The 144179-nt window shown below is 39.7% G+C and overlaps 1 protein-coding gene across 1 annotated transcript; it reads right to left on the reverse strand.

The window, feature by feature from the left end:
• Window positions 1–32185: 32185 nt before the first annotated feature.
• LOC137502122 (adenosine receptor A3-like) lies at window positions 32186–106259 on the reverse strand. The gene is made up of 3 exons (XM_068229115.1): window positions 106230–106259; window positions 91073–91488; window positions 32186–33679 (listed from the first exon to the last, which is right to left on the reverse strand). The coding sequence occupies exons 2-3, from the start codon at window positions 91480–91482 to the stop codon at window positions 33091–33093; spliced, it is 999 nt and encodes a 332-aa protein (XP_068085216.1). The 5' UTR covers window positions 91483–91488; window positions 106230–106259; the 3' UTR covers window positions 32186–33090.
• Window positions 106260–144179: the final 37920 nt, after the last annotated feature.

Below are 144179 nucleotides of genomic sequence, written 5' to 3' on the forward strand. Positions count from 1 at the left end.
AGAAGAATGCTGAAGGTGAGATGGATAGATCGAATCACGAATGAAGAGATACTGAATCGAATTGGTTAGAGGAGATCGATTTGGCTAAATTTGACGAGAAGAAGAGATAGAATGATAGGACACATCTTAAGACACCCAGGACTTGTTCAGTTGGTTTTTGAAGGAAGTGTAGGTGGCAAGAACGGTAGGGGTAGACCAAGGTATGAATATGACAAACAGATTAGAGCAGATGTAGGATGCAATAGTTACGTAGAAATGAAAAGGTTAGCACAGGATAGGATGGCATGGGAAGCTGCATCAAACCAGTCTATGGACTGATGACTCAAACAACAACAATAACATAGATATTTGAGAATTAAGTTTTAGGCCTTCCTCTGAACTACCATTTCACTCAGCGTAAATGAAATTATTTATAGCCTAGATTGTAGTGCCTCATTCCCCGACATTAACTACCGAAATTTTTAACGTGTCTTCAGCCCTTTTCTTGTGCTGAGCGTACGTACATGCAGACAGGTAGACAGACAAAGATGACGAAAAGTTACTACGGACACGACCGATACAGAAATGCCATTATTTTTAAATTCTGGGATATGTACAGACAAAGCTCTTATTACATACATATATCATCCCAGATAGATGAGAACTTTGGTTTCGTCCGCTACATTACGGAATTTAGTTTAACTTAGAAATGTAACCGAACTTTTGCGTTATATATGAGGGATAGAGCTGCAGGTGATTAAGGCATAACAACGTGTTGTGGTTGTGTGTCAAGGAAAGAAAGAGGAAGCAAATGCAGTGGTTACTTGTTAGTAAAAAGTATTATGAAATAGTGAGCGTGGCTGATCATCAGTGTGTTCCGGACGAAGCAGCGGTGCACGTGAGGAGGACCGTGACAGTTGCGAGCAAGCGAAGCTGCGAAAACAACAATGTACCAATATGCCAGGTGTGAAAGATTTTGTATTAAATTATGATTTGTTTCAGTTTTATTGAGCTTCCAATACACTTTAAAGTTTCCAAGATGTGAATCTAGAAGCATCTTCTTTTTAAAAAAAATAGCTTGATTGCTCATCATTTGGAAGCAAAAGCGAAACGTTGTCTTTCTTTCTTCTTTAGAAATTATGGGTCGTAAAATACTTTTTATATAATTATATAAGTATGTTTTCAGATGTGTGTGTTGGGAGTGTTATAAAACAAACGCTAAGAGCGAATCACTCGCCTATCTAAATTTACAAATCAACAATCAAGTAACAATCATTTAACACTGATCTGCATTTAGGGCGGTCACCCACGTGGCAGATTCCCTATCTGTTGTTTTCCTAGCCTTTACTTAAATGAATGCAAAGAATTTGGAAATTTGTTGATCATCTCCCTTGGTAAATTATTACATTCCCCAACTCCCCTACCTAGAAACTGATATTTGCCCCAATTTGTTCTCTTAAATTCTAACATTGCCTTCGTAATCTTTCCTACTTTCAAAAACACCACTCAAACTAATTCGTCTACTTATTCGTCATTCCACGCCATCTCTCCACTGACAGCTCGGAACATCCACCTAGTCGAGCAGCTCGTCTCCTTTCCTCCAAGTCTTCCCTGCACAAATTTTGCAACATTTTCGTAACGCTACTCTTTGGTCGGAAATCATCCACAACAAATCGAGCTATTTTTCTTTGGATTGTTTCCACTTCTCGAATCAAGTAATCCAGGTAGGGATCCCATACACTGGAGCCATACTCTAGTTGGTGTCTTACCAGAAACTTACAGGCCCTCTCCTTTACATCCTTATCACAACCCCTAAATATCCTCATAATATTGTGCAGAGATCTGTACCCTTTATTTACAATGCCATTTATGTGATTACCCCAATGAAGGTATTTCCTTATATTAACACCCAGATACTTACAGTGATACCCGTAAGGAACTTTTACCCCATCAACGCAGTAATTACAACTGAGACGACTTTTCCTACGAGTAAAATTCACAACCTGTCTTCTAACCATCTGCTGTCCATCTTACAACATTGTCGAGGTCTTTTCGCAGTTGCTCACAATCTTGTAACTTAATTATTACTCTATGCAGAATAACATCATCCGCAAAAAGCCTTATCTCTGATTCCAGTTCTTTACTCATATCATTTATAAATATAATAAAATGTGAAGGTCCTTTAATGCTGCCTTGAGGAATTCCCCTCTTAATAATCAGATAAAGCTTCACCTAGATCTCTAATTCTCGGAGTTCTATTTTCTAGAAATATAGCCACCCATTCAGTCACTCGTTTGTCTAGTCCAGTCAAATAGCCCTCGTTTTTACCAACAATCTCCCATGATCTACCCCATCAAATGTCTTAGAAGGTCAATCGCGATAGAGTCCATTTGACCTCCTAAATCCAAGATATCTGCGTTACATTTTATTGGAATCTTACAAGTTGAGCTTCAGTAGATTAGCCTTTCCCTAAACACGAACTGCCTTCTATGTAACCGGTTATTAATTTCAAAAAAATGTCTAAGATAAGCAGAAAGTATTCTTTCCCAAAGCTTACATCCTGCGCATGTCAAACTTGCTGGTCTGTAATTTTCAGCTTTATGTCTATCATCCTTTCCTTTATACACAGGGGCTGCTATAGCTACTATCAATTAATTTGGTATAGCTCCTTCATGCAAACAATAATCGAAATAAGTACTTGAGATATGGTACTAAATCCCCACCCAAACGCGAAGAGCTCTCAATATAATAACTACAACGCAGCGCAAGGCACACAGAAAAATCCAACGTGTTGCGGAAGAATTGATAATCAACGAGGAACTCTCCGTACGTCTAACGGTCCTAGCTTTCTAATAGTGAACACGCGGACAGAACACTAATATTCGCTGGCAGCAGAGCGAAAATGTGTTGAATGAAGAGACATGTTCATGAATGAAATATTCAAGAACTACAGTAAGCAGTTCTAGCAAATTTATCCCACTCATTCCGACTTGGGCATTACAAAGGAATAAACGAACGTAGTTCAGTTGTCTTCGCTCAGGTCTCGAATAAGAGACAGACAGTCTTTAGAAGAACGATGCTAGACCTCCCGGGTGGAACATTAATACAATGAAAGCTATGTAACTATAAAACTGCAGCTATTTTAGATTTTTATGAAGTATTTCAGACAGCAAATATACAGGCTGTTTTTCCACGTGTCAATGTTTGTAGAGGAACGTTCAGCAGAATGAGGTCATAACACAATGTAAAAGTATAAAGAAGTCCGGAAGACTGTCCGAATGATTACACGTTATAAAACAATAATAATAATTGTACCTGGCGGTACACCTCCACGCCGCTTATTTAAAATTTGCGCCAATTGAAACTCCTCTGCTGGAGGAAGTCTGAACCTTCTCTGCGGCATTAATTTTCAACTTTCTCAGAAGATGTCACTACTTGGAAATTTTGGAGTTTTTGAACTGGGTCATTTTTGATGTACTTTTGTTTTACCTGTAGTAAGAAGTGTGAACTTTCTCTTCTAGAGGACACCACTGAAAAACTACAATGGCGCACCCTAGTGCGAAGTGAAAGAACTGTTTTCTGGGAGAAATTTTTATCTCAAAAGTTTGTTTCTTGTTAAATTTCTTTCTGTTATTGTTTAAGTTGGCTGTATACCCCTTTCTTCCCCTTGTTTTGAATTTAGCCAATCCTGAATTTCTCGAATTAATTTTCCACCAATAATATGTTTCTTCTTCGTATTGTGTAGGGGGTTTCTTGATGAACCAATAAAATCCTTGTGGGCGGGTGTTTTTCTTCCTGAAACGCCTCGAACTTTCTGCGAGAGTATATAAACTGCTGATTTTAGGGTCTCTGCGCCACTTCAGTACCATATTTCAGTGTGTAAAGTACATAGCAGGGGGCGGGAAGCGCCTCTTTCTTCGGGGAGCAGTTCTACACCAAGGTAATGGCCTTTTAATAACTTCTTTTCTTGCTAGCTCAGCAGTCTAACTCTCGGGGCGGGTCCGAAGCGTTTCTACCATGTAACCTTTTCCTAAAATGTAACTACTCTTAGCATCTATTATCTTTTAAATCTACATATTGGGATAGAGAGTGCTTAACCCTTTCGAGCTCCCACTCATTTTGTTTTGAGGTGAACTTATTTCCCTCGACCGATTCTTCCTTAATGTAAAGTAAATTGTTATTTTCTAAAGTCACCTCTGTAGTATGGGATTAGCCCTTACATTAGTGGCCTAGAGCCAGATTAGGTTTTAAAACAAATGCATTAGGAGTGCCGATCGCCTCCTCTCAAATTGATTATTTTAGAGGTCATGTAATTAACCTTCTTCTCATTTAATAGACCTCAGTAGGTTGGGTATTTTACCCCTGTGTATATGTCCTTAGAGGACAGCTTGAAGGTGGAATTAGGTGTGGCCTTTGACAGGCCTGAATTTTGAGAGCAAGTTGCTCTTTCTTGAAAATTTTGTTTTCTGCGCGCCTCAAGGAGGCCTTACTGTGTAATTTGGAGGAAGTGCTCCTAGGCCTGAATGGGGTTTCTTCCCCTGTGTTGAAACTTGTGTTTGGGGTAAAACTGGGCTAATTGCTCAAGAATTATGAGGTTGGGGCTCGAAGCCCAAATCCTGTAAATATTGTAACTACATTTTGTTGACTTGCTACTCTGTACCTGCCATGCTTGTTATTCCTTTATTTTGAAAGGAAAATATAACCTTGTTAATTTTACATGAACTCTAATTTCGTAGCTTGAGAGCCGTTCACACACGCACCTTCTTTCGCCTCTAACTACCGCAAAAACACGGTAACAATAATAATAATAATAATAATAATAATAATAATAATAATAATAATAATAATAATAATAATAATAATAATAATAATAATAATAATAATAATAATAATTTGTAAGTCAAGTGAAGATTTATAAAAAATGAGATTAATGACTGTTAAAATGCCGGTAAAGTAAATTCTTGTCGTCGTCCCGAGGTGGTGTAGCTCTCTTCGGTCACACCCCCAATGGAGGTGAGCTGCATGAACTATTTTAATCACTCACCAGCCCTCCTGCCATTATTAAATTTCTAGCAGTACCGGGAATCAAACCCGGGCATCCGAGGACGGCAGCTAATATCGCTAACCATTACGCAGCGCCGGTGGACAATAATGGTAAAATGGTAATTGACCATATTACTTAAGTTTGCTAATTAGTAATGAAATTAATAAATCCAAAGAGAACTATTCTTATTGTGTAGATGTTGCAGAATAATCAATTATGTCGTCCTTTCGAATTATGTAACACTATGTCTAACCTGGCTTGAAAAATCCAGTCGAAAATACAACGACCGAAGTGCACTGTCGGAAACAGAAAACAACAAGGCTGGAGTGATACGAATCAACGATGATTAGAAAACACAGCATCATAATGCAAAATTCATCATTCATGACTTGTTGAAAACATCACAAGAATAGCTGCAGCAAATGACTACCATTCGACTACAAATAGCACTCAATCGCTACAGTTAAAGTCACAATTTAATACTGAACCTTTGTGTCATAATGAACCAGAGTCCTAAAATCATTATATGAGGTCCCATATAAATTACAAGTCAGGAGCTCTACCTACATTTTTTATCACTAACCAGCGACGGCATGTGGAGGAACAGGTTGAGTGTATCATTCTCACGCTAAAGAAATTACGTCACCCGCACGTGTAAAAGGAGCATGGATACGTTGGACTATTTGTTCTAACAAAAAGTACATTTTAAGAAGAATTGGCGACGAAACTGCCGTACTAAATGTTAGTAAATTGTAAGTGAAACAATTTCGCCATTAATGATAAAGGTTTTACACCGCTAAATAGCTCCAGAAGGAAATTTGTCAAAAGATGAGTCTGTTCGTTCAAACTCTGTTACATCGACCAAATATAGTGCCTATCCTGTAAGGTAGTTTAACAATATAGTGGGTTAAGGGGAATCCTTGAATGCTTATCAATAACACTGCTACTAAACTAAACAACTATGTGTTACATTGAGACCTGCCTTCAGTACATTTTTATGGAGTAGGAAATGTGTCTGTAAAATGTTTGGCGGTAAGTGCAGACGGCATGAGAGTGGGAGTAAATAATATAAAAGAAAGGTTCACCATTTGCAATCTCACATTGTGTCCAGTGAATTCGAGGCGAGTCCACGTATTTTAGAGTAACTTTATAAACCAGCGTTTGAAAGACTAAGTCCCAAGGGAAGAAGGGCAGAAGGTGGCTGTAACATCATATTCAAGCGGAGATAATTTTTAAAATTACAGAATCGTAAACATTCTATGAACTACGATTTAAACTGTTGTGTTATAAGGGTTGAGGTCGGCAATTGCCGAAAGTTGCATAACATAAAATCAGTTAGTCAAAGTATTCCTCCGATAAAAGTAATCGACAGTATCCCAAGTGAGGAATCATCACGTCATTTTTCAGGGATAGACAACAGACGGTCATTCTAATGTCCGCGTTCTGCAATTCCTGCAATTGAAGTTGTAAATATAATTGTTGTATTCTAAAGTATTGCGTGTGCGGATCGGTGTTCGATGATTGTGTTCGGTTCGCGAGCAAGAGAACGTGTGAAGGGCATTTTTGTTTACATAATTATTTTTCAGGTGAATGGAAAAAAAGGAAAGAAAAACTTGTTTTGTAAAGCCACTATCTGTCGAAATGGCTAAATAAGAAGATTTAAAGGCTGATGGATCAGTACTGATGGGAGACGACTTACGAATACAGGTATGTAAATTATCACATTTGTAGAATGATTTTATTTATTTCATGTTGTCACCATTTTTTGTATGTGTATCTGTGACGCATTTTGGTCACCGTTTCATTTTCGTGACAATGTCAGGGGAATATGACAAAATGTCATTTGTTTTATGTTTCTTGGATAATCGGGAAAGTCGCGAAATTAGCGTGTGAAGTGTTGTAGTAGTAGATTTTGATGATTGAGAAACGAATATAATGTCTAAAGTAAAGTAACATTTCCGTACGTTTATTTTCTATATTTGTGGTTTGTCAAAGTTAGGATATTAATTTATTGTAAAATTCTGTTCGATGTAAAGATGGAATTCATGTAAGCGTAATTCGTCGTTATTCAGTAAAAGCTTGCGTGAAGGCACACCCTTGCGTTAGGCGATGTAAATTTGTATCAAGGGAAGTTACGAGGCGAGACCGATAAAATTTTATACAGGGATTTCTATTCCAAAGTCTGTTGAAATATGTGTAGAATTGACGAGAGGAAAATAAAGGTAAAAGTTTGTAAGTCAAGTTGTGAGGTTCGGTTTGGAAATATTAACTCAAATATCCTGGGAGAGATCTTTAATTGTCACAGAGTGTTTTATGTAACAGCATTGTGGGTCACGCGAGAGAGATATTCCATATTATTGTCGTGTCGGGAATTTGTGTTAGCGGCTGTTTCAAGTCTTGCGAAAAAGGATAGGAAGGAAGGATTATGGATTAGGTTGTTGAAATCCTGTAGTATTGAAGACGGGATGTTCAGTGTAGAAAACCCGAGGAGTTATTGTTGTGCAATTTATTGAGATGGGGATAGAGTCAGACCATAGTTATGATTCCACGTGCAGCTGTAGGACCGTGATGGATAAGAATATTTGATTGACGTCTCAAAGTAAATCTCTTCGCATAATCTATATGTGCCAAGAATTATATTTCATGTGAATTGCCAACTAGGCAAGTTTTTCCTTTCATTTGGACGCAGGTTAAAAATACGGATAACATGTGTTTCATCTCTAGATAACGAAGGGAGGCTCGCGTTCCCGTTACTCCGGCCAGCTGTTAGGTAGTCGGCTTAGCTCTCTACTAGAAATAAACTAACTGTAACTAAAATTTGTCATTTGTAGTAAAATATTTGGAATTAGATTTCATTATTTAGAGAGATTCGTTTTGGTAGAGAATTGAATTCATTTTTGTAAACGGCGGAAATGAGACGATCATATGATTGGTTGGAAATAATCATTTTCAGGGATGCAAAATTTGAGAATCTGTAGTGTTGTTGTCTGATTTCATTTCAGGGTGTACAAAGTTTAATTTGAATGTCACGGAGCGATGGGAGAGGGATTTGTTTATTTTTTGCGTTGTGTGTTAATTTATGCAGATTGTAGAATCTACTGTTAGGATCATCCAAGCTAGTTTCTTAATAATTATTGTTGTTAAAACATAAGCTCGCTGACTGACGTCATGAAATAAATAAATAGTACTGGCAATTAAAAAATGTATCCCGTTTTCAGCAACGATGAATCAAAATAGAGCATAAAAGAATATCTTTTAATTAAATGATTACGGAGTTTAAAGTAACCATTCGTCCGGGATAGATAAAATTTTGTTATTAATTAGGATTATGAGATTACTTCATTTATTTATTTAATTCGGTGAAATCGTATATGAGAATTAGCATAAAACCTAATGACTAACTCAAAAATGTATTCTGGAAATCTTAGCTTTATTTGCTGGGAAATCTCAACTTATTAGCGTAACAATTAAGGGGACATGTCCGATGGCAAAGGAACTTTACTGCCACAAGTGTTGTGAGCGTTTTTTGTTGTTATTATTTTTTATTTTGATTTGTTGAGCATCAGATGTGCTGGGGATGTATTAATGTGGAAATCTTGATCATCAACTACTGTAACATAATTGCGTCCAGTCTTCAGTTTAGAAATTTGAATGGCCATGGGGTCATCAACCTCAGTGACTTAGATTAGGGCCATCTGCCATTATGGCATCATTTTCCTTGCGGTCATCATCCACAATGTCTTTAACGTAAATTACAAAGTTAGATGTCGATCCATGATATAGTTGCAGGTCACATCGATTCAATTAAGTGTCCATGCCTTACAACCACTGTGTGGCATATACCGATTGGACTGCCTTAATTATACCAAGAGTCCAGAGCTCGTGCTAAGGGGGCTGGATATAGCATCATTTTCCTTGCGGTCATCATCCACAATGTCTTTATCGTAAATTAAAAAGTTAGATGTCGATCCATGATATAGTCGCAGGTCACATCGATTCAATTAAGTGTCCATGCCTTACAACCACTGTGTGGCATATACCGATTGGACTTCCTTAATTATACCAAGAGTCCAGAGCTCGTGCTAAGGGGGCTGGATCACCACGAATCATTATGTTGGTACATGTAGTCTCACATGGAATCCAATCATAGGGATCTCCAGACTTTCTTTATTTCACTCTTAACTTAAGACAGTGGTTTCTAGTAAGGGTGACCCTCAGGCAGTTGAATGATGGTCTCCAAATCCAGTATCTCTCACCAGCGTTATTACTGCTATTATTTATTTTTACGGACAAAACTGAGTTCATTGTTTAGTGATGTTAAAATTTCACGTGTCTCGTCTCTTCGACCCCATTTTAAATTATTTAAATAAACATAAATTTTTCTGACTCTATTCCTCTCATTTAGTAGATAGTTTAAGTTACTGAAACCCGCCTCTTACCTAAGCAAGTGACGAAGAACCCGTATACGCCCCAAGAGAAATATCTCATGCCGATTTTCTAATAGGTAAAGAAGGTAGGTATCCTACGAAGAACGTAAAGGGTTCAATATTCAGATGTATCCAAGTTAACTATGTCTAAATGTTATTATGTACATAAATAGTTTTCAAACAAATTCAGAAAGCAGAAAACAGAAAATACGATTAAGACGAGTAAGACGACCGTAAAAAATCTCTATCCGTTGAAATGTTTACGGTAATTAGGTGATGTCGAGTAATCTTAATTAAGGAGTCTCGCCCACGCAGTTGTAGAAAAATGTCCTGAAAATATCAGTTGACCACGTACAGTAGTTGAAGATAATATCCTGAAAAATATCGCAATTCTATCGAAATATCACGAATAGTATCGCAGTACCGGTATTCAAAATCCATCGTGGTCGAATCCACTAATAATATATCGAAAAATTCCCACAAATAAACTTCTTTGGATGAGAATCCCTAATTAATATCTAGCTGTATCGAGTGTGTATAAGTCATCATCCTGGTGCTCATTATCACAAAAATACTTACAGTCATCAATAATAGTGGTCATTTCAATAAAAATCTGAAATTAACCAAAAGAGAATACAGGGGAATGATATGGTGGTTGATGGGAGTTTATAAAAATAAGGCATTTACAGAAGTTGCAAATACATGTTTATTGTGTGAAAATGAGTTAGGAAATGCACATTTCTTGAGACAGTGTGAAAGTACAAGAGCATTACGGGTTAAATACTTGGAAGCGGAAGAGATAAATAAAATGGAAAGAGAATCTGAGTACTATACTCTTGTCAAATTAATAAACAGGGAATGGAGAAGGCCAGGGAAACTATCAAAACTATTCACAATTATAAAAAGCTTGTGTGAGAAAAAAATGAAATTAGTGCATGAGGGAAGGGGCACATGCTGCTGAAAAAAAAATGAAACACCGAAATTAGCACGAGTACACATGGTTGAAAGGATATTATGGGACACTTAAGCTACACATACAGGAATGCATGCTAGTATTTCAGGATGAACCAAGTCTCGGCTCTCCTACTTCGGACGACCGAAGTTGGAAGAGGGAGACTCCAAATCGACCAGTTACCTGTACACTGAATAAGATGTTTAAAATCATTATAGTCAGTAGAAGAAAACATACGGAAAGTAGTTATCTCTGAAGTATCATCTCTGTATGGGTTAATAATAACGAAGTTTTGTAATCATGTATGTACATAAAACAACTTTTATTCACAGATATGGAACATTATAGAGTTTAACTCACTAATAACTAAGGGCGACAATAATTATAACTTTATTATTATTTTCGTTTCTTATATCTGTTCAGTTTTGTTCCCTTGTTCCTTAGGTATTGTATATTTCTAATTAGTAGATTCAGTTCATTGATATGTAAGCCGTACCGTATTACTTCTAATGAAATTGTTTGTTGTTTGTCTGCCTGTTTTATTTTACTTTGGTTTTGTTAGTTAGTTCGTTTTGGCTACCTTCTAATGAAATTGTTGGTTTTTTGTCTGCCCGTTTTATTTTATTTTATTTTGGTTTTATTTTAGTTTGGTTTTGTTAGTTTGTTTGTTTTTGGCTGCTGACGTACAGTACAGTTGGAAGAGGCGGGGATAGGCCTGACCTATCTCAAGCTAAAGTGTTGATTCGGTACGTCTGCACATGTAAAGTAGAGTAAAGTAGTGAATAGTGTTAGGTTAGAGGAAGTAAGTTGTCAATGAGACAGTGAAAGATGAGCCGAGTTATGGAATCCGTCTCGGCAGTGAAATATAGGTGTGACAGCCTACATGTAGAGCTAGGCAATCCGCACACATGTGGGTTGTTACAGGAAGGAGTGGTGAGGAAATAACATTGACAGCTTAAAGGGTCTATGAGGTATCTGTTTCCGAGCCTCATGAGACATGTCTGCTCGTGACATCCCAGGGAAGGGTGGTAACAGTTCCTCACCAGGGGTGATGTCGCGGCCAGACAGATTTAGGATGGATTTAGTATATATTCATGTAGTAAAGTAGTTAGTTTAGTTAGGTGGTGTGTTGCATGTGGAGCTGGCGATCCGCCCATGTGCAGGATGCTACAAAGTAGATTTAGAAGTAGTTAAGTAGTATATTTATGTAGTAAAGTAGTTAGTTTAGTTAGGTGGTGTCTTGCATGTGGAGCTGGCGATCCGCCCATGTGCAAGATGCTACAAAGTAGATTTAGAAGTAGTTAAGTAGTAAGTAGTTAGTGTCTAGCTATAGTCTGTGAGTGTTTATTTTATTGGAACATTGTAACTGGGCGAAAGCCTGTTATGTTCAGTTCAATAAATTCATTCATTCAATAAAAATCTAACTGTTGAATCATAAATATGGTTGTGGAATTCCTCACAGAAAAAATCATTCCTATTTCAGCTATGAGGTACTGTTCCAGCGTAGAGTCAAATAATTGTTCCCCGTTGTCCACTAGTCTCTTGCTTTATCGAATGCTGGTAGCTGGATCTGGTAAATATTACCTGAAACATGCAATGACTTCAGTGACCTTCACGTCAAATAAAGTGATTGATGGCACTTAACTTATTAATAGTTAATACGCACGACGAACTCCAATGAACAAGTGGGGATGAGAACACATTTTCTTCCCGTTATATATCTTTAGTCATACATGTGCGAGAAAGACGTTTCTTTTCTAACATAACTTTAGAGCTTTTTATTCTTTCTATTTTGCGCTTCTTCTATCTTTCATTACTCCACGTCTTGTCAAGTCTTACCTTCCACTCTTGTTGGGACCAAGAGTGTGCTTCAAGTTTCTTCTTAAGACAGCCACGCTCCTAGATTTCTTCACGTGTAGTCCATACTTCACACAGATCTCCTTGCATATCAATATAAGAACACTCCTTGCTTTTGTCGTCTGGGACGTAGAAAAAGATCAGGTGGGTCAATCTCTCTGGTATTCGCGTCATTTGGCCATAGAAAGCAATTTTTCTTTTCCGAATCGTGTCTGTTGTCATTTCCAAGACTGACTAGAGTTCGTAGTTATTGTTTAACTTGGCCCTAACATTCCACCCTACTCGTCCTCTTATGACTTCCAGTTTTTCGCGAGGCATTCGACTGTGTATAGCAGCTCCAGTCACGTGACGGTGCGGTAGTGCCTGAACTTGTCTTACGAGGATAATTACGGATCTTCCTTTGATTATATGGTACAAAATATCTATTTACAAATACCTACTTTTTATCCTTGACGCCAAGGCTTCTTTCTGGGGGATGCAGGATTCTGTCCTCTCACGTAAGAATTTGATTTTCCACTGTCTCACCTCTAGCTTTCTGAGCGCCGCCTTTATACCCATCAGGAAGTTCATTTCCTCAAAAGAAGTCTAGAGACGTACCATTGCCGCCGGTGTGTCGGGAAGATTGACTTGTTTTGGAGTTATGCCTAGGGATTCCGAAAAATTGCTAAGTGATCAACGCGGGCGAGAAGGTCAAGGGACATAATCGTCTAGGCTTGTCTAGATTTCAACCTCGTCGATACTCATTCTTTTGTAACATAAGTGAATGACTTTCTTGAGCACACTGTTGAAGCGTAGAACCAACAGTCATTTTCCAACCCTGACTACGTCTTAACCCGCCATCGGTATCGTTGTCCGCATTTACGCGAGAGGTAGCGTGAATAGGGGCTCCCTAACATCGGCTTGGTGTATGATTTTAATTCTTATACGGGCTCTTCTCGGCATTTTGAATAAATTATACTAGTATTTGGTTATTTAGTATCTATCTATCTATCTATCTATCTATCTATCTATATATATATATATATATATATATATATATATATATATATATATATATATATATATATATATATATATATATATATATATATATATACATTAATTACTAAATATTATGAAAAGTAACAAAAATATTTGGCATTACAAATACATATTACAGTACAAAACAAATTTTATCATGATTTGTAAACCTCATTATTTTGTATCATTGTCCTGTTCACTCATTTCTTTCAACTTCTTGCGAAAAACATTCACTGCATACTACTTTTGTTAGGCCAGTGTGCTGTTTGCACATTGAGCGTTTGCACGCATCACAGCGAGCTGACGTAAATAGTTTTTTTCGAACTGGGATTAGGCACATCTTGGTTTCCGCCCGGGAACGTCTGAAAATATACACAGTGAACACCATAGCTTTCTTGGTAATGATTATGAAGAAGTTTTACAAAGTGTTCAATTAGATACTTGTAAAAATGGAGAAGTGAGAACAGTTAGCAATAATTATCGGGTGCTGCTGGTCTCGCATTTCTGACGGGAAGTTCTTGTCCAAAGATATTTTTGATGGAATTTCTGAGACCAATTGACAGAACATCGACTGAAGCACATCTCAACAGATGTGGCTTTACGATTTCCAGGGCAAGATTTGTGATGTATTTTCTTCGTGAAATCGAATCTCCTGTATTAGAGAAATAAATAATCGGGGCATTGACTGTAGCCAGATCCAAAAGTCCATAGAAGACTGCTAAAGGCCATCTGTTGTTTACCCTCTTCACGCTGAAGTCTTTTTTCTTCCTGTCAACATCAACTCATCCTTTCGTAAAGTTGTAAAATGTAATGACTTCTGGCTTGTTGACATCTACGGTCGCTGGGTCGATGGTGCCATCGTTAGAAAAATCTACAACAATCTACAACTACTTAAAAAAAAATTTCATTACCTTTGACACCTGGTAATTTACTTACTATATTTTGGCTTACAGTTTTTCCTTTCTTATTTGTTTGTTTGTGTACGTACAATTTCGTATATTTATCCTTTCCAATGTACTGAAGTCCAGAGGGCTGCGTTATGACTGTAGCGGATGGACGTCTCAAGTTTTTCCGTTGTCTTGAGGGCTGCACTGTGGTTCTTTCGGGTGCAAAAATCCCAGGTGACTGGGTTGAAGATGTGGAGGATATGGGATGAAGAATGTTGGTGTCAGTTCTGTATCAATATCTCTTTCCGAATCATTGGATTGCTCTGTATCAGTTTGATGCGAGGAATGTTCAGTAGGAGCATCACTTAGACAGTCAGAAGCAAAGCCTTGTTCGTCACCATCAATACGTCGTCCTCTTCTTCAATCCAGCTCAAAGTAAGAGATTTAGGCCTATTAGCCATTATAATTTCACTGTGATACTTTTCACTAAAACATTACACCAGCACGGAATGCGCAAAAACTGTGACGCCAAAAGTATCGAGGCTAGAATGCGCCTAACACTGCCTGTGACGTGACCGGTATCGTAGCGAGGCGCGGACTAACACTCCAGACAGAAAGCACTTCCCTCACTCCTCCATGTGACACGTGTGCGTGAATCATCGCGTAACGAAGGAAAACATGTGACTCATATACTCATTTGAGAATACCTGGAGTTTGAAAAGTTTTAGTCTTAAACCAAAAAACTTTTCTTAATAAGGAATGTTTTTGTTAGGGGCTACCTAACAACGATACCGATGGCGGGTTCATTTCGAAGATTATCTCTTCTAAATTTCACTTTGGTGGTGATGTTGATAATATTCGATTCGTTAATCGTTCTTGGTTTAGTCATTCAGTCTTCCTAACCACAGGTATTCTTGAAGTCAACGAAGGTTATCACACAATCCTTGTTTCTAAGTTTGAAAATGAGAGAGATTTATGATACATAGTCAGCTCGGCACTTTATCCTCTTTTCTTGAAATTACTTGGTATTTTCTCAGTTGTAGATCTAGTTATTTCCCTGCCATTATTATTATTATTATTATTATTATTATTATTATTATTATTATTATTATTATTATTATTATTATTATTATTATTATTATTATTATTATTATTATTAAAATCATCGGCTTTATATATGGCAGTTTAAAATGTTTCGTTAGCATTTGTTGTACCAATTTGAAAAGGAATAATTTTCGTGGCTCTTGACATCAAGCAGTTCTAATTTTTTCATTATCTTTTAACTTTTGCTGAGTTTTATGGAAGGTACTGTATTCTAACGGAATAACACAGAAAAGTAGTATTTTGCTCCTAATTTTTTAATTCCTTGTGATGATAGCTACATAAAGCCGCCCACTCAAAATTACCAGCTTCCTGAAATAAATAAAACCATCTTGTTTAATGATTTTCATCCTGCGAATGTGAAAGATAAGTCAGTGTGACTATGAAAAGGAATTCCTTTACAATTTTAGACTTATATTTTCATAACACCCTCTTTGTTAGTGTGTCCGCAGGAATTTTCCGTCACCAGGTATGCCTGCATCCTTACATGTTAGGGCCCACCTGCTTGCGACCTTGCAGCTTCTCAGGCCTTCTAGAAACCCACTCAGCCCTATTCCATCCTCTCAGGGAATTCTTAATTTCAAACTGCCCAGGTAGGTTTTCTAAAAGGGAATCAAGGAGTACACAATATGCTTTACGATAAAGAAAATAACTCGTTTTGTAATCTCAGTTTGTTTTCTGATCCCCTTAACCTTATCGCGATCTCCATGGGAAACTTTGGTCACCCTTTCAGGTTATGTACCTTCAGCACTTAAACTTGAAGCTAACTATCCTTTATAAACTTTGAGGTATTCTTGTCTGATTAGAGGAACTGGCTATCACTGCATGGCCTTTTACCCAATTTATTGGGATCAGCACTTTATGTATATGACCCATTTTTGCACTCGGATGCCCTTCCTGACTCTTCATTATTACGAATTTCTTACGAGTTTCTTCGGTGGTTCATAGTATAGAGTATTGCATGCGGATGAAGATAAGTCTATTAAGAACACAAAGCCCTAGTCCCTAAGCCAGGGAAATTTACTCTGCACAGGAAAAAGTCCTCGGTCCATGATGAAGTCGAACGCCATAACCCTCTAGAGTGAAGGCCAGTACAGTGACCATTCAGCCAAGGAACTGTACAAACTGGCTATTACTGTATTATAAATATATACGTATATCAGTAAAGCTTACGTACACTTTAGACATCACTTTGTAACCCATATCCTAGGAAAATATGTTATAAAATTCTCTCTACTTTTTAATGTATAAATTGCATGTAAATACCCACCTTGACATTTCCGCTACTTGCAATATTATGATACGATTGCTAAAGTAAGAAATGTATGAATATCTATCTTCTATATAAATAAAATCGTAACGACTGTGTGTCTGTACATTGATTATTTTGGCGTAATTTCCGTACTGTTATCCGTTTCACGTGTAATAATGACCATCTGCATCATTTTTAGCTTTGGTGTCTGTTTGTCTGTCTGTCCTTCTATAACTTGAAAACTACGGGATATATTTCCACCAAACTTCATATTTAGAATCCACCTGTCCTTGGGTAGGCTTTAGAGCAAATATCGTTTCTAAATACCTGAAGTGAGAGGGGATTTTTACGAAACCGAAACAGTGATTTTGCACTCCCTCAAAGTATACGCAACCGAACTTAATGGAAATCTACCTGCCTTAATGAAAATTAATTTCTAAACCTTTTTTTCTCATGTGCATCATTCCGATAACAGGATTTAATAAGGGAGATATCATTAACGGAACGTTTCCCGGTACAAATCCCACCGGACTTAACGCAAGAGCGGGTGCGTGTAAAGCGTATTTCTTACAACTTGAAAACTACCGAAGATATTTGAACCAAACTTTATATATCGCATCCATCTGTCCAAGGGTAGGTTTCCTTGGTGTCTGTTTGTTTGTTTGTTTGTTTGTTTGTCTGTCTGTTTGTCTGTCTTTCTATAACTTGAAAACTACTGGATATATTTCCACCAAACTTCATATTTAGAATCCACCTGTCCTTGGGTAGGTTTTAGGGCATATATTGTTTCTAAATCCCTGAACCAATTGGGGGTTATACGAAACCGAAACCGTGATTTTGCACTCCCTCAAAATATACACAACCAAACTTAATGGAAATCTACCTGCCTTAATGGAAATTAATTTCTAAACCTCTTTTTCTCATGTGCATCATTTCGATACCAGGATTAATAACGGAGATATCATTAACGGACCGTTTTTCGGTACAAGTCCCACCGGACTGAACGCAAGAGCGGGTGCGCGTAAAGCGTATTTCTTACAACATGAAAACTACTGAGATATTTGAACCAAACTTTATATTTAGCATCCACCCCTCCAAGTGTAGGTTTTAAGGTTTATACCATTTCAAATTCCCGGAATGGACTGGGGTTTTACAGGGGTCCGAAATGGCAATTTTTACTCTCCCACAATATTTAATGTACAAGACCAACCTAACTGGACATCGATCAAACTGTTTGGAAATCCAATTCTAATTGATTTTTCAAATGTGCATTTTTCAACGGGAGGATTAATAAGGGAGATAACATGAAAGGTCGGTTTTCAGGCTAAGTCTAGCGGACATAGCCCAAAAGGTGTTATATGTGGAGCAGATTTCTTATCTATCTAGATAAATCATATCGTAAGGACCGTGCGTCTGTGCATTGACTATTCTGGAGAAATTTTCGTACATCTTTCCCGTTTAAGGGGTGATAATGACCACCTGCATATTTTTTAGCTATAGTTTCCAGGAAGTCCTAAATTTTACACTCCCCCCACCACCCTCGCCCAAAATCAAGATTGCCTCACAATCTGCCACACGAGCTGAAAAGTTGAAATTAAGCAAATTTATACGTTTTAGCCGGTAACCTACGGAAAAGTTCCAAGATCTTTAAATATTTCACTTTTTATGCCGAATAATATCGAAATATAGGCAATTCAATGACCGTGCAGACCTTCGTTTCGAGGTATTTCGCGGCTAAACGGTAAGTCCTATCAGAAGACGGATGGCACGATCTCCGTTCAATTTCGAGTGATCTACAACTTTGGTCCTGTGATATTTTGTCGTCTCTCTCTCTCTCTCCGTTATAGGGTAGATTTGGCTGTATATTTCGATGGTTCGTAAATTTTGTGCTTTTTACACGTGTATTACTTAGTTTGACACACTTATAGGAAAGGTAGAGTCATCGAATTTGGCACGCACATTGACACTACCAATGGCTATATGCGAACCCGATTTCATGATTCTAGCTTCCACATAAGAATGTGAAAAATAATGTAAAATTATGAAAATGTACCCAAATTTCACCCCATTCAAATATCGTAACTCAATCGAACCCATAAATATGTGAGATACGAGAAAAAGTTTTAACACCAAACATGTAGAGCGATAAAAGGGACGTCTGAGGGTGCAATCAGTTTGTTGGTTTGATGTACCGTTTAGGAGCAGTCAATCTCGAAATGAAGATTTGCACTTTCAAAAGTGCCTATGCTTATCTGTCATATGTATAAATATAATCGCACGACCGTCTGTCTATACATGGGCTATTTTGGCGGAATTTCCGTACAGTTATCCGTTTCAGTTGTAATAATGACCATCTGCATATTTCTTAACTTAGGTGTCTGTTTGTCGGTTTGATTGTATTAGTTTTTACAACTTGAGAACTACTGAATATATTTCTACCAAACTTGATATTTAGAATCCACCTGTCCTTGTGTAGGTTTTAGGGCCAATATTATTTCTGAATACCTAAATTTACTGGGGGTTTATTCGAAACCGGAACCATGATTTTGCACTTCCTCAAAATATGCACATCCGAAATTAATCGAAATCTACAATCCTTAATGGAAATCCATTTCTAAAACTTTTGTTCTCATGTGAAATTTTCGACAGGAGGATTAATAAGTGAGATATCATAAACGGTTGGTTTTTCAGGTTAAGTCCAGCGGATGTAGCCAAAATGTGTTGTACGTGGAGCAGATTCCTTATATATCTATATAAATAAAACCGTAATGACTGTGTTTGCCTGTACATTGACTATTTTGGTGAAATTTTCGTACAGATACACGTTTGAGGGGTAATAATGATCGTCTGCATATTTTTTGGTTTAATTTCCTGAAAGTCATAATTTTTACCCCCACCCACCCAAAATCCAACTTGCAGCATAATCTGCCAGACAAGCAAGAAAATTGAAATTTGGCAAATTATACGTTTCAGCCTGTAACGAACGAGAAACTTCACAGATCTTTAATTTTTCATTTTTTATCCCCGAAGAATATCGAAATATAGAAGCAATTTTAATGATGGTGCAGACCTTCGTTTCGAGGTATTTCGTGGGATAAACGGGAAGTCCTATCACATAACGGATTGCACAATCTTCCTTGAATCAGGAGTGATATTCAACCTTGGTCTTATGACGTTTTGTCGTATCTGTATCGCTTATACGTTAGATTCGTCTTTATTTCTCGATTTTAAGTAAATTTGGACTCTTTACCTATATAATTCGTACTTTCAATCACTTGCAGTTAAGATAGTATGATCAAACTCTACACGAACATTGGCCCACCCAGTACCCATATGTGAGCCAAATGCTATGTCACATAATTATCCGAAAAGTAATGCAATGTAAGATAATCTTACACAAATTTCAACCTATTCAACGTTTCTGACTCAATCTGACCCATGAATAGATGAGATGCGAGAAAATATCATAGGACCAGCCATTTAGATCGCTAAATACTGCGCCTTGCGGTACAATCCTTTGTCAATATGACGTACCGTTTAGCAGTAGTTAATCTGTAAATGAAGGTCTGCAATATTGTAAACATGCATATACTTTCGTATGTCCATCTATATATATTCATTGATGTCGATTTGTAGCGATCGAGAAAGGGTGTGTCTGCTATTGTAATCAGTACTCCCTACACCGACTTTGACTGCTGGCAGTAGGAATGGGGTCCTTCTCCAAACTCCTGTGTAACTGGCATTAGTAAGGAGGGCCTAACATTTTAATGAATAATTCACTTCTCGATTTGTCTTGCAGAAGGCAAGGGTTCATGCAGTTTTGTTCGAAAGTCCCCTACCCTATTGTGTTTGGCTCTAGGCTAGGGTGCTCGCCATTATAAACAAATGTTTCAATGTAAAATTTGACTAGCATTAGGCATAGTGGCCTGCTATTTTCATGGAAACTCACTAATTCTGTGTGACTGGCAGTAAGCTGGCTGGCAGCAGTAGAAAGAGCCTGTCATTATAATGATAACTGCACAACTCAATTTTGACTGGTGGTAGGGAAGTTGCCTGCTATTTTAATAAAAACTCCTTAACTGTAATCTGTCTTAAAGTCGAAAATGGGTGTGCCATTGTAACTAAAACTCCCCAAATCGATTGTGACCGCGCAGTAGGCTATGGGGCCTGCAATTATAATGTAAACTTGCCAAGTCGATTGTGAATGGCAGTAGGCAAGTGAGCCTGCCGTTATCATCACAACTCCGCAACCCTCACTTTACATTGGAAACAACGTATGGGGACCTCCCCATGCTATTTCTCGGATAAGGCTAAGAGACATGCAATTTTAAAACAATCTCTTTTACTGCGCGCACAGTATTTACGTCGATATCCGTATACGATGTAGAATACCGTAGGGAAGCACGGGTACATTTGTTAGTAGTAACTAAAACCATAAAGTGTATTTACATGTAGTTAAACAGATTGTAATGAAAACTGCAAACTGCTTCGTTACTAGAATCTATTTGTACTTAAATAATATTTAATGTACTGTTCATACTGATTGTAATACATCTTCTGTTATCAAATGTATTTCCTGCTTTACTTTCCCCCGTTTTCCTATCTTCTTTAATATGATATGTTTTTTTATCTGGTGTCATTGTAATATTAGAGTTACTTCTTTCGTGTTGGAGACATTATTTCTTCATCTCTTTCAAGTTTATGTATTCTCTTCCTTTTAGTTTTTTAGATATAGTATTTTAGGTGTTATATCTACTTCGGATTCTAGAAGGTTACTGTTCTGTAAATACTGACTGCTGTTTTTCTTCTTAATACGTTTGTATATATTTTTCTGTTAGATACTAGGTTCTTTCTAACAATTTTTTCAAACAATGAATGTACTATATATTCACTAAGCCACTTGTAATTAGAAAACAATCTCTGTCTATGATATGAAATAAATAAATAAATAAATAACAGTATTGAAATTCAGCTCCATCATGAAAAGCTGGAAAAATGAAAGCCTCTTCAGGTTTCACTAATTATGTATCGTGGGAGTCGGAAATGAATTAGTGACGAAAAGGCTGCGCATTATCATTACTTTATTTCCGCGACATGCATAACAAATGATAATATAAGACAGATAATACTCAAATGGCGTTCACTAAATCAGATTTGTTCCTTAGTGAGATGTGAATTTATAAGTGATGGTTGGAACGTTGACCCGTGGTTGGCAGTCCTGTATGGGACTTCCATCGTGAAACAGACGAGCCTAGGAGCCTAACAAGATAAGGGAAACAAGTAACAGACTGACTGGAGCCCTGTGATTGCTACAGCCTTCCTACTAAGGGTGGATTGTAGGGGTTGGTTAACTAAATGTTATAAAATATCACTTTTCTAACTGAAGTATTTTTTGAACTCGTATCTTCATATCTGTTAGTGGTAAATGTGGAAAGAAGAAAAAGAAAAACATAATTCCATTCCTTTTTTACTTACATGAAACTAATGTGGCCTTGTTGCCACATACAGTGAACGTAAAACAGTGCGCCAGAGCTGGAAGTGACGTGCAGGAAATGGTAGAGGTACCTGAGAGATAACTCTCAGTTGTTGCCTTTGTAATGATAATGTTTCCCTACGACACTTCCTCATACTCTTTATCTCCTTCATTAGCTTATCGAAAATGTTTGTAGTGTCATGTTTTACACGTACCTATACTTTGTGTAGGCCTAAGTCTTAACAACACACTGAAATGAATTATAACTTAAAAATATGATACTGTTGTATTTCTTATTTCTTCATGTACGAAGGTTGGTCATATTGTTCAGTAGCCTTTTATACTTGCTGAGTGTCAAGTCTCTTTGATAATAATAAGCGTCTCAATGGTGTTTTAACTTTTATACCTATATGTAAGTAACTTGTATAAACTATAGGTAATTGTGTTCCCACTCCGAATTTCTGACTCAGATTTATTTTTTATATCGGATTAAATATACGAATGTTGAAAATAGCATTAGGTCAATTCTTTTCCGCCTGCTTGTTTGCAGCGACATCACGTGAAAATGACTATACAGAATTTCTCAAAACTTGGTGTATGTAAGTAGTAGTATGGCCGGGATGTATAGTAACCTATATATTATTAATTTGACTAGCTCCTTCCTGGGTCTTTACGCGCTCTGATCATGTTTTCGTACCCATTAAATGAATTGACAAAAATGTGCAGAGCTGACTTTCTGAGAAACGGTAGAACATTCAGGCACACACTCTGCAGCGAGGGAGATTTTCGATTATTACAATGAAGTTGCAATGCTTCTCTATACCTCCGGCATGAGTAACTCGCTGGTTATATCAGATCAAGTTAACGGGTTCGACTACAGCTCAGTCCGGTGGTATCTGAAGGTGTTCAGATACAGTCGGAAGATTTAAAGGCGCGTGAAAGTTATTTATGTGGGACTGAACACCAGCAACTCGGCGTCTCCGAAAATCATAAAGGAGTAGTTAGTGAGATGTAAAACCAATAACATTGTTATTCTTCTTTATGCGAACTCTACATTTTAAGCTGCATATTGAATATATGAACTATTGGATCTGGATAAGTCGACATATAATTAACCATAAGAGAAACACTCCTGACTAAAATATAAACCCGTGTCGTTGAACGTTTGCTTTGCACTTGATTAATTATTAATTAAAACTTTCACTAGAAAATGCAATATTTTAAAAGGAAAATATACTTGTGTTGGTGTCACGGGGATCCGAGGTATGACTGCCAGCCGCCGGGGCAGTTACCTTCAATGATATTGTACCTATCCTGTCTTCAATTAGGACTAGCTCAGGGTAAAAGTGAGTGGGACGCCCAAATGTGGGCAGTAAAATTTCTACTTAATAAAGTGTATGAAAAGTGTATGGACAGGAAATACGTACATATAAAACTAGTGAATAAGAACGCAGGCAATCGGGTATAATAGATTTATTGAACTAGAGCATGAGTTCGAAATCATATTCAACAACAAACATCAATCAAACGAATAACCGATCATTTAATCGGTCAAAGAAAATGATACGCACATTTACATGAATTGACATTTTAACAATTGATTACAAAAGCAAAAAGGGGCCACGAACCCGAAAATTAAGAACACAATTTTCCCGAAAAAATACGTGTTACTTTTAATTTTAAGAGATTAAAACTACATTTTTTCACGTCTGTAACGTGTTAGGTTTTTATTTATACTGTGTATATGCTCATTTTAAAAATTTAACCCCTTTAACAGTTGGTCAGAATATTTGATTATCTGTTTCAAACTAATCAAATTGTATGGATTGTCAATCAATAAATTCTTGTACCGTACGGGGATTATGACTTAATACACTGACTGACAGAGCAAATGCAACACCAAGAAGGAGTGGTCAGAACTTTATGCCAATTGCAGGGTAGACTGACGTCACTGAGGTATGCTCATGATGTGAAATGCGCCGCTGTGCTGCGCACGTAGCGAACGATAAATGGGACACGGCGTTGGCGAATGGCCCACTTCGTACCGTGATTTCTCAGCCGACAGTCATTGTAGAACGTGTTGTCGTGTGCCACAGGACACGTGTATAGCTAAGAATGCCAGGCCGCCGTCAACGGAGGCATTTCCAGCAGACAGACGACTTTACGAGGGGTATGGTGATCGGGCTGAGAAGGGCAGGTTGGTCGCTTCGTCAAATCGCAGCCGATACCCATAGGGATGTGTCCACGGTGCAGTGCCTGTGGCGAAGATGGTTGGCGCAGGGACATGTGGCACGTGCGAGGGGTCCAGGCGCAGCCCGAGTGACGTCAGCACGCGAGGATCGGCGCATCCGCCGCCAAGCGGTGGCAGCCCTGCACGCCACGTCAACCGCCATTCTTCAGCATGTGCAAGACACCCTGGCTGTTCCAATATCGACCAGAACAATTTCCCGTCGATTGGTTGAAGGAGGCCTGCACTCCCGGCGTCCGTTCAGAAGACTACCATTGACTCCACAGCATAGACGTGCACGCCTGGCATGGTGCCGGGCTAGAGCGACTTGGATGAGGGAATGGCGGAACGTCGTGTTCTCCGATGAGTCACGCTTCTGTTCTGTCAGTGATAGTCACCGCAGACGAGTGTGGCGTCGGCGTGGAGAAAGGTCAAATCCCGCAGTAACTGTGGAGCGCCCTACCGTTAGACAACGCGGCATAATGGTTTGGGGCGCTATTGCGTATGATTCCACGTCACCTCTAGTGCGTATTCAAGGCACGTTAAATGCCCACCGCTACGTGCAGCATGTGCTGCGGCCGGTGGCACTCCCGTACCTTCAGGGGCTGCCCAGTGCTCTGTTTCAGCAGGATAATGCCCGCCCACACACTGCTCGCATTTCCCAACAGGCTCTACGAGGTGTACAGATGCTTCCGTGGCCAGCGTACTCTCCGGATCTCTCACCAATCGAACACGTGTGGGATCTCATTGGACGCCGTTTGCAAACTCTGCCCCAGCCTCGTACGGACGACCAACTGTGGCAAATGGTTGACAGAGAATGGAGAACCATCCCTCAGGACACCATCCGCACTCTTATCGACTCTGTACCTCGACGTGTTTCTGCGTGCATCGCCGCTTGCGGTGGTCCTACATCCTACTGAGTCGATGCCGTGCGCATTGTGTAACCTGCATATCGGTTTGAAATAAACATCAATTATTCGTCCGTGCCGTCTCTGTTTTTTCCCCAACTTTCATCCCTTTCGAACCACTCCTTCTTGGTGTTGCATTTGCTCTGTCAGTCAGTGTATAATGTTACCATTTCAACAAAATACAATTGTACTAAAGAGGCAACCTTAGCGAGTGTTAAGCAGTGATGAATAGGCCTATAAACATAGTAATTCTAACAAAATTCTAAACAAACTTATCAGTTCCGAAGGGTTATGTCCTACCAAACGACCGCTGCTCAGCCTGAAGGATAGCAGATTGCTGGGCGTCATGCCCTCTCAGCCATTATTCTTGGCTATCTAGACCACAGCCGCTATCTCATTGTCAGATAGCTCCTCAAGTGTAATCACATAGGCTGGGCAGACCTCGAACCTGGCCTCAGATTCAGGTAAAATTCCCTGCCCTGGCCCTGAATCAAAACCGAAGCCTCCGAGAAAGAGGCAGATACGTTAACCCCACAACGTAGGGCCGGCAGTAATTCTAACAGTTACTCATAATAATATTATTACTAGTATGAAATGTTCATTGCAAATTAAATGTATCTGAAGACAGGTACGCTACAAAACAAGTTGTGTACTTATTACAAATGTTACTTAATTCCACAGAATTTATACGTTTTCACTAGGGATTTTTGAAAAACCACATTAGAAACAGAATACGGTATTGGGACCTTTCTCATCAACCCCCATAGCTCATGGGACCATGTGACAACGCAAAACTACCCCGACCGGGTCATGAACACATAGGACCCTGCGCCACAGAGATCAACATTCAAGGGACCTTTCCTGTCTAGTGACAAATACCGCCTCAACTGGATTGAAACAACTAATCCGAACACATAAGATGACAAATGCCCTTACGACAGTGCGAGATCAACTGCAACCCTTCCGTACGAGCACAAGTCTCTCAGGGCCATAATACGTCCGCGGTTACCAAATACAACTAACTTAAATCTAACTTACAGGCATAAATGAACGGAAGAGACAAGGATGCAATTATCGGCAAAGATAAGCAAAAATAAAGTTTTAAAAGGTTTAATTAACTCTTGTTAAACCACATAATTAAAATTTTTACAACCCCGATATATAAAGTACATTAATTTATATAAATATTATAAAACACTCGATAGAGCAACGGGAAACCAACTCCGTGCTATCAAACAGGTAATATACAGTTCGTATCTTCACAAATGTCCTTAGTTGGATTATTGAGATCATGGCTTCGAATCTCGCTTAATTATAGGACAATTCATTCACATATTAATTATGTACTTGAGTGTTTCTCCTTTCGATTTAAAAACAGGTCAAGAAGTTGAAATGCTTTCAAAATCCAAATGTTTATGATTGATGAAGACGTTGACGTTCACCAACCCTTCATTACATAGCAGCTGTTGAGTACGATAAAAAAATACATTTCACAATAACATCGAGAAACATTGACTATTTGATTTAACAAGTTACGAGCCTGCGAATGCGAAATATTTCCCAGGAAGACTCCTAATTTACATATTCAAAGAGCACGTATTTACTCTGGTAATAGTCTTAGAGTGGCCGCCTATTTTAAATATCGCACAATAAAATTATATACAAAAATATAAGGTATAGAAAAAGCAAAAACACATTCCAGATAATTACGACATATAACCCACGAATAATAAAAATCAACTGAATCTCGGTGAATACAAATCACTACGTTTGATGACCAACAGTGCAAAGTCACGTTTGTCTGAACCTCTTCATCTGATCAACATTATAAATGAATCTCACGAAATATGCTTTCAACAAAGCAATAGTTACATAGAAATAATATATAAACACTTATAACACCTGGAAGAGAAAAACATGTTGCACAATAATTGGCCGCATTTTGAATTTACACGTTGTTGTGTGACTAGTGATCCTCATGTGGCCAGGGATTCGAAGTGGTGGCCTCGATTTCACCATCATTAGTTGATCATGAAAAAACCTAGCTATCTAGTCAATAGGGGTAATATTTAATTCTTCAGACATTTTTTTTTCATATCTTGTTACAAATACGGAAACCAAATAGAAATATATCTCCTGCTAAAAGCTGGAGATTGTGTGTAAGAAACCTGCATTTTAAAATTAGCATTGAGATCTCTGTTTGCTTGTCCTTTCTTTCAGCATTTCCATTTGACATGCTGCCCTGCGGACTGCCATAAATCTAGTCTGACAGTGCCCACAACACGAGGCAGGAACATTACTTCAAACAAGCTTCTCCGCAAATAAATACATCCTCAAAACATCTTCAGCGGCCAATTATTTCAACATAGTAACACTGATGCATCACTCATAACGCTCAAATCAGCTCGTGCGTACATCACATTCTTTAAATATCTCTCAGTATCATGCCGCTGTATCATTTCGATTCACCTCAACTTCACAGAAGGCCGGAGTTCAGACACAGCTCCTTACATCGAAGAGTTAACCACGGTTTCCCCTATATCACAAGCTAACAAAACAATTTGTCATTACCTCTAACAAAGATATGAGATTGTATACTTGAAATGAAGTGAATTTGCTTAAATCAAATACAGCATTTAATCTCAACGCAAATAAAATAAAATAAAAAGAAAAAATATACATGGGCCTAGCTACATTTGGGAGGATGGACTTTCGCATCCGAGCACGACATCTTCTTCACACACAGGTCATATAGCCATTACTTAATCTAATATGCAATCTACACTAGAACTTTACATTATGGATAGAGTGCTTTTACTATTCGCGCATTTAAATAATGTCCACAGGCAGTGGTGAAGATCCTACCGTCCTGCGATCCTGACTCATATTGAATAATTAACTCAGAGGAAAACTACTACATTAACTCACCAATATTAAAAGATTTTCCCCCTTTCCTAAAGCACTCTTGATCACAAATAAATCCAACACATGCCTATTCAATAAAATAAACTGGACTGAAGTGCATGCAATTAGCCTTACATGTTTCCTTCCCGAATAATCTCATGGAATTAAAATAAAAGGAAATCCTATTGACTACTCTAAGCAAAAAGCTACTCTGACAATTCAATATTTATCAAATTATACTAATCCTATCCTTATATTCTCTACCTATTTACAATTAGAAATATTAGCATTGCAATGTCGTAACTTTGTACTCAACACTGTGATGGTTCCTCCATGGTTCGAGCCTTAGGAGACTCGCAGGGTGAGTCTAATCCATGTCGCTGCGGTGGTAGATCATGGGTTAGAAATGTCCCACGATGACTCTTGAAGTATCCCTGCGTCTTGAGTTCGCGAACAGTGGAACAATACTAACCACACCATGTTTCACAAAGACTCCTCCACACGTCACAGTTAAATTTCCACTTACAATCTAATGATTGCGTTCACCCTCAGTATGAAAGTTAAATATTTGTTAATCTGATTCCGGCAAAGGCTATGCTACTTCAATCAGACCAAGCTAGTACAGTAACCACTGTTTCGACACTGCTACAGTTTATAAATTTTAAAAGAATGTGACATTGGGTTCCTATGTTTAAAAACCCTGTCTCGTATGTCTGTTTCTCTGTACTTAACTACAATTACGCAGTATTTTAGCACTATAATTTAAACCTGGAGTTATATTTACTGTATGTTATTTTACATAGCGTTTCGTGCTTCGTTACCCGCGTGTCTATCTACACGATTTTAGGGTTTATTCACGCGCACGCCACGGTTTCTCACTCTACCATAAGACATTGATTAGAGTATAGTTTTATTCGCCCGACATTCGGCACGATACAGCGTCACGATCTTGTGATGTGAACGTAGAACACAGTTCATTTAATTGCGCGGCGCGTCGCGACCGATCCGTAGTTCATACGGCACTATCGTTCGATTAAAGTTATTCACTGATATCACACTCGAAAATTTACTCATTCTCCGCACTCCCATTTACTTTCACTGTTTCTCCACAAAGACAAAGCAGAGACCGACCACAGAACGGCCATGTGGTTGCCTCAGAGTCTCAGTGTCAACTACTCAGCCACCCTCAGAAGTGTAAACTTCTATGGTTTCACATGGGATGGGAGGAAAGCAGAGAGGCGATCCCCCTCCAATTTTGAGATCTCACGATTCACGAGGTCTACGGAAAATAACGATGTGTCAGATTGTGTGGCCCGCCAATCACTAACACTTGTTGTAGTGCAGAACCCAAAATGATCAGTAGTTTAATAATAATTTGCCCTTCTAAATCAGGCCTACGACGGGGAATCTCTATTGGCGCTTTGCTTCGTAGCTAGCGTTGGGACTCTTACATAACCCCTTTGTAGCGTTATTTCACAAATGATGTTATATTAGCCTGGTTTATAATTTTGTCAAGGACCAAATATTTTTGATGTTACCTTGACGTTACCTTCCTCTCGGGTATAAACGCTGACGCCTTTTCGGGATAACTTGTCTTATTGATCGCCGTGTTACTGAGTGTGTGTGTTAAGAGAGGAGGCGGGGGCCTCATCTATCGGCAAGCAGAAGTTCAGATAAGGTAATGGCCACCATTTTTCTAAATCTATAGGTATCTCTGCCAGCTAATTCGAGGTGAAGGTCTCCAAACTTTAATAATGTAACTGTAAAATTCCGAAAATATAAATGTTTCTTTCTTCTCATGTGAAAGTTCAACTAGTCTATAGCACTTAACTAAAATCCTGGGATAGAGAGTGCGTCACCCTCTCGAATTCTCCTTCAATTTAATCTGGAGGTGACTACGATTTTGCAACTGTTTTCTCTATTGTAAATTGTAACTCAACTTGTCCTCTAGTCACCTCAGTAGAATGGGATTTGTCCCTGTACTTTCGAGCCAGGAGCCCAAATGGGGTTTTATCTTTTGTGCAAATTTCAAGGAGTGCAATTGTCTGCCTCCGCAGCATTTTGATTTTTGGACCAGTAGCTTTAACCTGTACATTTCACGAAGGCCCGGTGGAATGGGTACTCGATACACCTGTATTATTTGTTCTATGTAAGCTTGAGAGACAACTGATAAGGTCTTGTTATATGTTGCTTGTGCCTAGAGAGGCCAGAAAGTGTAAATTTTATTGAGCGAAGAAGCTCTAATCACAAAAGTAAAAGTTAAAGGTTGCCTTGAGTAGGCAGTAAGGGTTTGAGGGCGTAGTCTCCTTGGTAGAATTATAGAGCATAAAAGCTCTTTCTTGTAATTTGTGTAAATATTGAATGGTGCCTTTGGAGCAATAGTTGCTAGTGAAAATGGTGTGCGATTTAAATATCCTGTAGAAGAAAAGGGAAGATTCGTCTCTTTGACTATCTAACTAAACGCAACTGTAGTGATGTCGGGACTTTCGTAAACTGGGAGCCTGAAGCTCAAATTTTGTAACTAACCTTACTTGGTTTTCTTTTTTTTCCTACCTTGTACCAAACTAGCTCTGTAGCAGAAATCTTCTTCTTTCACCGAGAGAATAGTTTTGTTAAAATTTAATATCTGAAAAGAAATGTAACCTTTATTTTTGAAGTTTTAAATTTATCTTTGACTGTCGTAGATTGACCCATTCAAGCCAGTACCTTATTTCACCTCTCTGTTCCACGAAAACTCCGTAACAATTATTATTACTATTATTATTATTATTATTATTATTATTATTATTATTATTATTATTATTATTATTATTATTATTATTATTATTATTACTGAGGTTTGGTGGACCGCAGAGAGCTGAAAGAAGGTGCTGGGGTGAATGGGTCTAACTACAATATCAAAAATTGAATTGACAATTTATCTAAAGGTTATATTTCTTTTAGAATTTTCAGCTTAACAGATTTCTTCACTGAGCGAACAATAACAAATTTGTGGATTAGAATAGAGAACCCCAGAATAGGGCATTTAACAATTGTGGGCTTCAAGCCCTCGGTTTACAAGATCTGAGCTACAAGCTCAAGTTTACAAAATTTACAAAATGAGGAATAATTTAGTCAAGGGCAGAAATCCCCTAATTCAAGAGCACTTGCTCCCAAAATTACAATATCTAGCCTTCCAGAGGCAACCTTCACTATTACAAAATTTTGAAAAGAGCTTACATTCTCTCGATTTCTTGCAGCCCACTCAAGGCAACATCACATCACAATCTTACACTCTCTGGCTTCACAGGCACGAATCACAAATGGGATTAGTTTTACACAGGGATATCTATTACCTAACCTACTGGGCCATTGCGGGTAAAAGAACAGGTTAAATAAATGGCCCGAACACAAACTGAATGGAGGCGTACACTTGCGCTCCTAGAAAATGAAAAATTAACACCTTAACAGGCTCTGGGCCCGACGAAACAGGGGCTAGTCCCAAGCTACTGAGGTGACCTGCATGGAAATAAATTTAATACATTACAGGAAGGGAACAGTTACGAAGTCGTAGTCACCTCAAACCAAGATGAAGGGGAGCTCGAGAGGGTAACTCACTCTCTATCCCCGATTTACAGTTAAAGACTTCAGGAGATTTTACATTAGCCGAAAAAGAAATACATTTTATAAAGGTTTTGCCACATAGTTCAAAATTCGGACCTTCCCCTCGGATAAATTTTCGGAGACAGCAAGAAAGATAGAATTTACGTGGCCATTACCTGGTAGATGTTCTGCCGGCCGAAGAACACACACACACTCAGAAAGACGACGATGGATAGGCAAGGAAACTAAAAGAGCCGCAACTTATACGCCCTCAGGGAAGGTTCGAGAGGATTCTGGGCTAATCCGGACACAACCCCTCATTTTTATTGGCTGAACCCGAAAGTTACACTCAAACCCAAACAAGAAGCCTGTGATAGTCTGAAAATTAAATACAGAAAATTTTCATTGGCCAGATTCAAAACTGGCGGAATGAGACAGAAGTGTTGCAAACCTAGAATTACATAAAGAAAACAAATGAAAGTTGAGAAAACCTATAAACACAAAATTTCTTTCAATAACAACTTCCTTTACCTTGCACCAGAGTGCATTACTGTAGTTTTTTGGGAGTGACATGTGTGGAAAAACGTCCAAACTTCTTGATGTACAGCAGAATCAAAATCAATAGAAATCCAGTCAGTTTAGGAAACTTTACAATAACACAGTTACTTAATATTTCGGTAGTGTCATCTTCTGATTAAAGTCTCAACTTTATGTAGTAGCAGTTTCACATTTTGGTCGATAGAGAAGTTCATTAAGGCGCTTATTTTGAATGTGCGGAGTTGGTGTGTACAATTATTATTACTCATGGCATTTTATACAGTCTCCTGGGCCTTGGTGTTATGCTTTTCTTAATCTCAGTTCATTTCATATATATTTTCGTTTTTATCAATCTTTATGTACATTGCTACGCACTGACTACCTCTGACTACTACTCACTAGGCCATCGCTTTGAAAATAACGTTTTACCACTAGATGAAAAAATATGTACACTACATAGTTATGTTTTTTTATTTTGCTTCTGAGCATCAATTTTGTACCCTCATCCCGATAGGAACGTTGTGGAAATTTTAAAAATTCTCTGGGGTTCTTTGCTGTATCATGTTCTCTGGTATCAAGTCTCGATTTCCTGGAAGTGCCTCAACTGCCGGCTGCCTCTTCTTTACTTATTTTCAACATGGCGGCCAACGCTGGGTTTTGCTGACTCGATACTAATTAAAGGATCCGTCCTCTGCTTTCCTCTTCTGTGACGTGAATGTACCTGGCGCTAAGGTAACGATTACGCAACTCTGTTTATAGCTATTCATTCTCCCGTCTCTGCCACCGGTCATCATTCATCAGACAACTAACCTACCTGACAATACAGTGCATTTATGTTAAAGACAGTTCTTGAAAAAGTTCACTTTATGTATTGATTATTGAAACCGAACTGGTAACAGTTCAGAGCTATATGTGGATCCTGGGAAAAGTGTCACTACATTTACGATATTGTAAACACTGTACCTCTCCTATGGATATGATTCATGGCAACTCTATTGCTAGATACTCTGTGATCACTGAAAGAATAATTGGACCTAGGTCTCAAAACTTTCAGTGTTTTTACTATAGCATTTCCAATAGCACGGTTATTATAAGCATATACAAAAGGATTAACTACATAACTGATATCAATGACGCAGTTACAAAATTTATAAATCAGTGGCACTATATAGATGCCGCTCATCTTACAGAAGTACATTATTGAAAAAGGCATCCAGCTAAGGATGTAGACAACACAGATTATCAGCACCACTCGCGCAGACCTCGTCCTCAGAGATGATCTGGCGGACATGGAGTCCTTTCGGCTCTGGATCTTGAGGGCTTCCCGGTGAATTCTCCAGTGAAATGCCGCAACAACGATTAATATCACGAAAATTCTAGTAATACTGAACGATATTGTGAACTCTTCTGGTATCAGGTTAGTATCATCACATGCACACATGTTTTCCTCCCAATGGTTCCAGAAGTAAAGAGGTGAGCTCTCTAGGAAGGCTGCTGTCCAGACCACGCTGATCATCAAGAGAGTACGCCTGGAAAATGGAATCAGGAATCAGATATCTCACACCTTATTCCACATTGTTCATACAAGACAATGAGGCAGCTACAACTAAGTCCTCCCCACCATTACGGCCTCTCAACTTGAGAGCGCGAAGTGGCAAACACACGGTTTTTTTGGTTGTTTTTTTTTTTTTGCTATGGGCTTTACGTCGCACCGACACAGACAGGTCTTATGGCGACGATGGGATAGGGAAGGCCTAGGAGTTGGAAGGAAGCGGCCGTGGCCTTAATTAAGGTACAGCCACAGCATTTGCCTGGTGTGAAAATGGGAAACCACGGAAAACCATCCTCAGGGCTGCCGATAGTGGGATTCGAACCTACTATCTCCCGGATGCAAGCTCACAGCCGCGCGCCTCTACGCGCACGGCCAACTCGCCCGGTAACACAGGGTTGTAGGCAGAACCTAGCATTTTTCCATTTCCTTGAGTTCGCCTTCTCCTCAGCTTTACAACGTTCTTACGGCTGTAATGGCATCAATGGCAGGGAAATTAATCAACAAATTGTATTTTATTCCTCCATTCGTCCTTGTTCTGCGTTAGATGGTGAGCTGGGAATAGGGGGAGTACCAAAATAGCTTTCTGTTTACCACCCAAGGAGGGTAGAACTCTGCCTCTTATTCTTACACATGGTATGTTTCCTTATGCAATATTCTAAATGTAATTTTCTCTCAGGAAGTGGAGTTATTGTTTGTTGTATGTATTCGACGTCTTCCTCCTTACGTCCCATCTTCTATCCTAAATACTCTCAGGATAGGCCTGTATACCAATAATTCAAAGGTTATACTATTGTTATCAAGTACTCACGGCTCCCAGGAGTGTAGTGGGAAGGAAGAGGGGGTGTTATGGCCATCCATCCAACCGTGAGCGGTAGCAAAGCAAGCAAGCTTCTAATTTTACCTGACTGTTGGTATTGTGATCGGCCACAGGATTTCCATTTTTATGTGACTCTAGATGGCGTAATATCTCATTTCAAAACCCTCATTCATTGATCGGAAATAGAACCATGATGGTCTGGTTACCATGTTACTCAACTACCATCACTACTCCCCGTTAATCACTATCACCATCTTCACACAAGTTAGCGAAAGCAATGACGGTCTCAACTTGAGCTGCTGGAGAGATGTGGTTTTTTTTTTGCTTTACGTCGCGCCGACACAGATAGGTCTTATGGCGACGATGGGACAGGGAAGGGCTGGAAGTGGGAAGGAAGCGGCCGTGGCCTTAATTAAGGTACAGCCCCAGCATTTGCCTGGTGTGAAAATGGGGAAACCACGGAAAACCATTTTCAGGGCTGCCGACAGTGGGGTTCGAATCTACTATCTCCCGAATACTGGATACTGGCCGCACTTAAGCGACTGCTGCTATCGAGCTCGGTCTGGAAAGATTTGAATAGTGCTGAGTAATAATGAATTTCATAGCCAGGGAATCTCAAAATATGTGACCCTCAAGAACAGAGACACTCAATCATTTTTTCAGTCACGGTTTCGGTCTCTTGGTCTCCCTCTACTTCTCTTACCCTCCATAACAGAGTCCATTATTCTCCTGGGTAAGCTATCCTCCTCCATTCGCCTCACATGACTCCACCACCGAAGCTGGTTAATGCGTACAGCTTCGTTCATCGAGTTCATTCTTATACTAGCCTTTATCACCTCATTCCGAGTACCCTCCTGTCATTGTTCCCACCTGTTTGTACCAGCAATCATTCTTGTTACTTTCGTGTCCGTTACTTCTAACTTATGAATAAGATAGCCTGAGTCCACCAAGCTTTCGCTCCCGTAAAGCAAATTTGGTCTGAAAACAGACCGATATAAAGATAGTTTCGTCTGGGAGCTGACTTCCTTCTTACAGAATACTGCTGCTCACAACTGCGAGCTCACTGCATTAGCTTTACTACACCTTGTTTCAATCTCACTTACTATATTACCATCCTGGGAGAACACACAACCTAAACACTTGAAATCATCGACCAGTTCTAGCTTTGAATCACCAATCTGACATTCAATTCTGTTGAATGTCTTACCTACTGACATCAATTTAGTCTTCGAGAGGCTAATTTTCATGCCATACTCATTCTAACTATTTTCAAATTGAGAGATATTATACTGCAGGCTTTCGGCACAATCTGTCATTAGGACCAAGTCGTCAGCATAGGCCAGACTGCTTACTACATTTCCACATAACCGAATCCCTCCCTGTCATTTTACACCTTTCAGCAGATGATCCATGAAAACTACGAACAGCAAAGGTGAAAGATTACAGCCTTGTCTAACTCCTGTAAGTACCTTGAACCAAGAACTCATTCTACCATCAATTCTCACTGAATCCCAACTGTCAAAATAAATGGCTTTGATTGATTTTAATAATCTACCTTTAATTCCATAGTCTCCCAGTATAGCGAACATCGTTTCCCTCGGTAACCTGCCATATGCTTTCTCTAGATCTACGAAACATAAACACAACAGCCTATTCCTCACGTAGCATTTTTCATTTACCTGGCACATACTGAAAATCTGATTCTGACAGCCTTTCTGTGGTCTGAAACCACACTGGTTTACATCCAACTTCCTCTCAACGACTGATCGCACCCTCTATTCCAAGATGCCTGTGAATACTTTGCCTGGTATACTAATCAATGAGATACCTCGATAGTTGTTGCAATCCTTCCTGCTCCCTTGCTTATAGATAGGTGCAATTACTGCTTTTGTCCAATCTGAAGGTACCTTACCAACACTCCACGCTAATTTTACTACTCTATGAAGCCACTTCATCCCTGCCTTCCCACTATACTTCACCATTTCAAGTCTAATTTCATCTATTCCTGCTGCCTTATGACAATGGAGTTTTTTTTACCATCCTTTCCACTTCCCCAATCGTAATTTCACCAACATTTTATCCTCCCCATGAGCTTGGCTGTTCGCAACACCACCAGGAATATTTCCCTTTACGTTGAAAAGATGTTAAAAATATTCCCTCCACCTCTCCAGTGATTCCCTGGTATCTATTATGAGTTCACCTGAATTATTCAAAACACTGTTCATTTCCTTTTTCCCTCCCTTCCTGAGATTCTTTATTACTGTCCAGAAAGGTTTTCCTGCTACTTGACCTAGCCTTTCCAGGTTATTACCAAAATCTTTCCAGGACCTCTTTTTGGATTCAACAACTATTTGTTTCGCTCTGTTTCTTTCACCTACGTACAATCCCCTGTCTGCTTCTGCCCTTGTTTGGAGCCATTTCTGATAAGCCTTCTTTTTACGTTTACAAGCTGCTCTCATTTCATCATTCCACTAAGATGTTCGCATTTTCCCATCTTTACACACAGCTGTTCCTAGGCATTCCCTTGCTGTTTCTAATACAGCACCCCTGTATTCCACCCATTCTCTTTCTATATCTTGAACCTGCTTACTGTCTACTGTTCGAAATTTCTCACTAATCATATCCATGTACTTCTGTCTTATTTCCTGGCCCTGGATATTTTCTACTCTTATCCGTTTGCAGACAGATTTCACTTTCTCTATCCTAGGCCTAGAGATACTTAGTTCACTACAGATCATATAGTGGCCTGTATCATCAAAAAATCCCCGAAAAACTCGCACATTCCTAACAGAGTTCCTGAATTCGAAGTCGGTTAAGATATAGTGTATTATGGATCTGGTACCCCTAGCCTCCCATATGTAGCGGTGAATAGCCTTATGCTTGAAGAATGTATTCGTAACAGCTAAACCCATACTAGCACAGAAGTTCAGCAAACGCTTCCCATTCCCATTAGCTTCCATATCTTCCCCACATTTACAATCACCCTTTCGTTTCCTTTAGTTCTATTTCCAAATCTCGCATTGAAGTCGCCCATTACCACTGTCCTATCCTTGTTGTTGACCCCGACCACGATGTCACTCAATGCTTCATAAAACTTGTCAACTTCATCCTCATGTGCACCCTCACATGGTGAATACACTGAGACAATTCTCGTCCTAATTCCTCCAACTGACAAATATACCCACATCATTCGCTCATTTACGTGCCAATACTTTCCATTTTGTTGCAACTTCTTTCAATATTTCAATAAAAACGAATCATTATACAGAATTATTCTATTTACTTCAACCGTCGTAAAACAGCAACCGGTTGTTTGGCTCAAGCAATATGGCTGCCATACCTCAGCAACGTCCATACTGTCACAGCTATTGATGAAACTAGGACTTAGATCGAAGCTACATTTTACTCTGACCTTTGCCAAGACGTGGAGGTACCCATACACAATAGGCCTATTCTGGACGAACTCGACAGACCACAAGAAGAGTGGACTGTTTGAAGGTTTGACAGGCAACAGATAGAACGGCTTCATTGTCCTCTATTCAGAAACAAGTGAGAGCTTCACTTCAAATCATCGTTTCTTTCCAGTGCCTTTACTGCATGCGCTACAAAGACAAATCTACGCTCTCAACGGCCTTTACGTGTTATGACATTAATCTCTATAGATCGTTACCTTCAGGTCCAGTGGCTTTGGTAGAATTCAATGTGAAAATACAAAGGACTGAAAATCCACGGTGTGTAGAGTTTCGACTGAAGAGGTTTTTCCACATTCCACGTTCAAGTCTACGAATTTAATTAGTTGTGTTCTTTCCAAAACGTTGCACGGCAAGCTAAGGAACGCGTGTTCGTTGGCTTCTCCTCTGGTAGCACATTGTTGATGTGTTCTATCTTACACTGTGCACGTTGACTGGCACTGGTGGTTTTGCTGACGGGCACAGAACTTGGCTTGAACGAACGCCTGCATTGCAGTACGTGTCACAATCTCTGTATTATTCTTACACTGTGCTCGTTGTTATTCGCATACAACAAAGCTTTAAGCCTCATTTCGTAGATCTCGCACTCCATGCGCGACAAACTCAGAGCAAGCAGTAGAACTCTTTAGGACAGGGCATCTCAAACGTCCAAAATCTTACGCGTGCAATCCGAGGCGCAGAGGTTCTGTGCACCGTGCATTGGCCCGATTCGGCTCGGTTCGGACCAGCATTTCGTCTCTGGACGACTCGGCTAAGCTCTGCTCAACTCAGTTCGGATGGTGGAGCTTGTGAGGAAGGGGGAGACAGGTGGAGCGAGCGAGACAGGCGTGGGGAAGAGAGAGACACCGCTATTGCTATCGAGGAGTGGGAGGCTGCACTCTGGTCAGCCTTGCGAAGTCATCTTTTGCACCTTGTGCCGCGCAATGCACCGGTGCATTCACCATGAGGAGCTCTGCTTTAGGAGTTGTTGATACAATAGTGGAGGGAATGCCACAAATAGTCCATCATATAGCGTCTGATCTCCAGCTTAGGAGCCCCTGTACCTCATGTCACGGGCGGCCTTTATTTTATCCTATGGTAGAATTCGTCGCAGAGTCTTGTAAGACACTGAAAAATTGAGACTAAAAACTGAATATTGTGTTAACAAAAGCGTATCGGTTATTTGAATTCTTTGCTATAAGATATCAAAACTTCTCTCAAGAGAATGTTTATTTCAAACTGTAAATTATATCTGAAAGTCGAAATCCCAGGATGAATGGCCAGCGTAGTGGCGCAGGGCTCCGCTTTCGTAAGTCAGGGGAATAATGAACTCAGCCATGGAGGGTGAGAGAGGAGTGGAGGAATCCAAGTGACGTTGGTTAGGCTACGTTTTTAATTATTTAAAACGTATGAAACTAAATGAGTCCACGGAGATGGTCATAAGTAGAGGGTTTTGGAGACGCGAAGCTAAAACACAGAGACTTGCAAATCGAACGCTGAAACGTATAACAGTCTTTAATGGTATATTTATACATGTATGAAAGAGAAGATTATTTTCAAAATAGTTCCAGAATGAAAATATCTCATGTGTAACATTAAAGCTTTATTAGAGCTGATTTTTTAAAGTTATCTGACAAGCCCATGTTCAATCAATCAATCAATCAATCAATCAATCAATACTGATCTGCATTTAGGGCAGTCACCCAGGTGGCAGATTCCCTATTTGTTGTTTTCCTAGCCTTTTCTTAAGTGATCGCAAGGAAATTGGAAAATTATTGAATATTTCCCTTGGTAAGTTATTCCAATCCCTAACTCCCCTTCCTGTAAACGAACATTTGCCCCAATTTGTCCACTTGAATTCCAACTTTATCTTCATATTGTGATCTTTCCTGCTTTTAAAGACACCACTCAAACTTATTCGTCTACTGATGTCCTCCACGCTACCTCTCCACTGACAGCTCGGAACATACCACTTATTCGAGCAGCTCGTCTCCTTTCTCCCAAGTGTTCCGAGCCCAAACATTGCAACGTTATTGTAATGCTACTCTTTTGTCGGAAATCACACAGAACAAATCGAGCTGCTTAACTTTGGATTTCTTCCAGTTCTTGAATCAAGTAATCCTGGTGAGGGTCCCATACACTGGAACCATACTCTAGTTGGGGTCTTACCAGAGACTTATATGCCCTCTCCTTTACTTCCTTGCCACAACCCCTAAATACCCTCATAACCATGTGCAGAGATCTGTAGCCTTTATTAACAATCATATTTATGTGATTACCCCAATGAAGGTCTTTTCTTATATTAACACCTAGGTACTTACAATGTTCCCCAAAAGGAACTTTCATCCCATCAACACAGTAATTAAAACTGAGAGTTGTTGAGCATTTTCTGTTGTGTGTAATATAAAAGAAACGGTAGTTTTCAATTTCAGGCTATAATATTCATGAAGAAGATTTTGATTACGGCTTCCCGTTTAGTAATAGGATAAGTAGTGTGCCCATTGCATTTTCTGACGTATTTCAAAATGGCATCAAGTAAAGGTATGGACCACGCAGGCCAAGATTGTATACAAGAGAATCTCAAGATATAGGTATATTAGGAGGCCATAACTAACTTGGGACATACACTTTTAAAAGGATGTGAAGAACAGAGCAATATCAGGTAAATTGTTTCAAAAAAACAAGTAAAATATTATATATTATTAATATTCACACTTACAAAATTGAACTGAAGGCGATAGAAAGCAAGTCGTTACCACTACGTCGGAAAGAGGAATAATTACGATTATATCGGAATTTCAGAAGTATTACTGCTTCTAAATAAGAAAATACGGCAAGATACTTGCTATAGTACAGTAAAAAGCATAAGGACGGCATAAAATACGAGTATTTTATTTAAATACGTTCGCCAGTAGAGCCGATACGCAATACAGCAACACATCGGAGCTCATCATCTAGAAGTGTTGAAAGAAGAGAAAAATACGCAAGAATCATTCCTTGAAAAGAATTAAGGAATAATTAAGTTTTCAGAAGATAAATAATTTGAAATAGTAGATACTTCTGAGACAAGACCGAAGATACAAAGCAAATATAGGTAGTTGATTGATCATAGCGCAAGAAAAAAATAATAGAATACTTACAAGGAGAATATTATTTTAAGAAATTTTAAAAAATCAACGGTTACATGTCGAATTTGTTTGATGATATTGATAGCTGCAGTACGAAGAAGATGATGTCTTGCTAAATTCGAGATGGAACGACCTGGAGGTGGATATGATCCAGCCAGTAGACCAGTCCTGATGTGTGAGGAGGACTCCAGCCGAACCGCAGACCGTGGCCGACTGTGACCAGCGATGTGACGGAGATAGAGAGAGCTACAGACGGCTTACTTGATGAATGACGAGCTAAGTCTTACTATAAACATATTAGTTCTTAATTAAGCTAGGCATATGAATATAATATAAATTACTACAAGTGTGAGATACTTAGAAGTGCAAGTGATACAGTGAAGTGATATGTGTATACATATACTTTGTTGATACTATATTAAGTTAGTATGTGACTAGTTCAATATCTCGAAAGAAATGGCTATGCATAAATCAAGTGGATAATCATAGTATTTTAGATTACGAGAAGGAAGGTGGACTATCGAACAGCTAAATATGAGTATTTGCGAATGTTAAATATTATTTACGGATATCGTGAAGCCATTCAGGTTATGATTACGTCACAAATTGGTGACATGGAAAAGAAGTAGGATATATATATATATACGAGATATTCCTTGTCAAATAACGTCACTAGATGCATGAATGAAATAGCAAGGTTAAGCATCTATATACTAGAAGAGAATTGATCCATATAAGGGAATATTAATGCAAAGAAGACCAGTACGTCTTAATAAATGCATTTATTTAGGAAGAGGTTATGAGGTATGAATTGTGGTATTGATAATGATGATACTGAATTGATTGAAGGTTATATAGTTGAGAATGAAGTTACGTGAAGCAATTTGAGAAAGGTAATGTGAAGTTAGGTTGTAATAAGACGTAAATATGGTCGTTAAACGTTGAAATATTCATAGAAGGACCAAATAAGCGATACAAGCACAGTGAAGGATATACGTCGTGGGAATAACATAATGCAAGGTATGAATGGTGAATACATGTGTATAGTTAAAGGGTTACCGTAATGTCAGATACAGCTGTTGATGTTAGAATATTTGTAACATGACATATTCTTATAATATATATATACCAGGTGGCTCTCGAACGCCGTACTTTCTACTTATAAATGCTCCACATGCACAAATGATGAATGGGATGTCTACCAACTGATTTTCACGGGGGAACTACTGCCAGCGGGCAGGTTACGTCAGAATATGAAGAGATAAGAAACGGAGTGTCGCTCGCAGCATGTTACTCAGCGCTACCGGTCTAATGCGCCCCTTGCATTAGTAAACATCGTTTTCAACCGCATAGTTCTAGGCTAGTGTATGGTACAGCCGCACTATAATTGCTGACTGCATATCAGCAATGGCTAGTGTGATCAACAGCGACGAATACATAGACATTATTTTAATCTGGACAATCTGGTCGGAATGCAGCAGAAGATACAAACAGACGTATGCCTTCTACACACGTACTTCACCGAACAGTATTAGTTTTTGTTTCATAAAAGCAACTCTTCCATCGAGTGGAATGTCTACACGTGTATAAATTAATAAGTTATTCGATTTCCTTTTCTGCATCTTTGGAGTGTCTAGAAACAGTAGCAGCGATTAGGGGGTGGGGCGTAGAGGGACAGTCGTAAACCGCCCCCCCCCCCTACTTTGTGGAGTAAACATTACATTTTTATTCCACTTTAGCCAGCTGGAACTAGGAATTATTTTGAAAAAGCTGTTTGTACAAACCTTGTTATCTTATCTGCTAATTCCTTCGTTTATTTTCTTTAATTATTAACATAATTATTGACAGAAATAAACACAAAATGCTGTTCGTCGCGGCTAACAAATTTGTGTAGCACTACGCCAAGTAGTGGAGACTTTGGATGTGCTGTGAGGAAGGATAGTAGGGGTACATATTTTTTTGCTGAGGACGTGGCCACTGACTTATAATTCACCCACTTGCCGCGCGCATTCATCAGTCTGGCAGTCTCTTTAGTGTCTGTTAGTTTCTTAGTGAGTATTCAGATACTAAATGATTTTTAATTGCATAATCATGCCGTACTTCTATTTAATTATACCGGGCGAGGGGACCGTGGGGTTACGCACGCGCAGCTCTGAGCTTGCACTCGGGAGGTAGTAGTTTCGAATCCCACTGTCAGCAGCCCTGAAGATGATTTTCCGTGGTTTCCGTTTTCACACCAGGAAAGTGCTGGGGCTGTACCTTACTTAAGGCCACGTCGCTTCCTTCCCACGCGTAGTCCTTTCCTGTCACATCGTTGCCATAAATCCCATCTATGTCGGTGCGACGTAAAGCCAATTGTAAAAAAATATTCAGTTGTAATCGTATTTCAACGGGAGCTAATACCAACGTTCCTAAATTATTTCTTTGTGTTATGTAATTTATTAAGTAAATGCCCCGTAGTATGTTTGTGATACCTGGTGAAAATTTTATTACACAGCATTGAATCAAAATCTCAAAAATAAAACTATTATTACGAATAATCCACGGGGCAGATTAATTACATTTACATATAAAATAACATAATACGAACGAAATAATTTAGTCCGTTGAAAGTAAAGTTGGTATTCTCTCGCGTTGAAATTAAAATTACAATTAAATATATGTTTATTTTACAATTGACTTTACGTCGCACCGACACAGATAGAACTGATAGGAAGGAAGCGGCCGTGGCCTTAATTAAGGTACAGCCTCAGCATTTGCCTGGTATGAAGATGGGAAACCACGGAAAACCATCTTCAGGGCTATCGACAGTGGGATTCGAAACCACTATCTCCCTAGTGCAAGCTCACAGGTGTGCGCCCGTAACCCCACGGCCAGATCGCCCGGTACAATTACATAGATACGGTATGATTATGCAATTGAAAATAATTGAGTATTTGAATACATATTAAGAAACTAACAGACAATAAAGAGATTGCCAGACTGATGAATGCGCGCGGCAAGTGGATGAATTATAACTCAGTGGCCACGACCTCGGAAAAAAATACGTACTCCTACTACCCTTCCACACAGCACATGCAAAGTCTCCACTACTTGCCGAAGCGCTATACAATAAAGGAAATATTTAGCATATAAGACAACAAGGCTTGTACCAATCTGTCCCTCCTCGCCTCACCCTCTAATCGCCGCTACTGTTTGTAGACACGCCAAAGATGCAGTAAATGAAATCTAATAACATATTAATTTAGACACGTGTGGACATTCAACTCGATAAGAGTTGATTGTATGGAACAAAAACGAATACTCTTCTGCGAAATATATGTGTAGAAGGCGTAAGTCTGTTTGGAGCTTCTGTTGCACTCCGACCAGGTTGTCCAGATTAAAATAATGTCTATGTATTCATCGCTGCTGATCACACTAACCATTGCCGATATGCAGATAGCAAATCTAGTGCGGCTGTACCATACACCAGCCTAGAACTATTCGGTCGAAAACGATGTTTACTAAAGCAAGGGGTGCATTAGACCGGTAGCGCTGAGTAACATGCTGCGAACGACACTCCGTTTCTTATCTCTTCATACTCTGACGTATCCTGCCCGCTGGCAGTAGCTCCCCTGTGAAAATCAGTTGGTAGACATCCCGTTCATCATTTCTGCATGCGGGGCATTTATAAGTAGAAAGTACGGCGTTCGGGAGCCACCTGGTAAAATGAGAGATATATTAAGTTGATATAGCAGTCATGAACAACGTAGATAAATAATATCGGGATATCATAATTAAATTATTTGCGGAGTCAGTTGGATAAGCTTGATATAATAAATATGAGCCTAGTGAGGGAGTGTATGCATATTGAGCCATATAGTAGCGAATGAAGAACTACTTAGTTAGACATGAGTTGTAGGTTATTTTTATATTCTTGGGTGGTGATTAATAATTCATTTAACATTTTAGATAATAGGCGAGGATGTTAGGAGCCTAGATTTTGGTAGGCAATAGGGATAGTAACCTTAGCCCGTCAATCATCGGAAACATTTCTACGCCAGTGAATGAATTAAATAACAAATTCAGATTGCAAAGATTCAAATTTATCAATTTTTAAGGAAATATTTGAGTTTTAACTTCAATGTTATTGTGTTATTGATATGAATAATGAACTTCCTTTCAAGTTATTTATTTATTTATTTATTTATTTATTTATTTATTTATTTATTTATTTATTTACATGGCAATTGAATAATTGAATTAATTCTCAGACATGATGGAATGTGAGAAGATACAAGTTCATTTCAGAACCAATGAATTCATGTTTTGTTTTTTAAGCCAGCGCTGACTTATATAAAGTATTGTGAATAATGATTGATTTTGAATGTCGATGACGGAATTTTATGATAATTTGAGTTCTCTATTATTTCATTCTTGATTAATTTAATAAACGTCTTCTTGCCCTGAGACTACATCTGGCTGTCGAGAAATTTTTACTGAGTCGTACCTGGACGCGGGAAGGGCGCAGTAGTAACGAAATATTATCAGAAACCATTTCTGCAATTGAAATAAAATTTGGTATACACATTACTCTCCAATAATTTAGTTAGTAATATAGAACGAATGTTTCAAAATTCGGCCCCGATGTCCCCTCATCATAAGAGCACATATTCTTCTGTAGTATTACAGACTTTTGTCTGTTTTCCCCAGTAGCTTCTTCAACAGTCAGTGAGGCAGTTAAGAATGAAATGGACAACATAGTGCAGCGTTTCTTTTTTTCCTTGGTAATTCTACCGTGTTGAAGTACTATCAAAGAACCAGATAATATGATGGAGACAATATCCTTATATATTACACTTATTGTATTTTCTGCATTCGCTGGCGAGACCTAGTATTTACAGTGGAATATGTCTTCAGGTGTTGACTACAACAAATGTATTACTTTCACTGATCCTAGGCTTTGACGATATGGAAGTGACCAAGGTATGAGCGATGCTAGTAATGCCATTCCTTATGCAGCCTGTTCCCGTTAAAAATGGTGTGAAAATGTCGCTCAAAGGGTCGGTTGGTGCATCCATATCAGTGGAATTGTCAGACTGATATGCAACACATTTAGTAAAGCAACGGGAAATCGCATCACTCCTCATTTCCCTTGCAAGCATATTCAGTGATACTTAGATCATCTATGGCAGCTGATGACTAGAGATGGGAATTTGCCTATTTGCCTATTTTATTCCTGTGTTCAGAAACGTAGGCTTTTGAGATATAAATCCGTTTTAGGGTCTTTCTAGTTAGATTTTGTTAATTTTATTGTGCCTTTGATTTTATTGTGCCTATAAATGCCTATTTCAGTGGTTTTGTGCCTATTTGGTGTAAAATTGTCTATTTGATGCATTTTGACTGTATTTTAAAGAAGCCTATATTCTTCTAGTGCATTATACTTTAGCCGATGTGCTCGACAGAATTATCTTCTCATTTCTCAATATTGTTTACCCCACAAGCAAAAAATGGGAATTCTAGGAAATCACCACGAATAGTTCTTGGGAAATTTTCGTCAGAAGAAACAAGGGAAAATTACTTTGACCTCGAAGCCTTCAACCCCTCCAACCTCCATTCGAGAACCAATCAACGTCGAACTATGTAGCACAACCCATATCCCCTATACCTCCCTCTCGATGCGAACTGTTGTACGCGTACGCTTTGTCTTAAGAACGTGTTGTGAAGAAGAAATGTGTCTGCGGAAATGCCCAAAAAAACATCATCGAAATCCTACTGGCTGAAGTAGTGGATCACAGGGGATCCCATTTTCACTACGGATGGAAGTGTAGTCTTCTGCCAAGCTTGCTGCAAGGAGGTAAGTTCGTTTCTTTTCTGTGATTGAGAACTACGAACCACATTCCATTGTAACATTTATAGGCCTATTAATTTACGTATTGTGGCAAGTTGTTTTGCTGTATTAGTCGTGATCTTTCAATAATTTATATTGCTAAAATGTAAATCTATAATTATAAAGGGAAGTGTTTGTGTGTCTGTGTGCCTGTGCGCGATGCCCAGCAAAATCTACAGCACGCAGAGATCTGAAATTAAGAACTTAGGTAGATGGAAGGGGGTCCGAATGCACCTCAAAGGCGGAATTTTCATTTTCGCTTTCGTTGGTGAATTATGAACGAAAAACCATCGGGAAACGTGCATTGGGATATGACAATCCAACGTGCTGTCACCAAGATTATATGCATAGAGTCGCTGTCGCTAGGCAATGCACATAATATAGGTAGAGAACACAATATTCAAGCAGCCATTTTACGTCCAGGACGTAGGAAGCTGTTTTTGGTCTTATATGGTGTGAGGGCATATGACGGTGCTGATGATGATTCGTCCGTCGGATCGGGACGTTAAGTCTTGAGCTATTCGAGAGGAGTGGCATATGTGCCGGCGCCGGGTTTCATCCCCTTCATTCTTGCTATCATATATCACGTCATTCATTTCTTTCAACAAGCAACTTTTACAAGAATTATCCGATATTCTACACAGTTACAAGTCTATCGACTACACGGCAGAGCTTCGAAAGACTTGGAGTCACCTGGAGTACCCTCGAACATTTTAGAGCGGACGATTGTGGCACCAATTATCCTTCTTAAGAATAAGAATCCTGCCCACTGCAATGAACACGACTCTGAAACTGATGACTTTATTGAAGCCATTCTCATGATTGGGCATGCCGCGAGAGAACTAATATTCATTCCTCGGATTCAAATAATTTCTTCGGATATACAGTTTAAGTTTAGATGTCTGCAGTGTTCAAAATAAAATTTCTCTATGTAATAATAAAGCAAGCATATCTTCTTACTATATATAAAAACTAGCAAATGTACCCGTGCTTCGCTACGGTATTCTACATTGTATTCGAATATCGAAGTAAATACTGTACGTACAGTAAATAAGATTATTTTAAAATGGCATGTCTCTTAGCGTTATCCGAGAAACAGCATAGGGAGGTTCCCAATACAGTGTTTCCAATGCAAAGTGCTTGTTACGGATTTGTAATGATAACGGCAGGCTCACTTGCCTACTGCCATTCACAATCGAGTGTGGAAGTTTTCATTATAATTGCAGGCACCATCGCCTACTGCGCTGTCACAATCGATTTGGGAGTCTTTGTTACAATGGCAGGCCCCATTTCCTACTTCCAGACAGATTACAGTTTTCATTAGAATGTTTGGCAACTTCCCTACTCTTAGTCGAAATTGAGTTGTGCAGTTATAATTATAATGACAGGCCCCTTATCCTACAGCCAGCCAGCTTACTACCAGTCACACCAAATGGTGAGTTTCCATCAAAATAGCACGCCACTATGCCTAATACCAGTCACATTTTAGATGGATACATTTGTTTATAAGGGCGGATACCCTTACCTACAACCAAACACAATCGGGTAGGGGACTTTTAAACAACAATGCATGCTCCCTTGCCTTCTGCAAGTCAAATCGAGAAGTGAATTATTCACTACAATGGTAGGCCTTCCTTACTAATGCCATTTACACAGGTGTTGGAGAAAGACCCCATTCCTACTGCCAGTCAAAGTCGGTGTGGGGAGTACTGATTACAATAGCAGATACATCCTTTCTCGATCGCTACAACACGACATCAGTGAATATGTATAGGTCGACATACGAAAGTATATGCATGCTTAAAATATTGCAGACCTTGATTTACAGATTGACGGCTGCGAAACGGTACGTCATATCGACAAAGGATTGTACCATAAGACGTCAGATTTAGCGGCCTAAATGGCTGGTCGTATGATATCTGATCTATTCATGGGTCAGATTGAGTTAGAAACGTTGAATAGGGTAAAATTTTTGTAAGATTATCTCACATTGCATTACTTTACAGATAATTATGTGACAGCTACATACATAGCATTTGGCTCACATATGGCTACTGGGTGGGCCAATTTTCGTGTAGGGTTTGATGATTCTATCTTTCTTATAAGTGATTGAAAGTATGAATTATGCATGTGAAAAGTCCAAATTTACTTAACATCGAGAAATAGACAAAAACAAAACGTAAAAGTGATACAGATACAACAAAAAGTCATAAGAACAAGGTTGTAGATCACTCCAAATTGAACGGAGATTGTGCCTTCCCTTATGTGATACGACTTCGAGAATATCTGCACCATCATTAAAATTGCCTCCATATTTCGATATTCTTCGGGGAAAAAAAGTGAAAAATTTAAAGCTCTTGGATATGTTCTGTCCGTTACAGGCTACAACGTATAATTTTGCCAAATTTCTGTTTTCTTGTTCGTCTGGCAGATTATGCCGCAATGTGGATTTTGGGCGAGGAGGGTGAAAATTAGGACTTTCAGGAAACTAAACCAAAAAATTATGCAGTTGGTTGTTATTATTACCCCTTAAAAGCGTAGCTGTGCAAACATTTCTCCAAAATAGTCAATGTACAGACACACAGTCGTTAGGATTTTACTTATATAGATAAATAAGGAATCTGCTCCACGTACAACACCTTTTGGTCTATGTCTGCTGGACTTGCCCTGCAAAACCGACCTTTCATGATATATCCCTTATTAATCTTTCTGTCGAGGAAATACACATGAAAAAAAGTTTTAGAAATGGATTTCCAACAAAGTTGGTCGATTTCCAGTCAGGTTGGTCATGTACTGTATATATTGTGGAAGAGTGAATTCACCACTTCGGTTCCCTATAAACCGCCAGTCCATTCCAGGAACAGGAAATGTTATTGACCCTTAAAATCTACCTTTGGAAAGGTGAACGCTAAATATAAACTTTGGTTCAAATATCTTCAATAGTTTTCAAGTTGTAAGAAATACGCTCAACACGCGCCCGTTCTTAAGTTAAGTCCGGTTAATGATATCTCCCTTATAAATCCTCTTACCAAAATGATGCATATGAGAAAAAAGGTTTAAAAATTAATTTCCATTAAGGCAGGTAGATTTCTATTAATTTTGGTTGTGTACATTTTGTGGGAGTGCAAAATCACGGTTTCGGTTTCGTATAAGCCCCCCAGTCATTTCATGGATTTAGAAACAGTATTTGCCCTGAAACCTACCCCAGGACAGGTGGATTCTAAATATGAGTTTTGGTGGAAATATATACAGTAGTTTCCAAGTTATAGACAAACAGACAAACAGAAAAACAGACACCAAAGCTAAAAGTATGCAGATGGTCATTATTACACCTGAAACGTATAACTGTACAGAAATGTCGCCAAAATAGTCAATGTACAGACACACTCTAGAAATGCAGCCCTTTATTTCGAGAATTACTGCTTTGAAACTCTGCGACATATCTGCAAACGGAACTCACCATCAGACGCCTTTTTCAGTGTTCTACATGGTTGGTCCCATGACATCTTCTCGTATCTCCTATATTTATGGGTTAGAATCATTGGGTGTGAAATTTTGTACAGTTTTCGCATACTACTTTATATTAGTGATACTCATGTGACAGAATCATAAAATTTGGCTATCACATTGCCACTGGTCATGCCAATGTGCGTGCCGAATGACATGATTCTATCTTTCCTATAAGTGTGCCAAATGAATGTTAACATATACGTGTGAAAGTACAAAATTAACTTGAAATCGAGAAATACAGCTCTATTTAATGTATAAGGAATAGAAATACGATAAAAGTCATAGGACCAAAGTTGTAGATCTCTCCAAAATGAAAGGCCATTGTGCTTTCTGATTTGTGATAAGACTTACAGATTAGCCACCAATTATCCCGAAATGAAGGTGAGCACCGTCGTTAAAATTGCATCCATATTTCGATATTTTCCGGGGCCGAAAGTTACACATTTGCATAGCTTAGAATAATTCCTCAAAGGAAAGAGTGTCAAGCTTTCGGGATTAGCATACGGTGTAATTAAGGAAGAAAATAATTCAGTAAAGAAAGTTGAAATTAATAGAAAATGGATTAAAACTGAGGACAGCCGGATGACGACAAATATGTAAATACCAAGTGAATGTATTGGAAAATCAAATGCCCCTCAATAAATTATGCTGGTGTGAGTTATGGATATAAGAAAGAGGTAACAGAGGAGAAATTAAGGTGCAGGCATTCTTAGGTCAACAGATAAGATGACTAATGGTGTTATTACTTAAGCTATTCGAGGACGGTTATAAACTCCAACGATATTCCGCCAATATCCGTCAGAATGGCCGATTGACCCCCTCTCTTGCCTTCTACCCAAAGAACAACCATGAATTGAAAGGTATGATGAGGAAAATGGCAATACGTTACTTCCCTGCTGGCAAGCAGAGACGTTGCCATGGCAACCTGTACGTTCGTTGTCGGTCTGTCGGTCACACACGCAGACCATGATACCCGCAGAAAATAGTAAATTTCTCCGTCATTTGAATAGTAAGGTAAATTATGAACATAACCAAAGTTGTTTATAATGAAGAGACGTTTCACATACGGTCCACGGAGTTTACAGGAAATCAATAGTATAAGAGAAAATGGAGGAACAAACAAACAAACAAACAAACAAACAAACAAACAAACAAACAAACAGACGAACAGACACGAAAAGTAAAAAACACCGATTCGGTCTTGAATTGACCTAAAATGGATAAATATCTGAATAATTGGCAAATCAAATGAAATTACAGACAGCGGACCCCCTACAACTTTATTTATAAGATGGATGTATGCATGTATGTGTGTGTGTAAATGACACATCTCCTCCTAAACCACTGGAGCAATTTCATCCAAACTTGGTACACTTATGACTTACTATCTGAAGACGAGCACTGTGGGAGTAAGCCATCCGTAGCTCCCTTAGGGGTGAGGGGTCAGGGGGGTCAAGATATAAAAATAATCGAAAAAAGTGCCGAATCCACAGTTTTCGGGGCCGCTGAGATGAACAGTGACACTCCCGATTTTTCAAAAGTCAAAGTTCAGCTCCCTTTCGCATGGGGGCGAGGGGGGAGTGATATATAAAATTAAACGAAAATAATGTCGAATACATAGTTTTCGGGGGTCACCGAGGTGAATTGTATACTCTTGATTTTTAGTATCAAGAGACAAACGACGTGAGGGTACAGGAACCCTTAGGGGCGGGGGTGTGCGAGGGGAGTCAGATAAACAAATAAACGGAAATAGTGTCGAATCCATACTTTTTGGGGTCGCTGAGTGACACTCCCGATTTTTGTAAAGTTCAAGTTCAGCCCCCTTTGGGGTGGGGGCGAGTGGGGAGTGATATATAAAATTAAACGAAAATAGTGTCGAATACATAGTTTTCGGGGTCGCCGAGGTGAATTCACTCAGGATTTTTAGTATCAGGAGACAAACCACATGGGGGTAGGACAGCCCAGGAACCCTTAGGGGTATGGGGGGGGGCGAGTAGACTGAGATATAAAAATAATCGAAAATAGTGTCGAATCCATACTTTTCGGGGTCGCTGAGATGAACAGTGACAATCCGGAAGTTTTTAAAGTGCAAGTTCAGCCCCCTTCATGGTGGTGGGCGATGGGAGAGTGATATATAGAAATAATAGAAAATAGTGTCGAATACATCGTTTTCGGGGTCGCTGAGATGAATAGTGACACTCCGAATTTTTAGTATCAGGGGACAAACCACATGGGGTTAAAACACCCCAGGAACCCTTAGGGACGGGGGAGTGGTAAGGGGGCTGAGATATACAAATCATCGAAAGTAGTGTCGAATCCATACTTTTCGGGGTCACTGAGATGAATAGTAACATTCCTATTTTTTAAAACTCAAAGTTTAGCCCCCTTCAGGATGGGGGATATAATAGTAATCGAATATACTGCCGAATCCATAGTTTTCCGGGTCGCTGAGATGAATAGTAACATTCCAAATTTTGAAAGTCTAACTTCAGCCCCCTTTGACATAGGGGGTGAGAAAGGGTGAAAAAATAAATTGTCAGAAATGACCGAGATAATGGACGTGTGTATGTTCCAGTATGACTTTCAAGTATAACTTACTACCTGGAAAATGTACTGTGGGAGTAAGATGGCCCTAGAACCACTAGGGAAGCGGGTGAAGTACAATCCACACTAATAAATGGAAGTCTGTTTGGCGCGATCTATATATACTGTACTATATATATAAATTAAGCCATAAAAATGAAAACAGACGTGAATTATTGAGACCATTCTAGGCATCTTGGAAATTTAAAACTTGGTACCAGACAAGCTGATGACTTCAGGATCCCTAGAAAAATCTCAAATTCTCATAATTATCTGAGGGGTACATGCTGGGAGTTTCAAACCTGCATAAGAACACAGTCGGCGATTTATCCAGAACCTACAGGTTTTATGGGCTTAAAAGTTTCCTGAAAGTCCTGATTTTTAACCCACTCTCCCATATCAAGATTGCAGCACAATCTCCCAGACGAGTTAGAAAATTGAAATTTTGCAAAATTATAGATTTAGTATGTAACCGACGGAAAATTTACGAGATGTATAAAAATTTAATTTTTAACCCCCGAAAAATATCGAAATATGGAGGCAATTTTAATGACGGTGCAGTCCTTCTTTTCGATGTATTTCGTGGCTAAACGGTAAGTCGTATCACAAAAAAGATGGCACAATCTCAGTTCAATTTGGAGTGATCTATAACTTCGGTCCTATGACATTTTGTCGTATCTCTATCGCCTATACATTAAATTTTTCTCTATTTCTGGATTTATCTAAATTTTGCACTTTGCACACGTATAATTGATGGTTTGATTAACTTATAGAAAAGATGGGATCATCAAATTCTACACGAATATTGGCCCACCCAGTAGCCATATGTTAGCCAAATTGTATGTTTGAAGCTGTCGCATAAGTATCTGAAAAGTAATGCATTGTGTGAAAATCTTACACAAATTTCACCCTATTCAACGTTTCTAAGACATAATAAATTGTGGTAGACAAGTGCACCTGTCGTTATCATCACAACTCCACAACTCGCACTTTACATTGGAAACATCGTCTGCGGACCTTCCTATGCCTTTTCTCGGATAACGCCAATTTACATGCAATTTAAAAATTATTAATCACTTCATGTACAGTAATTTACTTCGATATCCGTATACAATCTGGAATACCGTAGCGAAGCACGGGTACAATTTCTAGTAATTTAATATTACTGAGCGAGAAGTTAGAACGCCGTTGGTCTCTTGTCACAGAGTGGATGGAAATTACAACTCGGTATTTTGAACTGTGATTCATTTCCTGTGAAAATAGAGATTTAAAACTGAAATGCAATTTTTGAAAAATCGTGAGTAACTTTCACCAGCGCTACGTCCGGCTCCATGGCTGAATGGTTAGCGTGCTGGCTTTTGGTCACAGGAGTCGGGGGTTCAATTTCCGGCAGGGTCGGGAATTTTAGCCATCATTGGTTACTTTCGTTGACACGGTTGCTGGGTGTATGTGCCGTCTTCATAATCATTTCATCCTCATCACGACGCGCAGGTCGCCTACGGGAGTCAAATCAAAAGACCTACACCTGGCGAGCCAAACTTGTCCTCGGACACTCCCGGCGCTAAAAGCCATGCGCCATTTCAGTTTTACCAGCGCTATATTATAGGCTTTAGTGAACTCCATTACGCTTCCGCTAAGCCTTCGCGAAACGTAGGTTGCAGATTCAAAGTGGCGCGGCTAGGATTCTGTCACAGAGGCTAGACATACAACGCGGCACGGCTCGGACGATGTCACAACGTGTTTTACAAGGTTGCCAAGACATTTTTACAAGACCAGTCCAGGAAAAGACCGTTGATCTGGATTAGTGAGATTCAGTTAGTATCCTTTATGCTGGAGGCAAACAAAGAGAGTCTGGGGGGGACGTAAGCTCCCAGGTTAGGGCCTCGAAGCGGCCAACAAGCCTCTAGCATCCCCTAGAGTCTTGCTAAATTGTGACAAAAAGTAATGTTATGGGCGCATGCCACGACAGTTTCAAATTATGCGGTTTACTAATTTTCAACGAGGGTGGCAACCTTGTGCGATACATGATGCAGGATCTATTAGAGTCAACAGAAAATAGTCTTCATGACTGCTGACCCGGCTGACCAAAGCCGGCGAATAGCAACAAATAAAATGTTCACATATCTGAAATATATACTGCCTCAGTTTTAATTCTTCTATATAATTAAGAATACTACTACGAGCGGGCAGGTTGGTAGGTCCCTGGCAAGCATAAAGGAAGGATCTCTTCTACGCTACTCAGGTATCGTTTCACGTCTTTTTTTTTCACCCGGTGAACTCGACACGATACTGACAAATTATAACTGAAAAATATTCGAGGACATAATTCCATGTAAATTACGAATTCCCTTGTTCCTACTTTAACGTTTTTTAGTTCTAGAAACATCATCTCTAATAGTCTTTTTCTTATTTTTAATGAAACAAATGCATGATATATACTAAGCTTTATTGCCAATTAGCCCAACTGTAGAAATTTAAGATATAGGAACATTGTAATTTAAGTCAATTTTATTATTTTTATGATCAAATGTGTAAAAATCCATATAGATCAACATAGGAATACTGCAATGCATCTGACACGAGTACAGAAAGCTGTATTAACGCAGCCTTTCTACCAGTCCACTTTGATCAGCGACCAAAAACTGCACTACAGTGGTGGGAGCTAATATCCTCTGCATAAACTATTGCATCTTCAGACTTCTACAAGCTGCCGGGAGCAATCACCGAGTTGGAGAAAAGTGGCATGCCCCGGGTAGAGTCAATTAGGATTGTGGAAGAATTCAGGAAAAGTTTTGACCAAACATCTGTGAAGGTAGCCCCTGTCAATGAAAAGTTCGATAGCGTCCTGCAGCGGAATCAAGAATGGAAAGCGTTGGTAAAAGTAGTCATGGTGCTACGAGGTGAGGTAGATGAAACAATTGAAATAAAACCAGATGAAGTGGCTTTATTGAAGGTTTGTCCAATCACTTCATATGATGTTGAGAGATCTTCCTCTCAGTACAAAAACATTCTGCATGACAGGAGAACAAGAATGTTACAGGAATACATTGAAAAGTTGCTTGTTGTAAATTCATTTTATACTAATTTATTATGTTACTAGCAAATGTACCCGTGCTTCGCTACGGTATTCTACATTGTATACGGATATCGACGTAAATACTGTGCGTGCAGCAAATGAGATTGTTTTAAAATTGCATGTCTCTTAGCCTTATCCGAGGAATAGCATGGGGAGGTCCACATACGTTGTTTCCAATGTAAAGTGAGGGTTGCGGAGTTGTGATGATAACGCCAGGCTCACTCCCCTACTGCCATTCACAATCGAGTTGGCAAGTTTACATTATAATTGCAGAACCCAATGCCTACTGCGCGGTCACAATCGATTTGGGGAGTTTTAGTTACAATGGCAGACCCATTTCCTACTTTCAGACAGGTTACAGTTGAGGAGTTTTTATTATAATACCAGGCAACTTCCCTACCACCAGTCAAAATTGAGTTGTGCAGTTATCATTATAATGACAGTCCCTTTTTACTGCTGCTAGCCAGCTTACTGCCAGTCACACAGAATTAGTGAGTTTCCATGAAAATAGCAGGCCACTATGCCTAATGCTAGTCAAATTTTAGATTGGAACATTTGTTTATAATGGCGGGCACCCTGGCCTAGAGCCAAACACAATAGAGTAGGGGACTTTCGAACAAAACTGCATGATCCCTTGCCTTCTGCAAGACAAATCGAAAAGTGAATTATTCATTAAAATGGTAGGCCCTCCTTACTAATGCCAGTTACACAGGAGTTGGAGAAGGACCCCATTCCTACTGCCAGCAGTCAAAGTCGGTGTAGGGAGTACTGATTACAATAGCAGACACATCCTTTCTCGATCGCTACAAATCGACATCAATGAATATATACAGATGGACATACGAAAGTATATGAATGTTTACAATATTGCAGACCTTCATTTACAGATTAACTGCTGCTAAACGGTACGTCATATCGACAAATGATTGTACCGTAAGGCGCAGTATTTAGCGATCTAAATGACTGGTCCTATGATATTTTCTCGCATCTAATCTATTCATGGGTCAGATTGAATCAGAAACGTTGAATAGGTTGAAATTTGTGTAAGAATATCTTACATTGCATTACTTTTCGGATAATTATGTGACATAGCATTTGGCTCACATATGGGTACTGGGTGGGCCAATGTTCGTGTAGAGTTTGATCATACTATCTTTCCTGTAAGTGATTGAAATGATGCACATGAGAAGAAAAGGTTTAGAAATTAATTTCCATTAAGGCAGGTAGATTTCCATTAAGTTTGGTTGTGTGTATTTTAAGGGAGTGCAAAATCACTGTTTCGGTTTCAATCAATCAATACTGATCTGCATTTAGGGCAGTCGCCCAGGTGGCAGATTCCCTATCTGTTGCTTTCCTAGCCTATTCCGAAATGATTTCACAGAAATTGGAAATTTATTGAACATCTCCCTTGGTAAGTTATTCCAATCCCTAACTCCCCTTCCTATAAATGAATATTTGCCCCAGTTTGTCCTCTTGAATTCCAACTTTATCTTCATATTGTGATCTTTCCTACTTTTATAGACGCCATTCAAACCTATTCGTCTACTAATGTCATTCCACGCCATCTCTCCGCTGACAGCTCGGAACATACCACTTAGTCGAGCAGCTCTTCTTCTTTCTCTCAATTCTTCCCAACCCAAACATTGCAACATTTTTGTAACGCTACCCTTTTGTCGGAAATCACCCAGAACAAATCGAGCTGCTTTTCTTTGGATTTTTTCCAGTTCTTGAATCAGGTAATCCTGGTGAGGGTCCCATACACTGGAACCATACTCTAGTTGGGGTCTTACCAGAGACTTATATGCACTCTCCTTTACATCCTTACTACAACCCCTAAACACCCTCATAACCATGTGCAGAGATCTGTACCCTTTATTTACAATCCCATTTATGTGATTACCCCAGTGAAGATCTTTCCTTATATTAACACCTAGATACTTACAATGATCCCCAAAAGGAACTTTCACCCCATCAACGCAGTAATTAAAACTGAGAGGACTTTTCCTATTTGTGAAACTCACAACCTGACTTTTAGCCCCGTTTATCAACATACCATTGCCTGCTGTCCATCTCACAATATTTTCGAGGTCACGTTGCAGTTGCTGACAATCTTGTAACTTATTTATCACTCTATAGAGAATAACATCATCCGCAAAAAGCCTTACCTCCGATTCCACTCCTTTACTCATATCATTTATATATATAAGAAAACATAAAGGTCCGATAACACTGCCCTGAGGAACTCCCCTCTCAACTATTACAGGGTCAGACGAAGCTTCACCCACTCTCACTCTCTGAGATCTATTTTCTAGAAATATAGCAACCCATTCAGTCACTCTTTTGTCTAGTCCAATTGCACTCATTTTTGCCAGTAGTCTCCCATGATCCACCCTATCAAATGCTTTAGACATGTCAATCGCAATACAGTCCATTTGACCTCCAGAATCCAAGATATCTGCTGTATCTTGCTGGAATCCTACAAGCTGAGCTTCAGTGGAATAACCTTTCCTAAAACCGAATTGCCTTCTATCGAACCAGTTATTAATTTCACAAACATTTCTAATATAATCAGAAAGAATGTCTTCCCAAAGCTTGCATACAATGCATGTCAAACTTACTGGCCTGTAATTTTCAGCTTTATGTCTATCACCCTTTCCTTTATACACAGGAGCTACTATAGCAACTCTCCATTCATCTGGTATAGCTCCTTCGGTCAAACAATAATCAAATAAGTACTTCAGATATGGTACTATATCCCAACCCATTGTCTTTAGTATATCCCCAGAAATCTGATCAATTCCAGCCGCTTTTCTAGTTTTCAACTTTTGTATCTTATTGTAAATGTCATTGTTATCATATGTAAATTTTATTACTTCTTTGGCCTTAGTCTCTTCCTCTATCTCGACATTATCCTTGTAACCAACAATCTTTACATACTGCTGACTGAATACTTCTGCCTTTTGAAGATCCTCACATACACACTCCCCTTGTTCATTAATTATTCCTGGAATGTCCTCCTTGGAACCTGTTTCTGCCTTAAAATACCTATACATACACTTCCATTTTTCACTAAAATTTGTATGACTGCCAATTATGCTTGCCATCATGTTATCCTTAGCTGCCTTCTTTGCTAGATTCAATTTTCTAGTAAGTTCCTTCAATTTCTCCTTACTTCCACAGCCATTTCTAACTCTATTTCTTTCCAGTCTGCACCTCCTTCTTAGTCTCTTTATTTCTCTATTATAATAAGGTGGGTCTTTACCATTCCTTACTACCCTTAAAGGTACAAACCTGTTTTCGCATTCCTCAACAATTTCTTTAAACCCATCCCAGAGTCTGTTTACATTTTTATTTACCGTTTTCCACCGATCATAGTTACTTTTTAGAAACTGCCTCATACCTGCTTTATCAGCCATATGGTACTGCCTAACAGTCCTACTTTTAAGACCTTCCTTTCTATCACATTTATTTTTAACTACCACAAAAACAGCTTCATGATCACTAATACCATCTATTACTTCAGTTTCCCTATAGAGATCATCTGGTTTTATCAGCACCACATCCAAAATATTTTTCCCTCTGGTTGGTTCCATCACTTTCTGAATCAGCTGTCCTTCCCATATTAACTTATTTGCCATTTGTTGGTCATGCTTCCTGTCGTTCGCATTTCCTTCCCAATTGACATCTGGCAAATTCAGATCTCGCGCTACAATCACATTTCTTTCCATGTCATTTCCCACATAGCTGACTATTCTATCAAATAATTCCGAATCCGCATCAGTGCTACTCTTTCCCGATCTGTACACTCCAAATATATCAAGTTGCCTATTATCTTTAGAAATGAGCCTTACACCTAGAATTTCATGTGTCTCATCTTTAACTTTTTCGTAGCTTACAAATTCTTCTTTCACCAGAATGAAAACTCCCCCTCCCACCTTTCCTATCCTATCTCTACGATACACACTCCAGTGCCGTGAGAAAATTTCTGCATCCATTATATCATTTCTCAGCCATGATTCAACTCCTATTACAATATCTGGTAAATATATATCTATTAAATTACTTAATTCTATTCCTTTCTTTACAATACTTCTACAGTTCAACACTAACAATTTTATGTCATCCCTATTTGATTTCCAGTTCCCTGTTCCCTTATCACCGCTCCCTAGGCCATCCCGTTTCCATGAATGTACCTCCATATTACCCTTCCAAACAAATTTCCTAACTTATAAACCCCCAATTAGTTCAGGGATTTAGAAACAATATTTGCCCTAAAACCTCCCCAAAGGATAGGTGGCTTCTAAATATGAAGTTTGGTGGAAATATATCCAGTAGTTTTCAAGTTAGAGAAAGACAAACAGACCAAACAAACAAACAAAGAAACAAACAAACAAATTAACTAACTAACAGACACCAAGGAAACCTACCCTTGGACAGATGGATGCTATATAAAAAATTTGGTTAAAATATCTTGTTAGTTTTCAAGTTTGTAAGAAGTACCGTACGCTTTACACGCACCCGCTCTTGCGTTAAGTCCGCTGGGATTTGTACCGAAAAACGGTCCGTTAATGATATCTCCCTTACTAAGTCCTGTTATCGAAATGATGCACATGAGAAAAAAAGGTTTAGAAATTAATTTTCATTAAGGCAGGTTGATTTCCATTAAGTTCGGTTGTGTATACTTTGAGGGAGTGCAAAAATCACGGTTTCGGTTTCGTAAAAATCCCCACTCAGTTCAGGGATTTAGAAACGATATTTGCGCTAAAACCTACCCAAGGAGAGGTGGATTCTAAATATGAAGTTTAGTGGAAATATATATTTAGTAGTTTTCAAGTTATAGAAGGACAGACAAACAGACAAAGAGACTAACAGACAAACAAACAGACAAACAGACACCAATGCTACAAATGATGCAGATGGTCATTATTACACCTGAAACGGATAACTGTACGTAAATTTCGCCAAAATAATCAATGTACAGACACACAGTCGTTACGATTTTATTTTTTGCGCTAAAACCTACCCAAGGACAGGTGGATTCTAAATATGAAGTTTGGTGGAAATATATCCAGTAGTTTTCAAGTTATAGAAGGACAAACAAACAGACAAAAAACAGGCAGACACCGAAGCTAAAAATGATGCAGATGGTCATTATTATACCTGAAACGGATAACTATACGGAAATTTCGCCAAAATAATCAATGTACAGACACACGGTCGTTACGATTTTATTTATATAGATGACGGATAAGCATGAGCACGTTGAAAAGTGCAGACTTCCACTTCGAGATTCATATCTCCTAAACGGTTTATGATATTAAGAAACGGTTTGCGCCATCAGACGCCTCATTTATCGCTCTACATGTTTGTTTCTAAACCATTTCCTAGTATCTCCCATATTAAGGGGGTAAATTGAGTTCAAATTTTGAATAGGGTGAAATTTGGGTGCATTTTTAACATTTTACATTACATTTTGCCTACTTAAGTATAAGCTAGAATCAAGAAATTTGGTACACATATGTCCCTTAATCGTGCCAATGTGCGCACACAACGTGATGATCCTATCATTGTTATTAGTGTGTCAAACAATAAAATTTACTTGTAAAAATCACCAAATTTACGAACAATCCAGAAATACGGCCAAATTTAACGTATAAGGAAGCGAGATACGAAAAAATGTCACAGGACCAAAGTTGTAGATCACTCCGAATTGAAGGGACACTGTGCCATCCGTTTTGTGATACGACTTACCGTTTAGCCAAAAAATAGCTCAAAAGGAATGTCTGCACAGTCATTAAAATTGCCTCCATATTTCGATATCTTTGGGGGTAAAAAGTGAAAAATTTGAACATCTTGGAATTTTCCCGTCGGTTAGGGACCAAAAGCTATAATTTCACCAAATTTCAATTGTCTACCTCGTCTCGCAGGTTGTGCCGCCATCTTGATTTGGGGGATGGGGGATAAAAATGAGGAAATTCCCGAAAATTTTTAAGCCCACGAAACCTATAGGTTATCGTTTTGGATATACTATACGACTGTGTTCTTATGCTGAGCCCAAAATTTGAGCCCCCCCAGCGTGCCCCCTTCAGGGAATTTTGAGAATTTCCGATTTTTCTAGGGATCCTGGGGTCATCAGTTTCCCTCGTACCAAGTTTCAAATTTCTGAGATTTCTGGAAGTGCCTCATTAATTCACGTCTTTTTTCATTTTTAAATATTTATATATACATCGCTCCAGCCCGACTTGCTTTTATATATATAGATGACGGATAAGCATGAGCACGTTGAAAAGTGCAGACTTCCACTTCGAGATTCATATCTCCTAAACGGTTTATGATATTAAGAATCAGTTTGCGCCAAGAGACACCTCATTTATCACTCTACATTTTTGTTTCTAAATCATTTCCTCGTATCTCCCATATTAAGGGGGTAAATTGAGTTCAAATTTTGAATAGGGTGAAATTTGGGTGCATTTTTAACATTTTACATTACATTTTGCCTACTTATGTATAAGCTAGAATCATGAAATTTGGTACACATATGTCCCTCAATCGTGCCAATGTGCGCACACAACGTGATGATCATATCATTGTTATAAGTGTGTCAAACAATAAAATATACTTGTAAAAATCACCAAATTTAAGAACAATAAAGAAATAGGCCGAATTTAAAGTATAAGGGAGAGAGATACGACAAAATGTCACAGGAGCAAAGTTGTAGATCACTCCGAATTGAAGAGACATCTTGGAATTTTCCCGTCAGTTAGGGACCAAAAGCTATAATTTCACCAAATTTCAATTGTCTACCTCGTCTCGCAGGTTGTGCCGCCATCTTGATTCGGGGGGATGGGGGATAAAAATGAGGAAATTCCCGAAAATTTTTAAGCCCACGAAACCTCTAGGTTATCGTTTTGGATATACTATACGACTGTGTTCTTATGCTGAGCCCAAAATTTGAGCCCCCCCAGCGTGCCCCCTTCAGGGAATTTTGAGAATTTCCGATTTTTCTAGGGATCCTGGGGTCATCAGTTTCCCTCGTACCAAGTTTCAAATTTCTGAGATTTCTGGAAGTGCCTCATTAATTCACGTCTTTTTTCATTTTTAAATATTTATATATACATCGCTCCAGCCCGACATGCTTTTATATATATAGATAATTTCACCAAATTTCAATTGTCTACCTCGTCTCGCAGGTTGTGCCGCCATCTTGATTTGGGGGGATGGGGGATAAAAATGAGGAAAATCCCGAAAATTTTTAAGCCCACGAAACTTATAGGTTATCGTTTTGGATATACTATACGACTGTGTTCTTATGCTGAGCCCACAATTTGAGCCCCCCCAGCGTGCCTCCTTCAGGGAATTTTGAGAATTTCCGATTTTTCTAGGGATCCTGGGGTCATCAGTTTCCCTCGTACCAAGTTTCAAATTTCTGAGATTTCTGGAAGTGCCTCATTAATTCACGTCTTTTTTCATTTTTAAATATTTATATATACATCGCTCCAGCCCGACTTGCTTTTATATATATAGATGACGGATAAGCATGAGCACGTTGAAAAGTGCAGACTTCCACTTCGAGATTCATATCTCCTAAACGGTTTATGATATTAAGAAACGGTTTGCGCCATCAGACGCCTCATTTATCGCTCTACATGTTTGTTTCTAAACCATTTCCTCGTATCTCCCACACTAAGGGGGTAAATTGAGTTCAAATATTGAATAGGGTGAAATTTGGGTGCATTTTTAACATTTTACATTACATTTTGCCATCCGTTTTGTGATACGACTTACCGTTTAGCCAAAAAATAGCTCAAAGGAATGTCTGCACAGTCATTAAAATTGCCTCCATATTTCGATATCTTTGGGGGTAAAAAGTGAAAAATTTGAACGTCTTGGAATTTTCCCGTCGGTTAGGGACCAAAAGCTATAATTTCACCAAATTTCAATTGTCTACCTCGTCTCGCAGGTTGTGCCGCCATCTTGATTTGGGGGCATGCGGGATAAAAATGGGGAAATTTCCGAAAATTTTTAAGCCCACGAAACCTATAGGTTATCGTTTTGGATATACTATACGACTGTGTTCTTATGCTGAGCCCAAAATTTGAGCCCCCCAGCGTGCCTCCTTCAGGGAATTTTGAGAATTTCCGATTTTTCTAGGGATCCTGGGGTCATCAGTTTCCCTCGTACCAAGTTTCAAATTTCTGAGATTTCTGGAAGTGCCTCATTAATTCACGTCTTTTTTCATTTTTAAATATTTATATATACATCGCTCCAGCCCGACTTGCTTTTATATATATAGATAGATAGATAGATGACGGATAAGCATGAGCACGTTGAAAAGTGCAGACTTCCACTTCGAGATTCATATCTCCTAAACGGTTTATGATATTAAGAAACGGTTTGCGCCATCAGACGCCTCATTTATCGCTCTACATGTTTGTTTCTAAACCATTTCCTCGTATCTCCCACACTAAGGGGGTAAATTGAGTTCAAATATTGAATAGGGTGAAATTTGGGTGCATTTTTAACATTTTACATTACATTTTGCCTACTTAAGTATAAGCTAGAATCATGAAATTTGGTACACATTTGTCCCTCAATCGTGCCAATGTGCGCACACAACGTGATGATCCTATCATTGTTATAAGTGTGTCAAACAATAAAATATACTTGTAAAAATCACCAAATTTAAGAACAATAAAGAAATAGGCCGAATTTAAAGTATAAGGGTTAGAGATACGACAAAATGTCACAGGACCAAAGTTGTAGATCACTCCGAATTGAAGAGACATCTTGGAATTTTCCCGTCAGTTAGGGACCAAAAGCTATAATTTCACCAAATTTCAATTGTCTACCTCGTCTCGCAGGTTGTGCCGCCATCTTGATTTGGGGGGATGGGGGATAAAAATGAGGAAATTCCCGAAAAATTTTAAGCCCACGAAACCTATAGGTTATCGTTTTGGATATACTATACGACTGTGTTCTTATGCTGAGCCCACAATTTGAGCCCCCCCCCAGCGTGCCCCCTTCAGGGAATTTTGAGAATTTCCGATTTTTCTAGGGATCCTGGGGTCATCAGTTTCCCTCGTACCAAGTTTCAAATTTCTGAGATTTCTGGAAGTGCCTCATTAATTCACGTCTTTTTTCATTTTTAAATATTTATATATACATCGCTCCAGCCCGACTTGCTTTTATATATATAGATGACGGATAAGCATGAGCACGTTGAAAAGTGCAGACTTCCACTTCGAGATTCATATCTCCTAAACGGTTTATGATATTAAGAAACAGTTTGCGCCATCAGACGCCTCATTTATCACTCTACATGTTTGTTTCTAAATTATTTCCTCGTATCTCCCATATTAAGGGGGTAAATTGAGTTCACATTTTGAATAGGGTGAAATTTGGGTGCATTTTTAACATTTTACATTACATTTTGCCTACTTATGTATAAGCTAGAATCATGAAATTTGGTACACATATGTCCCTCAATCGTGCCAATGTGCGCACACAACGTGATGATCCTATCATTGTTATAAGTGTGTCAAACAATAAAATATAGTTGTAAAAATCACCAAATATAAGAAGAATCCAGAAATAGGCCGAATTTAAAGTATAAGGGAGAGAGATACGACAAAATGTCACAGGAGCAAAGTTGTAGATCACTCCGAATTGAAGTGACATTGTGCCATCCGTTTTGTGATACGACTTACCGTTTAGCCAAAAAATAGCTCAAAAGGAATGTCTGCACAGTCATTAAAATTGCCTCCATATTTCGATATCTTTGGGGGTAAAAAGTGAAAAATTTGAACATCTTGGAATTTTCCCGTCGGTTGGGGACCAAAAGCTATAATTTCACCAAATTTCAATTGTCTACCTCGTCTCGCAGGTTGTGCCGCCATCTTGATTTGGGGGGATGGGGGATAAAAATGAGGAAATTCCCGAAAATTTTTAAGACCACGAAACCTATAGGTTATCGTTTTGGATATACTATACGACTGTGTTCTTATGCTGAGCCCAAAATTTGAGCCCCCCAGCGTGCCCCCTTCAGGGAATTTTGAGAATTTCCGATTTTTCTAGGGATCCTGGGGTCATCAGTTTCCCTCGTACCAAGTTTCAAATTTCTGAGATTTCTGGAAGTGCCTCATTAATTTACGTCTTTTTTCATTTTTAAATATTTATATATACATCGCTCCAGCCCGACTCGCTTTTATATATATAGATGACGGATAAGCATGAGCACGTTGAAAAGTACAGACTTCCACTTAGAGATTCATATCTCCTAAACGGTTTATGATATTAAGAAACGGTTTGCGCCATCAGACGCCTCATTTATCGCTCTACGTGTTTGTTTCTAAACCATTTCCTCGTATCTCCCATACTAAGGGGGTAAATTGAGTTCAAAATTTGAATAGGGTGAAATTTGGGTGCATTTTTAACATTTTACATTACATTTTGCCTACTTAAGTATAAGCTAGAATCATGAAATTTGGTACACATATGTCCCTTAATCGTGCCAATGTGCGCACACAACGTGATGATCCTATCATTGCCATAAGTGTGTCAAACAATAAAATATACGAACAATCCCGAAATACGGCCGAATTTAACGTATAAGGGAGAGAGATACGACAAAATGTCACAGGACCAAGGTTGTAGATCACTCCGAATTGAAGGGACATTGTGCCATCCGTTTTGTGATACGACATACCGTTTAGCCAAAAAATAGCTCAAAAGGAATGTCTGCACAGTCATTAAAATTGCCTCCATATTTCGATATCTTTGGGGGTAAAAAGTGAAAAATTTGAACATCTTGGAATTTTCCCGTCGGTTAGGGACCAAAAACTATAATTTCACCAAATTTCAATTGTCTACCTCGTCTCGCAGGTTGTGCCGCCATCTTGATTTGGGGGGATGGGGGATAAAAATGAGGAAATTCCCGAAAATTTTTAAGCCCACGAAACCTATAGGTTATCGTTTTGGATATACTATACGACTGTGTTCTTATGCTGAGCCCAAAATTTGAGCCCCCCCCAGCGTGCCCCCTTCAGGGAATTTTGAGAATTTCCGATTTTTCTAGGGATCCTGGTGTCATCAGTTTCCCTCGTACCAAGTTTCAAATTTCTGAGATTTCTGGAAGTGCCTCATTAATTCACGTCTTTTTTCATTTTTAAATATTTATATATACATCGCTCCAGCCCTACTTGCTTTTATATATATAGATAACGTATAAGGGAGAGAGATACGACAAAATGTCACAGGACCAAGGTTGTAGATCACTCCGAATTGAAGGGACATTGTGCCATCCGTTTTGTGATACGACATACCGTTTAGCCAAAAAATAGCTCAAAAGGAATGTCTGCACAGTCATTAAAATTGCCTCCATATTTCGATATCTTTGGGGGTAAAAAGTGAAAAATTTGAACATCTTGGAATTTTCCCGTCGGTTAGGGACCAAAAACTATAATTTCACCAAATTTCAATTGTCTACCTCGTCTCGCAGGTTGTGCCGCCATCTTGATTTGGGGGGATGGGGGATAAAAATGAGGAAATTCCCGAAAATTTTTAAGCCCACGAAACCTATAGGTTATCGTTTTGGATATACTATACGACTGTGTTCTTATGCTGAGCCCAAAATTTGAGCCCCCCCCAGCGTGCCCCCTTCAGGGAATTTTGAGAATTTCCGATTTTTCTAGGGATCCTGGTGTCATCAGTTTCCCTCGTACCAAGTTTCAAATTTCTGAGATTTCTGGAAGTGCCTCATTAATTCACGTCTTTTTTCATTTTTAAATATTTATATATACATCGCTCCAGCCCTACTTGCTTTTATATATATAGATGACGGATAAGCATGAGCACGTTGAAAAGTGCAGACTTCCACTTCGAGATTCATATCTCCTAAACGGTTTATGATATTAAGAAACAGTTTGCGCCATCAGACGCCTCATTTATCACTCTATATGTTTGTTTCTAAATCATTTCCTCGTATCTCCCATATTAAGGGGGTAAATTGAGTTGAAATTTTGAATAGGGTGAAATTTGGGTGCATTTTTAACATTTTACATTACATTTTGCCTACTTATGTATAAGCTAGAATCATGAAATTTGGTACACATATGTCCCTCAATCGTGCCAATGTGCGCACACAACGTGATGATCCTATCATTGTTATACGTGTGTCAAACAATAAAATATACTTTTAAAAATCACCAAATTTAAGAACAATCCAGAAATACGGCCACATTTTACGTATAAGGGAGAGAGATACGACAAAATGTCACAGGACCAAAGTTGTAGATCACTCCGAATTGAAGGGACATTTTCCCATCCGTTTTGTGATACGACTTACCGTTTAGCCAAAAAATAGCTCGAAGGAATGTCTGCACAGTCATTAAAATTGCCTCCATATTTCGATATCTTTGGGGGTAAAAAGTGAAAAATTTGAACGTCTTTGAAGTTTTCCTTCGGTTAGGGACCAAAAGCTATAATTTCACCAAATTTCAATTGTCTACCTCGTCTCGCAGGTTGTGCCGCCATCTTGATTTTGGGGGATGGGGGATAAAAATGAGGAAATTCCCGAAAATTTTTAAGCCCACGAAACCTATAGGTTATCGTTTTGGATATACTATACGACTGTGTTCTTATGCTGAGCCCAAAATTTGAGCCCCCCCAGCGTGCCCCCTTCAGGGAATTTTGAGAATTTCCGATTTTTCTAGGGATCCTGGGGTCATCAGTTTCCCTCGTACCAAGTTTCAAATTTCTGAAATTTCTGGAAGTGCCTCATTAATTCACGTCTTTTTTCATTTTTAAATATTTATATATACATCGCTCCAGTCCGACTTGCTTTTATATATATAGATAGATAGATAGATGACGGATAAGCATGAGCACGTTGAAAAGTGCAGACTTCCACTTCGAGATTCATATCTCCTAAACGGTTTATGATATTAAGAAACAGTTTGCGCCATCAGACGCCTCATTTATCACCCTACATGTTTGTTACTAAATCATTTCCCATTATCTCCCATATTAAGGGGGTATATTGAGTTCAAATTTTGAATAGGGTGAAATTTGGGTGCATTTTTAACATTTTACATTACATTTTTCCTACTTATGTATAAGCTAGCATCATGAAATTTGGTACACATATGTCCCTCAATCGTGCCAATGTGCGCACACAACGTGATGATCCTATCATTGTTATAAGTGTGTCAAACAATAAAATATACTTGTAAAAATCACCGAATTTAAGAACAATCCAGAAATAGGCCGAATTTAAAGTATAAGGGAGAGAGATACGACAAAATGTCACAGGACCAAAGTTGTAGATCACTCCGAATTGAAGTGACATTGTGCCATCCGTTTTGTGATACGACTTACCGTTTAGCCAAAAAATAGCTCAAAAGGAATGTCTGCACAGTCATTAAAATTGCCTCCATATTTCGATATCTTTGGGGGTAAAAAGTGAAAAATTTGAACATCTTGGAATTTTCCCGTCGGTTAGGGACCAAAAGCTATAATTTCACCAAATTTCAATTGTCTACCTCGTCTCGCAGGTTGTGCCGCCATCTTGATTTGGGGGCATGCGGGATAAAAATGGGGAAATTCCCGAAAATTTTTAAGCCCACGAAACCTATAGGTTATCGTTTTGGATATACTATACGACTGTGTTCTTATGCTGAGCCCAAAATTTGAGCCCCCCAGCGTGCCCCCTTCAGGGAATTTTGAGAATTTCCGATTTTTCTAGGGATCCTGGGGTCATCAGTTTCCCTCGTACCAAGTTTCAAATTTCTGAGATTTCTGGAAGTGCCTCATTAATTCACGTCTTTTTTCATTTTTAAATATTTATATATACATCGCTCCAGCCCGACTTGCTTTTATATATATAGAAGATGACGGATAAGCATGAGCACGTTGAAAAGTGCAGACTTCCACTTCGAGATTCATATCTCCTAAACGGTTTATGATATCAAGAAACGGTTTGCGGCATCAGACGCCTCATTTATCGCTCTACATGTTTGTTTCTGAACCATTTCCTCGTATCTCCCATACTAAGGGGGTAAATTGAGTTCACATTTTGAATAGGGTGAAATTTGGGTGCATTTTTAACATTTTACATTACATTTTGCCTACTTAAGTATAAGCTAGAATCATGAAATTTGGTACACATATGTCCCTTAATCGTGCCAATGTGCGCACACAACGTGATGATCCTATCATTGTTATAAGTGTGTCAAACAATAAAATATACGAACAATCCCGAAATATGGCCGAATTTAACGTATAAGGGAGAGAGATACGACAAAATGTCACAGGACCAAGGTTGTAGATCACTCCGAATTGAAGGGACATTGTGCCATCCGTTTTGTGATACGACTTAACGTTTAGCCAAAAAATAGCTCAAACGGAATGTCTGCACAGTCATTAAAATTGCCTCCATATTTCGATATCTTTGGGGGTAAAAAGTGAAAAATTTGAACATCTTGCAATTTTCCCGTCGGTTAGGGACCAAAAGCTATAATTTCACCAAATTTCAATTGTCTACCTCGTCTCGCAGGTTGTGCCGCCATCTTGATTTGGGGGCATGCGGGATAAAAAGGGGGGAAATTCCCGAAAATTTTTAAGCCCACGAAACCTATAGGTTATCGTTTTGGATATACTATACGACTGTGTTCTTATGCTGAGCCCAAAAATTTGAGCCCCCCCCCAGCGTGCCCCCTTCAGGGAATTTTGAGTATTTCCGATTTTTCTAGGGATCCTGGTGTCATCAGTTTCCCTCGTACCAAGTTTCAAATTTCTGAGATTTCTGGAAGTGCCTCATTAATTCACGTCTTTTTTCATTTTTAAATATTTATATATACATCGCTCCAGCCCGACTTGCTTTTATATATATAGATGACGGATAAGCATGAGCACGTTGAAAAGTGCAGACTTCCACCTCGAGATTCATATCTCCTAAACGGTTTATGATATTAAGAAACGGTTTGCGCCATCAGACGCCTCATTTACCGCTCTACATGTTTGTTTCTAAACCATTTCCTCGTATCTCCCATACTAAGGGGGTAAATTGAGTTCAAATTTTGAATAGGGTGAAATTTGGGTGCATTTTTAACATTTTACATTACATTTTGCCTACTTAAGTATAAGCTAGAATCATGAAATTTTCTACACATATGTCCCTTAATCGTGCCAATGTGCGCACACAACGTGATGATCCTATCATTGTTATAAGTGTGTCAAACAATCAAATATACGAACAATCCCGAAATACGGCCGAATTTAACGTATAAGGGAGAGAGATACGACAAAATGTCACAGGACCAAGGTTGTAGATCACTCCGAATTGAAGGGACATTGTCCCATCCGTTTTGTGATACGACTTACCGTTTAGCCAAAAAATAGCTCAAAGGAATGTCTGCACAGTCATTAAAATTGCCTCCATATTTCGATATCTTTGGGGGTAAAAAGTGAAAAATTTGAACGCCTTGGAATTTTCCCGTCGGTTAGGGACCAAAAGCTATAATTTCACCAAATTTCAATTGTCTACCTCGTCTCGCAGGTTGTGCCGCCATCTTGATTTGGGGGCATGCGGGATAAAAATGGGGAAATTTCCGAAAATTTTTAAGCCCACGAAACCTATAGGTTATCGTTTTGGATATACTATACGACTGTGTTCTTATGCTGAGCCCAAAATTTGAGCCCCCCAGCGTGCTTCCTTCAGGGAATTTTGAGAATTTCCGATTTTTCTAGGGATCCTGGGGTCATCAGTTTCCCTCGTACCAAGTTTCAAATTTCTGAGATTTCTGGAAGTGCCTCATTAATTCACGTCTTTTTTCATTTTTAAATATTTATATATACATCGCTCCAGCCCGACTTGCTTTTATATATATAGATGACGGATAAGCATGAGCACGTTGAAAAGTGCAGACTTCCACTTCGAGATTCATATCTCCTAAACGGTTTATGATATTAAGAAACGGTTTGCGCCATCAGACGCCTCATTTATCGCTCTACATGTTTGTTTCTAAACCATTTCCTCGTATCTCCCACACTAAGGGGGTAAATTGAGTTCAAATATTGAATAGGGTGAAATTTGGGTGCATTTTTAACATTTTACATTACATTTTGCCTACTTAAGTATAAGCTAGAATCATGAAATTTGGTACACATATGTCCCTCAATCGTGCCAATGTGCGCACACAACGTGATGATCCTATCATTGTTATAAGTGTGTCAAACAATAAAATATACTTGTAAAAATCACCAAATTTAAGAACAATAAAGAAATAGGCCGAATTTAAAGTATAAGGGAGAGAGATACGACAAAATGTCACAGGACCAAAGTTGTAGATCACTCCGAATTGAAGAGACATCTTGGAATTTTCCCGTCAGTTAGGGACCAAAAGCTATAATTTCACCAAATTTCAATTGTCTACCTCGTCTCGCAGGTTGTGCCGCCATCTTGATTTGGGGGGATGGGGGATAAAAATGAGGAAATTCCCGAAAAATTTTAAGCCCACGAAACCTATAGGTTATCGTTTTGGATATACCCTACGACTGTGTTCTTATGCTGAGCCCAAAATTTGAGCCCCCCCCAGCGTGCCCCCTTCAGGGAATTTTGAGAATTTCCGATTTTTCTAGGGATCCTGGTGTCATCAGTTTCCCTCGTACCAAGTTTCAAATTTCTGAGATTTCTGGAAGTGCCTCATTAATTCACGTCTTTTTTCATTTTTAAATATTTATATATACATCGCTCCAGCCCTACTTGCTTTTATATATATAGATGACGGATAAGCATGAGCACGTTGAAAAGTGCAGACTTCCACTTCGAGATTCATATCTCCTAAACGGTTTATGATATTAAGAAACAGTTTGCGCCATCAGACGCCTCATTTATCACTCTATATGTTTGTTTCTAAATCATTTCCTCGTATCTCCCATATTAAGGGGGTAAATTGAGTTGAAATTTTGAATAGGGTGAAATTTGGGTGCATTTTTAACATTTTACATTACATTTTGCCTACTTATGTATAAGCTAGAATCATGAAATTTGGTACACATATGTCCCTCAATCGTGCCAATGTGCGCACACAACGTGATGATCCTATCATTGTTATACGTGTGTCAAACAATAAAATATACTTTTAAAAATCACCAAATTTAAGAACAATCCAGAAATACGGCCACATTTTTAAGTATAAGGGAGAGAGATACGACAAAATGTCACAGGACCAAAGTTGTAGATCACTCCGAATTGAAGGGACATTGTCCCATCCGTTTTGTGATACGACTTACCGTTTAGCCAAAAAATAGCTCAAAGGAATGTCTGCACAGTCATTAAAATTGCCTCCATATTTCGATATCTTTGGGGGTAAAAAGTGAAAAATATGAACGTCTTTGAAGTTTTCCTTCGGTTAGGGACCAAAAGCTATAATTTCACCAAATTTCAATTGTCTACCTCGTCTCGCAGGTTGTGCCGCCATCTTGGTTTTGGGGGATGGGGGATAAAAATGGGGAAATTCCCGAAAATTTTTAAGCCCACGAAACCTATAGGTTATCGTTTTGGATATACTATACGACTGTGTTCTTATGCTGAGCCCAAAATTTGAGCCCCCCCAGCGTGCCCCCTTCAGGGAATTTTGAGAATTTCCGATTTTTCTAGGGATCCTGGGGTCATCAGTTTCCCTCGTACCAAGTTTCAAATTTCTGAAATTTCTGGAAGTGCCTCATTAATTCACGTCTTTTTTCATTTTTAAATATTTATATATACATCGCTCCAGTCCGACTTGCTTTTATATATATAGATAGATAGATAGATGACGGATAAGCATGAGCACGTTGAAAAGTGCAGACTTCCACTTCGAGATTCATATCTCCTAAACGGTTTATGATATTAAGAAACAGTTTGCGCCATCAGACGCCTCATTTATCACCCTACATGTTTGTTACTAAATCATTTCCCATTATCTCCCATATTAAGGGGGTATATTGAGTTCAAATTTTGAATAGGGTGAAATTTGGGTGCATTTTTAACATTTTACATTACATTTTTCCTACTTATGTATAAGCTAGCATCATGAAATTTGGTACACATATGTCCCTCAATCGTGCCAATGTGCGCACACAACATGATGATCCTATCATTGTTATAAGTGTGTCAAACAATAAAATATACTTGTAAAAATCACCGAATTTAAGAACAATCCAGAAATAGGCCGAATTTAAAGTATAAGGGAGAGAGATACGACAAAATGTCACAGGACCAAAGTTGTAGATCACTCCGAATTGAAGTGACATTGTGCCATCCGTTTTGTGATACGACTTACCGTTTAGCCAAAAAATAGCTCAAAAGGAATGTCTGCACAGTCATTAAAATTGCCTCCATATTTCGATATCTTTGGGGGTAAAAAGTGAAAAATTTGAACATCTTGGAATTTTCCCGTCGGTTAGGGACCAAAAGCTATAATTTCACCAAATTTCAATTGTCTACCTCGTCTCGCAGGTTGTGCCGCCATCTTGATTTGGGGGCATGCGGGATAAAAATGGGGAAATTCCCGAAAATGTTTAAGCCCACGAAACCTATAGGTTATCGTTTTGGATATACTATACGACTGTGTTCTTATGCTGAGCCCAAAATTTGAGCCCCCCAGCGTGCCCCCTTCAGGGAATTTTGAGAATTTCCGATTTTTCTAGGGATCCTGGGGTCATCAGTTTCCCTCGTACCAAGTTTCAAATTTCTGAGATTTCTGGAAGTGCCTCATTAATTCACGTCTTTTTTCATTTTTAAATATTTATATATACATCGCTCCAGCCCGACTTGCTTTTATATATATAGAAGATGACGGATAAGCATGAGCACGTTGAAAAGTGCAGACTTCCACTTCGAGATTCATATCTCCTAAACGGTTTATGATATCAAGAAACGGTTTGCGGCATCAGACGCCTCATTTATCGCTCTACATGTTTGTTTCTAAACCATTTCCTCGTATCTCCCATACTAAGGGGGTAAATTGAGTTCACATTTTGAATAGGGTGAAATTTGGGTGCATTTTTAACATTTTACATTACATTTTGCCTACTTAAGTATAAGCTAGAATCATGAAATTTGGTACACATATGTCCCTTAATCGTGCCAATGTGCGCACACAACGTGATGATCCTATCATTGTTATAAGTGTGTCAAACAATAAAATATACGAACAATCCCGAAATATGGCCGAATTTAACGTATAAGGGAGAGAGATACGACAAAATGTCACAGGACCAAGGTTGTAGATCACTTCGAATTGAAGGGACATTGTGCCATCCGTTTTGTGATACGACTTAACGTTTAGCCAAAAAATAGCTCAAAAGGAATGTCTGCACAGTCATTAAAATTGCCTCCATATTTCGATATCTTTGGGGGTAAAAAGTGAAAAATTTGAACATCTTGGAATTTTCCCGTCGGTTAGGGACCAAAAGCTATAATTTCACCAAATTTCAATTGTCTACCTCGTCTCGCAGGTTGTGCCGCCATCTTGATTTGGGGGCATGCGGGATAAAAAGGGGGGATATTCCCGAAAATTTTTAAGCCCACGAAACCTATAGGTTATCGTTTTGGATATACTATACGACTGTGTTCTTATGCTGAGCCCAAAAATTTGAGCCCCCCCCAGCGTGCCCCCTTCAGGGAATTTTGAGTATTTCCGATTTTTCTAGGGATCCTGGTGTCATCAGTTTCCCTCGTACCAAGTTTCAAATTTCTGAGATTTCTGGAAGTGCCTCATTAATTCACGTCTTTTTTCATTTTTAAATATTTATATATACATCGCTCCAGCCCGACTTGCTTTTATATATATAGATCAAATTATAGGTAATTATTTCATGCCTATTTTGTTGCCTCTTTTACATGTTAGTGCCTATTTACATGCGTATTTGGGATAATTTAAGAGCCTATATACCTTTTTATTTTCACTGTTTTTAGTGCCTAAAATTCTCATCTCTAGTGATGACAGAGCTGTTCAGGATCCAACCAACCTTCACGTTGAGTACTTAGTATACTGTACATACTTTAAAATTTGAAGTTGAAGTCAGAATTGCGGGCGACGTTCGTCCAGTACAACTGAGTTCACTCATGTTTAACACACGTCTGGAATGAAGTGAATCAAGTTGCCCGGAAAAAATGTCCGAAGCGGCCAAGAATGAGAGAGAGAATAAGAACTGATGCTTCTGTGTTAAAGTTCGAGTCTTCTGGAACTAGATCAACTGTAGAATTTTACAGATTTTGTTTGAACTTTAATATATGCAGGGATATTTAAGTCTATACCACGAAATTCCTTTATAAAAGTACACCAGTGTTTTCATGATGTTCTATTTTCTCAGCATTTCCTTCGGTCACGTGTTAAAGTCTTCCAAAATTTTACTGAAATCGTTGGATTTATTAATTCTGTCCTTGAAATCACTACTGTGATCGACCCACATTTCTGAGAAGCTCTCAGTTTTTGTTTTGTTTTTTGTATTAATTCACCAGTGTCCTTCCTGGACCCTTCGCGTTTTTCCACTATTTTTGAAGTATAAATTTGAGTATATGTGCAATGATTGCATGAATGTAATTACGTTTTATAAATTAAATAACAATGTACGGAAAAATAAATGTGAAATGTGATCACTGATTACTTACTTACCACCTTGCGCCTTCCGCTTGCACAAAATAGTATCGGATTGTATCGTTGCAAGTAGCTTTCGGAAGCTCACGACGTGTCCTTCAAACTGCTTGCACGAGAGTCTTGCCCAGGAAACTGCTAACCACCGCAGGTCAGCTTGCTAAGGAATTTAGACTTGCAATTGGCGTAGCAAGTTAATCCATGCAAAGAAATTAATGCAATAACTTGCCAGTGTAAACCTAGCCTTAAACATTGGCTTTGTGTATATCTGGACAACAATGCGTTCACTATTTTAATTAATCGTTGGTCTCTTTTATTTTCTCATTAACCCGTTAACAGTCAAATTCTTTCCTGTAATTCAAACGCTTTCCTACTAACGGGGAATTTTTTTTCTTACAAGTGCTTTAAGTCGCACGTACACAGATAGGTCTCATGGAGACAATGGGTTAGGAATGAGATAGGAGGGGGAAGGAAGTGGCCGTGACGGCCTTAATTAAGGTACAGCCCCAGTACTTGCCTGGTGTGAAAATGGGAAACCACGTAAAACCATCTTCAGGGCTGTCGACATTGGGGTTCGAACCCACACTCTCCCGATGCAAATTTTGAGAAGCTCTCGTTTATCACGAGCCCCAAATGGAGATAACATTTAAGTATATCCCAAAGAAACAGGAAGCCATTTTAAAAGAAAAATATACTACTATTTAAAATCTATAAAGAAGCAGAATTTTATCCTAGGATTACTAATTTTATCTGTGTAATAATGTAACTGGTAGCTTCTTGAAAACGTCTTGAAGAACCTGTTCTTCCTCCAAATGATATGTTCTTAACAAGTCAACACTCACTTAATGCGTAGGTTTGAACAAGTTCTGGACAACACTGTAGATAATAAATCGGCCTTACAAACCTACGGTATGCTTCGAAGCTTATGCGAAAAAATAAACCTAAATCGCGATCATGGTAGCGAATGGGTTAACCCTACTGCAGTCTCTTCTATATGATTTTGTGTAAATAGTTATTTCTGTGGTTCCCAGCCAGAAATATTCCTCCACCTTTCAATGACACAACTGCGACCTCAATGTATCCATATCCCTCCCCAGAGACTAAAACCAACTAAAAAGATTTAGACGTCTAACAATTAATTTCTTCCATTTCGGTCAGCATTTGATGGCCGTCAGGGACCATAATATTGCTCCTGAGAAGATTCTACTGACATACAGAACGCCGGTATACCTATCACATTTCCATACTTATGTATCTGTTAGTGCGACGTTAAATCTATAAAAAAAATAACCTCAAAGGATACAGCAGTGCTTTCTCGTTATTTTCAGCCACTCAATAGTATGAATATAACTATATAACGATAAACAATTCCCTTTCATGGAAAAAGTCGGACTGGTGCCCTTTTCGATGAATCATTAATTGTCTATACCCGTCCTATATGGCTTGTACTTGCTACTCGGCTATCTCCTTCAGTGTGGTAAACTGATAAAACACTACCACATCACGGCGAAGTCACACGGTTCAAAGAGAAATTATTATTATTATTATTATTATTATTATTATTATTATTATTATTATTATTATTATTATTACACTTCTGTCGCGGGTACGAACTTCGCTACACATGTGGATTTCGCCCGGTTTTACAGCCGGTTTCCCTTTCCGACACCAACATAATATGGAGGGATGCAATCACTATTGCGTGCTTCTGCGGTGGTAGGTAGTGTGGTGTGTTGTGTTGTCAAATTAGAAGCGAAGAGTGTTGGGACGAACACAGACACCCAGTACCCGAGCCAGAAGAATTAATCAGACGCAATTAAAATCCCCGACTCGGCCGGGAATCGAACCTGAGACCCCTTTGAACCGAGGGCCTCAACCTTAACCATTCAGCCAAGAAGTCGGACTTCAAAGATAATAATAATAATAATAATAATAATAATAATAATAATAATAATAATAATAATAATAATAATAGCGAGCCTCCGTGGCTCAGACGGCAGCGCGTCGGCCTCTCACCGCTGGGTTCCGTGGTTCAAATTCCGGTCACTCCATGTGAGATTTGTGCTGGACAAAGCGAAGGCGGGACAGGTTTTTCTCCGGGTACTCCGGTTTTCCCTGTCATCTTTCATTCCAGCAACACTCTCCATTCTCATTTCATAGCATCTATCACTCATTAATATAAATCACTTTGGGAGTGTCGACCCCATCGTAAGAACAGCCTATATCTGATTCATTCATTACATCCCTGACTCGGTCAAAGACTGGAAAACAGGTTGTAGGTTTTCATTTTCATTTTCAATAATAATAATAATAATAATAATAATAATAATAATAATAATAATAATAATAATAATAATAATAATAATAATCTATTAGAACGTCAGTTTACTTTTGTCTTATATGCTGCTGGGATATGTACAGAAGTGGAAATATTTTAAATTCTGTGTACTACTCACTCCTTGTAATTCGAGACCTACCTTGAAGATTCCTAAGCGGTTTCTTGCGAAAGCGGTGAATGAACTGAACCATGAAAGTCCTCGTGACCAACTACCTCATTATGGTTTGTGTTATTGTGGAAAATTAATATTACCGGATATTATTGGATACTGTGATATGTCCATTAACAGTAATGGGATATGGCTCTGTGACTACAGGGTCACCACTCTGGTATTCGGACTGCAGGGTTCTGGACTCGATTCCCGGCCGGATCGTTGGATCTTAACAAAATATGGTTATTTTCTTTCGTTACGGAGCTGGCTGTTTATCCTGCCCTTAACATTCCTGGAAATCGCATTACACTAACACGCACTTAAATTACCACTGAAGTCATCATCCATCCTCGTAGGAAATTTGCACGTAGTTGCATCAGCTGCATGCAAATATTGTTTTACCTTATTTTTATTTCCTTTTTTTCTTTACGTGGAACAGACACAGATAGTTCCTATGGCGATGATGGGATAGGGATAGGTAAGGGCTAGAAGTAGAAAGTCTGGGCCGATGACCTTCGATGTTAGGTCCCTTAAAGCAACAAGCAAGAAGTAGGAAGGAAGTGACTGCGGCCTTAAGTAAGGTACAGCCTGGAGTGAAAATTGAAAACCACGGAGAACCATCTTTAGAACTACCGATAACGGGGCTACAATCCACCATCTCCCGAGTGCAAGCTGGGAGCTTGTTTACCCTCCAGAGTTTGTTTCTTCCATTGGACTCAGCGAGAGATCCCACCTCTACCTTAAGGGCAGTGTCCTGGAGCGTGAGACTTTGGGTCGGGATTAAAACTGGGGAGGAGAACCAGTACATCACCCAGGCGGATTCACCTGCTATGCTCTACAGGGGCGGGTGGGGGGGGGGAGATTGGAAGTGATAGGCAAGGAAGAGGGAAGGAAGCAGTCGTAGCCTGAAGTTAGGTACCATCCCGGCATTTGCCTGGAGGAGAAATGGGAAACCACGGAAAACCACTTCGAGTATGGCTGAGGTGGGAATCGAAACTCCTCTATTACAGAGGCTGAGTGGATGCCGTTCCAGCCCTCGTACCACTTTTAAATATTGTGGCAGAGCCGGGAATTGAACTCGGGCCCCCAGGGGTGGCAGCTATTCACGCTAACCACCACACCACAGAGATTTATTATTATTATTATTATTACTATTATTATTATTATTATTATTATTATTATTTAAATAAAGACTATTACTTACGATGACTTTCATCTACACATCCAACTGACAACAGTACATTGGAAAAAAGCAATTCTTCGAACATAAGTTGATGAAGTTTGCCCAGTCGTTTTTTATTTCATTGGATATTCGAGCCCCGTTCTCTTCTTTTTATGGATACCTTAAGTTTTAGATAGCTCAGGAACCTTCATATTAAGGTTAATCTTGCTCCACCATTTTCCCACGCCTGATGGGTTTACGGGCACAAAGTGAACCGCATAGACTTAGCAATTTTACGGCCATGTGTCCATCCAAGCATTGGTGGGATGTATTCTCTATTGCATGCTACGCGTACTGTGGTGTGTTTATGCGATTATGAGGAGGTTTGCACTGATACAAACACACCGGGTTACCAGTCCAGCGAAATAACCAGTGTTAAAATTTTAACCCTGCCAGAAATCGAGCTTGGAACCCCCTTAACCGAAGACTACGAGGCTGACATTCAGCCAATGAAGTGAACCTTCGATCATCGTACGTACTAATAAATTACAATAATCTTCAGCCGAACAAGGAATTGTCTACCACAGAGACTCTCAAACGCCCAAAATCTCACGCGTGCAAACCGAGGCGCAGAGATCCTGTGCACAGTGCATCGGTCCCACTCGGCTCGGAACAGCGCGTCGTCTCGGGACGACTCGGCTAAACTCGACTCAACTCCGCTCGGATTTGGAGCGCTACAGATTGAGGAAGAGGGAGACATGGGGAGCGAACGAGATAGGCGTGTTGAAAGAGAGAGATAGCGCTATTGCTCCAAATCGAGGAGTTGGGGTCTGCACACTGGTCAACCAAGCGAAGTCGTCTTTTGCACCTGCACCGCGCAATGCACTGGTGCATGAACTCTGAGGGGCCCTGGTCTACCTGGTGCCGTTGTCCGGCTCCATGGCTGAATGGTAAGCATGCTGGCCTTTGGTCCAGAGCGTCCCGAGTTCGATCCTGGCCGAGATGGAGATTTTAACCTTAAATGGTTAATTCCCTTGGCTCGGGGACTGGGTATTTGTGCTCTCTCCAACAACCCCTCAACTCACACACCACACATAACACTATCCTCCACCACAATAACACGCATTTACCTACGCATGGCGGATGCCACCCATCCTCATCGGAGGGTCTGATTTACAAGGGCTGCACCCGGCTAGAAATAGCCACACGAAATTTTTATTACCTGATGACATTAGCTATAAAGATATACGCACTTAATGAAGTGGCGAAGAAATTACATGTAGGATAAAGTAGCGTTTCGCTGCAAATTAACTGCATTGAATTGAAATCTACGTGCCAGAACTTTTAGCACAGTCATAACCGACATGACTTGAAAATAAAATAAGACTGACATCTTATCGTGTTTCAAATATCTGGACTTCTTTTCTTGCTATTGGCTTTACGTCACACTGACACATATAGGTCTTATGGCGTCGGTGTGACAGGAAAGGCCTAAGAGTTGGAAGGAAGCGGCCGTGGCCTTAATTAAGGTACAGCATTCGCCTGGTGTGAAAATGGGAAATCTCCGAAAACCATCTTCTGGGCTGTCGACAGTGGGATTCGAACCCACTATCTCCCGGATGCAAGCTCACAACCGCGCACCTCTAACCGCACGGCCAACTCGCCCGGTTATCTGGACTTCACTATTGCAAGCAAAGATAACGTGGATCCTAGAGATAAAACGAAGAATGTATTTGACTAATGAATGCCTCCGAATTGTTGTCAATGTAATGATTCTTGTTGTTTTTGTTGTTGTTTGAGTCATTATTCCATAGACTGGTTTGATGCAGCCCTCCAGGCCACCCTAACCTGTGCTAACATTTTCATTTCGACATAACTATTACATAATACATCTGCTCTAATCTGCTTGCCATGTTCATACCTTGGTCTATCCCTACCGGTTTAACTGCCTAAACTTCCCTCAAAAAGTAACGGTACAATAATGACTGTCTGAAGATGGGTCCCATCATACTAATCTCTTCAGCAACTCGATTCAGTATCCCTTCATTCGTGATTCGATCTACCGATCTAACCTCCAGCATTCTTCTGTAGCACACATTTCAAAAGCTTCTATTCTCTTTTTTTCTGAGCTAGTTATCGTCCTTGTATCACTTCCATACAATGCCACACTCCAGACGGAAATCTTCATAAACATCCATATAATTCCTATATCGCCGGGCTGAGTGGCTCAGATGGTTGAGTCACTGGCCTTCTAACCCCAACTTAGCAGGTTCGATCCTGGCTCAGTCCGTTGGTATTTGAAGGTGCTCATATACGTCAGCCTCGTGTCGGTAGATTTATTGGCACGTAAAAGAACTCCTGCGGGACAAAATTCCGGCACCTCGACATCTCCAAAAACCGTAAAAGTAGTTAGTGGGAAGTAAAGCAAATAACATTATTATTCTTTTCTTAAGGAAGTCCTCCTTTGTTTTTGCTAGTCTGCATGTTAAGTCCTCCTTACTTCTGCCATCGTTGGTTATTTTACTACCCAAGTAACAATATTCATCTACTTCCTTTAAGACTTCATTTTCTAATCTAATATTTTCTGCTTCACCTGACTTCGTTCGACTGCACTCCATTACTTTTGTTTTGGACTTATTTATCTTTCGATTATGGTTCTCTTTCTAAATTCATCTTTGATTTCCTTTAACGCCTGTTCTTTATAAATACTGAAAAGGAGGGAAACAAACTTCAGCCCTGTCTCACTCTTTTCTGGATTGCTTCTTTTAAACGTCCTTGATTCTTATGCAGATCGTAGATAATTCTTCATTCTCGGTATCTGATTCCGATCACTTTCAGAATATTTGGTCCAATCAACATATTCGAGTGCCTTTTCTAGATCTACGATCACAAAGTACTTGGGCTTGTCCTTCTTAATTCGATCTTCTAAGATCAAACGTAAAGTCAGGATTACTTAACGTGTTCCTACATTTCTTCTGAAGCCAAATTGATCTTCTCCCAATTCAATTTCCACTTATCTTTCCATTCTTCTGTAAATAATACATATTAATTTTTTTCAAGAATGAGATACTAAAGTAATGGCGTGGCAGTTTTCACACTTGTCAGCACCAGTTTTCTTGGGAATAGGTGTCTAACAACATTCTGCCGAAAATCCGATCGCACTTCTCCTGTATCGTACATCCCATACACTGAATGAAATAATCTCACTATGCTGGTTTCTCCTAAGGCAGTCAGTAATTCCGAGGGTATGTCAGTAATTCCAGGTGCCTTGTTCCAATTTGCGTTTCCCAAATCTCTGTCGAATTCTGACCTAAAAACTGAGTCTCCCATTTCATCAGCTTTGACAGCTTCCTCTTGTTCCAGAACCACATCATCTACGTCTTTACCTTGAAGCAACCGTTGAATATGTTCCTGCCAACTTTATACCTTAGCTTCTTTCCCTAGGAGTGGTTGTACATCCGAGCTCTTAATATTCATACACCTGTACTTTTCCTTTATCCGAAGGTTTCCTTGATTTTTCTGTATGCAGCATCTACCTTCCCCAGGACCATACAGTCTTCAACATCCTTGCACTTCTCTTCAACCATTCAACCTAGATTTCTTGCACTTCCTATCCACTTTATTCTTTAATCGCCTGCATTATTTTCCTAACTCCTCATTTTCCTTGCATACTTTTGCTTTCGTCGTCCGTCAGTCAGGCCTATTATCTCCTCAGTTATAGGATACATTGATTCTAAGTTGATCATTGCTTTCATCCTAAACTTTCTTCAACAGCCGTACTGACCTCTTACTTCAATACTGACCATTCTTCCTCTATTGTGTTTCTTTCGGCCTTTTCATTTAGTCCTTGTGCAACATACTTCATACTCTTTTCTTTCAACGTATATAGAGGCCATTTCCTTGCATTCATTCCTTTCTTCAGTTTCTTCAACTTCAAATGGCATTCCATGACCGACAAGTTGTTGTCAGAGTCTACATCTGCTCCTCGGAAAGTCTTGCAATCCAACACCTGGTTTCTGAATCTCTGCCTAATCATTATGAAGTCTATTTGATACATTCCAGTTTCTCCCGGTGTCGTTCATATATGCAGGCAGCTGTTTTTTGTGGAGTTTGAACCAAGTATTATCAAGGAATTGATTATGATCGGTACAGAATTCAACCAACCGACTTCCATTCCTTGTAACAATCCGAATTCCCCTACTGTATTAATTACTCTTACTTGGCCTACCGCTGCATTCCAGTCTCCCATCACAATTTGAATCTCGTCACCTTTTAGATTTTGTATTAAATCTTCAATTTCATACATTATTTCGATTTCTTCATCATCCGCTCACCTAGTAGGCATATAGACCTGCACTGTTGTGGTAGGCATGGAATGGTGTCTATCTCGACAATCATGATAATCATTTTATTAGCCTGGTCGTAATAGCCTGCTCACTTCCCTATTTTCTTATTCTTTAAAACCAAATCCTGCATTCCCCTGTTTGATTTTGTGTTGATAATTCTGTGGTCATCTGACCAAAAATCCTGCTCTTCGTTCCAACGTACTTCGCTTATACCTATTAAATCTAGCTTTAGTCTATCCACTTCCATTTTCAGATTCTCTAACCTACAATAACGATTTAAACTTCTAACATTCCACGTTTCGACTCGCAGAATGTCAGTATCCATCTTTCTGATGATTGCTTTCTCTCGTGCAGTCCCCATCCGAAGAGCCGAATGGGCGATTATTTTATCTCCGGAATATTTTACCCGGGAGAAAGCCAGCATTAGTACATCATTTATACAGAGAGAGCTGCATGTCCTCGGAAGTTAGTTACGGCTGTAGTTTCCCGTTGCTTGAAGTAATGTAGCAGTATCAACACAGCTAAGCTATGTTAAGTAATTATTATTACAAGGCAATATCAGTCTATCATCTAGAATGCCGCCTATGCAACTTCCGAAGGGTTGTTATCCTCCTTTCAGTGAACCATTCGCTAATGTAATAATAACGAGACATATTTCAAGTAAAGTAAAGATGAGGATGTATATGACATGTTTATGAACATTTTCAGAGAGATCAGAGAGAGCTTTGGAGAGAAAAGAACTCAGACAAATATTCAGCCTTATACTGTATCGAAGGACCTGTTGGATAGGAAATAATCACGAATTAAATAAACTTACATTATTAAATTAAAATCCTGGCATGCTAACTGATTTATAGGTGTGTTTGAGTCATCAGTCCATAGACTGGTTTGATGCAGTTCTCCATGCCACCCTATCCTGTGCTAACCTTTTCATTTCTACGTAACTACTGCATCCTACATCTGCTCTAATCTGCTTGTCATATTCATACCTTGGTTTACCCCTACCGTTCTTACCACCTACACTTCCTTCAGAAACTAACTGAACAAGTCCTGGGTCTCTTAGGATGTGTCCTATCATTATCTCTTCTTCTCGTCAAATTTAGCCAAATCGATCTCCTCTCACCAATTCGATTCATTATCTCTTCATTTGTGATTCGATATATCCATCTCACCTTCAGCGTTCTTCTGTAACACCACATTTCAAAAGCTTCTATTCTCTTTCCTTCTGAGCTAGTTATCGTCCATGTTTCACTTCCATACAATGCCACGCTCCACACAAAAGTCTTCAAAAACATCTTTCTAATTCCTACATCAATGTTTGAAGTAAGCAAATTTCTCTTCTTAAGAAAGCTCTTCCCTGCTTGAGCTAATCTGCATTTTATGTCCTCCTTACTTCTGCCATCGTTAGTTATTTTACTACCCAAGTAACAATATTCATCTACTTCCTTTAAGACTTCATTTCCTAATTTAATATTTCCTCCATCACCTGCCTTCGTTCGACTGCACTCCATCACTTTTGTTTTCGACTTATTTATTTTCATCTTGTACTCCTTACCCAAGACATCGTCAATACCATTCAGCAGCTTCTTGAGATCTTCTGCAGTCTCAGATAAAATAACAATATCATCGGCATATCTCAAGGTTTTGATTTCCTCTCCTTGGACTGTGATTCCCTTTCCAAATTCCTCTTTGATTTCCTTTACTGCCTGTTGTATGTAAACATTGAAAAGGAGGGCGGACAAACTGCAGCCTTGCCTCACTCCTTTCTGGATTGCTGCTTCTTTTTCAAAGCCCTCCATTCTTATCACTGCAGACTGATTTTTATACAAATTGTAGATAATTCTTCGTTCTCGGTATCTGATCCCAATCACCTTCAGAATCTTAAATAGCTTGGTCCAATCAACATTATCGAAGGCCTTTTCTAGATCTACGAATGCCATGTACGTGGACTTGTCCTTCTTGATTCGATCCTCTAAGATCAGACGTAAAGATAGGATTGCTTCACGTGTTCCTACATTTCTTCTGAAGCAAAATTGATCTTCTCCCAACTCAGCTTAAAATGACTTGGCCATGGAATCAAAACGTATAGGCACACAATACCCAGGATTATATTAGAAGCAGTAACTAATGGGTAAACGAAAATCATAACACCAAGGCTTTAATGGCTAGATGGTGCCCAGATATAAAAGAAAATTTGGCACGTGAAAAGGGAAAAAAGGAAGATGGAAAACGGAAGTGGTTGGACGATTATCGTCCGGGAGACAATGGCCGATCTCTAAGGACCGTATTACCAAAGAAGAAATCTATTTTCCATTCTTATATCAACATCACTACCAGGTGGGCGAAAAGTCACAGTGCACCTGTTTCCTACCTACAGGAATATATTTTAATGAATGCAAATGTACCTATTACGCATCTGGGATGTTAGAATGTCTCCATGATCTCTGCAGAGACGAATATACTGCCATGTTCTCATATGCATTTTGCGGAGCATCGTGGTTGTCACTTTTCGGAAAGCATGTAGAGCAACAGCTTTTAAGTCATCAATGGAAAAATATCGGCGTTGCCGTACTTTTTCACAATGAAGCTACACAATGTATCAGGAGTGGAGGAGGTCTGGGCTACGTTGAGGGCCAAATCTGATTCTTCTCTTCCGTGGCCAGTCCAATGATATGGAAACGTTTCGTCGAGCCGGTCACAGGCGGAAACTGCGAAGTAAGCTGGTGCACCATCTTGTTGCAGCCAGACTCCATCCATGACGCCTGCCACTTACAGTTCCGGACGTAACCAATTATTCAACATGTTGAAATGAAGCACTTGATTTACCGAGTACAATACATAAGGAACGATCTTAATCGGGTTAACGAATTTGTAAAGAAAGGATACAGATCTATTCACACGGTTATGAGGGTTATGGTCTAGTGAGGATGTTGAGGAGATGGCGTTCTCTGTTGAGGCCCGAATTCGAGTATGGTTCCAGTATATGGGACCAAAAACAGGATTACGTGATATAAAAACTGGGAAAGATCCAAAGAAAAACAGCACGATTTGTTCCTGCCGATTTCCGACAAAAGAGTATTATTACGAAAATATGGAAAGCTTTGGTTTGAGAATAAGGAGATGAGCTACTCGACTAAACGGTATGTTCCGAGCTGTCAATGAAGAAATGGCCTGGGATGACTTTATTAGACAAATAAGCTTGAGTGGAGCTTAAAAGTAAGGAAGATCATAATACGAAATAAAGTTGGAATTCAAGAGGACAAATTAGGCCAAATATTCATTAACAGGACAAAGAATAAAGGATTGGAATAATTCATCTAGGGAAATGTTCGATGAATTTCAAGTTTTTTGAAAATATTTGAGAACAGACTAGGCAAACAATCGATAGGGAATGTGCCACCTGGGCGATAGCCCAACATGCAGATGATTGATTGATTGATTGATTGATTGATTGATTGATTGATTGATTGATTGATTGATTGATTGATTGATTGATTGATTGATTGATTGATTGATTGATTGATTGATTGATTGATTGATTGATTGATTGATTGATTGATTGATTGATTGATTGATTGATTGATTGATTGATTGATTGATTGATTGATTGATTGATTGATTGATTGATTGATTGATTGAAGCCCGATCACATCATCACATGTGGACAGTTTATGTTCTTGACAAAAGTTGGTATTCACTCTAGCCCAGAAAGAGATGTTCCTGTTTGTTGAGTTGTAAATAGTTCATTCGTCAGTAAAGAGGTGTCCTTTTGCCTCGCCGGTGGTAGAAATGTTTGTAACAGCTAGGCGCATACTGACTGGCGCCTGTCCAAATCCCAGTCTGTTAATTCATTCAGAGCCGCAGGCTGAAAATGTTTCTCTTTCAAGTCGATCTTCGTGTGGTCAAATATGGTTGATTGGTGGCACGTTTTCTTGTTGATTTTATTGTAATCTAGCCACAGACTGAGGGTAGAATTCACAGTCAGCATTTATACATAAGTGGAACCCTTAAGTAATAAGGGATCACTTATAATAAGTATTCACCGAGCTCGATAGCTGCAGTCGCTTAAGTGCGGCCAGTATCCAGTATTCGGGAGATAGTAGGTTCGAACCCCACTGTCGGCAGCTCTAAAAATGGTTTTCCGTGGTTTCCCATTTTCACATCAGGCAAATGCTGGGGCTGTACCTTAATTAAGGCCACGGCCGCTTCCTTTCCACTCCTAGCCCTTCCCTGTCCCATCGTCGCCACAAGACCTATCTGTGCGACGTAAAGCAACTAGCAAAGAAAATAAGTATTCACTTATATGAGTTTACATTTCATAGGCAGCACTTTAAAAGCACACTCACTGATACTGTAAGTATTCACTTGAGATGTGGAAATGCTGTAATGCTTCCTGGATCGTGTAGTTCTGGCTACCGAGTAGTGGGATGATCTGTTGTGTTTTGTTTATCGAAGGACAACGCGCACGACATTCTTAAGGTTAGAAGATCGTCTATATTGTATTTGGTTATCAGAATGGATAAGAAAATAGCGAGCTGTGACGGCACTTGCAAAAACATGCGCATAATATAGAACAAGCAGACCGGCACAGTTTCTCATCAGAATATAAATGACGTGGGAAAAACTTGTTGTGGACAATGCTAACTACGCATTTGCCCAGAGTGTAATTTTCTTCTTATAATATGTTTATAGTTATCCAGGTACTCGAACCTATACAAATATTCATCCAAATGTAGAATATGTAGCATTACAATGCTTTTAATGATTTGACAAATATATCCTAGCCGTTACGTTGTAATAAGCCTAATTACTTCCCCAATAAAATGTAAATAGTATGTTTTGATGTGCGATGCCATAATTTCAGAAACTTCTGATATAATCCGACAAATGATTGGTTGACTAACCTGATATAATTAGCACAAATCAACCTTAAAATTAATGGTGATAGCGCAACGTTCGTTTTTCTTATAACTCAGTATAGTTCTTACTATTCCGTAGGCCTACAGTCTTGATAACTTACAGTGTCAATTTGTAACACGTTTTCAATTAATTAAGCGAAATACCGGTAGTGACGATTATGATGATGATGATAATAATAATAATAATAATAATAATAATAATAATAATAATAATAATAATAATAATAATAATAATAATAATAACTGAACGCTGAAGGGCATAACAGTCTATAATGGTAATGTAATGTAATAATAATAATAATAATAATAATAATAATAATAATAATAATAACGTGAAATTAAGAGGTGGCGTAAAATCTGAAAACAATATATTAATGGCGAGATAGTGAGTCCTCTAGAGGTTATGTTCACTTTCTCACACAAAGGAACAAGAACATTCACGACTCTCACTTTAATAGAACGAAACCTTCTTTAAATTGTTGGTCACATTATATTTCGACAGGATTTTCCATCTCTACTGTGTGCAAGGAAAGCATTCTGTGAATGAAATTCAACATATTCAGCAAAATCATTATCCTTCATCTAGCTGCAACATAAGTGAGTCACTTAAGTGTGTGTGGGAGGTCCATTTATAGCAATAAGTGGGACACTTAAGCAGGTAATACGAAATGAAACCTGGCTTATAAGGGGCACTTATGTATAAGTGTATGAATTCGGCCCTGAGTAACGGAAACACAAGTTTTCTGTCGAGTTGAAGGATTCCTCCACTTCGTTGCGCGTTTTTGACATTTCCTGTCCCATTTTCACACCAGGCAAATGCTGGGTCTGTACCTTAATTAAGGACACGGCCGCTTCCTTCCCATTCCTAGGCCTTTCCCGTCCCATTATCGCCATAAGACCTATCTGTGACGGTGCAACGTAAAACAAATAGCAAAGCAAAAATACACTTCGTCTGATGAAAGGTTTATTTTTCCCACTTCAGCAAGTTACCTCTCGTCTGTGGCGCCTTGCCAAACCAAGCTCTATATCGTTCTTGATGTCACGCAAATATTTTCCGGTATGTGACCACTCGTAAGCCCATACTGTTGCTATAAATCTCTGCTGTGGTTTCTCCTCAGAGACTACAATATGTTTCCCGTAATCATAGCTCGAACACAAGTATTACCAACACAATTTTCAGGCACAACTTTCGTTTGAAAAAGAAAAAACACAAGTGTACTGTGACTTTTGCCCACTCTGTACATTAGACTCAATTAAAGATCTGCATGTTTTCTATTGCAAATATCTCTCATAAATATACAGGATTAAAAAAATTTCATAATATTAATGTTTTCAGTGTTTTCCTACTTTATCCTCCCATAAATGTAAAATTCTAATTTCTCTTACCTGGTATTCATCAATTCGGAGTATTTCAGTGCGTGTACCACGTAGATATAACGCTCCACAGCAATAGCGACCAGTGTATACCCCGATGCTATGTTTGCTAACATGATGAAGGCATATCTCATGATGCAGGCCAACTTGTGCTGACCCAAGTACCGGGCCAACTCAGGGAGGTACAGTGGAAGACTGAAGTAGATGTCGAGGAGTCCCATGACTAGATCGGCCACACTGAGATTGATGGTTAGTATAACTGAAGCTCTATTGTTACACTGAATTCTGATCTGCTTCCAGTTGAAAAACACCACCAGAAGTATAAAACTATTGATGGTGATAATACTGATGCTCATCATAAGATTCAGAACGGCTATGAATATATCTTCATTCGTGAAGAAGGTTTCATATTCACACGGCATGTTCACCTGGAATGTAAAACACAAATACCGAAACTTAGTTCATAGATCATCTTTACAAATTTTACACTTCAAAGTTGAATAATTCAACAATAAATACGACGGTATTGTAGAACGAAACAGATTCGAGTGTTTAACAATATTGGCCATGCTGAGGGGTAATGAAATTAAAGGATAGGTAATTTTGGCAATCAAACCACGATAAGCATGAATTCTTCGTTCAAAGTACGGTGAGTTTCTCTCTACGGTCGGCCGGCGGGCGCGCGATGCCTGCCGTTGACTCAACACTCCCCGCTCCGCGGCTGAGCAACAAGCACGGCACTTCCCTCACTCTAAGCAAGCATCTTACGACAGGAGATATTGGAAATGTTCCCCTCCTACATCCTCGTATTTCTGGCATCGCGTTATAAAACTCAGATCCACACGCATTAGTTCATCTTCTGTAATTGAGTCTATTTCTCTCGTAATATGCTTGGTAGCTCGCCATGCTGAGATGATCGCAACTCGGTTTCTTGTCCAAGTCGTAGTAGGTATTTTCTAGGCGTTTGTTCAAATTTTTCTGCGATTTCATTTACCTTCTTCTCATTAGACACGCGTGTTTTTACACTTCGCATCTTATAGAGAAAAGAAACCGTTCCTCTCAATTTGTTCTATGTGAAAGGCATACACCTTGAAATGATGTGATATTAATCGTTTAACGACTTCCCTGCAAGCCTTTTCTTTAACATACTGTAACTACCTACATATTAAAATAGTTTACTGAAACCGGGCGAGTTGGCCGTGCGCGTAGAGGCGCGCGGCTGTGAGCTTGCATCCGGGAGATAGTAGGTTCGAATCCCACTATCGGCAGCCCTGAAAATGGTTTTCCGTGGTTTCCGATTTTCACACCAGGCAAATGCTGGGGCTGTACCTTAATTAAGGCCACGGCCGCTTCCTTCCACCTCCTAGGCCTTTCCTATCCCATCGTCACCATAAGACCTATCTGTGTCGGTGCGACGTAAAGCCCCTAGCAAAAAAAAAAAGTTTACTGAAAACAGCTTTGGTAAATTCGTCCATCTGTTCTACTGGACCGATTTGCTTCAATTTTTGTTTTATTCTCTTCGGAATTACCTGCCGGTGAATCATGACACCTTGATAGGTCTCTAAGTTCAGCCAACATTGACTAACCATAAAATCAAATCATTAAATGATCACCCCACTGTTTGCAGACAAAGACTTACTCTACACCGCAATGCATTCTATACATAGTAGGTTGCTAAGCGACTAACTCTTTCATTAACATTCTGATATATGATTTTTATCCCTGCGTCCATGTTTGATTACTACCTCTCATGCCAGAGAGTATACACTTCCTCTGATCACGGAAGAATACTATTCGCTGCTAGATACTCTTTGATTCTCTAACCTTTCCCAGCTTCCAAATATACTCGGCAGATGGCAGAGCGTTCCTAATAACTTACATGCTGCCACTGCCTTCGTAATGTCCAGGCCGTACTGTACCTCTGATGACGTCACGCTTTGGGGGGGGGGACTTGAAGGCGATACGCATACGCTCCGCTTGGATAACACACTCGTTTAAATTACTTAAAGAACTGTTAACACCTTATAAAACCAAAACCAATCCTGAAAAATTTCCTAATTCTGACATACAATGCATATCCTTCTCCGTAACGTTCTATTTCTCGCGTATAATACGTTCGTTTGCGTGAGTACAGCCTAACACTTTGAGACATATTCTTGCGATTTTATCCATTTTCCGGTCAACTGGAACATTCACATCATACACACTGACAGAAAACATGCAGCCAATTACCATTACTGTTTATTACAAATATAAATTATTTCTGTACCTCACTGTTTCCACTCCATGAACACTGCAGCTTTCCTAGATCTCTTACAGGAAGTTACACCAGTATGGAGTAGGTCTGCTCTCTTTGAAGCACTTTGTTGAATACACAAGTCGGTGTGAATTTTGGAAAAGTTATTTAAAAATATATTCACCCAAATATATATACACTGTCCGGCCAGGTCTTCCAATTTCTTCCCGCAGTCACAAATGAATAGGGAATCTGCCAACTGTATTGACTCCAAAGCCAAGGATTTTGTGACTCACTTAGGATTGTCTGAATTTAGAAATACCACCTTATATGTATCTGACACTAACACACAAAATACTTTGTACAACTCAATTCCAAGTTCTATTGACATGTCTGATGGATACTTTAAGCCCCCTCGATTTAGGAAATTCAGATATCTTACTTCTGGAGGTAATTCATAAATAAGATCTGAATCTGTCAGAAGATAAGATTTACATAAATCACACTGCTGTTTGATACTCATACATTTTTCAATCTTTTTTGCTAGTTGCTTTTCGTCGCACCGACACAGATAGGTCTTACGGCGACGATGGGACAGGAAAGGTCTAGGAATGGGAAGGAAGCGGCCGTGGCCTTAATTAAGGTACAGCCCCAGCATTTTCCTGGCGTGAAAATAGAAAACAACGGAAAACCATCTTCAGGGATGCCGACAGTGGGGTTCGAACCCACTGTCTCCGAATACTGGATACTGGCCGCACTTAAGCGACTGCAGCTACCGAGCTCGGTGATACTAATAAATAAGACTTGCATTTTCAAATACACCGAATTCAGATAAGCCGTAGGTCTGATTACATAAAAATATAGGGCTTACCTAATGTTACCCATGTTTATCACATAACAAAAAAAGTTAACTCACCATTTGGACGAGACACACTTATTTCCCTCAGGATGTGATTTTCAGGAGATACACACAACTGTGTTGTGATTAACTATTAACTTCTCCCTGGGAATAGCCTTCCTCCATAACTTAACTCGTTCTTTATCAGAAGGAAACACAAATGCCGGAGTGTACGCTCCTTGTTTATAATTGGCTTTGCAGCCAGGCACACAGCAACTCTTAGGCATGGTGATTTCCCACACTGATAATCTTAATTCAAGTATATACAATTCGTGGTTAATAATAAAACACAGAATGCACTAACTCAATTAATTTTTCACTAAAATATAACTTTACACAAATAAACTACAAAATTAAAACACTGAAGAACGATCTTCTTAACCTATAGCTTCACATAAATACACGCTCACACTAAGTTTTCTTCACTAATTAACGACTTTCCACTTAATAATGCAGTCGATGACGACTCATTCTCACATATATCTGAGTGAACATGCGGCCATCGTTAAAAATTTCAATAAAACTGCGAAAATCTATGTTTAACTCTACTAACTCATGTGCTAAACTTCCCCCCTAACGATCAGCTGATTGCTTTCCCGCACTCGTTACAATACGGCCTGGACATCACGAAGGCAGTGATGCTGCTAAGAGAAAAACATCGAAGTACAAACAGACTCCATCATGACATGCGCCTTAGACATCTTGGAACACATATCGAAGGATAACATAGCTGCATTAGAAATAATGAAAGCCATGTATCTATAAAAATTTCTCTGCCTGGCAAAAAGCGCTCTTTCGAGACTAACCTATGAGCTTACAAGATAAGCGTTCTATGCAAAAGAACTGTGATTTAAAATACCATTGTCTTCTACTAAACATACCCAGCTTTACATCAAGAACTTCAGGATAAAAAAAAGCGAGAACGTAGATAGATATTCACCAAATAGACGGCATGAAGCTAACAGAATGGATGAATTCTGATTACGACCTGCGGCTTACCAATAACGCGCTTCTTATTAATTGTTCATAAAACCGTTGAAGAGGGCAGGGAAAACAATATTACTACGACAGGCACATCAAGACGAGTTATCTGACCTAAAATGCTGCAGAGCGGCATGGGTCGTCTAGTCTATACATTAAAAGAGTTTATTAAAACCAGCTTTAGCAAATACGCCTGTCCGTTCGATTTGTTTCATTTCCATTTTAATCTCTCCGGAATGACCTGCCGGTGAATCATGAGACACTGATAGGTCTCTAAGTTCAGCCAACTTCGAGTGATCATAAAATCAATCATTAAAAGATCACTCCAATAATTGCAGGTGAAGGCTTAACCTAACCTCCAATACATTACTTACTTAGCAGGTTCCTAAGCGACTAACACTTTCATTCATATTCTGATATATGTGATTTTCATCCTTAGTATTTTCATAGCATGCAGCCATGTTCGATTACTACCTGTCCTCTGATCACGGAAGAATACTGTTCCCTGCTAGATACTCTTTGAACCTCTGAACTTTCCCAGCTTCCAAATACAGTATATTCAACAGATGGCAGAGCGTTCCTATTAACTTACATGGTGCTAAGAGAAAATAGTCTACGTACAAACAGACATAAGCCTTAGACATTATCTAGGAACACCTATCGAAAGTTAACCTAGCTACACTAGAAAGAGTGATGGTCATGTATTTTAAAAATATTCTCTGCCTGGCAAAAGACATGCTCTTTCGAGACCAACCTATGAGCTCAAGAGTTCAAAACATCCGTTCTATATTTATTAAAACATGTTAAAAATACCATTATCTTCTACAACACAATAGCAAGCTTTACAGCAGGAACTGCAGGATTAAAAAAAGCGAATGTATGGATAGATTTTTACCAAATGGACGGCGTGATGGCGTCAGAATGGATGAATTATGACTACGAACTTTAGCATACCATAACGCGCTTCTTACTAAATGTTCATAAAACCATTGAAAATGGCAGACAAAACAATATGACTAAGGCAGGAATATCAAGACGAGTTATCTAACCATTTATAACGAATCCTGCGGGTCGTCTAGTCGTATTTAAGCACCCTTACCTAGGCATTATGGGAATTGACCCCGAACTAACACTTCAACACTCGAGAACAGTTGGAGTGACAGATCGACACTTATTAAACATTCTAAGCACGGAGCACAACTGAGAATGTGAGGGCCGTGCTTGTTGCTATATGGTGGAAGGGGAAGTGATGAGTCAATGGCAGACATGCACGCCCCGTGCGCCCGCCGGCCAACTGATGTGATAAACTCGCTGTAGTTACACTGGTTAGAGCCTTGATTACTCGTAAGTTGCTTGAAAGTTAATAAATGACAGGGAGGATTCAGTTGACTGGAAATGACCTGTAATGAAAAATTGTTGTGAGAGTCTGCAAAAATGCCTTGCTGCAGTGGGTGCAGTAAATATGAAATAAAAAGTTAGCATTTTCGAGTCGAAAATTATGTCAGTTGGGAAGAAACCCAAGAGGATTGAACATGAGGAAGGAAATACAGAATTGGAACTGGTGGATCGTTTCAAGTGCTTTGGATGAGTAATCTCCCAGGATGGAATTACAGTTGGAGAAATCAAATGCAGGTGTAGCAGAGCTAATGTTGTTAGCTCCAGTTGCGATCAAAGGTATTCTGTAAAAAAAACAATATCTGTACATTGATCTGTTTTCAGAACGACTTTGCTGTATAGGAGTGAAAGCTGGGTGAACTCAGGATATTATTATTGGAAGTAAAGTAAGAGACCTGAAGGTGGTTAGAATGATTGTTGATACGAACAGGTGGGTACAATGGCAGGAGATTACATGGAATAAGGAGATAAGGCCTTATTTAATGATAATAATAATAGTCTAATAATAATTTCGTGTGGCTATTTCTAGCCGAGTGCAGCCCTTGTACGGCAAACCCTCCGATGAGGGTGGGCGGCATCTGCCATGTGTAGGTAACTGCGTTTTATTGTGGTGGAGGATAGTGTTATGTGTGGTGTGTGAGTTCCAGGGATGTTGGGGACAGCACAAACACCCAGCCCCCGGGTCATTGGAATTAACCAATGAAGGTTAAAATCCCCGAGCCGGCCGGGAATCGAACACGGGACCCTTTGAACCGCAGGCCAGTACGCTGACCATTCAGCGAACGAGTCGGACAATTTAAGAATGAACTCAATACATGAAGCTATGAGTATAAAGGGGCTCCATTTGAGAGGAATGAAAGAGTCTAAACCAGAGGTGCTCAGCTGAGTGCCCGTTGAGGCTAGCCCAGTGCAGCCGGGCTGGCGTGATGTAAGTGCGGGCAGCTTGCGTAACTAACATACGTTTCAGTGAAGCAAGAGAGCGAACGTACTTTGCAGGGAAGGGAACAGTGGCGTTCGATTATCATCACGAAGCTCTCCTCCACTATCAGCGAAATGCTGAATAGGTTACAGTATTTAAGAAATAAAATGTTATAATCGCAAGAAAACTGACCTTTCCAAGATATTGCGGTTTAATTTACAATGCGCTAAATATAAACAGTCAGTTTTATTTTCTTATATTTATACATTCAAAGAAAACTAACACGTTATAATTTTTGTGTTACAGTTTATAAAGGTACAGGGTTTAAGCGTACAAGCTACTATTTACAATTCCTTGCATGGGAAAGTCAGTATTTCTATTTCTTAAAAAGTAAACTTGGTGTTATTCATTCAGCAAAAAGTGATTATATTAACATAATTCAACAAGTTTACTGCTTGATTTTTGCACAGTGTTGTAATTTTGTTTGAAGTTCCCTGTGCACTAAATTTGAAAATAGTATTTAAAAATGGTGATGAAGTTTCATCACGAGTGGGGCATAAATATTTAGACTACTACCCGAGATTAAAGTACAACAGTGTAAATGTATCTACCACATAGATGTGCAGTATGCCTTCAAATAAATAACCTAACTGGTGTTATTCCCGGTAAGCATGATTGGATTTTTGGTGAGTTTATCAGATAATTTAAACCCAAGCAACCACAAGACACAGCTTATCCACCTTAACTCTTAATGCTTCTAAAGCACCTCTTAAAATTTAATAGTGAAAATTGTAGCCTAATTCATTACGCACATTACAACAATATTTGACGTTCAGGCCTCTTTATTGTATCCGGTCAAGATACATAAACTGCAATGAACTTACATAACTTAATTCTTATAATGTAAATTGAAAATGAAGTGGGTTTCTGTCCTGTTTCTTCCATTACATTCTGCCTACATTACAAACTCGTGTATCGCAGCAGTGATCGAGAGTGACCTGGAGAACCTTCACGGCTTGTCATGGTGGTCGAAAAGCATATGCTCATCGCCTGTCTGCCGCCCGCTTACAGTGCTGGGCACCCGCGGGACGAAATGCCCAGCGTGAGCATCTATGGTCTAGACCAGGGCCTATCAGAGTGCATGCACCTGGTTCATGCACTGTGCACGGTCCAAAAGACGACTTCCCTTGGTTGACCAGAGTGCAGACCCCCACTCCTCGATTTGGAGCAATAGCCCCACGCCTGTCTCGCTCGCCCCGCCTGTCTCCCTCTTCCTCACTTGCTCCGTAGCGCTCCAAATCCGAGCCGAGTTGAGCCGAGCTTAGCCGAGTAGCCTAGAGACGAAGCGTTGGTCCAAGCCCACCCGAGTGGGACCGATGCACTGTGCACAGGAACTCTGCGCCTCAGTTTGCAGACGTGAGATTTTGGGCGTTTGAGAGGCCCTGGTCTAGACTATCTGGGGAAATAATGGACTCGGATATGAAGAGTAAAGGACACCAATACGACTATGATTAGGCCAAGTGGGATGTTCTATTAATGTCCATGTTCTTTGAAGTCATGTAATATAACACAGATTATAGGGAATCTCGGATTGAATGTATGAGAGCCATAAATCCAGATCAACGTAGTATCAACATGATCGAAGTAAAGATCTAAAAAATGAAACTGAACCCGAGAAGAAAAGTTATATAAATTGATATTGAATCGTTATAATTGGGGTTTTAGAGAATGAATCATGCGAGCCGGTCTTAGGACTAATTCGCCTATTTCCTCTGTTTAATTATACTACTAGGCAAGTAATTCGTTACTATTAATGCACTTGACGATGCATACAGCTTCATCCATCGAGTTCATTCCTAAATTAGCCTTTATCTCCTCATTCCGAGTACCATCCTGCCATTGTTCCCACCTGTTTGTACAAACAATCATTCTTGCTACTTTCATGTCTGTTACTTCTAACTTATGAATAATATATCCTGAGTCCAACCAGCGTTCGCTCCCGTAAAGCAAAGTTGGTCTGAAAACAGATGTAAAGATAGTTTCGTCTGGGAGCTGACTTCCTTCTTACAGAATACTGCTGATCGCAACTGCGAGCTCACTGCATTAGCTTTACTACACCTTGATTCAATCTCAGTTACTGTATTACCATCCTGGGAGAGCACACAACCTAAATTCTTGAAATTATCGACCTGTTCTAGCTTTGTATCACCAATCTGACATTCAATTCTGTTGAATTTCTTACCTACTGACATCAATTTAGTCTTCGAGAGGCTAATTTTCATACCATACTCATTGCACCTGTTTTCAAGTTCCAAGATATTAGACTGCAGGCTTTCGGCACAGTCTGCCATTAAAACCAAGTCGTCAGCATAGGCCAAACTGCTTACTACATTTCCACCTAACTGAATCCCTCCCTGCCATTTTATAGCTCTCAGCAGATGATCCATGTAAACTACGAACAGCAAAGGTGAAAGATTACAGCCTTGTCTAACTCCTGTAAGTACCCTGAACCAAGAACTCATTCTATCATCAATTCTCACTGAAGCCCAATTGTCAACATAAATGCCTTTGATTGATTTTAATAATCTACCATTAATTCCATAGTCCCCCAGTATGGCGAACATCTTTTCCCTCGGTGCCCTGTCATATGCTTTCTCTAGATCTACGAAACTTAAACACAACTGCCTATTCCTCTCGTAGCATTTTTCAATTACCTGGCGCATACTGAAAATCTGATCTTGACAGCCTCTCTGTGGTCTGAAACCACACTGGTTTTCATCCAACTTCCTTTCAACGACTGATCGCACCCTCCCTTCCAAGATGCCAGTGAATACTTTGCCTGGTATACTAAACAATGAGATACCTCGATAGTTGTTGCAATCCTTCCTGTTCCCTTGCTTAGAGATAGGTGCACTTACTGCTTTTGTCCAATCTGAAGGTACCTTACCAACACTCCATGCTAATTTTACTACTCTATGAAGCCATTTCATCCCTGCCTTCCCACTATACTTCACCATTTCAGGGCTAATTTCATCTATTCCTGCTGCCTTATGACAATGGAGTTTATTTACTATCCTTTCCACTTCCTCAAGCATAATTTCACCAACATCATTTTCCTCCTCCCCATGATCTTGGCTGTTTGCAACACCACCATGATGATTTCCTTTTACATTGAGAAGATGTTCAAAATATTCCCCCCACCTCTCCAGTGATTCCCTGGGATCTATTATGTGTTCAACTGAATTACTCAAAACACTGTTCATTTCCTTTTACCCTCCCTTCCTAAGATTCTTTATTACTGTCCAGAAAGGTTTCCCTGCTGCTTGACCTAGCCTTTCCAGGTTATTACCAAAACCTTCCCATGACTTCTTTTTGGATTCAACAATTATTTGTTTCGCTCTGTTTCTTTCATCTACGTACAAATCCCTGTCTGCCTCGGCCCTTGTTTGGAGCCATTTCTTATAAGCCTTCTTTTTACATTTACAAGCTGCTCTCACTTCATCATTCCACCAAGATGTTCGCCTTTTCCCATCTTTACACACAGTTGTTCCTAGGCATTCCCTTGCTGTTTCTACTACAGCATCCCTGTATGCCACCCATTCACTTTCTATATCCTGAATCTGCTTGCTGTCTAATGTTCGAAACTTCTCACCAATCATATCCATGTACTTCTGTCTAATTTCCTCGTCCTGGAGATTTTCTACCCTTATTCGTTTGGAGACAGATTTCACTTTCTCTACCCTAGGCCTAGAGATACTTAGTTCACTACAGATCAGATAGTGGTCTGTATAATCGAAAAATCCGCGTAAAACTCGTACATTCCTAACAGCTTTCCTGAATTCAAAGTCTGTTAAGATATAGTCTATTATGGATCTGGTACCCCTAGCCTCCCATGTGTAGCGGTGAATAGCCTTATGCTTGAAGAATGTATTCGTAACAGCTAAACCCATACTAGCACAGAAGTCCAGCAAACGATTCCCATTATCTTCCATATCTTCCCCACATTTACCAATCGCCCTTTCGTATCCTTCAGTTCTATTCCCAACTCTCGCATTGAAATCGCCCATTAGCACTATTCTATCCTTGCTGTTTACCCTGACCACGATGTCACTCAAAGCTTCATAAAACTTGTCAACTTCATCCTCATCTGCACCCTCACGTGGTGAATACACGGACACAATTCTTGTCCTAATTCCTCCCACTGACAAATCTACCCACATCATTCGCTCATTTACGTGCCTAACAGAAACTATGTTGCGTGCAATGGTATTCCTGATAAAGAGCCCTAGCCCAGACTCTGCCCTTCCCTTTCTAACATCCGTCAAGTTCACTGTATAATCTCCTATCTCTTCCTCATTATCTCCCCTTACCCGAATATCACTTACTCCTAGCACATCCAGATGCATCCTATTTGCTGACTCAGCCAGTTCTACCTTCTTTCTTCCATAAGCCCCATTAATATTGATAGCTCCCCATCGAATTCCATTTCGTTCGCCCAGTTGTTTCCAAGGAGTCCCTCGCCTATCAAATGGGAGTGGGACTCCATTACTCCCATAGGTCCGAGGCTTGCTTAAAGTGTTTTGAGCTCGGTAAGTGCATGAAGCAGGCTGCTGCCCTACTTGCACATAGTCCAATTGAGGATCTCTCCTCTAACGGGTTATGGACCACCGGTGAATTGTATAGTCATAGCCGCCTGAGCACAAAGAAGGCCACGACTCAGAATATGTCCAAGATGCCCACTCCCATTCCATAGCAACTGGTATCCCGACTCTCAGGACCTTGAAACTAGGTGCAATGAGTATGGTATGAAAATTAGCCTCTCGAAGACTAAATTGATGTCAGTAGGTAAGAAATTCAACAGAATTGAATGTCAGATTGGTGATACAAAGCTAGAACAGATCGATAATTTCAAGTATTTAGGTTGTGTGTTCTCCCAGGATGGTAATATAGTAAGTGAGATTGAATCAAGGTGCCGTAAAGCTAATGCAGTGAGCTCGCAGCTGCGATCGACTGTATTCTGTAAGAAGGAAGTCAGCTCCCAGACGAAACTATCTTTACATCGGTCTGTTTTCAGACCAACTTTGCTTTACTGGAGCGAAAGCTGGGTGGGCTCAGGATATATTATTCATAAGTTAGAAGTAACAGACATGAAAGTAGCAAGAATGGTTGCTGGTACAAACAGGTGGGAACAATGGCAGGAGGGTACTCGGAATGAGGAGATAAAGGCTAATTTGGGAATGAACTCGATGGATGAAGCTGTACGCATAAACCGGCTTCGTTGGTGGGGTCATGTGAGGCGAATGGAGGAGGATAGGTTACCTAGGAGGATAATGGACTCTGCTATGGAGGGTAAGAGGTAGACCAAACCGACGATGGTTAGACTCGGTTTCTAACGATTTAAAGATAATAGGTATAGAACTAAATGAGGCCACAACACTAGTTGCAAATCGAGGATTGTGGCGACGTTTATTAAATTCACAGAGGCTTGCAGACTGAACGCTGAAATGCATAACAGTCTATAATGATAATGTATGTATGTATGCATGCATGTATGTATGTATGTATGTATGTATGTATAAATTAACGCCTTTGGAGATTTCCTTCGGGCAAGAGATGTGTTTGTTTACTAGTAATAAATTTAATTCGTAATTTATTCATTGTCAACTCATCAGCATGTTGATAGCCTTACAAATCTTCCACACTTTCAGCAGCACAAATTAAGTTGTTGTGTTCATGATTACTTGATAGTTTAAACCTCAATACGTCGGGAATAAGACGAGATGGCAGTCTGAAAAGTCGAACGAGAGGAAAATGGGAAAGATTTCAAAAGTTGCAAAATACAAAACGCCCACAGTTTAATCGAATTGCGTCTACACGTGCATTGGGCTGTAGCTTATGCGTCCGCCAATAAGAACTCTTACCGAAAATATCCATTGTGATGGCGTGGAATAGCTGCATATCAGGAGGGTTTGGTTCCAGGTGGTCAGTTTAATTTGAGAGCTTGTAGCGACCAAACAAATTACCCAATTACGACAAATGACGGTCATTTAATTCACAATATATTGTGGTTTATAAAGCACGTTTAACTGTGAAACGATTTTTTTTTTTAAATAGTGCAAACATTTGAAAACTTCGTGACACATGGCGAATTTATACAAGTGGAATTTCAGGACATGACAACCAAACGAAAAGAGCAATTCCTGGTGATTACAAAACGGTTCCATTTAGCAGTGCCAAACGGAACAGACTCTACAGGGAGAGGATAAAACCTAAGTGCGAAGACGCTGGGCGCCTTCTCCATTCACTCGACGTATTCGTCTTAAAAATAAAACTTGGACCCGTGTCCCAATATAGCCTTCCCATTTTTCCTTGTAAGTTTACAAATGAATAGCTCTTATTTCCTTTTTGTTTCCTAACATGAAAATTCTTAGTCTTATTTCTCCTAAAGTTGTGCCGTTGTCACAGGGTCTGATTGTTTGATTAATGAAGACTATTCTGCGCGATCGTGTCCGTTGATGGGCTTTAGACCGACGATCATAAACGCTCTGTATCTTCCAGGCGCTGCTTCGGTGGGCCTCTGGGGCATTGGCGTTCGACGTCGAAACGAAGGATGGAGTTGGCAAATCTACCAGACGCCACACGTTGGTCGTGGCCGTACCATCAGACAGTAAGAATGGCCTCAAAACATACAGTCTGTTACTCATATAAATTCACATATTTATATATTATGAACGCGCTTAGTGTTCCTCCTTAATTTTATTTTTCTATTGCCGAGCGAGTTGGCTGTGCAGTTAGGAGCGCGTGGCTGTAAGCTTGCATCTGGGAGATAGTGGGTTCGAATCGCACTGTCGTCAGCCCTGAAGATGGTTTTCCGTGGTTTCCCATTTTTACACTAGGCAAATGCTGGGACTGTACTTTAATTAAGGCCAGGGCCGCTTCCTTCCAACTCCTAGTCATTTCGTATCCCATCGTCGCCATAAGACCTAACTGTATCGGTGCGAAGTAAAACTACTAGCAATATTTTTCTATTTGAGAGTAGCCTATATCACTAGAATTAAGTATCTTATGTCCACTTCCTTAGTGTAGAGGTGTCGTCCTGACATGCTGTTCTCCCTGTCACTGACATTGAACAGATTACAACAATATGATTCTAAAAACTTAGTATTGTGTAGATTTTAGATAGAACTAACTTTTCTGGAAACATTTAGTTCACGAATATCTTCGTTACTAGTCACTATAAAATAAATAGGCATCAAACATCAAGTTTGAAAATTTCACAAATTTCTGTAAGTACAGTTCATCAATGCAGGTAATATTAACGTAGAAATTAAGCATTTCCATTTTGTCCCACTTAATATTGCTACACAAATTTATACTAAACATATATTATATAGTCTAGTTAAAAATACCAAAAAATACCACAATAGGATGTAAATGGCTCCGAGAAGTAAGAGAGGATCTGAAGGAAATAGGCCTTACAACAGAAGACACCACACATAAGATAAAATTGAATACAAACTCAAGAATACAAACCTCCGCTTTACCCTTACAAGAAACAAACCAACAACACGCATATTTTCAACCGAGGAAAGGGCACGAAGATCGGAGCTTCTGAAGAAGTACCGGGAGGACCGCAAAGCCCGAACAATCCCTTCAAATAGACCTGAACGATGGACTGACTAAAGTGACCCTATGTTGTCATAAAAGAATAAGAAGAAGATAGTCTAGTTAACACTGAGCTTAAATATTAAGTTTCGATAAATTACGTACAACTGTTTTCCCGTAAAGTTGTAACAAACGATCTAAGAAGCAAACACTCGGACAAAAATAAGCTACATCTACGTTCAACATTTTATACTGCACCCTTTTACACGATCAGTGGGTGCAATATCTAATCCGATTTAAAAACGAAGTAAGAGGCAAAAATTTGACTCGTACAGAAAAAATATATATTTTTTTTACAGATGAGACGTGGATGAAGGTCTAATTTCGAAATCGAGCTAACGTTGTTTCCAATTAATGATGTGAGGTTTACTTCTTCCTCAACCCTTGTCCGATTTACCGACAAGTGATTTACTCAAGTTCAATGACGGCAATGAGGAGCACTTTTTGAAGATTCGTGGCCGGAATTCTAACGGTTGTAAGGGTTATCTCCTTCAATATTCAGCACAGAAAAATTGTGGTATATTTCCTTATTTTCCTCCCGTGGATGGGCGTGGTAAAATAAATCCTTAGTAATCCCTGCCTGTCTGTCGTAAGAGGTGACTTAAATGGGAACCCAGGGTTTCATGAGCGTTCGTTGTTGACCAAAGAGTTCCCCTGCTGAGTCTGGCATTATTTCCACTAACTTATATTACATTCAACTTTCGTAATTTACCTTCCTTGCTCAACTCTTGTTCTGTTCCAATCCCAACAGTATTAGATTTGCCAGGCGTATAGTGTCTTTCTTCTTCACGTTCTTTGCGGCACTTTTCTTTCCTTTTCCGCACCCTCATTATTCGAAGGGTAGGATCTCTTCCATTCTTTCTGCTGGATAGTGTTTGGATAGTTTCCCAGCTAAAATTCTTCTTAAAACAATAATAACCTTCACCATGTTACAAAGTATTCCTTATTTAAACACACCTGTCATTCTCGTACTACAACTCAACTTGTTCCACTCACTGATTACTTTGCATAATATAAGAATAAAGACTTTCGTAAAAGATTAAGTTAAGTAACCACCAAGAAACATTCTACTCACAGATAGCCACTTTGTTAGATGACATGTCGCTCTACACTGACTGCTTAACAACTAGCACTTCTAAGTACTTGAAGCTATTTTGAAGGCACGTTACCTTCGGAGAGTTTAGGGCGTATGGTGAGAGATAACACGTTAGTTTAATGTCCATGCGATAACGCCTGACCATTATGCAATATTTTTCTTGTCCGTCTTCATACGTTTATCAGAGACAGTTTTACAATGGACTTTCGCATAACTACACTATCCTTCCTAGGACAATACCTTAAGGGTCTATACTGCGAAACATTACGTCATATTTTAAGCTCTTTCTTGAATTAGTGTGCTTGTAATCGATAACCAATATTAAACAGCGAACCCTCCGCTACACTATATCGACCGGGCGAGTTGGCCGTGCGCGTAGAGGCGCGCGGCTGTGAGCTTGCATCCGGGAGATAGTAGGTTCGAATCCCACTATCGGCAGCCCTGAAGATGGTTTTCCGTGGTTTCCCGTTTTCACACCAGGCAAATGCTGGGGCTGTAGCTTAATTAAGGCCACGGCCGCTTCCTTCCAACTCCTAGGCATTTCCTATCCCATCGTCGCCGTAAGACCTATCTGTGTCGGTGCGACGTAAAGCCCCTAGCAAAAAAAAAAAAAAAAAAAAAAAAAAAACACTATATCGACGGCTTCTGACGATAGGTGGAGGTTAGTTCGATCTTATGATGCTGAAGAAGGAATGGGTCAATGAACCTAAAAGGAATTTATTTTTATTTTGTGTTATTTTTCAGTATCTGGAGAAGTGTCTTTTTTGTCATATTCGCTCAAATATATGTTGAATAAATTGTAATTAATAATCATAATAAGAAAAAAGAAGGAGAAGTAGAATAGACACCCGTTCTTCCTCTAAGGACTATGGTGTTGCACTCTGATTAAGTTTCTGCCGCGTCTTAAGTGACTGAAAAAGCTCACCATAGGGTGTAGTCAATTATGCTGTACCACCATTTAAAGTACGAAACTTTCTCTTTCCAACTGGCTCTTTTAGTCGTTAGATCATCGTTCCATTTCCCCTCTTTCTCTACAATCCATTTCTCCATAGCCAGTTCCTTAGTAGTTCTGTTGTCGGCGGTGCTTTCTCCCTCACTAACAGAAATATCAGCCTGGCTGAGGTCCTTTTTATAGATATCTTTGAAATGAAGATCTAGTCTTTAACTGGTTAGTGTCACCACTGTCTTAGTTCCCCAAGCAGTTCTCCATGAAATAAGGTCTAGGGATTCATTCAGGGGTCTATTCCGCTTACATAACCCACCCAACTGAGTCAATACGACTGAGCAAAGCATACATATTGGAGACCCCTGCACGTTGAACGACTTCAGTGTTGGGTACTCTGTCTATCCATGCGATTTGAAGGATCCTCCAAAGGCAGCGAAGATGGAAGGTGTTCAGTTCTTTCCTCGTGTCTTTCAAGAGTTGTCCAGGTTTCGCTGCTGTGAAGAAGTGTGCTGATGACACTTGAATTGTAGACCAATATTTTAGTATTTACTGTCAGTCTACTTGTCAACACTCTGCTCTTCAGCCTGGACTTGTCAAAATCTATTCGCTAGTTCCCTACCAACCTTCAAGGCAGCAAATTATGTCCCTCTTCCGCCATTTCTACCGTATCGAAGTCCACCCCCTCCCCGCTTAATGATGCCGTTCATTCGCAAGCCTGAGCACCGACCTTTACCAGATACAACCATATCAGTGTACAAAGGGACTCACGTGGGCAGGGTCACCATGCCTTTATTTATTTATTTACTAGCAGATGTACCCGTGCTTCGCTACGGGATTCTCAGAAACTTTGTGGTTTCCCAAGCTGAATTCAACATACGTCATTACAAAAACGTCGATAAGAATGTAGTGATTAAAATAAATGTTATCATATAAAAGACTCGATCAAATGGAAAACCGCACATTTTCTCACTTTTAACGAACAGTACTACGGTGCAGATCTAACATTCCAAAGTTCCAGAGCTGGAATGACCAGGCCGCAGACCGCCGTGACCACTAACACTCCTCTGCCATTATTCCGTGAAATTTGCACACTGTTCATTCCAATCAGTGCCTCAGAATAGGGATTGAATAGTTCGAATGCTATTATGAACCAGTATGTTACGTACCAGTAGTATCAGAAAATTTATGAGCCAGAGGAATGGCATGCTCAAGAAAAAAGTTATCTAACTCCCCAGCTACTTCCCGCCGATATTCAGGCAGGCTGTTACACTCGGTACGACCGGGCGAGTTGGCCGTGCGGTTAGGGGCGCGCAGCTGCGAGCTTTCATCCGGGAGATAATGGATACGAACTCCTCTGTCGGCAGCTTTAAAGATGGTATTGCGTGGTTTCCAATTTTCACACTAGGTAAATGCTGGGGCTGTACATTAATTAAGGCCAAGGGCGCTTCGTTAACACTCCTAGCCCTTTCATATAATATCATCGTCATAAGACGTATCCGTGTCGGTGTGACATAAAGCAAATTTTAAAAAAAATACTCGTTACACAGCAGTAATCCTATCTATCGGAGATGAGTGGCAACAGAAGGCACAAAGCACATCACAACAAACAATGGTCAATGTAAATATATTGTAAATCAATTTAATGAGCTTTTTATGTTGTAGGCCTTCACATGTAGTTTTCCTTCGACTCTGTGATATTAGGGAGTCTTATAAAACTATTTATAGCTTAGACTTTAGTTCCTTATTCGACTTTACATACCTTTCTTTTTCTACCGCTTATCCCACACCTGTGGGGTCGCGGGTGCGAACTGTGTCGCACATGTGGATTTGGCCCTGTTTTACGGCCGCATGCCCTTCCTGACGCCAACCCTATATGAAGGAATGTAATCACTATTGCGTGTTTCTGTGGTGGTTGGTAGTGTATTGTGTTGTGTGAATATGAAGAGGAAAGTGTTGGGACAAACACAAACACCCAGTCCCCGGGCTAGAAGATTAATCAGAGACGATTAAAATCCCCGACCCGGCCGGGAATCGAACCCGGGACCCTCTGAACCGAAGGCCAGTGCGCTGACCGTTCAGCCAACGAGTCGAACTTCGACTTTACATACCGATTTTCATTAAATTCTGTTTACCCATTTTCTCGTCACTTAGCGCTGATATGGACTTACTACCAAAAATCCAAATTCATGAATATCTCTGTGATCATAGCCGGTACGGTAACAAAGTATAAGACATAAATGATCCGCAATTTAATACTGTATAACTTTGGTTATGTAGTATTTATCGATTCGAATACTAAAACATAAATACTTGAGAATTAAATTTTAGGCCTTCCTCTAAACTACCATTTCACTCGGTGTGAATAAAATTATTTATAGTATAGATTATACCGACTTATTCCTCGACTTTGTATACCGATTGCCATTAAGATAGAAACACTAACATAAATATTTGAAAATGAATTTTGGGCTTTCCCCTCAAATACCATTCCACTCAGCGTGAATAAAATTATTTATGGCCTAGATTGTAGCGACTTATTCCCCGACTTTGCATACCGGTTTTCATTTAATTATCTTCATCTGTTTTCTCGTGATGCGTGTACATATATGCAGACAGACAGACAGACAGACAGACAGACAGACAGACAGACAGAAATTACGAAAAATTAAAATGTGCATTTCCTTGTTACTGTGGACACAAATGATACAGAAATACCATGCTTTTTAATTTCTGATCAATGTACAGACAAAACTCTTATTTCATGTTTATTTATTTTATTTATTTCATGCTGGTGAAGTTAAGGCAAAAAAGTAAAAAAAAAGGAAAAAAATCCCTGACCTGGCCGGGAATCGAACCCGGGGCCTCCGGGTAAGAGGCAGGCACGCTACCCCTACACCACGAGGCCGGCTCATATCTAGTATAACCTTCAGAAATCAGAATAGTGAAATAATAATTAAAAATCCTAACCACATACTGACATTCACACAAGCTCGTTTGATATTTAACCCTTGTCTAGTCGCGCGAAAATGATTACGTTACTAGTCGCGCACGGAGGTAACCTCCGGGGTTAAAAATGTACGTAATTTTCGTCCTTTGAGATGTTGTTTTGGCATGATCGTTTGCAGTATTCTTCCGTATAATTAAAAGAAACCCTCTTAAGTACTTGTAGGTCATTTTTACACAACTTGTTTGATCTAAAAGCAGAATACTTAACACCGCAAATATGTCAGTTAAATTCGTGAGACTCGCCATTACCTACGACGATCACATCATATGAAATATGAATTAATATTTTTCTAAACTAAGTTTAGAAAAACAAAACAACAAGGTCATCGACCTCCAAAATAAAAACATATGCACTAAAATATAAGGTAATTTACTTAATCGCACACGGAGGAAAAGTCCAGGCGATGTCACTCGTCACAACAATTTATTTATTTATTTATTTATTTATTTATTTATTGTGCTTCAGACAGGTACAAACCTAATGATGTGAAACACATATAGATATACTATTACATTAGATAAAAACAAATATTAAATTAAAATTATAATACCTCTTATGAATGTCCTTGTAAAATAAAGTCATAAATGAAATAAAAAATACACTTTTCTTCAGTAACATAATATTACAAATATTCAGTTACATATGCACATAGTATAACAAGGTATTTAAAATATTACAATTAAAATGTTTTACGAACTGCTTTAAAGCTGCATTAGTACTGTAATTATAGATGATGGTAGTGATGTTATCGAAGATAATAATGATGATGAGCTAGATGGTATAACTAGAAACTAGAATATTAACTAAAGTTATGAGGTTAACAATAGGAATCAGCAAAGTGGGATTTTAACTTAGAACAGAAAACAATTAAGCTATTTGTTTACATTGTTTTACTATGGATGTGCATGTAGTTGCATATATATCTATTCTATACTCATTGCTATATTTATTAAATATTTTCATTGAGTTTAACACTGGTGAATTACTATGTTGTTGGGTTCTTGATCTAGAGCAGTAGAAAGTAACATATTTCGGGCGTGTAGATGGATTAGGGACAGATAAGTTGAACAGAGAGAGCAAGTTAGAGCTACCAATAAGATTAATGATCCCACACTCGCACACAAGATGCACGATCTAGCCAAAATGCTGACAGGAGGAATCCAAATGAAAAAGGGAAAAGGTATAGGGTTGGGGAGACCCACAGTTCAACTGGGAATTTCAGTCATCATCATCATCATCTGTTTACCCTCCAGGTTCGGCTTTTCCCTCGGACTCAGCGAGGGATCCCACCTCTACCGCCTCAAGGGCAGTGTCCTAGAGCTTCAGACTCTTGGTCGGGGGATACAACTGGGGAGTATGACCAGTACCTCGCCCAGGCGGCCTCACCTGCTATGGTGAACAGGGGCCTTGTAGGGGGATGGGAAGATTGGAAGGGATAGGCAGGGATGAGGGAAGGAAGCGGCCGTGGCCTTAAGTTAGGTACCATCCCGGCATTCGCCTGGAGGTGAAGTGGGAAACCACGGAAAACCACTTCGAGGATGGCTGAGGTGGGAATCGAACCCACCTCTACTCAATTGACCTCCCGAGGCTGAGTGGACCCCGTTCCAGCCCTCGTACCACTTTTCAAAATTCGTGGCAGAGCCGGGAATCGAACCCGGACCTCTGGGGGTGGCAGCTAATCACGCTAACCACTACACCACAGAGGCGGCTGGGGAATTTCAGTACCGTGCAAAATGTAATCGGCCCGGAGGAAATCTCCGTGAGCGGCTAATTAAAGGTTAATGGGCAATCAAGCCAAGACCACTTAAAAGAGGTGCAATTCCTAACACTAGAAGAAAACTCTAAACTTGCGTCCTCTTCCTGAGGTAGGGCAGCTCTTTTCAGACACACTATCCAATGGAGATGACCTACATGTACCATTGTAACCATGTACCAGTCCTCGTGCCATTCTTAAATTTCCCGCAATACCGGGAATCGAACTCGGGTCTCCGAGGATGGCAGCTAATAGTGCTAACCGTTACGCTACGGAGGCGAACATTCTTAACACTCACTGGAAGAGAATTCTATAGCCTTGCACCAGACACTTGAAAGGAGCTGTTAAATGATTATGAACGATGCACAGGTAAGGAGAGTGTAGTAGTCAATCGTGGCTATGTGCATGAGAAGAGGTGAGTAAATTTAGCTTTGAGGATAGATATTGCAGAGGCCCGCAGAGAGGCCCAGCCCATGAGCTACTTCGGCAGTAAACTGCAATGGGCTTTGAAAGGCTCGAACATACGAAGCCGATGACGTCATCGCACGGGCCGATCTGGGCAGCGCTCTGTCATTCGTACGTGGTGAGTGAAGGACAGCGCTGTGGTAGTTCTAAGGGCTGACTGCTTCAATGAATACAGTGTGCCGCGTGTCAGTGGAGTGCGATGAATTACGGTCGAGTGGAGCCGATCAAATTTGCTGTGGTTTTCAGTTTGACTTCTCCGCCTATCCTGTTATCGGAAACGAATATGGACTGTAGTTCCAAAAGAAAAGAATCCGTGGCAAAAAATCGTGAAATAAAAAGCATCAAATGAACTTAAAGCCGCACAATACAAGACTTCTGAACCGGATCCTAAACTTAAAAGTCGTATTTGGTTGGTATTCAAGCCTGCAGTTGACGGTGATGAGAAAGACGTTAATTTTGAGTGCTGTACGATCTGCAGTGAACTTTATGTACACACTAGCAGTTACCCGCGGCTTTGGTAAAAGTAATCGTTCCTCGGTACTGTACTAAGACATTATCTGAAAATCCCTGAAGTACAAAACCTCACTGAAAAATTGAGTTTCATTTACCCCAGAAACTCTTTGTAAGTTCGTGGTATTGTCTTTTGGGGCTGAGATGACCATGTGACATAGAACTGAACACCTGAGAACGTCTTATCACAAGTTAAAAAAAGGTTTCTTTATTTTTAAAGGAGATTACAAATACATATTTCCACATCTGTAACATCTTCAGGTTTTGAGATATAAGTATCCACATAAAAATAATTCAACCCCTTTATCAGCCCTTCCCCCAAACCCACCTTCGTGGATTTTCCAAAAACAAAAAAGAGAGAGATGTTTCTTTATTTTTAAAAAACATTCCAAGTACCAAGTTCCATGTCTGTAACATGTAAAGTTTTTGACATACACTGTAGATATACCAGTAATCATTTTAAAAATTCACCTGCTTTTTCAATTCTTTTCAGTCCATTAAGTGGTTTTCCGAAAACAAAAAATACGTGTTTATTGATAAAGGAGCTGCCAAATACCAATTATCACGACCGTAACATCTTCAGTTTTGAGATATTTGTATCCTCATGAAAATAATTCAACACCTATTTCAACCCCCCCCCCCTCCGAAGTTAATTTTATCCCCCCAAAATGAGTGGGGTTTTTAATTTTTAAAGGTGATTTCAAATACCCATTTTCACGTCTGCAACATCGTTAGGTTTTTTAGATATAAGTATCCTCATACAAATAATTCAACTAATATTTCAGTCCTTTCATCCCCCCTTAAGTGGATTTTCCCAAAATCAAAAGAATACTTATTTCTTTCTTTTTAAAGGAGACTCTAAATACCCATTTTTACGCCTGTAACAACTTCAGTTTTTGCGATATCAGTGCCCTAATAAAATTAATTCAACCCCATTTTCAGTCCCTTTAACCCATACGTTAAGTGGTTTTTCAAAGAACAAAATAATACCAGTTTTTATTTTTAAAATATTAAAAATATCAATTTTTACATCTGTAACATGTTAAGTGTTTGAAATATACTGCAGATATGCTCAACTTAAAAATTCACGCCAACCCATATTTCAATCCTTTTTACCTCCCCCCCCCTTAAGAGTCTTTTCCGAAAATAAAATAATACATGTCTCTTTATTTTTAAAATATTATAAACACCAGTTAACGTCTGTAACATGTTAAGTTTTTGAGATATATTGTAGATATGCTCAGGAATTATGTGTACAAATTTTGGTTGGCAGCCATGCCCAAACGTACACGCATAATCTCGCTGCTGTATAATCCTGGAGCTGGCGTTACCATGGTTACGGCAGTTCATTTCCTTATCCGATTCCGAGAACAGGGTTAGTGTGGTGCCAATATCTCCATAACGGTCGGTTTTAGGGCCTTAAAACTTGGTGTTCGGGCCCGTAGGGCTTACTGAGATTTGTTTCTTAGGTCAAGGGGCTTAAAATGAGCTTAGTCTCGTCCTTGCAGGACAAATTCGATATTTCGTCTATATTAGCCTATTATGTTTATATCTCCCCCGTGTCCCCCCACCTCGAATTGTTTTGAAAATAAAATACAACCCTTGTCCCTCAGGGATAATATATATTTGCATTTGTAAAATGATTTTTAGAATCGGTCTAGTAGTTTCTGAGATTACCCTTCAGATACACAAACAAACAAAATTTGCGCTCTCTCTTTATTATATTAGTATATATTAAAGGAGTCGGACTGATTTTGTCTTTTTATGATTAGATAAAATCTTACGATGAACGAGGTGTGCTTGAATGACGAGCATTCTAATGTTTCCGTGTCATCAGACTCCACGACTATGCCACAACCTGCCAAAGTAATGAATGTTTCTTCGTGGACTGACGTTCATGATGCTCCTATTCAAACAGATGAGCTGGAAAGATATTTAAAGCAAAATTGTGGAATGGAAGAAGATAGATATAGCGTCCTATTGGAGAACAAATGGATAAAACTATCCAAAAAATCACCAAATCGCTAAGAAAGTAATATGTATGCAAGTATCAAGTTCAGCTTCAGAGAGAAATTTCATTTCAGCGAGCTTCATTCTCAACGCACGACGGTCTCTTCTACAACCAGACAATGCTGATGCTCTTCTTTTTATTCGCAGTGATTCCATTCCACTGCATTAACAATGACCAATAAACTACGTACACTAAGTAAAAGCTATGTTCAGGTTTGATCTTCTTGTTGGCATATTGCACGTAATTTCTGTTTGATTTTATTTTCAGGTAAACGCGAATGAAGTCCTATGAATATGCTTCGTCTTATTTAGATTCATTTTCAGTTAACTTGATGTCAATTGCAAACGAATATTAGTTTATAATAAAGTATGTTTGTTTTCAATTATTATTATTATTATTATTATTAGAGTGCAGGAGAAATCTATACCGTTTAATTTCCATATTCAATTAGCCTACTTTAAAATATGTTATTAGCGTACGGGAATTCGTAGGGTGAATGATCCGATTAGTAGTGTGACGTGAACATTTCGTTGTTCACGGCGCACATGTTATTGTGGAGAAGTACTGAAGGTTATTCTACTGAGCCCGCCCAGTGCGGTGGATTGCGGTGGGCTGTATGAGCCCAGTGCGGTGGGCCATGCACGCTGCCGCGTCAGAAGAGAACGGCATTGCACGGGCTGGGCTGCAGGAGCCCGTGGGTTTGAAGTGCTGCGCGGTGGGCCTGGCTGCAGGATTCTGGTTCAATGTACGTGAACTTTTTCACTTGTTCAATTTGATCATTATATATATATGTTTTTAATCAAAGATTTAGAGGCATATGTACGTTTACCGTGCATGTAGCTTTTGAAGTGTTGGTATTCATTCCATATGATCTACTCTGCTTGAAATTCACAGCATCATTTATTGTAGCGTCAATGGGCTACCTGTGCTTGCTCGTCAATAAACTTTATTACTTTATTACATTCACTTTTATTCCCATGATCGCACTTGCTGAGGCTTCGATCAACATCAATTATACAAAAGTGCTGACCAGAATTGGTGATAGGGAACAGCCATGTCTCACACCTTTCTTGATACGTACTGGCTCTGATGATCCTTTCTTATGAGATACAACCTCCCGTTGACCTTTTTAAAGGTACCAAATAAGTGAGAGGATCCGGTCTGCTGTCCCTATACCTCTAAGCAAAGGATATAATGTGTGTCAGGATACTTGAACAAAGGCCTTATGATAGTCTATAATAATGATGGCGTATGGCCTCCGGAGAGGCCTGGTGCAGGTCTTTTTCTAGTAGACGGCCTGCATGTCTGTGAAGATGAGGGCCCTACCTAGGATGATTTCTAATGTGAATACGCCACACATACCCAGCCCCCTAGCCATTGGAATTAACCAATTAAGGTTAAAGTCCCCGACCCGGCCGGGAATCGAACCCGGGACCCTCTGAACCGAAGGTCAGTACGCTGACCATTCATCCAACGAGTCGGATGATAGTCTGTAGAACAGATGTATAATTTTCATTTACTTCTCAGCATTCGAACACCAAGAATTCTAAGAATACCGATGCATCACCGGCACCACAAATTTCCGAAGTGCAAACTGTGATTCATGGGAGTAGTCGCAGATTTTGGTTTTCAATTTTAAATGCATGCAGAACTATAATTATTCTGCTATACATATCAAATGTAGTTGGATTTACATTTTCAGTATTGGTATTATAATTTACTCCTTAAATTCAGATGGAGACTTGTCTAGGTGATTTCATATAATTTATTTGTGAGATCCTGACTTGCTGATCTGAATAGTTCAATAGGCAGAATATCAGTTTCGGGAGATTTTTGGCAAGGCAGAGGTCACAATGCAAACTTAAATATCCATCTCGAGTCACAATGAGTAGGTCCTCTGTCTCTTTTCTAGATTAGCAATTGTATGAGAACTCTCCTTGATACAAGGTATTGATGTATTTTGCTCAGTGTTCATTGATAATCTGATCATCAGGAATCATGACAGCATCATTGCAGCCGAAGTTCTTTTGCAGTTTTATATTCAGTGTCTATTCCATTCTGTAATCACTTGTACGTTTATAAAGCTTCCTCAGTTTTATTATTCTTCTAGCACATTCTTTCTTCGATTTTTAACGCTGTAGAGTCAGAAATCTATGGTCGTTTTGCATGGGTTGTTTTTCTCCCCTATATTAATTTGTTGTTGTTGTTGTTGTTGATGATGATGATGATGATGATGATGATGATGATGATGCTTGTTGTTTTAAGAGGCCTAACATCGAAGGTCATCGGCCCATATTAATTTGTAGCGTCCTTAATGGTATTCTTGATATTCAAAAACTACTGTTTGTTTAATTTTAGAGGGAAAGTGCTGAATTCTTTACGGTCTTCCATCTTCTTTGCTGTTGCTTCCTTGTACTCGTTACGTCTGGTGTCATCATTTAAGTCACAGATGTTCCAAGTCGGTCTCCTTTTAGTCTTCTGTGGTCTCTTCCATCTTAACCAAATTGTTATTTTTACCAGTAGCGGCGATTGGTAATTAGAAGTTGGGGAGCAAAAAATTGTCAGACAACAAGAAGTACCTGGGATGGTAAATTTTTAAAACCCTCTGTGCGAATTTCGACAGAGAGGGAACGGTTGACAGCTTACCAACAGTGCGGTAAAAAAATATGAAATGGCGTATGGCTTTTAGTGCCGGGTGATCCCAGGACAGGGTCGGCTAGCCAGGTGCAGGTCTTTTGATTTGCCTCCCGTAGGCGACCTGCGCGTCGTGATGAGGATGAAATGATGATGAAGACAACACATACGCCCAGCCCCCGTGCCAGGGAAATTAACCAATAATGGTTAAAACTCCCGACCCTGCCGGGAATCGAACCCGGGACCCCTATGACCAAAGGCCAGCACGCTAGCCATTTAGTCATTGAGCCGCACAACAGTGCGGCAATAATAGTTTATTGAAATTTTGGTTCGATACTGTACAATGAAACTTTCACCAAAGGAATAATAATAACACATGACATTACAATTAATTAGAAGTATGACGTGATTAGTATTTGACTAGACACTAAGAAACTACAGTAATAGACTCTGAAGATACTGCCAGACTGACGAATGCGCGCGGCAAGCGGGTGAATCATACCTCTGTCCATGACCTTTGAAAGAATGCACCTCTGCTATCCACAACACATGAAAAGTCTGTTAGTTGCTGTGGCGCTATACAAATCGGTTAGCCGCGAAGAACGACACTTTGTGCCCTCTAATAATTTTGTTAATAATTAAAGAAAATAAAGAAAAGAATTATCTAATAAGACAACAGGGCTTGTACAAAATGTTTTTAATAATTCCTATAATTCCTAGTTTCAGCCGGCTAAAATGGAATAAAAATTTAATGTTTTCTACACAAAGTGGGGGAGGGGCGACAAATTCAGTAACAGTTTTATCAAAATATAACACTGACTTAATAACTTAATGCGTTTCATCTGCCGTAATCAGTTCAAGAAAAGTGACATATTTTCACTTAGTGTAGACATAGTTTATTTTAAGGTTTTGTATTTCACTACATACAGCATTTAGAACAGTTAAAACTGGTTATCTTATTCTGGTGTAAGTAAGTTGAAGCAATACCAGACTCAGGTAGGGGAGACTTAGCAGGAAAGAAAATGAAAAATAGAAAATTCAATTACGAAATTTCATCCAGGTATACTAATTTATATTTGCTTAGTCGTTTTAACCAAATTGACTGTGATCTGAGGAGTGAGTTAGTTGGAATGGGTGTTCTTCTCAGTTAACGTTTGTTATTATTTTATTACTTATTAGCATTATTGATTTCCTTTTGGGGATAAGAAGTCTGAGTTGATTTGATGCAATAAGTTATCGTTTGAACTTATTTAAAGTTTTAGATCATTTTGTTGTTATTTTGTTAGATTTTGATACCTTTTCTATTAACATTCTCATTCATTGGTAGAAATGTAATTTAAATTTAAAAATGTGAATCGTCTTGAGAATAAGATAACCAGTTTTAACTGTTCTAAATGCTGTATGTAGTGAAATACAAAACCTTAAAATAAACTATGTCTACACTAAGTGAAAATATGTCACTTTTCTTGAACTGCTTACGGCAGATGAAACGCATTAAGTTATTAAGTCAGTGTTATATTTTGATAAAACTGTTACTGAATTTGTTTAGGTACACAAATACCATTTCAGCTACACAATGCTCTTCTAGATACTCTAACAAACCTATCGAATTATTTAAAGACAAATGCATGTCGAAACCGCAACCAGTGGGAATCCGTTGGCCATTCCTTCTGTAGTTAGCAGCTCTTCGTCATATACTTTACGCACTGTGTTCTATGAGTATGATCCTCAGTATTAGCCTGAATAATATGAAAATTTATTTCAATGTATACATTGATTTCAAATACAAGCGCGCATTCTACAGTTGTGCTGGTAGAAGTGCCAGGTTTGTAGCTCCGATTCTTTCCAACAGAATATATGTGAATTTGGCCACTGGTAGAACATCCGTTCACAAAACATAAGATTGAAGTTTCGGTTCCCACTGGTATCTGGTTGGTCATAACATGGAAGGTTACTTCAAGTACAATGCCATCGTGGAAATTTATTCACTTTCACATGTGTCGTTGAATTCCCTGAAGTTTTGGTTTACAATTTTCTAGAAAGTTCCTGATTTAATAATGTACAGCCCCAGCATCAACCAGATTCAGAAATGGGAAATCATTGAAAACCTGCAAAGTGATGATATTTGAACTCACTCTATCATGCAAACTTACAGCTGCACAACACTTACCATGTAAATCGCTCGATCTCTTTATCTTCTAACGGACGTGACAGATGATCTCGATTGGTGGTGGTGGTGATTATTGTTTCAAGAGGAAGTACAACTAGGCAACCATCCTCTATATAACACTAATCAGAGAGAAAAAATGGAAGGGGTCCGACACTTCGAAAAATGAAGGTATCGGCCAAAGAAAGGCAAGGGCCACGAAGGGCGTGAAAATGAAAGACTCCCTAGCCCTCGCAAACCTAATAGCGTCGGGGTCGGAAAAGAACAAGAGTTGACCAAGGGAGGTCGGATAGGATAGATGAAAGTGAGTAACCTGGCACAAGTAAGTGTAAGCAATGCCAGGAATCAGCTAAGGTATCCGTGGTCGCCAACCCACGCCCCAAAGTTCAGAGACCCTGGGGCCACTTTTAGGCGCCTCTTACGACAAGCAGGGGATACCGTGGATGTTATTCTACCGCCCCCACCCACAGGGGGATGATCTCGATTCATAACTGACTGTTTACGATATGGATTTCGTGAATTCATGTGATCACAATGTGCAATGAAGATGAAGAGAAATTTTTCAAAACTGAACTGCACACCGTCTTATACATTTCGGCGTTAATTGTTTCAATGAAGATGTGACAAAATCGCAAAATGCCAAAGGCCTGAGCTCTAAACTTATTCAAATGTGAATGAATGCTTTAGTCTAAGTGGATGAAATTAAATTTAAAAGAAAAATTGGAAAAAGAAACTGTGCCTACAATACTTAGCCCGCAATTGGAAGGATCTATCTATATATCGAAACAAGTAAGATAATCTCCGCCAACATGATCACTACCATGTAGTCCATATTCCTGGACACATCGTGCTGTAGTCTTTTCAACAGGACCAAAATATGGGCCGTGTATTCTGAAAATATAGCTCATCAACAATGAGAACTAAGTAGTGAAATTCAACTCGTACACAAAATAGGTATACAGTAGTACTGTTACTGCATCACTGATACATTTGCCAGCTTTGAGACATTTACGCTTGATACAGCTACGTTTAGATCGTCTTCTTCTTCCACCGCTTTTCCCACATCTGTAGGGTCGCGGGTGTGAACTGTGTCGCACATGTGGATTTTGCCCTGTTTTAGGACCGGATGCCCTTCTTGATGCCAACCCTATAGAAGGGATGTAATCACTATTGCGTGTTTCTGTAGCGGTTGGTAGTGTGTTGTCTAAATATTAAGAGGAAAGTGTTGGGACAAACACACACACACCCAGTCCCCGAGCCAGAAGTATTAATCAGACGCGATTAAAAGCCCCGATCCGGTCGGGAATCGAACTCGGGGCACTCTGAATTGAAGGCCTTTACGATGACCATTCAGCCAATGAGTCGGACATGTAGCTACGTTTACATAACAACAACAAATTACAGTTCAGCAATTAACGTGAAATCTACTGATCTTCCTAGGAGATATTCACGTTTAAATACTAAAATAGCAAATACCAAAACCTATTTACAATACAAATCTCACTTTAATCATAGATTTATATTCTTGTCTTTCATCGTAATTCTGTGCTGTATCTAGACCAGGGGGTGAAACTTTACGTCTGGTCGCCTGTTCGCCGTTTCTCCTTTAGCACCACCCAGGGGTCACGTCTTCCTCAAAACCCCTTTCTACGGTTGAACCCATATGAATACAGTGCACAGCTGATAATTCGCGGGAATTAAGAAAAATAATTCTGCGGATTATCCTGGATTACCCAAATATTTCCTTTCTCTAGTTGTCTAGCGAACACGCGTCATATTCATTAAAAGTAATTATGTAAATTCCTTAATAAAATTTTCTCAAAGATATTATGGGGAACGAATCTGTGTGGAAAAGGAATATGTGTATTAAGGCGAACACAAATACTCAAACCGGAGCTAGAGGAATTAATTTAACGTGCCTAAAATCACCTGCCCCGCTGGGAATCGAACCAAAATACTTACTCTGTGAAAAGTTGTAAACCAGGTTCCATGCTTCTCACCATTCATCGAAAAATGCCTTAAATACCCATCTCATTAGTCTTTCTTTAAACTACATCGCTGGAATAAAAATATGTGCACAAATCAACAAGGAATATTCGTACTTTCTCAAGAAAATAGGAACGGTTGCTATCCTTCCGTGGATGGCAGGGAGAGTCAGAGGTTCGAATGTTACTGAACTAACAGTCAGAATTTTAACACTCATAAACATGACTGAAATTTTTAACGAAACATTTTATCAAAAATATATAATAAATTTCTTGAAGTTGCTGTTCTTCCGCAGGAAAACAAATCTGTAGTAATTTTAGAAGTTTTTATAACCACTATTTCAAAAACGTATACTACCTGACAAAATTTCAGTTCATCGGAAAAAAAATATCGAACGCTTCCGATTAAGTAGGTTTGCCTATTGTGCCAACCCCCCCCCCGCCCCCGACCCTCATAACTATCCCTGGAATAAATCAGTGATTCATATAACATCGACGTTAAAACATTCATAGGGAATAATTCGAGGCGTGGATTTTCGATTAGGAAAGGCGCAATCACGGCCTTGAGCTGGAAAGGACACTCGTAGTTGGTGAACAAGGGATAAGAATATTACTACTACCAATAAAAGAAAAAAGTTAAAACTATGGTTTATTAATAAAAAATTTAAAAAAATAAGACGAGGAACCCATAAGTAAAATCAATAGAGCAAAATAATAGTAATAAACATGGACGTACCTTGCATAAATAAACATGAGCTCAACACTGACACTGATATGTATACATTAGCACACATTTTAAAATGCTCAGCGCCTTTCAATTTCCATTTTCGTTACATCATTGTAGTGTAATTACTGTATTCACATCACAACTAGATCGCTCGTTCTGCCGAGAAACCCATTCATTCACGACACGGCTTTTCATACACCATTATGTAATGAACAATGTATAGCTCACTCAACAATCCGCCCATCGCGCAGAACAAAGCAGATAAGAAGATCGGAGATATCGAGATGAGGCTAAGACCAGCCTCCATGGACCAAAAACAAAGAATGATAGATCAAAGAATACTACAGGTACGCCCCATGCATAAATACACAGCCAACATGGCGGCTACCGAACTGAGCGTCAGCCACGGATTAAATAAATAAACACGTCTGTACCGAGAACAAAATAAGGTACAGATACAAACAGGACAATAAAACAGGTCGACCGACATACTTCCTTTTCTCTCCCTCACACATTAACATACATACAAACCATAAATTATCACCCCACGGTCGTCAGCAAGAGGTCTCACATATTCAAGTTATTTGCGTGCATCGTGCAATTATATTTTACGGCCAGGATGAACCATCACTTTATTCAAATCTATGAACATGACGCGCCTCGTGCGACTTGGATGTAGCTCCATGGTCGAGACGAGAGGAATATTTCAGGGATTACGAAGTATGAAAGCACGTAGTGCACTAAAATCTAGCCACACATAGACCTATTTTACCATCATCACAAGATCACAGTCACACCCACGGGTGGCCCAGATTGGTTGCGCAGTAGATGTTAGTTTCCCCTCGTCCTGCTCGTGACGTCATCACAGGAGCACCGTGACTGTGTAACATACAACCGCACGTGTATCTCATTTCGTTGTTTATATATGTCTTATAAATAAAGGATTTCCACGTAATAACTATACGTAATTTCTTTCCGTATATTGCTGTTGGTTTATATAGTGGCCTACTGTATTTTGCGTAGTGTGTGTGTGTGTCGTAGTTCGCTTCTGTGAGATCTCTCTTAAGTTGCTGTGTTTCGTGCAGTGAGGTGCACTTATTTTCTTTTCGTTAGTTGCGTGAACAGTGTAATAGTAGCTGGAGTGAAATTTATGTGTTCATTGTACAGTACCATTGAGATAGAAAACTGTGCCGTTAATGATTCACCGACCGAGCTCAATAGCTGCAGTCGCTTAAGTGCGGCCAGTATCCAGTATTCGGGAGATAGTGGGTTCGAACCCCACTGTGGGCAGCCCTGAAGATGGTTTTCCGTTGTTTCCCATTTTCACACCAGGCAAATGCTGGGGCTGTACCTTAATTAAGGCCACGGACGCTTCCTTCCCATTCCTAGGCCTTTCCTGTCCCATCGTCGCCGTAAGACATATCTGTGTCGGTGCGACGTAAAGCAAATAGCAAAACAAAACAAAAAAATCACCGCAATCTACAGCGACACGTGATTGTTCAGCAGAGGAATTTCGGTACCTCGCCGGCTACATCGCCGACCGTGAAAGAAAATATGACAGGTCAATGCGAAGTACCACTGGAGAAATGCTTTCCATTTCTTCCGGTACAACCCCTGTGGAACGGATAGAAATGTTATCTCTGGGTAGAATGGTAAACCAAATAAAGGAATTTGAGTTAATTTTCAGGTACACTCACGGACGTGCTGAACTGTGACGCATACCTAATATTATACGCAAAGTGTGTCAAATAATTAGCAGTAAATTCCCCCGCTGTACCACCAGAAATATTTAAAATGTATGTTAGAACGAGAATATTTGTATGCATACGACAAATGAACATTCGGACAAGAACTAAAAAATCCATACCAGCTCATCGGCGAAAGGCACGACAGTGGATTTCATCTTCAAAAGCAACCACTTCATGACATCTAATCTCTGTTCTAATGAAGTGTTTTTCCTGTTCTTTCTTATTGTTTAATTTTTAAAAAGTAGACTATCTATGCGGAGCCTCCGTGGCTCAGACGGCAGCGCGTCGGCTTCTCACCACTGGATACCGTGGTTCAAATCCCGGTCACTCCATGTCAGATTTGTGCTGGTCAAAGCGGAGGCGGGACAGGCTTTTCTCCGGGTACTCCGGTTTTCCCTGTCATCTTTCATTCCAGCAACACTCTCCATTATCATTTCATAGCATTTATCAGTCATTAATAAATCACTTTGGGAGTGGTGACCCCGTTGTAATAATAGCCTATATATGGTTCATTCAATACATCCCTGACCCGGTCAAAGACTGGAAAACAGGTTGTAGGTTTTCCAGAACTATCTATGCATGGTTTCGAATATGAACTTACATCTGCTGCTGTTATAATATGTGTTAAGCCTTAAATCGATACCTGCGGAACTGAGTCAGTATATCGTATGTTAACATACGGTAGTTTCATCACGGAATTTCTGCTGTAAAGATTTAATATGACAAAGATTTCATATCTCTAAATATTTATGTTTACAGATTTGAAAGCGCGTAACCTTCCTCAAACTAAATAGAGGAACTAGGAAATGTTAATAAATTTCAAGCGTTGGTCAGTGTGCCGTCACGTTACATTTACGCCGTATGCGTAATGGAAATAATGAAAAGTGACTATGCTGTACTCTTTTTCAATCTTATAACAGCAGTAATCTTTATGTCTGGTCTGCAATTAGTTCTGAGAAACTGTAATGTTTGCTGATATTATGGGATTCCTACTGATTTGCGCGCTCTGGGCTCGGCTGCTTTGCTCCTACTGTGACGTCATTTCGTTAACCAATAGCAGCTCGGCTCGCGTTGGGCCCAACCTTTAGTGGTGTTTAAGAACCTTGAGTCAAACCCACACGAAACGTATCGTACAACGGAACGAAAAAGTTGCATGACAATCAACCGTGACAGTTGGAAATGAATCGTTACCAAAACAGCTATTGGAAAAGTACCAGCATACCTGTAATTATCAGTAGTTATAATTTAAAATAATAAGCGTCAGAGACCCAATCTGGAAGACGTTAAATGAATATTTATGACATAAAAACGCTACTTCAAACATCGTAGCTTCCATTGTTGTTATCTGCCACATATACAGGGTGTTAGGTGTATACCTGCAGATATTTCTTCTAGCAATAGAGAACGATGTGACGAACCACTATATATCAAACTTTTAGTAATCCTCGGAAGTTATTTTCGAGAGCAAAAAGATACGATGTTTTTAGAATAGGTAGTATGTCTTGTTCTTGTGAATGAATAGCTTCCCTTTGAGAACAGGCGAGTCACGCGGCGTTCGTGCCAAACTGGTTTCTGTTTATGTTTACAAGCAAGTGTGCTACCGTAACAGCTAAACACTACCAATGCAATGCACGAGATGTTACGTAACATACTTGTCAAACTGGTTTTATGTTTAAGAGCCACTGAGCTACGATAACAGCTGGAGGTGGCTACTACAGTAGTGTATGCCATATTACGTTACATTCTCGCCAGACTGGGTTCGTTGTTGTCAGTATTTGGTTTCCGTCTTAGGGGCTTCAGACAACCCTGGTCATCGGTTTCGGACCCTGAAGATGTATCGAATTCTCAGCGTTAATACTGGTTCATTTGCTGGTTTGTCATTTAGGGGATTGGGATATCTGTGGTCATCAGCCCCGTGGTCTAGTGAGTATGGAAATGACCTGAAAACCTGTATCGGTGCGGGACCTGTACGACTGATATAATTATTGGTTGGGATAAGCGCGCCGGGACGTGAAATACGGTAAGATCCCCGTTGTGCATTGCGTAAAGGTAGAAGAAAGACGGCAGTTCCTTACGCCAACGAATGCAGTCATGGGATGCCCAAATGAGTAGCATCAGAATTGAATTATCGAAACACATCGAACGTTTAGTTTCAAATGAATAATGGACATGTTATACAACTAAATAACTTAAACGTACCTATATTTCGTGCCTCCTTCCGGGCTGAGTGGCTCAGACGGTTGAGGTGCAGGCCTTTTGACTCCAACTTCTGGCCCAGCCCGGTGATATTTGAAGGTGCTCAAATACACGTCAGCCTCGTGTCGGCAGATTTTCCGGTACATAAAAAGAACTCGTGCGGGACTAAATTCGGGCACCTCAGCGTCTCAGAAAACCGTAGAAGTAGTTTTTTGCTATTTCGCTTTACGTCGCACCGACACAGATAGGTCTTTTTGCTAGGGGCTTTACGTCGCACCGACACAGATAGGTCTTATGGCGTCGATGGGATGGGAAAGGCCTAGGAGTTGGAAGGAAGCGGCCGTGGCCTTAATTAAGGTACAGCCCCAGCATTTGCCTGGTATGAAAATGGGAAACCACGGAAAACCATCTTCAGGGCTGCCGACAGTGGGGCTCGAACCCACTATCTCCCGATTACTGGATACTGGCAACACTTAAGCGACTGCAGCTATCGAGCTCGGTGTAGAAGTAGTTAGTGGGATGTAAAGCAATTAACGTTATTATTATTATTATTATTATTATCATTATTATTATTATTATTATCAGAATTAAAAGCTGAAATACGTGGAAGAAAATAGTAAAATACGCGTGGTTTAAGAGGAAACAAGATGAAATGTATGTCACGTGAGTTAGCATCGGACGCAGTAGTTACCTACAGATTACTATGCGTAAGACGAGAACCAGGTCAAGCTCGTGTGGATGAGTCAGCTGTAATCTCGTATTGTGTATAAACATCAAACATACACATCAACAAATCTAAGAAACATAATCAAGGTTACACGTTAGAGACATGTAGCTATTAACCTGAACGCCAGGCCGACGGTCGCTTTCATGAGTACAGATGAGTTATCAAATTATACACAATCCACAGATATCGAAGGTATCTAAGAAGATTCCGCCACAACTATATTACATTTTACTATGATGGTGCTGATAACAAATCGCAGCAGCTATTGGCTTTACGTCGCACCTACGCAGATAGGCCTTATGGCGACGATGGGACTGGAAAGGGCTAGGACAGGGAAGGAAGCGGCCGTGGCCTTAATTAAGGTACAGCCCCAGCATTTTCTTGGTGTAAAAATGGGAAACCACGGAAAACCATCTTCTGGGCTGCCGAGAGTGGGGTTCGAGCCCACTATCTCACGAATAATGGACACTGGCCACACTGAAATGAAATGTCGTATGGCTTTTAGTGCCGGGAGTGTCCGATGACAAGTTCGGCTCGCCAGAAGCAGGTCTTTCGATTTGACACTCGTAGGCGACCTGCGTGTCGTAATGAGAATGAATTGATGATGAGACAACACACACGCCCAGCCCTCGTGCCGGCAAAATTAACCTACGATGGTTAAAATTCGCGACCCCGCTGCGTATCGAACCCGGGACCCCTATGATCAAGGACCAGCACGCTAACCATTTAGCCAAGGAGCCGGCCTGACAGCCGGTGATGTTGTGGTACATAAGCACCTGTATCCACGACCTGCGCGTCGTGATGAGAATGAATTGATGATGAAGATGGCACATACACCCAGTTCCCGTGCCAGCAAAATTAACCAATTAAGGTTAAATTCCCGATCCTGCCGGGAATCGAACCCGGGACCCCTGTGACCAAAGGCCAGCACGCTAACCATTTAGCCATGGAGCCGGACTTAAGCGATTGCAGCTATCGAGCTCGGTAAATCGCAACAGATTACGCTACTGCGTGTTAAGATGATGTCGGTAGAATAAGACATAAAGCTGCAGTAGAAGAAGAGGCAGAAGAAGGTAACGAGAGCCAAATGGTCAAGCAGTACAGAGCCGAACAAAGCGCACATTAGTGACACAGACATAAGAGTGGCGTGGTTGTAGGAACTACAATCGCATGAGTAACACTCTGTTGTAGAAAAATAACTAACATACAGTACGGGCTCCGTAATTCCAGGTGGACGGTAACAAGACTATCTCGAATAGAAAAGTACGGATTTACGAATGTACACGAAAACGCCTGTGAACAAAAAAATGTACCTATGTTAAACATTACAGTACAACAGTTTAGAAAACAAAAACATTCAGATTGCCTTACACTAAAAGAAAGTTTAATTTTTCTTTTGTAAATTAACAAAACACTCTAGGCAACCTTCTGAAGTTAAATGTTAACTTATACTTCCTATTTCAGTAATGATGAATATAAAACAATTATTTTATTGAATATTTATACGTGACGATGATGATGATGACGACGACGACGACGACGATGATGATGATTGCTGTCTTAATGTCATCGGCCCTTAAAACGCAAAGTGTCCTCTGTTTTAACTCTTAGTGAATAAAAAACAAAATATAAATTGCTCGAAGCCTTTCCCGATAGATTCATGAAGGGCGACCCGTGTTCTGTTCTGCCACACGATACACTAGCAGCATATCATGGTATTCGTGGTATTCATACACTGGCATTATTCAAATAATACTACTGTGCTACTACTACGAAGTAACGCGCATACTAGTACGGACGATAATTCGCATCTCTGACAGCTGTTATTCAGGTCAAGGTCAGACAGACCGGTTTCACGTAGGGGCGGGGAACCCGTCCAGCCACATCCCCTTCCCTAGGTACAGCAGACAACCGAATCGGCACGAGACACGTTTAGTGTTTTTGTCGAACTGCTTACGTGGAATATTCTCCCACAGTGCGATTTCAATATCATGGTCTTTTGGGAGTGCGTTGACGTCTATGTAAAAGTTTATTACGTCAACGAAAGAATGCATGGGATATGATTTCCAAGTGAGTAGTATCGGAACTGAAATGTCAAAACACATCGAACGTTTTACTTCATAGCAGTAAGGGACATGTTATGAACATAAATTAATTAAACGTACCTTCCTTTCGTGCTTCCAACCGAAGAGAACATGTTTAAATGTAAATGAAAGCCTTCTAGCTTACTGCTGATTTTGCAGTGCCTATTAAACGTATCAAAATAAACGTTGCCAGGCTGAGTGGCTCAGACGGTTCAAGCACTGGTTTCATGAACTTAGCAGGCTCGATCCTGGCTCAGTCCGCTGGTATTTGAAGGTGCTGAAATACGACCGCTTCTGATCGGTAGGTTACAGGCACGTTAAAGAATACCTGTGGGCAAAATTCCGACACCGCGCGTCTCCATTGGCACGTAAAGATGTATTATTATTATTATTATTATTATTATTATTATTATTATTATTATTATTATTATTATTACTGGGCGAGTTGGCCGTGCGATTAGGAGCGCGCAGCTGTCAGCTTGCATCCGTCGAAAAGGCACTAATAATATTATTATAAAAACTGTGTTAGTCTATTATTACTAACTATTATGAAAATAAAAGTTAATCGCCCCACTCAGACTTCGTAGCTCCTAATCTGTCAGAAAACACTAAAGAAAATAGTGAACTTTTAACAGGTCTGAATTATTATTAATATTATAATTGCAGACATGTCTCCGAAATTACCGAAACATGTACTTACAAATTGTTTTACGTCGCACCGACACAAATAGGTCTTACGGCAACGATGGGAGAGAAAAGGGATACAAGTGGGAAGGAAGCGTTCGAAGTCAAATAAAGGTACAGTCCCAGCATTTCCCTGATGTGAAAATGGGAAACTACGAAAAACCATCTTCCTGGCTGCCAACAGTGGAGTTCGAACCCACTATCACTAGAATACAAGCTCACAGCTGCGCGCCCCTAACCGAACGATCAACTTACTCTAAGCTCCAATGGCGGTCTGAGTAGCTCGGACGATAGAGCGCTGGTCTTCTGATCCCACCTTGGCAGGTTCGATGGCGGCTCAGTTCGGTGGTATTTGAAAATGCTGAAATACGCCTGTCTCGTGTCTGTGGATTTACGTGCATTTAAAGAAGTACTGCGGTACAAAATTCTGGCACTTCTGCGTCTCCGAAAACCGTGAAAATTAGTTAGTGAAACATTAAGATAGTAGTAGTAGTAGTAACATTATTATTACGGAAGTTTTAATTAAACGGGTCCGTTACATTACCTATCGGCACTTACTGTCCAGTAATTAGCCTTCTGTCCACCTCTGTGGTATAGTGGTTAGTGTGATTAGTTGCCACCCCCCCCCCGGAGGCCCGTGTTCCATTCCCAGCTCCGCCACGAAATTTGAAAAGTGGTACGAGGGCTGGAACGGGGTCCATTAAGCCTCGGGAGGTCAAATGAGTAGAGGTGGTTCGATTCCCACCTCAGCCATCCTGAAAGTGGTTTCCCGTAGTTTCCCACTTCTCCAGGCAAATGCCGGGATGGTACCTAACTTAAGGCCACGGCCGCTTCCTTCCCTCTTCCTTGTCTATCCCTTCCAATCTCCCCATTCCCCCGCAAGGCCCCTGATCTGCATAGAAGGTGAGGCCGCCTGGACGAGGTACTGGTCATTCTCCCCAGTTGTATCCCCCTACCCAATGTCTCACGCTCCAGGACACTGCCCTTGAGGCGGTAGAGGTGTGTCCGGAAACCAACCCCGGAGGGTAAACAGATTAGGAAAAAGAAGAAAAAGCCTTCTATTAGAAATGCCCGGCGTCAATTCCACAGTAGACCGAGCTCGATAGCTGCAGTTGCTTAGGTGCGACCAGTATCCAGTATTCGGTAGATAGCAGGTTCGAACCCCACTGTTGGCGGCCCTGAAGATGGTTTTCCGTGGTTTTCCATTTTCACACCAGGCAAATGCTGGGGCTGTACCTTAATTAAGGCCACGGCCGCTTCCTTCCCACTCTTAGCCCTTTCCTGTCCCATCGTCGCCATAAGACCTATCTGTCTCGGTGCGACGTAAAGTAACTAGCAAAACAAATCCACAGTAGCTATTTTTCCTTCGAGCAATGTTCACGCATAGTTGCAGCTACGGTTTTTGAAATCTGCCTCATTAATAACAGTATGACTGAATACTTACAGCCTTTTCTTTCAGTGTCCACCGTCCTTTCATTGACCTGAAAAGTTTATGAATAAGCATAGAAAACTCGCATTGTCTATTGTCGTAAATTCATCGTAGACTGTCTCAATAAGAGCACAGAAATGTTGCGCTCATTTTTCATTTACTTATTAACTATTTCCTTTCATTTTGTCAGCTTGGATCACTGAGTAATGCCATTGACGTCTTAAAAATCACACACAACTACACAATACTTGATTCGCATGTATGTGCTGGTACGTATCTTCGAGGTCACTGTAAGAATTCTGTGTACATTTCACACAGAGTACCCTAGACCGCTTTTCGAGTACAGCAAGTGGCTTGGCACGTGAGTCATCCTCTCCTACTTGCCAAGGCTTTAGGGGAAGTGCATAACAACATGCGTTGGCCTGCGATAAGAAACAGGTTCAACAAGCCCTATACTCTGCTACTGTACTACCACTACGCGTGGACAGAATGACGTAACAGGCATATCCTGCTACGGCCGTTCAAAACACATTAGGTCCTGAAATATTTGGCTCAGTTATGGGCAAACTAATAGGACAAGGTAAAAAGTACATAGCATATATTGTGAGATGTATTTTTCTTTGCCGTCTAGCTTAATATCTGCACGTATACCCCTAACACCCTGTATACAGAGAAGATGAGCTCCAAAGAGAAAAAAATCGCCGCTCTCGCAAAACGAACGACCTCTCTGTTTAAACACAGCAGGTGCTGCGCTCTACTGTACAACACTTGACATACACATGTAAATATGGGAAGACGAGGCCGATAGAAGCCATTTGCATAAAGAAGTGTGAAATAAATGGACATGCAACAAGCATGGTTCACTATGCACATTCTTATTCTAGAAATAGGAGTTACAGTTATGCTCCTCGAAAGTTTGAATGTTTTTCATGAGCTTCTGAACGGAACCAGTTTAAATGCAGGAAATATATACCAAAATTTATATTTAGATTTGATTAGAATTGATTTTACACCATTCGATTGATAACATGTCATTAACTTTGTATTACTAATAATTTTATCTTATATCGTCTTATTCTATCGTGTCTTATCTCGTCATCTTTCCATTTTATGTTATTACTAGGGGGCGGATTTCTAAGACATGTCATTTTTTCCCTTAACATTAGATTTTTACTTCGTTTTTTAGAAATTGCTTTATGTCCCACTGACACAGATAGGTTTTATGGCTACGATGGGATAGGAAAGGTCTAGGAGTGGAACGGAAGCAGCCGTGGCCTTAATCAAGGTCTGGTGTGAAAATGGGAAACCAAGGAAAAACATCTTAAGTGCTGCCGACAGTCGGCTTCTAACCGACTATCTCCTGAATTCTGGATACTGGCCACACTTAAGCGACTGCAGCTATCGAGGTCGGTAAACATTATATCATGTAGTCTTGAATTTTTTTCTTAGTTTTATAATCAAACTTAAACAGATTGTATTGGCCATATACATGCATATTTAGGTTTCTTTAAGTTTTGTCACATATTTTGAACAAAATCTCTTTAAAACGACATTTCGGTTATTTTCATTTTAATTTCGTTTTATAAAATTCAGAGTAAGCACTGAAAGTTACTTTTCAGGATGTATTGGAATATACTTCTACTGAAAAACCGTCGAAAAGTAGTATATGGAATAATTCTACCAGGGAAGAGTTATTGTTTGCTGGCTGGGTCAGTTCCTGGAAACCAGGCTATTGTTTAAATGGAAGCAAAGGAAATTCTGCAGTTAAATGTCGTTGTTCATATCTCTCTCCTTCGCCCTTCTCTCTTTCTCTTCTATGTAATGTAGATGCTATCCACTAAGTAACGCTTTAAACGAAAGCTGCAGGATCATTACTGGATGTTTAATACCTACACCCATTGAGAAGGTCCAACTTTTAGCTGGTATTGCTCCCGGTGAGATTCGTAGGCAGGTAGCAGCTAACAAAGAAAGGCTCCAGTCATCTTCTTCAGAAGCACATCCTCTCTATGGATACCACCCAGCCACACAGAGGCTAAAATCTAGAAAAAGTTTTCTCCGCACATCAGTTAACCTTAAGGGGAAAGCAGAGAATGCTAGAGTCACAATGTGGAAAGAAAGAATCCACCACCTATTCAACTGGATAGAGCCGAAGGAAAGTCTTCCATGTGGACACCAGGAGAAGTGGACAGTATGGAAAGCCCTTAACAGACTCCGTACAGAAGTCGGCAGAACAAAAGTAAATTTGCGGAAGTGGGGCTTCTCAAGTGATTCATCACTTTGTGATTGCGGAGAACAGCAGACGATCCAACATCTATGTCAGTGTGTTTTATGTCCTTCAATGTGCACTATGAAAGACTTGATTGCAGCCTCCCCCAACGCTATTGACGTCGCCCAATACTGGGCAAGCATCATCTAGCTCTCGAATATTGTTGCTCTATCTGTGATTGTATAATAGACTTGTATATTTGTATAGTAGGAACGTAGATATCTTGTTGCTTTTTGTTAAATATCTGTAAGTAAAGTTGATACTTCTGACACGAATAAAGAAAGAATAACGTTTTGAATTTCATAGGTCCTATTTTTTATGTTTTTAGGTCATAAATGCATATTGAACCATACGGTTCATAGGACAATTGTATTAATTTTGGTATTGGTTATTAGTATCACACAAGGCCACCCACGAAGCCATTGTCTTACAGTATATTTCATAAAGGAGTCCAGAAGACGCGTTCTTGTGTGAAGTGAGCTAGAGCGTCATTATGAGAAATCTCCAGAACCTCATTAAAAGGAGTTATGTCCCAAGCCAAGCCTCTTGATGAAGATTGGGGACGCTTCCCAGATCCCGGCAAAACTTATATTAGGAGGGAAGAAAGAATTAAATTAATATCTTTGGTTACGGAAGAGTTGCATTGGATTTGAGACAAGAATTGCAACATGCATAATTTCTGCTTAATTTTGATATGCATTAGGGCTGCATTCATAAATGCATTCGTTAATTAGAGCTCATGATGTACTGTGTGCGGGAAAAACTTCGCGGGCGCGCGTATATTGCACGCGACCAAGCGGCGTGATGACGCTAAAACGGGATTATAAAATAAGGCCGCCTGGCATATCAGTCTCATTCTTGGACAAGAAGACCGCTTGAACGAGTCGTCATACTGCGTGTTGGTACTGAGAACAACGCTTTGTCTTCGAGCTGCACATACTACTAGTACTGCTGTATCTGCGAGGAATTACCCCAGCATCAAGTCAGAACGAGTGTTTGACATCATCATTGCGAGGAAGCCACAACCAGGAGCTGAAGCCAACACGACAACGGGCATCGATCCAGGAACGTTGGGAGCACCTGATCAGCGCGACGCCGAAGGGGACATCTTCCAACTACCTAGGGAGCTGTACGAAGGAGCCACACAAGAAAGAATGTCTCCAAGTGGTCAACAGTTTCTGATGCCAGCGCCGCAATCTATCATGATGTGGTAAATTCAGTGGTCCACAGGGAGGGCCGCTCCGTCATGTCATCGATAACATAAGGTCAGAGCTTTCCAATTCTGTTTCAAGCATGTCATTTAAATTTAGGTAGGAATATGGGGGGCCGTCAGTCAACAGATTAGTTATGATAGGAGAATTTTCCTTGTAATTAAGAGCTAGGCCTCAAGCTCGAACCCCGTACATTAGGATAGATGATATTTTGTAGATTCCTTGTTAGCGTGTTTATATTTCATTTCGATTGTATTATTTTACGTACGTGTGTTTTTTATGGGTCGGATCGAACTCCTTTTGTCATGGTAGGTGAGTCTTACAGACAGGCATCTTTTTATTATATCGCAGTTAGGCATTTGTTTCTGCAGACGTAGATACGTATAGTTGAGACCAGCATGGAACCCGTAATTCACCCAGCTTCACTGACAGGGCGAGCGAGTCCGAATATTTGAGAGATATGAGCATTATGCAGATAGCTGACTGTATGTATTTGAGATGAGAGAGCCCGGCACAGTTTGAGAGTGTATTAGCTGCATGAGAGATGCCTGATTAGGGCCATGTGTTTATCGCATATTGATTTTTGTCTTTGTCGTATCAAGGTTGAGCCCATGGGAGGCGGAAATAAGATGAGTTATATCGCTGGTGATATTGAGATGAGGGCAGATCGCCCAGGTGTATTTAAAAGAGTACTTTTTAGCAGCCAGGTTACGTGAGGTATTTTGAGAGGCGAGATGTTTGTTTTTGGCAGTCAGCTGAGCTCATCAATTATGTGGACTGTCGCTGGTGAAGTGGTTGCAGGGGTGAGGGTGCTGCGCCGGACGTCACAGTCTTGAGAATTGGTTATTGTCGTCTGCAGCTTGTCAAGTGTGCGAAGGGGAGGAGGACCTTGATGTTTTGAAAGCAGGAAGAGATCTTTTTATGTCCTATTTGTTCTACGTTAATTTTTAACACTGGCCCGTTTGATATTGACACCCGTGGATATGTGGGTTGTGTCCTTTTTATATTGTTTGCATATGATTCTTATACGCCTTACTCTTCATGGGACTAGGGTTCGTGACCGAGTCAGGTCACTGTACATTCTGTGTTGATATTTGTTAACACCGGGGTTCGACGGCGCGAGGCATAGTAAATTTTATGGGAAGCACTGTTTGATGTGTATTTCAGAAGATATCCATCTTTCTAGACTTCGTTACTTACACTATTGTAACATGCTTGTTCCAGCACAGCTGTTTTCGTGAAGGCAGTGAACTGGTTGTCATCGGCTCAGCATTATCTTGACCAAGCATTTTGAAAGCTATTAGATTTGTAAATAATTCGATTTTATGTAATAAATCCCTATTTGTTAAACTTTGAATGCAGCGATGTTTCTGTTAGATATTTTATTTTATTTTTAATTTAGCCGATTCTTACCTGATTAGTCACATATCCTCGTGTTTATCTTTTGTTGCCCCGTTATCCCCATGTTATCCCTGAGAAGAACGCTTATCCGGCTGAGTGAAGAGGAATATGTTCAGGTAAGACTATGTGCACCAGCTCACGTCTGTGAGAGTTCTTTCACTACTGTACTCTGGGTTCGAGACCGGCTTTAGCCTGGCCGGAACTTCAGAGTCCAGTAGGGCACAATATATTTCATTCTTTTTAGGTCGTGCAGATCCGCCCCCAGTCATTGACTGGGAATCTTCTTCAATGTTGTGTCCACATAGTATTCAATGTTTATTCGTGGATTCTGTTTGAGTGAACATCATGTAGTGAGTCTCAGAGCAGTTTATCTGAAATCTGAATACTTTTTACTTATACGAAATCTCCAGGCGATGTTGATTTTCATCAATGTGGATATTAGCGCCACATACCTCTTTGTGAACAGCACATAAAGTCATTCAAACAATATGTAAGGTTCTCATATACAACATTGTGAAAGACTCTTTAGGGTCCGGCAGTTATCCTTCCATAAGAATGTTTAAGGTACTGATCAAGACTGGCTGAACACACCTGCCGCTGCAGGTAATATTTCTGCTTTCTGATTTCTATTTGTACCTCTTTCTGACGTGTAAGTTGTCATTTTATATCGCTCTTAACGAAATAAGTTATCTCTCTGAATTATTTTCCAAAAGCCTCTTTGTACACTATAGTAGAGGTCAGCTCTACTGGAACAATAAAAAACAGATCATTTCATTTACAAACTCTTGAGTAGATCAGTAGAATTTTACAAGATATAAGCACTTGACTGCAGTTCGCTGTTGTTTGAACTGGCAATGGTAGCGCTAATGTTAACATCCACATCAAATTTCAGAATAATTGGTCTAGTACTATTGGCGTGATTGAACAACAAAAAAACAGCACCCCACAAGCTATGAAGCAATTTTGCAAATCAGTTCATAATTAATAATAATAATGCGGCTGTGAGCTTGCATCCGGGAGATAGTAGGTTCGAATCCCACTATCGTCAGCCCTGAAGATGGTTTTCCGTGGTTTCCCATTTTCACACCAGGCAAATGCTGGGGCTGTACCTTAATTAAGGACACGGCCGCTTCCTTCCAACTCCTAGGCCTTTCCCATCCCATCGTCGCCATAAGACCTATCTGAGTCGGTGCGACGTAAAGCCCCTAGCAAAAAAAAAATAATAATACAATTTTATATCAATATTTCGAAATAGGTCACAAGACATGACAATATCCTTCAAGAATGTTTGAGCAAAATTTTGTGAAATGTTCCCAAGTGATTTTTTATTTTGATGTGATAAAGTTTAAGAAATTAAATAGGCCAGAGTCATTTCAATTCATAGATCCGAAATATGTAATAACTCTATTACTTTTGATAAGTACAGCACCTACATGGGCCCCATATTAACAGAGATCTGTTATATATATATAATTGGTACCACTCCCTGAAGCACCCATGTAAATTCTAAGTTCAATCTGTTTTATCTGAACTTAAATACTGAGTTGTGTATAATAATATTGAAGATGTGATACGAGAGGAAGAGCTAGGTGGTGGGGGGAGTGGAGAGAGAGAGAGAGAGAGAGAGAGGGATAGAGAGAGAGAGAAAGAAAGGCAGGGGCAAAGACAGTTCAAAATACATAGCTGATCCATTGTGCTGAAAATCCAATGAGGGATATCAATATGGATTAAGGTAGTTGAAGACAAAGCCTTGGAGACTACGCGTCTGTTAGGAAGCTTTACTAACATGATGTACCAAACGCCAGGTATTATGATTTAAGCTTCAAACAAGTTCTCTCAGCACCCGCTCCATTATAATAGGAGATGATCAATCACAACTGTGTTCCATGTGCTATTAGTAACTGTAGAACTGATTACACGGATACAAAATACTCACATATTTCATATGGCAATAAATTAAACATTCCGTGAAAAGTGAGTTTTATCTACGTACATCATTCGTAAGAGAAATGGATTGCTGATTCGAATCTGTTCTAGTTGTCCCTCTCAATTTAACATGACATCTTAAACTTAAAGTGGGTATTTTAAGAAATTTAACCCAACCCTTCAGAGACACAGATCTAATTGAACTGTATTACAATGTTTGCACTGATAAGTCACACGTATTTTATATTACGATTACATGCAAGTTTATAACGGCAGACCAAAGATAAAAAGTAACATTTCTAATTTTGAATAAATACATACAAGGGCTGTGAATAAATAAGTGATAAAACGTAATATTTAATCAACTAACCAGTACAATTGAATTACATTCCTCTAATGTACTCACCCGCAAAATCTACTTCCTTTTGCCAAATGTCGGGAAGCCATAGGGGAGCGCTAGCAGGGCGTTCTCTGTTGATGACAGCGACGAAGCGCCCTACTGCCTTGAAGTAAGAATCCCCTGTCAGGAAATCGGTGGCTTTGGAGGGATTCCTTCAACTTCGGAAACAGATTGAAGTCACAAGGATTCATGTCTGGTGAGTACGCATGGTGTTCCAAGACATTCCAATGCCACCGTTGCTATAAGAGCTTGACATTGTTTGCGACATGACAACAGTAAACGTGAACGTGTGAGTCGCATAGCCGGAAGCAAATGCCGCTTCAGAAATCGGCAACAGTTGTCACTGTTGAAGGTTTGACCCTCAGGCATAACATGCGTAAGGATAACACCCTCGTAGTCGTATGCTACAATCAGCATAAGCTTCACCCGACTGGTAATCATTTCATGGGCGTAAACTTGAAAGACCTGCATCAACATTCTTCGTATGTCCATACGTCTTTTATTATTATTATTATTATTATTATTATTATTATTATTATTATTATTATTAGCCCGCCTGGTGGCCATGATCGTTAAGGCGCTGAAGTCTAAAACGGTCTAACACCGAGGTTAGCCGGTTCGAGTCCCGTTGGTCGAAAAAATTTTCACCATCAGAATGTTGGCCGGCAGGGTAGGGGAGGTGGTGGTATACAATTTCTAATCACTAGATTGCGTGCCAAAAGCCTGGATTAAATTCCAAACCTCTCCGCAGTGCTCATATGGAGTGAGGGCATATGACGCTGTTGATGGTGATTCGTCCGTCGGATGGGGACGTTAAGCCTTGAGCAGACCCCTTGGTGCTATTCGACAGGAGTAGGCTATGTGCCGGCACCGGGTTTCACCCTCTCCCTACTATCATATATCACGTCATTCATTTCATCTCTCATTAACTCCTCTGATGAGGTTGACGTCAGGAAGGGCATCCGGTCATAAAAAACCGCCACGACAAATTCATCTCACCTCATACCCGACCCCGTAGGGAAACGGGACAAGGGCTGGAGTGGTATATTATTATTATTATTATTATTATTATTATTATTCACATGGAAAAGTCGGATGATACCACCCCGTGTTGAACAACGGAACTCTAGCGTTAGACTAAACTCGGAACCGGGAGAGAGTGTGACATTTGAAATTCAAATTAACTCGTGCTTGGAATGGTGGAAAATGTGTTAAATTCGAACTTGGCGTGGGACGAGAAAAAGGCTAAGGAATGTCTGCATTTTGTCAATGTCCTGCAACATGATTCTTAATCTTACACGCAGTCTGCAGAATCAAGAGAATCACTCGATATTTGGAACGATTCTGTCTCCATCTTTATGAGTGGATGATCCAGGACCAATATTAGAAGATGATTTTTGCGGATGAATAACATACAGCGATGTTGAATGAACCTCTTCTCGATTTCTCGGCTTCCAGAAAATAAATTTCTCTTTCCACGTCCTCAGGATTTGAAGAGTGATATTTCCCAAGGATCTATGACAAAAGATGTAAATAAATGGATTTACAATGTAGGTTAAGTTATACACGTAACGACAAATCAGGAAACAAATTGGAGAAATATAAATACCATAAGTAATGCATAAAGCCACCACCAAATATGGTGTAGAGCTAGCAAAGTAAGTAAAAAATATTATTAATACTACTCGAGCAGATCGTGTTCTTAATGCTGTGATGGCGGACGTAGTGTCCCTTCTTTTTCGGAACTTGATGGCTTGGCTATGAACTCGCCAGTGGAATACCGTGATGGCTATTGTTATAAAGACCACCTGCAGAATTAAGATGATCTGGTAGGTTCCTGGGACGATACGAGGAGCGAAACACACGTTACTTCTTCCATCCTCCCAGTTATTCCACAATAGAACTGGAGAAGATACCAGGAATGCTATAGCCCACACTGCGCTGATCATCAGCAAGGTACGCCTGGAAAAGGTAATACAGAATAAATTCTTGTCAACGAGACCTTTTCTGCACTGAATGTTACGATTCTGAGCAATAATTACAAAGTAGGTGAAGTTACACATGTAACGACAAATCAGGAAATAAATGGGAGAAACATAAAAATCATAAGTAATGCATAAAGGACTGGAGATGCTGAAGACAGCAGACGAACTAAAAGTAAGTCTGAAAAATAATTTCTAAACGTAATTCCGTGTTGATAAAGGATGTCTTTTCAGGCACAAGGATAGACGCAAGGAAGTGTAAAGCAATGCTTGACCTTCTCCACACAAGCTAGTAGCATTCCTAGTGCAGAGGAATATACGGGCTTCACTTGTTGCTCTGATGGTGATGCTTGTTGTTTAAAGGGACCTAACATCTAGGTCATCGGCCCAAGGGCTTCACTATTCCAAAGCTCGATACACAGCGTAATGTTAAGGCTAGTTCTTTGCTCAGCCAACATCGTCCCCAATTCTAGAGCATGCCGGGTCAACAACGAAGTGTGCACATATTATATTACAAATTATTCTTATTCTTCTGGCCATGTTCCCAATTTGCTGGGTTCTGCATTTCACGTGTATCTGGCCAAGCTTCACGGCCGTACGCCCTTTCTGACGCTATTCGATGTGCAGGAATGTATTCACTATGAAGTGCTCCTCTGGTGATCGATAGTGTTGTAGGTTACGTGTAGATGAAAGGAAGTATATTACGTTGAATGGACACCGATCTATAGGATTTAACCAAATGCATTTTAAATTCCTTATCCAGCCAGGAATCGACCCCGAGAACTCCCGAACCGAAGGAGCCGGACACAGATTTAATCACACAAACATATCCAAATTATGCTATTAAAAGAACTGTGGTAACTAGATCATCCGAACTTTAATTACTGTTCGTACCATTCTTATTAGCAGGCTTTTCGTATCACGTTGCAGAGTCTACTCTAAATGTACCTGTAAGGAAGTCGTCCGCTGGTTTTGAATTTCTTTCAACACTTACTTGGCATAAATTTGACCTCGTCAGTCGATTTCACATGCCGATAATAAGTTACTGTTTGTTGCAACGAACGTATTATAATTTCAGATTCGAGTTACTTGGGACAGCATCAATATATGGAAACACCCTTTGGAATACTCACTGTAGGTCCATGATATTGATCTTTAACCTCGAATCGATATAATTGGCCCATTTCATTACGGTCATCATTCTTTAGGGGCAATTTCTCACCCCTAATTCCAGTAAGCGCCCAACTTCAATTCAGGGATGAAGTCAGGATGTATCCTGGGTCCTTCTCAGTCACCTCCCAGGTCGGGCGCCCTATGCATTGCCATCCTCCTACAGGAAATAAATATTTCGTGTATGGAAGTTCTGTGTAGAGATTTTCCTTTCGAAGAATTGAATTCTTATGATACAACTCAAATTTCTGAGTACTTTGGGGAGGCAATTACTTTTCGATCATTGATGAGAGTCAGTGGTGGCTCGTGGCTGAAAAGTATGGTGAAGAGCTATAACCCGTTCTGTTTCGAGCGGCAGAATTAGGAACTACGTGCTGTTTCTGGTTGTTTTGTACTCGTACCTGTGTCTGGCAGAGGGTCCAGCACGTGACCAAAAATGTATACAGACCGGAGCGTTGTGTAACGTCATAGCGCGGAAACCATGTGGCTGCCTCTGCTCTACAATGCAAGGTACAGATAAGATCTGACCGGGAGACTATTACGGAAGCGCGGCACCCTTGGGAAGAGCTGGACATTTTGTCGTGTTTTCATTTACGACGCACAGCTGTTTACTGACGCTAGAAACTGAACACGTTATATTAGCAACTGAAGGAAAAGCCTATTTAAACGTACATTTTCATTGAACTGTACAATATACAGTCTAGCATTTTCCTTCAGGGCATCAGAGATCGTATTTTGGTTTCTTTCCAAAGTCTTCAAATCTAGCTGGCATTTTATATGTTCTGCAGAGTCTGAGTGCTTATGTAAAGAACGTGTTATGTTCAAAAGGGCTGAAACGTTATTTTTATTGCTAAAAAGCAAGCAAGGCCAACAAAACAACTTCTGTAGAGCTGGAGAGGAGCACAACCATGGACATTCCTTCAACCACAATCGTTTGGAACTAAGATTGTAAGATTTACCGGAATGTTTCACTTCTTTTGTAGCACAAATTTGCAGCGATTCAGTAGGGCGACCAAAACGTAGAACTTCATTCTGATCTTCGTCTCTCCAACGTGAAAATGATGTTTCTAATAAAATACACACTATGTCATAAACAGGATACATGTTTAAATAAAACAGCACAACACTACGAATGAACCACGATACGTAAGTACTCGTACTTCACACAAAATGAGGCAGGGAAGACGAAACATTCCGATCTTCCCGCAACTTCACTTGAACATTTCGCAATGAGTAAAGTACCCCGGTGACGTCACGGTTGTCATGGCAACCGCCAAGGCCAAGCGGCACTTGGGAGGTAGAGCTAGCTGCTGAATCTCTCATCTTCACTCAAGCTCACGCGCAGTACTGTGGGTGGCCGACAGCCGGCGCTATCGTGAGTTCCCCTGGTTCTCATCAAGTGATGCGAGTTCTTCGTGCTCCAAACGCCGTACAGAAAACATTTTCTTTCCGTAAAACCAACAAATGTCATAGGAAAAATAAATTTTTAAAAATTCATTCTGGTAAAAATAAATGGTGAAGTGGCACTTCACCCCTGATGAGAGTAAGAAACCTTCGGTGACATAATGCACCGTCCACGTGACTTGTTCACTGCATATTTCACCTGCTTAGGGGTCCTAGAGGTTAGCAGAACAGATTCCAACCAGCTGGATTGAGAGTCTGTAGTGAGGTGCGCGAATCCCAGAGATACAATCTTGGCCATTGTAGAAGAGATTTTCTGTGTTTCCTCACTTCATCTACAGATGAATGTCAGATGGTACTGTTCTGTATCAACAGATCACGGTCCAAATAGCATCAATTTATATAATCAGATTTTTCAACACCGTAGCGCAAGCTGCAGTCCTTGCGATTACTTCTGGAGACCCCAAATGAGAAGCAAGTTTTATTTCAAACTTACTCGTGAAGACCCCATAGATAGCATTACCACGCGAGGGAGGGTAAGAGACACGAGATCGCGAGACAGTGACACTGAGGTTTGAATTTGTCACGTGAAGCAAGTGGTGCCAACTACACGTATCCAAATATGAGCACTTCAGGTCTCGAGACATTGTGCCTGTAACTGTGCCTTAAACAAAGCAATCACAAAGTTTTAGATAGGAAATAGACTAGCCCTCCCGAGCGTGTACTGTGAGTAGATGATATCTCAACTAGATCGAGTTCGTCAATTTAGTGCGGTTCACGGAAAGTTAGCTGCCTAGTAAACTTGGTGTGATCGGATTTTTATATCCCTATTAGGCTCAGAGTAAACGTGATATTCTCCCACCTTTTGATACCAATCAAAACATTATCTTTACAGACAGAGGCGAGAAGATATTTTAACTCTTCTTCCCTTTGGTATCCAGTTGTGTTCCCGCAGTATGGCGAGTAGAATCCGAACACCTGCATGAGCTCTCAAATGAGGTTCTCTGATTAGCACCTCAGTCAGAGGGTGATTTGATGGCAATAAAACAGGTGTACGGAAATCGTATTCATCCTTTCTGTTGGTGATTTTTGCCTTAAC

This window comes from Anabrus simplex, chromosome 1 (assembly GCF_040414725.1).
Source record: "Anabrus simplex isolate iqAnaSimp1 chromosome 1, ASM4041472v1, whole genome shotgun sequence".
NCBI classification, from domain to species: domain Eukaryota; kingdom Metazoa; phylum Arthropoda; class Insecta; order Orthoptera; family Tettigoniidae; genus Anabrus; species Anabrus simplex.

Coding starts and splice junctions, on each gene's coding strand:
- LOC137502122 (XM_068229115.1), bottom strand. CDS start 91,482: ATGCCGTGTGAATATGAAACCTTCTTCACGAATGAAGATATATTCATA. Junction 33,680..91,072: donor TCCGAATTGATGAATACCAG/GTAAGAGAAATT, acceptor TCCATTTTCCAG/GCGTACTCTCTTGATGATCA.